Source organism: Corvus moneduloides, chromosome 14 (genome assembly GCF_009650955.1).
Source record: "Corvus moneduloides isolate bCorMon1 chromosome 14, bCorMon1.pri, whole genome shotgun sequence".
Taxonomy (NCBI): domain Eukaryota; kingdom Metazoa; phylum Chordata; class Aves; order Passeriformes; family Corvidae; genus Corvus; species Corvus moneduloides.
The window spans coordinates 19,904,869-20,026,764 of NC_045489.1; the positions used below are offsets into that span (position 1 = coordinate 19,904,869).

Consider the following 121,896-nt stretch of genomic DNA (forward strand, 5'->3'; position numbering starts at 1 on the left):
CGAAGGAGTCAAACCTTAAATTCCCTCAGTAAGACCCCCTGAAGAGACAATTCTCCTGTGCAGGCAACATCCCCTGGTGAATTCATGGAATCATGGAATCATTTACACAGCAAAACCCCTCTCAGATCACCCAATCCAACCATTCCCCAGCACTGCCAAGGCCACCACTAACCCCTGCTCTCAAGTGCCACATCTACATCCCTGCAGGGATGGGCACTCCAAACCTCCTTGGGCAGCCCCTGCCAAGGCCTGACAACCCTTTCCATGGGGAAACTCCTGCTGATGCCCACCCTGAGCCTCCCCTGGCCCAGCCTGAGGCCGTTCCCTCTCCTCCTGTCCCTGTTCCCTGCCAGCAGAGCCCGAACCCCCCGGCTGCCCCCTCCTGTCAGGGACTTGTGCAGAGCCACAAGGTCCCCCCTGAGCCTCCTTTGCTCCAGGCTGATCCACCAGGGAATCACTGTTCCTGGGAGCAGGGGCTGCTGGGGAGCTCCCACCCCCCGCTCCCGAGGCAAACTGGACCCCGGTGCCTTTCCCAGCTCCCAGTGACACGGCCAAGCAACCCAAACCCTCCCCTGGGCACACAGACACCCCACACCTCCCAGCACCTTGGCCACGGCCAGAGGACACAAAGCACCCCTGGCCCACCCAAGGTGGAGCCCCGGGGCAGTGAAGGAGCTCCTGAGAGCAGCACGAAGCTGCTGCTCCACATCCGACTCCGTTTCCGGGCAGTGCCCACACCAAGTTCTGGGATCTATGGGTTGCAAAGAGACACAGAGTCTCACTCACGTCCTGGCACCTCACTCACATTGATTTCAGATCCGAGCTGGGTGCCAGCAGCGGAGCAGGAGGGAGCCCAACCTCCCGGCTTCGGGATGAATCGCTGCCGCTTCCCCAAATCGCTGCTGCCTCCCCAGCCAGTCTGCGTCTATTCCAGGCACTCCTTCTGTTCCCAGACAGAGGTTAAATGCTGGGAAAAGGGTGGCCTGAGGGCCTGGGTGTAGGAACAGGCCTATTCTCTTGGGCACGGAGGATAGATGGAGAGCAAGGCGAGAAGCAAGTTGCCACTGCTCTGCAGTTTCCTTCTGTCAGTAAAATGGGGAGAAGGATTTCCCAGGGAAATTCACCTGCTGGGCACCCAAACTCGTGTGTGAATTTGCATCTTTCCCTTCTGCAGCTGAGTGTCAGGAAAAGCCAGCAGTGCAACCGAGCAGCAGTGGATGTCCATTCCCAGAACTTCCAGGGGCCAGCGCTGCCCCATCCAGGGCTCGGAGAGCAGGACCCCCCGGCCCCACTCTGCTGCCTCAGGTTGGGTTCCTCAGCTGGGTTCGGAGCCTTTTTTTTCCTTTTTGCTTTTGGACAGCACATTTATTAGGGAAGCCCTTTAATTTTTCCGTTTTGGAAGAACCCCAAATGGGCTTCCCGGCAAAACTAATGCGCAGGCACCGGGCATTAAGCACTGAGTGATCCTGGAAGTACAGACCTGCTGTCTCTACAGGCAGCAATAAACTTTTCAGCACAATGTTGTAACCTCAACTCTTCCTCCTTTAATGGCTTTTCTCCGTGCCATTAACATCCCTGCAGAACTTCCCGGGCGTGCCATGAGCAGGTCTTGGGAGTCGGGGCTCAGGTGCAGCCCTTTCTCCAGGTTCCTTGGGTTGGGAATGCTGCCTGCAGGGTAAACACATGTGGAAACCCTGGCCAGGCCTTTATTCGTCATCCAAGGCCAGGCTGGATGGAGCTCCTGGCAGCCTGGAGTAGTGGAAGGTGCCCCTGCCCATCGGGGGTTGGAATGGGATGAGTTTTAAGGTCCCTTCCAGCCCAAACCATTCCATGGTTCTGTGGCTTGAGGGATGCCTTGTGCCAGACTGGGAGCGGAGGAAGAGGATGACAAAATCCTCCAGGGGCTTGTCTGGGGCCAGAGATGTGGAAGGGTGGTGGAAGTTCAGGAATGAGAGCAGGTCTTGCTCAGCTGATGGCCACAGGTTGTCCAGGAGGGACCAAAGTGCCGGAGCCTGGCAAGGAGCAGGATTTGGGAATGCAGTGGTTGTCCTGTGACACCTCTCACGGCAGCACTGGGGAAGGAGGACTCGCTTCCAGTAAGAAGATGAAGAGAGGGTCTGGAAAACCAACCACAGGGGTGTGGGAACAGTCCCAGGGAAGAGCCAACTCAGTTCCCTGTCCTGCCTTCCTGCTGCTCTGCCCTGGTGGCTCAGACAGTTACAGAGGCAAATCCAGGGCTCTGGAGAGCTCCGAGCTGAGCCAGCTCCCTCCAGGCAATTAAAAAGCACTAAAGCTTGGCATGGAGACCCAGCCAGCAGCAGAACATGGTGTAAATTGATGCGGGAGGAAGAGGAACTCCTTCCACTCAGCATCCCGAATTCCCGCCCCTCAGTATCCCAAATTCCTGCCACTCAGCATCCCAAGCACCCTCAGCTGCGAAGGGGCCGGGGCTGGGCCAGCTCTGCCCCCTCTACGTTGCCCCACATGATGCTGGGGGAGATGCCCTGAGCCGGGCAGGGCCCAGGGCAGGCCCAGAGCCCCATCCTCAGCTGTTGGCGTCTTCTCAAGAAGAAGATTTTGAGTGACACTTCTATGTCCGGGGGGAAGTCTGGGAATCTGCATCAGCAAGTTCCAGCTCTTGTTCTGCTTCACAAAATTAAAGATGTAACACTTCCCTCTGAAAGCAGACAGAGTTTTCTGTCTTAAATCATCCCAAAAAAATTTAGGTTAAAAAACCCCACAATTTTCTCCTGGAACATATTCCCAAGGCCAGCTGGCAACGTTCAGGATTGTGAGAGACAGAAGATGCTTTTGGACATCTCAGAAAGAGGCCAGCGAGGCCTTGGGCACTGCCAGGGATCCAAGGGCAGCCCCAGCTGCTCTGGGCACCCTGTGCCAGGGCCTGCCCACCCTTATTGCAATCAACATCCCTCTTTTAGTTCCAGGGCAGGGACCCTCCCTTCCTTTCCCCCTCTGCTCTCAGCCAGGCGGGGATGGATCCAGATCCCCCAGGAACCCCCGCTCCAGTGAGGAGGGATCCCGACACCTGGAACCGCCCGTGGCAGTGGCAGGGCTTCTCTTCGCTCCGGAGCAAGCAAATAAATAAAGAAATAAGTCATCCCCAGAGCTCCCCCAAGGTGCCATTAAGGAGCTGAGAGTTGGTGATTAGTGGCAACAGGAAAGGGGGAAAAAATTATAAACAAAGAAGTCATCGTGGTGTCCGTGGGGAGAGCACTTCTAAAAATCCTTTAACAGGCCTCATTAAACATTCATGGCCTCGGTGGCTGGCCATACATCCTGATTAGCCGTGACTGCAGCTCCTGCAGGCCAGGGTGCTGCTGCTCCTCACGCCAGAACGGGCCCAGGGACCTCGGCCTGGTGGCCACAGGACCAGAGCCCGGAGGGGAGAGGAGAGGAGAGGAGAGGAGAGGAGAGGAGAGGAGAGGAGAGGAGAGGAGAGGAGAGGAGAGGAGAGGAGAGGAGAGGAGAGGAGAGGAGAGGAGAGGAGAGGAGAGGAGAGGAGAGGAGAGGAGAGGAGAGGAGAGGAGAGGAGAGGAGAGGAGAGGAGAGGAGAGGAGAGGAGAGGAGAGGAGAGGAGAGGAGAGGAGAGGAGAGGAGAGGAGAGGAGAGGAGAGGAGAGGAGAGGAGAGGAGAGGAGAGGAGAGGAGAGGAGAGGAGAGGAGAGGAGAGGAGAGGAGAGGAGAGGAGAGGAGAGGAGAGGAGAGGAGAGGAGAGGAGAGGAGAGGAGAGGAGAGGAGAGGAGAGGAGAGGAGAGGAGAGGAGAGGAGAGGAGAGGAGAGGAGAGGAGAGGAGAGGAGAGGAGAGGAGAGGAGAGGAGAGGAGAGGAGAGGAGAGGAGAGGAGAGGAGAGGAGAGGAGAGGAGAGGAGAGGAGAGGAGAGGAGAGGAGAGGAGAGGAGAGGAGAGGAGAGGAGAGGAGAGGAGAGGAGAGGAGAGGAGAGGAGAGGAGAGGAGAGGAGAGGAGAGGAGAGGAGAGGAGAGGAGAGGAGAGGAGAGGAACAGGGACCAAAAAGGCCCCAAAGAGACGCTTTCAAATATTTCCCTCTATGCCTGACAGCCGCTGCCTCGACGGGTGGCTCAGAGAAGGGGAACCTTTGGCAGCCATCACCTGTTTTATCCCAGTGTGCCAGGGCGAGTCCTGCAGGACGGTGTCACCCTCAGCAGCACCAGGTGACACCCCAAGATCAGTGCCCACCCTGCCCCACGCTCCCTTGCTGGAGAACACGCAGCTCTCCCACTCTCCCAACCACAGGAGCAGCCCCAGGCCCTCTGTTTTCCCCCTCTCCTTTAATGATATGAATATTTTATTGTGTTCCACTGGACTCAACATGCAAATGAGTGCGTGTGGGAAGGCCCTGGAGCCTCCCAGTGATAAGCAAACACGCAAACACGGATTGTCCTGCTCGGGAAGGATGTTAACACCACACAGGTATGCTCTACAATCCAGAACCTCGCAGGGCACGCGGGGCTGGAGCCGCTGCTGCCACAGGAACTCACCTTGGCACTAAAAGGTTTTGGCTTTGCTGATCTGGTTTTATTTTTCCAAGCAATGGAAGGATTTCTGTCACATGTTTCAGTAGGATCAGAGAAGCCCGGGGCTGCACAGGATGTCAGGGCTGCAGCAGATCCGTTCCTGGGAGCTGTCCTGCAGTAAGGAAATCCTGCAAACACTTCCAGGGATGGGGAAGTGTCTTAAACCATCAAAAATGCTCTCCATGGGATTCCAGTGCTTCCCCCAGGAATCTTCCACGGCCTCATGATAGTTGACATGTTGTATGTGACAGGTCCATGATGGGTTGGCAGAAAAGGAGAGAAGAATAAGAGGGTGACATGAGACAAGAGAGGAAAACATTCAGAGTCAGCTTGGACGGGGCTTGGAGCAACCTGGAGCAGTGGAAGGTGTCCCTGTCCATGGCAGGGCCTGGGCTGGATGAGGTTTAAGATCCCTCCCCCCCAAACCATGCTGCTGCTCTGTCAAATGTCACTAATTCCAAGTTAGACATTTCTAATTCCAAGTTAGACATTTCTGGAAGCAGCTGGAGGCTGGAGCAGCTGAGGAAGTGGGGTCCATCAGGATTTCTGGGTTTGATTTCTTTGGGTGCTCAGGGTGGGAGGAAATGAACTCCCAAGGTCCTGCTGCACCTCCCCATGAACCACAGCACTGTCAGATTCTCTCTGCTTCACTTCTTTTTCCCAAATTCCTTCTGGTTTCACGCATCACTCACAGAATCTTGTGCATGAAAGGTGGGAATGCTGCCTGGGAATGCCGTGTGTGGGGTTCTGCATGAGGAGCACCATCTGCACAGAGCAGGGGGGAGCCCTAGGTCCAGCCCCATGACCAAGCCCGTCTGTTCCCAGCTCCGAGTCCCACGACTCCCTCAATCACTTCCATAAGCATCTCCCTTGGAATCAGCAGCCTGTTTTCCTCCCTGCTCAGCCTGGCCTGGGCCAGTGGGCAGGGTAATTATGCAAATTCTGCCATCAGAATGATTAGCCATTCCATCTCAGCCAAGAAAATGCTGGAAATTGGCTCATGATTTATTCTGCGCTCTCATTTCATCTCGTCCTTCCACCCTGGTGCCGGGGTCTCCCTGCAGCTCTCCGGCCAATTAGTGCAATCAAAGGAGGCACATGGAAATGCAGGTGTCAAACGCAGCTCGGGCCCAGGGATGGCTCCGCTCCCCAGGAGCAGGGGAAGTGACATCTCCTGTTCCCCAGGGATCCCCTGCCAGGCTGGACTCTTCTCCTCCGTGTTCCAGAGCCCAGCTCCTTGGGGACAGGCGGCTCCGCAGCGCGGGAGTCGCTCCGTGAAGTGCAGAATCTCTGAGCTCGGCCCTGACAAGAAAGAGTTTGGTCTTTCCAACCTGAAATAGCGATAAAGCTGCGCAGACAGAAACCCTGAGGCAACCAGGGGCTGCTGAGCCTGGAAATGTCCCCATTCCCTCCATCCTCCCTGCTCCTGGCTGTCCTGCATGCCAGAGCATGTTCCCCTCATCGGCTCTCCATGGGATTCCAGTGTTTTCTGGGGAAATCTTCCATGGTCTGACACATCCCTCTGCCAGGACATTCCCCTGGCACTTTGTTTTCAGTTAAAGCCCCATCCTCCTTCGCCGTATTCCCTCGATGCCTTGACGTGTCCTTCACCACACACACCCGTTTTGCTGGGACACATTTGCCTGCATTATCCACCTGCAGATGCTCCCACCTGCTGTCACCCATCCCTGCTCTGCCGTGATTTTCATCCTGATGCATTCAAACTTTAGACACTTCCCGTATGTGAGAGCTCCATGAGACATCCAGATGGTTTTCTTGGAGCTGAGCAGAGCCAGGACCTCTCCTCTCTGCTGTGTCACATCCTGCGTGTCACCTCTGCTGGTGGAAGGTGTCCCTGCCCATGCCCGCTTTGGGATCCGATGTTCCCTAAGCTCCCGTCCAACCCAAACCATTCCCTGATCCTGTGATTCATCCTCACAGGGCTGCTCGGATCCACTCCGAGCGCCTTCCCTGCGAGCACAGCCGGGTTACGGGCTGGGACACGTCCCTGCCAGCAGCAGCTCAGCCGTGACCCCGCGGGGCGATTTGTCTCCTGCTGCCCTGTCCGGGACCCGTCTCCTCCCGCCGTCTCCTAAGTGGAAGTGACTCCGGAGCGCTGCCGGGGCCGCCTCCCCATTTATCTCCATGAGAGCCGTGTCAGCCCGGACAGTGATGCATGAGCCCAGGCCCCGCGCTGGGCACGGTGACACGGCCGGGCTCCGCTCCGCTGCCTCTCCCGGGGGATGTCACTGCGGGGTGACACGGCCCGGGTGGCAGCCGGGGTTCCGGGGACAGCAGCCACTGTCTGCACTTGGCTGCGCGGAAAGAAAGGAAAGCAGAGCCCGCCCGGGGACGTGCCTGAGGTGCCGATGGCTGCTCGGAACTTTCTGCTTCGCTCCCCTCCGGGTTCTCTCCCGAGTCCCCGGTGCTCCCAGCTCCCGAATGGTCTGGGGGACAGGGAAGGGCCACCCCTGTCCAGCTGCCCAGGGGACACAGAGCAGCCCCACCAAAGTCAGCTCACGGGTCACAGCTGGGGCTTGGGGACGGGTGGCGTCACGTAGGAAATTTGGGATGGGGGGCAGATGTTCCAAACCCCAGACCTGGGTTTCATCCATGAAACGGAGAGAATTATCGTCCTGTGCCTCAGCTAAAAGGTCTGGATGATATTTGCTGCCCCCTTCCCATCCCTGACCTCTGTAAATTATCCAAAAAACACTGAAAAAACAGAGTCACGTTTTCCAGAAGATCCCCAGCTTCCATGACTCCACAACACTGGATTACTCTTGCAGCCTTTCAGCAGGAAGGTCTCCTCTCAGTGAGGCGAGTGATGGGGATTTGGGGCTGATCTGATCAGCAACACCTTTCCCAAACTAAAATCCTGCAGGATGGGGGAGAGGTGGAGGGAGCACCATCCCTCTGCTCCGTGCTCTGCCCAGCTGCTCTGGGGTCAGGAGCTGTAAATCACCAGGAAGTGACTTTGCTCATAAATGGCTTTAATTGTTGGTTTTATGTTTGGAGTGGGACCAGAGTGATCCATAACCCCACAAACTGCTCCGCTTCTCCCGCAGAGCCCTTGGAATCTCTCCGCCTTTTTTCCCCTCTGCTTTCCCATTACGGTGCAGCCCTAAAACAAAGCCAGGGAGGCTCCTTGGTCAGGGTCATTCCCAGGCCCGAGCCAGAGGCTGACAGCGCAGTTGGTGCCCAAGAATTGCCTCTCCCACTTTGTTTCCCACTGGCAGGAGGAAGGAGCGAAAAAAGAAGTCCAGAGCAACAAGTGCTGCCTTCGATGGGAACCACAGGGAGGATGGGTGGGGCCGGACTCCAGAGGAATGGGGAGGAGTGGGACACGGAGCTCTCCTGATGGGGACGGTCATTCCCGCAGCAGAAGCTGTGCCAGGGGAGTTTAGGTTGGATATCAGGAAAGGTTCTTCCCCCAGAGGGTGCTGGGCACTGCCCAGTCTCCCCAGGGAATGGGCACGGCCCCGAGGCTGCCAGAGCTCCAGGAGCGTTTGGACTATCAGGGTGGGGTTGTTGGGGGCTCTGTGCAAGGCCAGGAGCTGGGCTGGATGATCCCTGTGGGTCCCTTCCAGCCCAGGATATCCTGCGATTCCGTGATTCCAGTTCCCATCTCATTCCCGGCACTTCGCTGCACTCGCGGGCGGTGACACAAGATGGAGCAATTGCCCCATTCCTCACTCCCGCCTGGTCCCGGCCTGTCTTGGGGCGGGTTCGCGGCCCGGCTGAGTGGGTTTTCCTTTCCCCAGATCCCAGGTCCCTGTCCCAGGGGATTCCTGAACCCAAACCTGCTCCTCAAATTCCCCCAGCGCCACCTCATTCCCTGCACGGGCAACGTGAGAGCAAAAGGTGCACTGGGACCATCCTGTGCCTCCTGCAGCCACATCCCACGGCCTGTCCCTTGCTCTGTCCCACCACGGGGCTCTCTGCACCCTAAAATGTCTCTGTCCACAGAACTCGGGTCTCATCAAAACTCCTGGGGGTGAGCATTCCTTTGGCAGTGCAGCAGCACTTCAGATCTTCCTGTCAGGATCCCATCTGGGATGCAGAACTCCCCCTGAGAGCCACACAGGTCCCAGCTCGGTGTTTTGGGATGTGGCTGCACCTGGGAACTCTCCAGGAGCATCGTGGACAGAGGAAGAGCCGCCCCAGAGGTTTCATGGAGCCCCTGAAGGCACCGGGGCAGGGAGGACATGGACAGGGTGGGAAGGGTGGAGGGGGAACACAGCCAGGAGGGAAGCAGGAGGAGGGATTTGCCCTTGGGACAGGCGGAGGAGCAATGGAGGAGGTGAGCAAAGGGATGGTTTCTTGGGGAGTGAAATGAAATAAAACAAAACAGGGAAAATGCCCCTTTTCCAGGAGCATGGCCCAGCTGGAGAGGTGGAGCAGTGCCTGGGGGCATCTCACTGGTGGTCTGGCCATGGAAAAGGGCTCCCTGTGGCTGTTCCTGGGGACTTCCTGTCCTTGTCCCAGCCAGGACCTTCCCAAATAAACCACTGCCATCCCAAAATGATAAGTCCCTTGAACTGGAGCTGTTCCACACCTCCAGATCCCTCTCTCATTGAAAACGTGTTTGGAAGAGGTCGAAGCGTCCCGTTTTTCCACAGCCACATTTTCCTTAGGACAGCTTTTCCTTCCTGGAGCTCTCTCTGAAGTTGACTGACACAATAAAACTGCTCTCTCCTGTTTGGGGAGAGCAGCTCCAGAGGAGCTTCTCTCTTCCCAAGTGCTTCCATCAGGATGGGAAAACTCAGAGAGCTTGGGGAGAAATCCTTTCCCAGCAGCTCCGTCCAGCAGCTCCCCTCATCCCATCGCAGCCCCAGCCGTGGCTGCAGGGACCCTGCGCCCCCACACCAAATATTTCATGGGAGTTCAGGGCCACCCAGCACAGAGCAAACAGGGTGAGGCCACAGCTGTACAAACATCTGGGTCTGCAGCAGCCCTGGGAGCTCTCAGCGTGCGTGTGGCGACCGAGGGAGAAGAGCTCCAGCCTCGCCCCATCCCCACCGAGGGGCAGCTCCAGTTCCTCTCCCGTGGAGCCGCAGCAAAGCCTTGGTTTTCCAAGTAGCCCTTGTGTTTGTAAAATTATGGAATGGTTTGGGTTGGTAGGGTCCTTAAAATCACCTGGTTCTACCCCAGACCTGGGCTTAAGTCCAGGCTCATACCTAGAGGAGCCGTCTCATCCAATCCCAGACTGGTTTGGGTTGAGAGGGACCTTCAAGCTCATCCCAGCCCACCCCTGCCAGGGACAGGGACACCTTCCATAGCCCAGGGTGCTCCAAGCCCCAATGTCCAGCCTGGCCTTGGACACTGCCAGGGGTCCAGGGGCAGCCCCAGCTTCCCTGGGCACCCTGTGCCAGGGCAGCAGGGCAGGGCAGGGTCTCATCCTCTCCTTCCATGGGAAGCTGCTGCTTGGGAGGGCACAAGAGATGAATTTCCCCATTTCCTCACCTGCGGGGGAGCAAAGGAAGCCGAGCTCCCCTCACATCAAGAGCAGCATCACAAACCCCATGGACAACTCCCCAAAAAGTCCCATGTCCCGGCTGGTCCTTCCCAGTCCCCCCCAGCTGCCCCAGCTGGCCTGGCTGCTCATTCCAGGCGTGTTTCTCATGGATGTCAGAGGAATGCAAAGCCCTGGGGTGTTCAGGGAGAGCAGCACCAGATCCTTCGAAAAGGGACAGCGGGCTGATGTCAGCGGAAGCATATTTTTATCCCGCATTCGAATGAAAAGGAAACGACCCAGAGGAAACGCATCAAAAAAAAATAAAAATAAGCCTCCTGACAATGAAAAGTCCAGCTTTGCTTTCAAGTTTTACTTTTCCCAGGACACTGCCTCCCTGCTGCCCTCAGCCACGAGGGACCGGAGCGAGCGAGGGAGCGAGAAGCCCCCGCACACCCCACAAACAGGAAGCTGGGGCTATATAAAGGTTGGGGCTGCGTCAGGAGCCCGAGGGGCAGGACACGGCATGTGACACCCACCTGGGGCACCCCTGCCTGCAGAGGGGCACGGTACCCCTGGAAGGGATGGATCCCACTGCCAGAGGGCAGGGTTAAGTGGGATATTGGGAAGGAATTCCTGGCTGGGAGCGTGGGCAGGCCCTGGCACAGGGTGCCCAGAGCAGCTGTGGCTGCCCCTGGATCCCTGGCAGTGCCCAAGGCCGGGCTGGACGGAGCTTGGAGCAGCCTGGGACAGTGGGAGGTGTCCCTGCCCATGGCAGGGGTGGCACTGGATGGGCTTTAGAGTCCCTTCCAACCCAAACCACTCTGGGATTCTGTGGGTCCAGCCCTCCCTGCTGGCAGCCCATTCCCTCAGGATGCTGGCCGTGCCGTGCAGTGAACAGACCCAGCCGGCACCCAGAAACTGCTTCTCCTGTCCCCCACCCAGCCTGGCAGTGCCAGGGGGTCTCAGCCCTGTCCCTCCCCACTCCAGAGCTGCGCTGTCCCCGGGGAACTCAGGCTCGGAGCCTCTGGGGTGCCCTGACAGCTGATGGATGCCGAGGAAGGAGGTTCAGCAGCCCAGCCGTGCCCCCTCGCCTTCCCCTCCCCTGAACCCATCCGTTCCCATCCCGCAGCCCGGGGAAGAGCCTTTTGTTGAAAGCTGTGCCAGAGCGGCTCGTTAACACCGTTAAATATCCCATTTCCTGGAAGGCAGGAGACTCCCGGGACACAGAGGGAGGGGGAGGACAGACACAGCGATGGAGGGGAGAGGTGGCACCTCTGGGCTGGTGGTGCCCGGCCCCTCACGGCACCCTGGGCTGGGAGCCGGCACAGAGGGCATCCCCAAAAGCTCATCACCGTTAGACTGGCAGTGGATGTACTGCTGGACCCGCTCCCCACCCTTCTCCAGGCACCCAGGCGGATCCCGAAGGCAGGGCTGAGACCCGGGAGTGCCCAGGGTGTCCCACAGGGGACTCCAGGAATTTTCCAGCTGTGAATCTCCATCGCTCTACCAGCCCGGAGACGCCCCCGTGCTGTGCCCAGCTGGGATCTGTGTGGGGCTGAGCCCCGAGCAGCTCGGGTGGGATCACCTCCGGATGCAGATGGGATCCCCAAACCCCGGCACGGCTCCATCCCTGCGCGGGGCGGTCACGTTTGTCCTCAGGGGCTGGCACAGCCCCAGCATCCCCCGGGTCATTCGTCCAGGGGCACCGACGGCCTCTCCTTTACTTCATGTTCCTTCCAGGGCCGAGCTCCAGCCCAGAAGCTCTTCCCCAGACCTGTGCACGGGAGTTATTTTTAGGCACCGCGGGGGCCAAGAAGAGCTTGGGCCCGGCTGCAGGAAAGCGGCGCTTAGGAGGGCAGGAAGGAGCAGCAGGGTGGGTACGGGGAGCCCTCCCTGCCTGCAGCCACCGCGGCTCCTTCCTCTGTCCCAGCCGCGGCTTCCCAGAAAGAGCCGCCCCGGGAAGCGCTCCCGGAGCACGCGAGGAGCGCGGAGCGGCCCCGGGCAGGGCAGGGCAGGGCAGGGGAGCGGTGGGACGAGAGGAGCTTCCAGAGCCCCCGAGCATCCCACGAGACCCCAGCCCCGGGCGATGTCCCCGCAGAGGCCACAGAAGTCACTGGCTTTTGCCCCCGGCCACTGCTGGGAGCGGTGGGAGGTCGGGGCTGCAGGGGGAGGAGGGTTGGCTCGGACAGGGGCTGGAGGGGACCGCTGGGGAGGCTGAGCTGCCCCGCAGCAGCGGGACACGCAGGATGCCCCTCGGTGTTTCTAAGCAGCGGGCTGGAAAGGGTGTGGACCCAGAGGATGCTCCCTGTCCCCTGCTGGAGGGGGATTTGGGGTCCCGTCCTCCCTGGGTGCCCTAAAACTGCAGCCCCAGCAGCAGCCGGTGCCTCTCGGGTGCCTGGCCCGGGCTGCCAGCCTGGGGACAGGACTGAGAGCTCTGCTCTGCTCTGCCCGGGGGCAGCTCCTTCACTGGGAAACGCGAGAGATGAGGAGGGAAACAAGGAAAGTTTAAACGGGCAGTTCCCAGGCTTTAGGGAAACTAAATCCTGGGACCGAGAGGCTGCCTGGTCTCAGGCTGTCACCTGCAGGTTCTCCTCGTGCCAGGGGGGCGATGTCCCCAAGAGGAGACGTGGCACAGCCCCACCCACCCCCCTCGGTGGCAAAGAGGGACATTTTACAAGGGCATGGAGTGACAGGACCAGGGGAAATGGCTTTAAGATGAGGAAGGGAAGATTTATATGGGATATTGGGAAGGAATTCCTCCCTGGGAGGGTGGGCAGGCCCTGGCACAGGGTGCCCAGAGCAGCTGGGGCTGCCCCTGGATCTCTGGCAGTGTCCAAGGCCAGGCTGGACATTGGGGCTGGGAGCAGCCTGGGATAGTGGGAGGTGTCCCTGCCCATGGCAGGGGTGAAATGGGATGATTTTAAGGTCTCTTTGAACCCAAATAATTCCATGATTCTGTGAAAAATGTGGGCCCGCAGCTGGTCTCTGTGCCCGCAGAGCAGAGGGGACAGGGAGGGGACAGGGAGGGGACAGGGAGGGGACAGCCCGGTGCTGTGCATTCCTGGCCCCACCTGCCCAGGCACAGGCATCCCGTGGGGTCTGTCTGTGTTTCAGGAGGGTTTCTTCTTCCTTGCCTCGTATTTTTGGGAAAGCCTGGTTGCCTCAGGTCTGGCTGCCTCCAAAACAACGCGCTGTGTGCCTGACACCTCCGGAACCTGGAGGTAGAGTTAGGGAATCACGGGATCACTGAGCTTGGAAAAGACCTGTGCATGGTCCAGCCCAGCCGTTAACCCGCCACTGCCGCTGGTCTCGGCAGGAGCAGCTCCAGCTTTCCCTGCAGATCAGATCCTTCCCTCGAGCAACTGCCCAGCCTCGTGCTTTACCCAAGCAAATGCCGAGTCTTGCTGCAGGGAAATCGTTTCTAGATTTGCACCAGTGAATTCCTTTGGCCTCGCGGGTCTGGGAAAGCGCAGCTTCTTTTGGGAGAAGAGGGAAAAGGGAAAGTTTGCTTCTCAAGCTGCTCCCTCTGTCCCGGCCTGCCCGCAGGTATTCCCACAGCCCCCCCCCCGGCTTTGATGGACAACTTCCTTCACGATGAGTGACACTTGGGGACCCACCAGGCTGTGTGAGGGGGTGGGGGCACGCCTGACCCGGGCTCCACCTCGCCACAGTGACAAGAATGAGCCCGTGCCCCCTCCTTCAGCCACCCTCGCCCCATCGCCCAGAGGAGCCCGTGAACCCTGTCCCCTGACCTGAGGGACACGGAGGGGGGACGGCCGGACCCGCCGAGGCTCCGGGGATGCCCCGGGGCTCGGGGCCACCCCCAGCACTCGCCGGCCCGCATTGAGGGGCGCTGCGGACGCCCCCGGCCCGCCGGCGCTCTCAAAGCCGCCTTTGTTGCGGGGCTGTCACCCGGGGCAGAGGCGTCCTGGCCTCTGGTTGCCAGGACAACGGGAGGAGGAGGAGGAGGAGGAGGAGGAGGGTGGCTGACGAGGAGGAAGCAGAGAGGCAGCAGCAGGAAGGTCTGGACGGTGCGAGCAAAAGCGAATCCCAACAAGTGGCTCCAGGGAGGCTCCGCGGCTTCTTCAAGGCACTGCTGGGAGGGGAGATGGCAAAGCTGAGCCCGGAATTGCTCCAAGCCCCGCTGGATCTGTTTAAATCAGGCAAAAAAAGAGAAGGTTTTTATGATGAGAGTGGTAAAACGCTGGCACAGGGTGCCCAGAGCAGCTGTGGCTGCCCCTGGATCCCTGGGAATGTCCAAGGCCAGGCTTGGTGCAGCCTGGGACAGTGGAAGGTGTCCCTGCCCGGGGCAAGGGACACAAATTAGAAGAACTTTAAGCTCCCTCCCAACCCAAACAGCTCTAGGGCTCCGCCATTCTACAAAATGTATTTTTAGGCCAATATTTATGGTTTGTCCCTTTGCAGGGACCTTTGCAGTTCCACCAGATTTCAGGGGAGTTCAAAGGTGTTTTCCTGCCTCCTCGGAGCCCTGGGCTATTTATTGCTGTCAGATGTTGGCAGCCCAGCTCTCACAGACACTGCACGGTGACGGTGTGCACATGGAAATGGCTCATTCCTGGTGAGTAATTCCAGGGCCAGCCAGGATCCTGCAGAGTGACAGTGACGGGGGTTTGTGAACGAGGGAGTCAGAAAGGGGGTGGGGAAGAGCAGCGAGACTCCTTTAGGCTGAGTATGAGAAAAAGAGAGAAGACCGAATTTGCCAGGGAGATCTCTTGCCTTTCGGGATTCTCCTCGGGGAAAACGATGCTAATCCTGCCCCATGGGCTATTTCAGGCCAGGGTGGCCTAGTTGCCAGAGCCGTCCTTGCTGATTCCAGCTCTGGGGATGCTCTCATCCTTTCCCGGGTGCTCAGGAGAGGACGAATCTCACCATGGCACAGCACTGATGCTGCTCCAAGCCCTGACTGACCCAGATGCCTCCACAACGCGGTGCCAAAGCCCCTCAGATGCCCATACACATCTCCCAAGCTCCCAAAAAGGCTTCCTCTGGCAGGGACTTGGGAAAAAGTGGCCCAAAAAGTCACTTCTGACATACCCCCAGCACGGAAGTGGCAACCCAGGGCAGGGGTGGAGTCCCCGTCTCTGGAGGGATTTAAAGCTGCGTGGATGTGACTCCTGAGGACATGGTTCGCTGTGGCCTTGGCAGTGCTGAGGGAATGGTTTGACTCTGTGACCTGAGAGGGTTTTTCCAACCTCAACAATTCCAGGCTTCTATGGAAAAGAACCTCCTATAGGAACCAGGACTCGTGCTTGCATTCCTGGTGCGTTGTATTTCCCCGCAGAAGGTGAATATCCCACGGCACGGGGGAGTGGAGAAGGGTGGAGCAGGAATTCCAAAGTTCCAGCCAGCAGGGCCTTGCATCCCAATAAATGCCCGGATTCACAGAGCTGCAGGAACGGCCGAGCAGCAGTGACCTCCAGATCTGCGCCAGCAGGGGCTGCGTGGGGCCGTGCAGCCGGACACACGGACGGGCTCCGGCCCATCCCAGGCCTGGCTGAGCCCCCGGGAGTTTCGCAGCCCTGCTGGAAGCTCCTGCCCGCCCCACCTCGCCGGAACACCACCATCTCCTGCACCTCCCCAAGCACCTCCCTGCTCCAGCCCAGGGCAGGAAGAGCAGAAGAACACCTCGAGCACACAGGAACTGGGAGAGAGCTGGGAAAGAGCTCTCGGGGCTGGCCGGGCTCCAGGGCAGAGGGACACAGAGCCGCTGCTCGGGAACAGAGCCACAGAGACCCTCAGGGCCGCGGCCGCCCCGACTCACATCCCACTGGAGCAAAACCACTCCACCTGCCCAGTTTTTTGCACTCACCCCCCTCTCCCCTCAGCATCAGCTGCCGGCAGATGGGAGTGTGGTGGATTATTTAGGGAAAACGCCCAATAACATCACAATTACTTACCATAAAAGCCTGGTGTTTCCAATAATAGCCTAATGTTCCAGGCACCTGTCCAACAGAGCTCTCCTACCTGCCCACTGCAGGATTTGTGTCCATCACGCTTCCCAACAGGCATCTCGAGGTGCCACTGCCACCCTGCCAGGCTCTAGGGGCTGGGGCCACACCTGTGTGCAGCAGGGACAGTGGCTGGAGGAGCCGGCACCCCCACAGTGTCACCCCTCGGGGTCTGCAGAGCGTTGTAAACAACAACCGGTGGGGAGGAGGCAGAGCCGAACCAGGAATTCATCTGCAAATCAGCACTGCCGTCCCTGGCAGTGTCCCAGGCCAGGCTGGACGGGGCTTGGAGCACCCTGGGATAGTGGAAGGTGTCCCTGTCCATGGGGGCAGAGCGAGGTGAGCTTTAAGGTCCCTCCCAACCCAAACCACGCTGGGATTCCGTGATCCGCCAGGCTTTGGCTGCTGCTGCTGCAGCTCCAGGCTGGCCCCAACCCTCCTGCCGATGGCAGGTGACAGCCACAGGGTGCAGTGAGCCCAGATGCCACTCTCACCTCCTGACACGGTCACCCTGATGCTGGAATGAGGCGGAAAGGGACAAATGGTGCAGGAACAAAAGGGCTCAGAACTGTTTTTCTTGGTCAGATCCCACGAGCCCCATCAGCGATATCCGCGATGGCTTTTCCAGACCAGGCTGGGCAGCCAGATTCTGCTCAAGTGTTCCCAGGGAACAACAGAAAAAAAAGAGAACCCATCACGAGCATGTGTCTTGCTGCAAACAGCCAGGCTGATAGGAACCCAGGATTGTCCAGCAGCAAAGTTCCTTTGTGGGCTTGGGAAAGAGTGGAGGAGCAGCGGAGATGGTGTAACAGGATGTGGGCATCTCATCTCCCCGGAGCAGGAGACAGCCAGAAGCACTGGCGCTCACCCAGCACTCAGCTCCAATTTGTTTGCACACAGGCTTTGCTGGAAAATTGCATCCAGCCGGCCAGTTAATAAAAATCATCCTCGCAGAGCTCACCGGCAGCATTTGCTGAATGAGAGATGGATGCTAAATTATTCACTCTGCGCCATCAGAGCCGCGGCGCTGGAAGAGGAGGAAGATTTCGTGTTGTGCTGTCAGTTCTGGAGCGCTTCATTCTCAGGGCTCTGAGGCTGCCATCTGCTACTGAATTCACCACGAGAAACGGGGGGGAAAGCAGGCAGCGTTTTTAAGCACCGACTGCTCATCGTACAGCAGCTCTAGAACACATTTTCGAGCAGTCATGGGAAGGAGAAATCCAGGGGGAAGTGCGGAGTGGAAGGGATAATGTGTCACTCAGAGGATTCCACCGACACAGATGGAGGAGAAACATCTGAGGGCACCAAATGCCACCCTGCCTCTCCTGTCTGCCACGCCTGAGCGGTCGGGGAGAGGGCAGACGTAGCACAACCTTCTGGATGTGCAATTGGCCTTCACAGCCAGAAATTTTCCCATTTCTCCAAGTATCCAGCTGTTCTCCTTGGCTACTGAGCTACCTCTCAACCCCATCAAAATTTTCTTCAAAAAATTCAGAAAAATATATATTTTTTTTTTTAATTAAACGATTGGCAAGGTGCTCAGCAGGGAGATCCTTGTTCTCTTACACACTAGAAAGGCTCTGAGGGCAAATTTTGGGAAATTGCTGTTGGAGGCATCCATGGCCAGGTGCTGTGGTGGAAGTGTTCTGGTGGCAGTGCTCTGGATGCCTGATCCGTGTTTGGATGCTCACCCAGCCCCACTGAGCAGTTTGTTTGATCAGGAACCAGACAGAGGAGACACAGCAGAGCCGAGCGAGGCCCCACAGGCAGAGCTGGGGAGGCAGATAGAGCACCTAGGCTGGGCATGAAAGGCTCTGGGAGAACAAGGGAGGAGGAGACAACAAAAATCAAACAGGAAAACAAGGCCCTTGATCTGTTCCAAAACTCTCAGCACAGAACAGCAGAGATTTGGGGGGTTCAGTAAAGCTGGAGCACAGGCCCAGACAGGAGAAGGATGAGGATGCAGCCTGTGGGTTCCCACAGAGCATCCCAGCGCTGGAAAGAACCCAAACAACCGCAGGAAAGGCCATGAACTGAAAGCCTCTTCTTTTTTCTGCCTTTTCCCCCCAGGCCGTGTGCCCTTCCCTCAGCAGGACCCTGGGATCAGAGAGGAGAGGATGAGGGAGCTGGAAAACGAGGCTTAAGTTCATCTGTGCCTTGGACTTGAAGCATCCCCACACTCAGGAAGACAATTCCTGAGGTGTCTGCAGCCCCCCCAGCCCAGCCAGGCTGTGGGAGGTTGGCTTCCCATAACACACTGGATGTCCCCTGTGTCCCTCCCCAGAGCTCCCAGACGGGCTGAGGGCTCTGGGGAAGGCTGCAGTGGGTCTGGTGTGGAGGACAAAGGCAGGCTATAAACCAACCTCCATCCAGCAGGGAAAAGCTCCACAGGTTCCTGTGTCCTTCCCTGCATCCCTGAGAGTCTCCCGTTCCACTGGCACCAAGGAACTGGGCTCCATCAGGGACTCTAGCACGGCCTGGAGCTGAGGACCCACAGCAGAAACACGACCAAAGTCAGGGGAGGGCAGGGCATGGGAGCCAGGAAACGCCCTGATGGATAAGGAGCGGGACACACACCCCCTCAGGAGTCTGCCTCTTTGGGGCTCAGGAGCTGCCCTTTGCAGTGCGTCGTGAGGTGAGGAGAAAAGCTGGAAAAAATGGCTGATTTTGGGGACAGATGCTCCAAAGCCACAGCCCTCCCCAGGGCGTGACCCGGACATGGTGTCCCACGAGCTTTATGGCTGAAGCTGTTGATTTTCTTACCCCTGTGCACCACATTTCCCACCTGGAGCCCCTGGACACAAGAGGGACCCGCTGATGGGAGGGGCAGAACCTGGTTGCCTCCCCTCAGCGCCTCGTCACGTGTGCCTTGACCACGGGACTGACCCTTCGGACACAGCGGCTCAGGGAAAAGGCCTCTGACACAAGCTCACATTTCAGTCTTGGACTCTTCCACCTCTCCCACCTCATCCCACCCATGAGCATGGACTGCTGACGCTGCTTCCTTCGTCTCCCAGCCACTTTCCTGCTGGAGAAAGGATGCAGCCAGAGGTTCACTCTCCACCTCTCTCTCCCCCTTTCCAAAGGTGGCCCCTCTGTCCTTGAGGAGCTGAAGGACATCCAAGAGGAAGGTGAAACCCCACAAAATTCCAGCTGGTGGAGCCCATGGAGCCGCTCTCCTGCCCTCACCCCTGGGACAAACAAGGACATTCTCCCTGGTTATTCTCCAGCACATCCAACTCCATCCAGCCCACTCCTCTCCCTTGGGAACACAGTGGGATTTCATCTCCAGCCTGGGGGGTGTTGATTTTTAATGCCGGTGTATTTATTTTTGCCGTTGCCCAGACCATTCCAGCCCCGCTTTATCTCCGGCGCTCTTTGACCCCCGCGTGTCAGGAGTTCAATCTGGGACGTTCCACTCTTTGCCCCCACTTAATTCTTTTCGAGCTGCTCGGCCTTTGAAACCTGGTGCCATATGCCAGCCCCAAAGAGTCTTGATCAATACCGGGGAACCACGTCCCTGTGACCTCGCAACCCGCCCCGAAAAGGGCAGAGGGCAGAGCCCAGCACTGGCCATGTTTTCATTACGGGCTTTGCTGGAGGGGGAGGGAGAGCTTTTCTTTCTCGCTTTCTTTCTTTCTTTTCATGGACGTGGCCCAGCTGGGACACTCCTGGCTGCCCGTCCCCTCCTCTGCCTCATTTAATGACAGCGAGTGCCAGGACCACCAATAATCAGGGTAACTGATGAGGTAAATGAGAAAACTCAGGAGCACACCTTGCTGTAAGAAAGGAATTGCTCCTGCCTGTCCCTTTCAGACAGCAGGGATGTTTGGGGGTGCGAAGTCTGGCTGCAATGGAGGGACCCACCAAAAACCCCAGAAGAGCCCTGGCAGGAGTGCTCAGGGCACCTGGTTTCTCTCCCCCAACCCCTTGCGTGGCCAGGTTCTATTCCGAGGAAGGGGTCCCCAGTGAGGTGCAGCCCTGCCCTGGCCCAGGTGCAGGGAATGGTGGGCACCCTTCAGCCCACCTTCAGCCCGGTGCCAGGGCTGTGGGAGCTGGGATGTCTCCAGGCCCCTCAGTTTGAAGGCCATTCTTCTTTCAGGCCTAGGCCTTCCCCATGTCATTTATTGTCTCCTTTTCTCTGTTCGAAAGGTACAGCACCTGCTCTGCAGCCCGGCTGCTTTCATGTTCGGAACAAGGAGAACAGAGGGAAAGGAAAAAGCAGGTGGTGTCTCCTTGGGACACAAGGGCTTTGATGGGGCTGCTCCCAAGGGGAGACTTAACCCAGCTTCGCTCTGCCCCGGAGGAGAACCAGCAGCGAGGTCCCAGCCAAACCATTCCCCTGGCAACGGGCAGGGACCGCGTGTCCGCAGGATCTCTTCTGTGGGTCTCGTCCCCGTGGTCCTGGCAGAGCAATGCCAGGGACGGGGTGGCAGGGCCAGGCTGATGGTGCCAACGTCCCTGTCTGCAAGTCACCTGGACACCTCTGCCCTTGGGAGGACACGGTTCCCATGGGCAGTGACCCCTTCCCTTGGGAAGACGCTGTTTCCTGTGGGCAGAGGCCTTGCCTCGTGCCAATATCCACAGCCAGGAAAAATCCACTCCCCAGCACAAGCCCAGCCCGCCAGAGGGTGCAGGACAGACCGTGGCCACCCCACAGCCGCCCGTGTGCCTGCCCGGGCCCCTGGGCTCTGAGTTCATCAGCCAAATCCCATCCAATCTCCTCACCCAGGGAATGGTCCTGGCCCCAAGGCTGCCAGAGCTCCAGGAGCGTTTGGACAACGCTCTCAGGGACTGGGTGGGATTGTTGGGGTCTGTGCAGGGCCAGGAGTTCCATCGATGATCCCTGTGGGCCCTTCCAACTCAGGATATCCAATGATTCCGTGATTCCAGGATGTCCCCTTGCCCAGGTGTCTGCAGGGGGAAGGTGTGGCCCTGGTTCGGCAGTGGGAAGGCCGGTGGGTGATTTGGGATTTGCTGCAGCTTTGGCTGCTGTTGAAGGGTCTGGCCCCAGGGCTGTGCTGGCAGGGCTGTGCACACCAGTCCTCCCACAAGCTCCTTTCTCCTCACCTTTGCTTCCACCTCTCCACAGGGGCAGGGCCCGCCCAGACCAGGCTCTGCAGGAGCTCAGTCCCATCAGGAACAAGAGCACTTTTGAACAACCCTTGCAGTTTAGGGTCAGCGGCTTCTGCAGGACCCTCTTAGAGGAATTTTGGGGCATTTTTGAGCATAGTTGTGCTGATGACTCACCCCTAATCCTAATGACCCAAAACCTGTGGGGTGAGAGCAGCACAGCCTGGCTGTCCCCAGGGTGTCTGGGGCTGGAGAACCAGGAAAACGCCCTCTTGCACTGGTCAGGACAAGGACAGCAGTGATGGGGCACCTCATCCTCTGCGCTCCTGGTGGCGGTGGCAAGGGCGAGCCATCCCCAGACGGAGGGCACTGCCACACACCAGCCAATTAACCCTTCTGGCTGCTTCCATTAAAAATAAAGGGGCCTGCAGGTCCCTGCTGGAGCGGCCTATTTTACGTGAGCATCTCCTTGGTTGTGCCTGGGCGGACGGCGTTCGGGAGGCAGTTATTTCAGGAAAGGGACGCTATAGATAACTGATCTGCCAGCCAGGTGTCGTGTTCCTTCATTTATTTTCAATTACTTTGTCTCCGGAGCTCCACTGAGAGTTGCCTGGTGTCAATTCATTTGGTCACCTCCGTGCCTGCCGCGCGTCTCCGGAGCCGCTCTCCGGTGTGGTGTGATCCGTCCCCAGGGGAGGCTGTTACAAAACAGCTCCGCTTCTCTTTCAGCTCCAGCTCAGCCTCCGGGCCACCCCCAGCTCCATGACCCTGCTCAGGGTCAGCCAGGGGCTCTGGGAGCAGTGGTGTGAGCAGGCAGAGCAGAGAGGGGTTTGGGTGGGAGGTTCCTTCTGCTCCACGGGGTGACACGATGGTGACAAGCACAGGTGGTGCCCAGCCCCTCACCTGCGAAGGTCTCCTGCACAGCCCCTTCCCGTGTGCATGTGGCTGTCATTATGTGCAGGTGACAAGGACCTGAACCTCCCTGTCCTTTGGCTCGTTGCTCTGAAGTCTATTTGCCATTTGGAATGGGTTGGGTTGGAAAGGAGCTTGAAGATCATCTCGTGCCATCCCTGCCCTCTGCCCCTTGTCCTGCTGTTGCATGTCCTTGTAAAGAGTCCCTCTGTCCCCTCGGGGCTCACTCTAAGGTGAAGTGTCTTCACTCTCGCTTTCACTTTGGGCCCTTTTTACCTGCCCGAGCTGCTCTCCAAGTGTGATCCGAGCCATTCCTGGCGTGTCCCCGCTCCTGCTGGCACCGCTGAGCTGGCAGGGCTGGTGACAGGGGCTCGCTGTCAGCAGCAGGGCCAGCTCAGCGCTGACGGTGACAACAGTGGGGACCAAGAAGGGCATGATGTCATTTTCAGATCCGCTGGGAAGTTTTCAGCAGCCACGTCTGGAAAAAAACATCATTTCCCCGTGAAAAAAAGGGCACATTTGCTCTGGTTTCAATGAGAAAGAAATAAATAGAAAGCCTGGGAGTGACTGTCCTTAATTGATTAGTCATTTCTGCAGATGATAATTGCACATCAAAAGACTGAGATCCTACTGTTCCATGCAAATGTCCTCACGGAGAGCAGCAAGGCACAGGGGAAGTGGATACAGGAAATAAATCCTTTAGGACCTCCCCAGGAGGATTCGGAGCTCCACATCAGGAAAACAGTTTTGTTCTAGATGTGCCTTGAAGAAACATCCTCAACCTCAGGCACATCCCAGGAGCGGAACCCGGAGAGGAAGGAGCGCAGGGAACACCCCAGTGAGGGGGTCTCCAGCCAGGGGAAAACAGCCCCACCTCAGACACCAGTGCAGAGCTGTGCAACGTTCTGCAGCTGCTGCTCCAGGGGCTGGGACGTGGCTGGAGCCCAGGATGACCCTCAGCCCCGTGGTTCGGGGCATCGGCAGCCGCCAAGGCCAGAGTGAGGTGGCCGGAGGAAGGAGCCTCTCAGTGAGCGGGTTAAAATCAGAAGATGGACCTCCCACCCCTCCTGGGTTTTGGGCAGCATCCCCAGTTTCAGGTCCTTGGCCGTTTCGTGCACACCCTGGTTGTGCCGGGGGTGCCCAGGCCGTCCCCGGCCCTGGCTGCCACCCCGGCTCCGCTCCAGGCCCGCGGGAGGATCCAGCGAGCTGCCAGCCCTGGTGTCTGGCAAAGGAGGCTTGTGAGCATGACTCAGTCAGCCTCCAAAAGCAGCAGCGAAAAACAAGAATCTGCTGTGAGCTGCATCTTGATTTTTAAGCCAATCTCGTGATGTTTTGCAGGGCCAGAGTGTGGCTCTGTGATACCCGGGCAGTGCTGAAACCCGCAGGCGTTTTGGGGTTTTTTGGGGTGCAAATTGTCCTTTTTGTACACCTTGGGGTGCTGGAGACCCTCTTTCTTGCAGGGAGCAAACCCCCCACATGCCCAGGACTGCAATCACAGCACAGGTCGCCCTTATGAGGGGGTCATTTCTTGTCTGGGATATTCCAAAGGCTCCTGGCTGCCCTCAGAGCTGCCCCCTCAACCTTTCGATGCCTCCAGGGATTCCTAAACCTCACTGAGCAGCTCTGAACAGCGGCGGGGCAACATAAGAATGGCCTCTTGTCTCTGCCTGGGGCTTTGTGAGGCCAGAGGTGTGAGAGCCGAGAGGTGCCCTCAGCCCTACACGGAGCACGACCATGGCCAGGCAAGGAAGGGCTTCTGATGGTGGAGAAGCCATTCTGCAAATCCCTCCAGCCTGTGCTCCTGTCCCACGGTCCCTACAGCCGAGGGCGACAGCAAGGACTGGGTTGGACCCCCTGCCCGCTCCCACCCAGCTTCCCACGGGCATCACCTCCAGCACGAGTCAAACCCACCCATGTGCAATGAACCCTCCACCTCCTCATCCCCGCCACCGAGGCAGCGGCACCGAGGATGCCCGGGGGACGCTGAACTCCCTGCTGCCCCAGGTACCGGCCACGGCAGCCGGGCTCGGAGCCGCTCCCCTCCGGTGTCTGAGGCGCGGGGGGACGGCGGGAGCTCCCTCCCGCTTTGTAGTCAGCGCGGAGAAATCGGCACTTTCGGGGCATGAGTCATCTGACCTATTTAGCCATCTTAGGGAGAGATGAATGACTCCTTCTGAGGGCTCCTCTCTCTCTCCTGTCTAGACAGCCAAGCTCTCGACTGCAAACACCTTCCCTGGCTCTCCTGAGCCCGCCAGGCTCCTTTCCGGGATGCGAGGGATGCTGCGCCAGGCACGGGGCTGGATCACACCTGGGCGTCCTCAGGGGGACCAGAGCTTGGCCTGGCTTCTCTTGCTCTGGGCAAGGGAAGATTTCAACACCAAAAAGGTGGGAATGCACTTCTGGAAAACACCGTCCGTGTCTAAGGAGGGTTTCGTGGAGCTGAGCTCGCTCGGGCTGTGCTGGTGCTGGGACAGGACAGGACAGGACATTTCAGCTCTGAACAACCCCTGTGTCAGCCAAGAACAGCTGGGGGTTTATTCCAGGCTAAACCCTCCAGGTGGCTCCAAGCTCCAGCTCACCTGGGGCAGGTGCCATGGGATGCTCAATCCTGGGGAGCCTCTCCTTGTCCTCACACAGACGCAGAACAGAAAATGACTGTGCAGTTCAAAGAATCATGCTAATCTTAGGGGAAAAACCATTTTTTGCAGTTTTTCTGTCGTTCCTGGGACCATCAGGACTTTCTTTACACAGAAGGAAAATGTTCACAGGAGAAACTGACATCTTTTCCAGGTTATCATGGTCTGTAGCTCACCTACCTCTGTCCCATGCTGCAGCTCAGCTCCTGAGCCTTCCTCCACAGGAGCACAGGAGAGAGACCCAGAGATGCCAGGAGGTTTGGTGGCACGAGGAGAGGGAAGGCTGGGGAAGGTGGCACCAAAGGCACCAACAGGGCTCTAACACAGTTAACACAAAGCTGCACATCTGGGAATGAAAGTGCTTGGCTCTGTCCAAAAAAGAGGGACTTTGGCACTGAAAGGAGCCAATGGGTGACAAATGGCCCGGAGCCATCTTTTGTTTGAAAAGCAGGGGAAGAGTGAGTCACAGCAGGGATTGGACTCACATCTGTGCTCCAGAGCCCTCAGGCACATCCTGGATGCTGGGGATGAGGCATTGGAACCGATTTTGGAAAGCATGCTCCGATACCAGAGACAGGGAAAAACAGGGAAGCAGCCTGGGAAAAGGGTTTCTGGTGAGAGACGTGGACAGTGCGTGGTTTCAATTCAGCACGGGGCTTGGGAAGGCCCTTCAGCACAAGTGTGGCCTGGGGAAACCATCCCAGGAAAGGAAGGACTCTTGCAGAGAGAGGAAACAGGTTCAGCCCGAGCCGAGGGGCAGACGCTGAAGCCAACAAATTAAAGAGGAATAAGGGGGGGCCACCAGCCGTGGGAGTGATCAGCCACCAAATCGGTGGGCAAGGCCCTTGTGCCCTGGAGGCTCTGGAATAAAGCTCCACCAGCCGTGTGAGAGAAGAGCTCTCGGTGAGCAGGGAGCCCCTCAGGATGAGGATGTCTGGACTCCGTACGAGCAGGGCTTTGGGATCCGCAGCTCTGTGACGTGCACAGGGACCAGAGGCACCAGCGAGGCCCAGGAGCTGCTGGGGTGTGGCCCAAAGTCCTCCCGGTTTGGGTCAAACCCACCTCCAAAAGTGCCAGCAGCAGGGTGGGGAGGGAGCCAGGTCCCAGCTGCAGCTCCTCCTGCAGCAGACATCCCTGGCCCTGTGGCATCACCCCCTCTCTTCCGGCAGCAGGAGAGGCTTTGGGAGCATGTCGGAATCTCTGTGGGGTGACTGAAAGCCCCCAAGGACTCAGGAATGTCTTACCCAGGTCCCCCCACCCTTTGCTCCCGCCCTTTGCCACCGGAGCCAGCCTTTCCCCAGGAGACAAGAACCAGACCACGTTCAAAATTAATATATATTTTTATTGAATAGTTGCTCTAAGTGGGCTTGTGAAGCCACTCATAGAATCACTTCTTTCACCTCAGCAGTGGTTCTGTAACAGTTATCAGCTTTGCAAGAGAGGAAAACCAAACAGAAGAGGGTGCAGTAAAATAAATAGTTTTTTTTTTTCTTATCTTTAAAATAAACTTTTCAAATAAATACTTTGGTTTTTTAATTTTTTTTTCCCTTAAAAGGTACAAGAGTATTGTCAAAAAAACCAGCCATCAGGTTATAAACATATATTATACCTTATAGAAAGGGACTGGAACGGAGAGAGCCAGGGAGGGATCTTTACACGCTGTACAGAAGGGTTTTGTACCCAGGAACTCGGGATGAGAGCCTCGGGATCCTGGGGCTGTCCTGTGGAGCCCAGGGGGATCTTCCCAGGAGAGCTTTGTGCTGAGGACACCAGGGGAGGAGGAGGATGGGGGGCCGCTGCCAGGAGAGCATCCCGATGGAATGGGGCAAAGGGACAAGGTGGGGGCCGGCCAGGCCTGGGGCTTGGGGGGACCTTGGGACAGAGGGTGTGGGACCTCCTCGCCCAGACCCAGCTCTGCGGGGTGGGATTGGTCCTGCTCGTGACAAAACCCTTCGGGGGCAGCAGGAGAGGGGCCCAGCGCCGCCTCCCTCACACATTCCCGCTGCCCACCCATCCAAAACCCCTCCTGCCTGCCGTGCCCCTCCAGGGAACAGCGGCGTTGTGCCCTCAGGGGACACTTCTGCAATGTCACCCCAGGCAGGAGAACAGATCCCAGCTCCCAGCGGGGCTCCAGGAGGGTTTGCAGGAGATCCTGGTGCTCACGGAGAAATACCCCACAGCAAACTGAGCCCCAAGAAGTCCCAGCTCAGGTTTGGGCCCCCTGGTTCAGTGAGCATCCCATGGGCTCCACGGGCTCCTCGGAGGAGCCAAGCCTGAGCTGGATCCTGTTAAAGAGCAAGCCTGAGCTTTGGGGTGGGGATCAGCCCTTATCACATTCCTATCACAGACATTCCACTCCCAGCTCTGAACTCCTCCCAGCTTCCTCGGAACACCCCGGAGACAGAGCGGCAGCAGCGGTGCTGGGCACAGGGGTTTGGGGCACAGTGGGCTCCTTCCCCTGCCAGTCCCACAGCAGCTCCCCTCAGCCCCGGCTCACCCCTCTGTGCCACACTTCAGAGCCGTGCCCAATCTCTGATTCCAGGCTTTGGCTCAATGGCATTTTCCCTCCAGTCTTTGGGTTCACCCCTGGGCATGGGCAGGAGAGGACTCAGTGGGATTTTAGGGGAATCTGTGAGTCACAAAGAGCTCCCCCCTGTTCTCTGAGGCACTGATGTTTCTCAAGGATGAGTGCACAGCAGCCCAAGGCCCTCTTTGGCCCTTCCAGCAGGAGGGGTGGGGGTGGGATGGGAGGACCCAGCCTGGCCCCCATGACCCGTCCCCACTGGGACTGATTTGCCAGTGGGGAAAAGGGGGAGTGGGACCAAGGGAAGCCTTGGAGGAAGCAAAAAACATCAGAGGGTCTTGCCTGGATGGAGCTTTGCACTCCTGGGTGGGAAAAGGAGGCTCTGGATGGGGAGCAGAGCAGGGGGAGCTCAGGTCCTGCTCAGCAGCTCCTGCGTCCTGCTCCTTTGGCACCTGAACCTCTTTCCCTGCCTCAGTCTGCCCCCAGCCCTGCGAGTTCCCTGGCAGAGGAAAGACAACCCAGGGATCCGTCCCTGCGGGAGAGCAGAGGGCTCCATGTGACGCTCCCAAAAGGAAACCAAAAAAGACACGTCAGGACAGAGAGAAACCCAACTGCTGGGACAGGCAGCTGCAAACAAACACCCCGAGCAGATGGATCTGACTCACAGAGGGTGGGGCAGGAAAGGGGCTCCCAACCCCAACCAGAACCGGGGCCCTCTCCGCAGGCAAACCAAACTGCCGGAGGTGGGGATGGAGCAGGATGGATCTGGTCGGAGGATGCTGGGAAAAGCTCAGGGAAAGAATCTGAGGCTGCCCACAGCCTTCCCCACCACGGCCGAGCCCGGTGAGCCAGAGCTTCGGGTGCTTCTCCTTGGAGAGCTTTTGGTGCTTCCCAAGCTCTCCTGAGTGCCGAGAGCGAGGAAGGGAAATGTGCCGAGGAGCCCCAGAGGGGGTGGGCAGCAGGAATTCCAGGTGAACACCTGCCCCCAGGAGCAGGGCAGAGCCCAGCAGGCTGAACTCCTCCAGCCCCCGGTCCTGCGCGTGGCTTTCGTGTCCGCCCTCAGTGAACACAAAGCCCTGCTCCGGTCCAGCAGCCCTCAGCGCCCAGTCGGGGCTCTCCTCCTCTCCACTTCCTACAATCATGGAATCATTCCTGCTGGAAAAGCCCTCTAAGACCTCTGAGTCCAAACACTAACCCAGCACTGCCGAGCCACCGCTGAACCATGCCCCCAAGCGCCACAACTCTGCAGCTTTTAAACCCCTCCCCTTCTACATGTCCAGTATCCCATCAAACGGATCTCCCAGGTTTGTCACTCCACGGAGAGGAGCCATTCCCGAGCCCTGGCCGTGCTCCTCAGCCCTCACCGGGCTCTGGTAGGAAGGGAGCTGCTGCACTGACCCAGAAAAAGCCCATTAGGTGGAAGCTCCTGGCAGTCCTGGCCTCCCCCCAGCTGCTGAAGGGAGCGGCGCTGCCGTGGCCGTGCCAAGCAGAGCTGGCTCTGGGGAGCGGATCCATGGGCAGCCTTCCCCTCATCCCCCAGCTCCAGCACCTGGGGGAGGTCACCCCGCGCTCGCATGACTTGGGAGGCCGTGAAAATGATGAAGCTTCACATGTTGAGTCATTCCACCATCAGGAGAGGAAGCAATGAATTGCAAAGATACAGAGGTGGTAACTAAATTTACAAATGGGATCCGTTTAAAAGGGAGGAAGAAAAAAAATCAAAGTAGAGCAAGTTGGAAAATTCTGTTCATTAGTTTTCTTTAAAAAGTTTCAATGAACTGTTTCACATTCTCATTCAAGGGAGACAGTTCCTCCAACCCACAGGGAAAAAGGGACCTTTTCTCCCTAAAAAATGCTCTCTGGTTTTCATGAAAAAGGAGTTTAATCAGCACCAATAGAAGAGTGAACTGAGCCTTCCAAAGGAAGGAGACTCCTGGAGGATGTGTCTCCCCACAACACCACCTGGAAGTAGGGAGCCAAGCAATTATTGGCATGAGGATAAATATATTTGCAATGTATTTTGTATTTCTGCCACAGGAATGGTCTCAGAGGGGCTCACACACCTACAGGGCATCCTCTGAGGAGGTCGTGGCCTCAAAATCCAAATGATTCCAGAGTCCAGGCTGGCCCCAGGGATATACAATGCACAGATGGGGCTCTGTCCCTCCCTGATGCCAGGAGGTTCCTCTGTACCCCGGAGCATCGTCCTGAGGTACCCACAGATCTTCCCACATCCCCCCCCGGGCTCTGGGCGACGTCAGGGGGAGGATTTCACTCCTGTCCATAACACTCTCCAGCACAAACCTCCCACCAGGGATGGGACTCATCCCCCTTCCCCTGGGAGCCTCAAGTTCAATGTTTGGGTGCCATTTGAGTCAAGGGAGCCGGGCACTGCCAGCCCAGGATTTAGTGAATAATGCTTCCAAGCGGGATGAATCACTCCCTGGAATCGCTTTTCCCCGCAACAGAGGGAGCTTGGATCCACCACGATTTTTAGAAAGCGAATGGATGGAAAGAGGAGTCCCACAGTGAGATTCCACTTCTGCCTCGCCCCTCAGCCAGCACTGAATCCCCCCTCCCTGCAGAGCAGACCCCCAGACAATCCCTACTCCTCCCTCTCCCCCCTCCCCTTCCCCGGGAACCAAGGGTCTGGGATTAGCAATGAGCTGACTGGGAAATCATCTTTTCCAGCGTGTGCAAGTGCACCAGGAAGCCAAGCCTTGTACCTGGCACCGTTCACAGCAGTATCATGAATATTATTAGTAATAGACCTACCCATCCTAACGTTATATTTATATATACAAAAATAGATCCACAGAACTCTACGGGAAGAGGCGGCTGGGAGGAGGCGATGGCCGGGCCCCCGGAGCTGGAGCTTGGAGAAGCCAAGGGATGTGTTGCATATATTTCTCCAGGGGCACCATTCCCTCCTCTCTGTGCTCACACACCTGGCAGGGGGCACAGGCAGGCAGAGCCGAGCTCCAGGACACCACCCCGGCGTCAAACCCCCCCGAATGATGCCAGCAGGGTCACAACCAGCAGCTGGCACTACACAGAGATGGGGCTGAGCCCAGGACCACCAGGAGTCCCCCAGCCACAGCAACCAGTCGGGGTTATTTCATCCTAGCAAGGAAACGCGGAGCCCTGACCCGGATTCCAGTGTCCGTCTGCTCTGCAGATGGCCCAGCCCCAGGGCTTGCTCCAGCCCCGTTCCCGGTTGTCCGTGGGTGGCACAACCCCCTCAGCGAGGCGAGGACTCAAAGGAAGCCTGGCGGGGAGGCAAGGTCGGGGTCCCCAGCTTCGACACCCCCTCCTGCTCCCCGTGTCCTCCAGCCCCACGCAGGGTGACAGAAGGCCCCGCTGGGGAGTCCCCGGAGCGGTGGCTGCTCACAGTTGGCTTTGCCATATTGTTTTAAAGTGAATTCAGTGCTGGTGGAAGGTACCAGATCGGGGTTGAGCATGGAGCCGGTGCCTGTGGCATCTGCTGGGTGGTGGGATGGAGCCGGGCGGCAGCTCCCACCTCAGGCAGCCCTCCAAGGCCGGGAGAAATGAATGGCAATTTCCAAGCAGCTCCTTGTTCTCAGCCAAATCCCAGAGGGGACCTTTCCCTTGCTGCAGTCGGGCAGGAGCGAGTGGGCTGGGCTGCCTCCGATAGCTCCTTCCCCTGCCAGAAGGTTTCTAAAGCTTCCCACACCTTCTCTTCCTCTTTGAGACAGAAAAACACGGTGCCACCTCATTTTGGAGCTCGCTCGCTTCTCCCAGCGGCTTCCAAGCCTGGAGGGAAGCCACTGCCACTGGTGAGACCCCTGGGCACCCCAGCCCCTGGGGGAAAGGGACCTATGGCCACCTGAGAGGAGAAAGGCCACCCACGGAAAGTGCTGCAGAGGGAGAAAGAGCGGGAGGAGGAGGTCTGGCTCTCGAGGGGCTCTTGCACAGGGAGGCACTGACCTGTCTCCTCCCCCATGGATAAGGACCACGCTGTGGGGCAGCTCCTAAAACTGCGGAGAGCAGAGTCCTGAGGAGCCTCGGGTCACCCTTGCCGTGGGGGCAGAGCCCCAGGGACCCTCCGGGGGACCTTTCCCTGGGGGCCACAGCCAGGGAGGACACCCTCGGCTCGCTCTGCCTCTCCTGGCCCTCTCCCGCATGTGCAAAACCACTGCCGCCCCCCAGCTCGGTGCCAGCTCCCCCGGGCACCCAGCCAGGGTGTCCCAAAGCCTGGGGGACCCCCGGGTCACCCATCCCAATCCCGGCAGGTGATGGTGGGGGGAGGGGGGGCACTGCGGAGCGGAGGAAGCCGAGGGAGGAGGGGCACGGAGGAGAGAAGAGGAGGAGGAGGGGGAGGAAGGGGAGCAAAGCCCGCTTCTCCTCCTCGGGAGGGTCATACCGGCTTGTCCAGCGTTTTGGGGAAGGGCGTGCCGCTGGCGGAGGAGATCTTTCTGCAGACCGTGTTGGTGTGGCTCTGGCAGCGGCAGCCGGGGCGTTTCAGGCCGTCATAACCCCGCTGGCAAAGTTTGAGGCACCCCAGGGTGGGAAAGTAGCAGCAGAGGCAGGGCATGAGGAGGGACAGGACGCTCATGGCAGCCCAGCGGGCGCAGCAGGAGCCCGGCCCGCAGGAGCAGGGGTCGTCGGCGCAGGTGTCCTCGTCGTCGGTGGAGCAGTGGTAGAAGAGCCCCTTGACGCAGCAGAGGCAGGTCCCGTAGTCGAGGAGGCTCTCGGCGGAGCAGAGGCAGCGCTGGTTGCAGAGCCAGCAGGAGGGGAGGCTGCGGGCCGCCGTGCACCGGGCGCAGCGGCAGCGCCCGCACGCCTCGCACAGCAGCAGGTGCCCGTGCGCCGGGGCCGGCTCCGCGCCCGCCTTCCGCGGCGACTCCTCCGCCTTCAGCTCGCCGGAACGGGGCTGCGTCCGGACCAGCGAGTGCCCGGAGTGCGACGGCGTCAGGCTGCTCAGCAGGCGCTGCTCGGAGGCCGTGGTGCTCTGCGACACCGAGCTGGCCGTGCTGGAGTGGCTCAGGTGCGGCTGCAGAGGTGGCATCTGGTGCTGCTGGCTGTGGCTGCGGTGCAGGTCCTGGAAGGTGGAAGACGCCAGGCGGTCCTGGGACCACTCCTGCTTGTGCGGGGGCTGGGACAGCGAGGGGTTGGAGCGGGCTTGCTGGAAGCACGCCGCCGGTCTCTCCACGTAGTTGTTGCTGGCACGGATGGAGCGGATTTGGTCGATGGACAGGACCTGCTGGAAGTCCTCGGCGGGTGGGTCCATGGTCTCGTCACAGCTGAGTTCAGCCACGCTGGAAGAGAGCTGCATTTCCAGGAGCTGGGAGACCCTGCGGCATCAGGGCACATCTAAAAATCCTAAAGGATGGGGCAGGAAGAGAGAAAATATTCCTGTTACGGGATCCATCCATCCGAATCATTGAATCACAGACCGGTTTGGGATGGAAGGGACCTTAAAGTTCGTCTCATTCCAGCCCCCTGGACCTTCCACTGGACCAAAGCAGGACACAAAGGCTGGCTGGAGAACTCCAAATGAAAGGATTTCCAACAATCAGACCCGGAGTATTTCTGTGCCTGGGAATACTTAGGCTGGACGCATCCCAAGGGAAGGGCTGTCGGATCTGCCCCTCGACCCCGGCGGGCACAGCCTCTCCCCGTGCTTCAGAGCCTCTCGTGTCCTTCCAGAGGATTTCCCACCCCTCACCAGCACCTCCTTCTCCTTCCCCAGGAACACGTGCTGGCCCTCTCCAGAGGAGGGGAAATGGGAAGCGGTGACTTATCCAGAGGCATGGCAGCGCTGGGAACGGCGTCTCCCTCAGAGCAGGGGCTCTCTCTGCTTTGGGGGTTCCCAGCACACCCTGAGCACTGGGAGCACTGGGATGGGGAACCTGAGCACAGCTAACTTTAGGCAGCAGCAGTGACAAATCAGAGTCATGGAATCGTTAAGGTTGGAAGAGCCCTCTGACATCAGCAGCTCCAACCATCAACCCAGCACCACCACCACGTTCACCACTAAACCATGTCCTCGAGTGCCACGTCCACTTTTTTTTTTAACACTTCCAGGGATGAAATTGCAACTAATGAGCCCCACGTCTGGCCAAGGAGTCCTGGTGGACGGCAGCACCCCTTTACCCCATCCACAGTCCAGGAGCCAATTTACCCCACCAGGAGCATTGGGAAGGGCAGGTTTCCCTTCAAACCTGGCACAGACAAGAGGGAAGGCAGCTTTGGCACAGGCAAGCCCCATCGTGCCCCTCACACCACCCTGCCGTGCCCTTTGCCGTTGTTTCCAGGACATGGCATTTCCCGGGTGGCCATGCTGGCAGCAGAGCCTGCTGTGCCCAGGAACATCAGCACCACCGAGGGCCGTGGGATGGGGCAGGGAGGACCCCATGTCCCACCACTCCTCGTCCTGGCAGGCTTCACCCCATGGCACCATCTCCAAACCCTGCTCTGCCAGACCCCGTTGGGGACAACCCTCGGTGGGGCTGGGAGAGGAGAGGGAGCAGCGGGCTCGGGAGCCACGGGGCAGCTCCTGGCCTTGGGAGTGAGGGAGACACAGAGCTCCCGCTCCGCCACCTGCACACGGAGCTGCCCAGGAGCGCCCAGAAGATGGACATCGCTCGCTGTGCGCCAGAGCCCAGCCACGAGCTTCCCCCCAGCACTTCCAGCCCAGATTTCCATATGGGATACGTGCTTCCCGTGCACAGGCAGCTTCCCCGGGACAGAGGCGTTCTTTGCTGGCAGATCACAGCAGTGATCCCTCAGTGACACGGACATTGTCGCGGTGCCAGGGCCCGCAGGAAGACGCCGCTCCAGGAGGAAGCTCCCTGCGGCGTTGCCCACGCTCAGCAGGACGGGGCGGCCGCCACTTTCAAGTAGGTGAAGGGGCCACAGGTAGAATCTGCTCATGCAGCAGAGAGAGGCAGAGGGAAGATTGATTTTCATTAGCTAGGCTGACCTTGAGGAGCAGGCAAAAGCAAAGGCAACTTACTTTGACTGTTCAAGCAAGATCTCGTCTCTCCCATCCCCCTCTCCGGAAAGAAAAGGCAACTGATCCTCTCAGATTTGGGTTTTTCCCCCCTCCGTGCAATTCCCCGTGGGGGGGGGGGGGGATGCAGGCAGCGAGGAGTCGCTCACCCAGGACACCCACAAGTGATTTGGGTACCCTCTTCTGTCACAGCAATACCAAGGTGAATTCAGAGGGCACGGCTGACCCAGGGAAGGTTTGTGGGCGCCCTGCCGGGATGGGAACAGGCCAGAGGCAAAGCTCTCCCGGCTGTCACCTGCTGCCACCAAGCTCCTCACCTGGGAGGGTCTTGCTAAAGCACAGCTGGGGGACCTGAAGCCCCAGTGCTCCCTGAAGAAGGATGACCCATCCCAGCCTGCAGCTGGGGATGTGCAGAAGGGAGCAGGGAGCAGCCTCGGTGCATTCCCACAGCCCTCATTACCCAGATCCTGTCGGGACGGGATCATTCAGGGGACGATGCAGGTTCCAGCCCGGAGCAGCTGCTCACACCGGGGTGTCCATCCCCACTCACCTGGGCTCAGTACTTGGGCATTCGGACTTGGCCAGTGAGACCAACCCCGTGAGGGTCCCATGGGGACCCCCAAAGGGAGAGACCCTGCAGAGGGTCCCACTGCCCTGGAGCCAGTGGGGCTGGGAGATAAAGGGCAGCCAAAGGGCTGGCCCAGTACAGGGAACCCCAATCCTCTGAACACCAGGAGCTCAGGAGGCACGAGGAGACCCCTGAGCCCGGCTGGGGTGGGAGGGACACCGTGAGGAGGAACCGAGCCTCGGGGACATGAACGGAGAGGAGCTGGCCATCGGCTGTGCCAGACACTCCAGATCTGGGGGCAGGGCTCAGCATCTTGGGAAGGACAGATGTTGGGAGCATCCCCAGCACTGGGCTGGGGCCCGAATGCCCCCAGAGCTGTGATTCCGGGTGCAGGGATCAGGCAAGGACCTGGACTCGCTGGCTGGGGGCAGGCAAATGTCCCTGTGGGAACCAAGGGGAGCTGGGCAGAACATCTGTGGGTCCTCCAGAGGGGCTGAATGACCGGAGCTGGAACCCCACTTCTCCCTCCTCCCCACCCCGGGACAGCCCAGTATCCCCCGCTCCCTCCCAGCCCTCCCAGCTCCAGCCCGATTCCAGGGCTGCAGTCGGTCCTTATCCCAGCCCACCGAGCTGAGCATCCCCGGGGCTCTGCTGCACCCCTCCCTGCCTACCTGCCCGGCCCTGGGGCGTCCCCCCAGCCTCCTCCTCCTCACACCCTGCCTGCCAGGCGGGCATGCCAGCCCCGGAAACCGGGCCAGCTTTATGGCCACCACCAGCCCCAAACATATAAAGTTCGTGTGATAATGGGCCAGAGGAGGGATCGTAAAAGCAAATGATTTACAGGCTGGAGGTGGCTGCGAGCCGGGGGCAAGCGGCTCAGGGCGCCAGGTGGGAGAAAAGGGACCCCCTCACCGTATCTGGGTGCTGCGGGGTGGAGCGAGGTGCCGGGGGGAGGCTGAGCCCCCGGCCCCACTCAGCGCGTAGCCCACGCGGGGCTCGCACCCGGCGCGGTCCCGCAGCCCCTCCACGCACACGCAGCCCCCGCGTCCCCGGGACCCCCGGGCCCCGCCGCGGCCGCGGCCCGCCCGTGTGCGGGACAGCCCACGCGTGACTCGGACCCACACGCGGCCCCGGCTCCACCACGCGCACCCCACGAGTGTGCAGGACCCCAACCCCCACCGCGCGGAGCCGCAGCTTCCTTGCACAGCCCGTGCGCATCCAGGGACCCGCGTCCCTTCAGGAACAGCCCACGCGTGCCCAGGACCCCCATCCCCGCTGCTCACGCGTGCCCAGGACCCCCGCCCGCCCGGCCCACTCGCGTCCCCCCCGCCGCGTTCCGCCGCCGTCCCGCAGCCCACGCGTGTCCGCGCCGGGCGGACTCACCCCGCAGCCGCCGCCGCCGGTCCATCCGCCCGCGGAGCCCGAGCGCGGCGGGGGCAGCCCCGGGGCGGGCAGCGGGGCAGCCCCGGCCCCGCAGCCGAGCCCCGCGCCGCGGGCAGCGGGAGCGGCGGGGGGGGCCCCGCGCTCGGTGGGAACGGGAGGCTGGGAGGAGGGAGGAGGAGGAGGGATGGAGGGAGGAGGGAGGGACCTGGTGCTGCCCAGGAGCATCGCGCTCCCCCTCGCTCTGCGCTGCCTTCCCGGAGCTCTTAACGCTTTACCCAAGTGGCGTCATCCCGCTGAAATGGACTCGGCCCATTAGCGGCCCCGCAGAGCCCCGCAGCGCTCCCCAGGCGCCGCTGCCGCCCAGCCCCGCCGCGGGATGCTCAGCCGCTATTTAAACGCTTCCGTCTGCCCCGGGCTCCGTGTCCCTCCCTGCGCCCCTCGGGATGGCCCTCCCGCGCCCCGGGCCGGTGTTCCCCTGCGCCCACCGGGACAGCTCCCCTTGGGGACGCAGCAGAGACACGGGATGGGCTGGGGGCAGTGTGACACCGTGGGCAGGTCGTGTCGGGTTGGGCCGCAAAGGGCCGGGAGCGGCTCGGGATCCGCCACCTTGGGCTTGATCCATAAATCACCGTGAAACGGGCACAGTCACCTCAGGGAATCACGAAAAAGGTGGGAAAAGACCTCTGAGGTCATCGAGTCCAACCTTCTGCCAGCTCACCTCTTCCCAGGGGACACCAGGGACAGCCCAGGTGCCATCAACCTCCGATACTTCCCTGAAGTCCGAGTCCGCACCTGAATTAGCTCCTGTAAGAGACGCTCAGGGCAGAGAGGCTGGAAAGCAGCTTTTCCACGCTGAGACCCACAGAATCAGCCCACACACGTCCCACTCTCCCAGAAACAAAAAGCTTGGGCTCACAGTCCAAGCAGGACCTGGATCTTCCATCCCAGAGGTTTTCCCAAGTTGCTGCATGCTCCCTCCTTGCTGCTTTCCCTGACCGTGGCTCAGGAGCACCAGGGATCCTTGTGACATCCCTCAGCCCTGTTTATAAGTAAAGTGGACCTGGCTTGACAGTCCCAAAGACACAAGGCCACCCTGACGACACTGGACGTCACCTACGGACCTCACCAGAGCCCCCACACTCCCTCCTCCATTCCTCTTCCAGGGTGGTCACCCATCCTTCCTGGGAGTGCTCACCAGATGAGCAAAGAGACATCCCCAGCTCAGGGAGGGCTCGGAACCTGTCTCAGACAGGTGAAGATGAAACCACCAAGCCCTCAGGCCCCCCAGCCAGGTCCCCAGCAGCACAGGACCCCCTCGGGGCAGGCAGGTCCCCAGGCTGGATGGCAAACACCGGGTCCAAGTGTGTGAGAGCAGGATGGGGACAGAAGGGAAGAGAAGGACCTGGAATCAGAGGGATAAATCCGGCTCTGCCGCTTGTAGCTGTAACAGATGGGACAAACAAGGATGATCCCACAGACCTCAGGGGCTCCCTCCCAGCTGATGCCAGCAGAAGCACTGGAATCCCCCCAGCTGGGGCCAGTGAGTCCACTGTCCCACGTGGTGCCCAGCTGAGCCTTTCCAGCCTAAATTTTAGGCATTTCTAGGCTGAGGGTTTCTCCATCTCCATGGGATCCCACCAGGGATGCTCCTCCAGGAGTTTCTCCAAGAAGAACGAGTCCCTGAGAGCATCCCTCAGCCCCGGCTCCAGCTCAGAGCCTTCAGGCTGAATCCCTGTGCGCTCCCACCGGCCCCTCCTCTTCTCCCCATCGCTCTCAGTTCCGTCTTTAAAGGCACAGAAAGGATCCAAGCTGCCCAATTCCCAGCCAGCTGGCTGGGAGCACCTGACTGCTGGGAGCACGTGTGATGTCCTCCCTTTCTCCCAGCCCAAATCTCTCACTCCCACCTTGAGGTGCCGGTGATTCAGGCTTCCCTCGCTGGCTCACAGCATCCCAGGGCAGCCTGCGTCGTGCTCAGCCGGCGCCGCTTTATTCCTCACTCGCTGCCGAGGGAGGGCCAAAAAGGCATGAATGCAGAGCTCCCGGGAGGAGTGGGAGGGTGGGAAGCGCAGGGAGAATAGCAGCCTCCCGGTGAGTTATTGACCACGGCACCGCTGGAGAGGAGGGCTGGGAACCCGCGTGCGTTTGCAAAGCAGGAAAGTTTAGAGCCTCCCCCAAGGGAAGGTTCTGGGATGGAGCCCCCCTGCTTTGCAGGGGTTTTGGCTGTTGGGAGAGGGATGTGGTTCCTCCTGAGGAGCTGTGGCGGAGGAAGGTGTGAGGCTTCTGTAGGTTCCTGGCCATCTCTCCCCTCGTGGGGTGTGTGGGAGCAGGGACTGAACAGCCCTCCCACAGCCCACACTGCGCCCCACGCTCTGCACCCCACCCCAGCTCCTCAGCTCACCTTTGGGATTGGTCCCACCCCTCGTCCCAGTGGAAATCCACCACCTTGCAGCCCTTGAACGCCGCTGGGGTCCTGCCCAAAGGGATGGGCAGAAGCAGCTCCTGCGTGTCCCATTTATGTTTGAGGCTGTCAGTACCCGTCCTCCCTGGGCAGCTGAGAGCACCGAGACACCGACATCGGGATGGACATCCCGGGGTTCCCAACTCCAGCTGAGTCTGCTCAGCAGGGCCCCAGCTCCTGTTGCAGACCCCTGCATTTGGAGAACTCCCATCCCCACCAATCCCCACAGAACATCAGCAATTCCTCCCCGCTCTGCTCTTCCCATTCTCCCTGCATGTCCCAACATCCCCAAAAGCATGAGGAGTCACTCACTTTCATTTCCCTTCCCAAAAAGTGTTTCTCTACATCCACACCTTGGTCACAAATCTGAAGGAGCTCTGAGAACTTAGTTGGGATTTTAAAACAATCAGGAGAGCTCGGCACCATTTTCCTCACAGATTTTCCAGCCGCCTCTGAGCCTGACCAGCTCCAGCCCTGCCTGAGCCCACAGCCAATTCACCCCTGGGAATCAGCCCGGGAGTGGGCAGGAGAGCAGGACATCCCAGAGCAAGGCTGAAGCTGCCTGGTGTCTCCTGCTGCTGTTTGCCAAGCCTGGGCGCAGGGGGAGGGTAATTCACCTCCAGTTAAAGATGATGCAGGGGAGGGAGAAAAAAAAAGAGAGAGGAGAAAGAGAACACGCGATTCCCCTGATTCAATCAGCCAGAAACAAGGAGGTGCTGGTGCCCTCTAATTTGGAGATTCACAGATTTTAGGGCCAGAAGGGACCGTGATGCTCATCTAGCCTGACAGTCTGTATTATGTAAAAGCCACTTGAAGCCAGACAGTGCCACGAGCTTTTCAGAAGCAACAGCCAGCACTGGGGAACTTATTAAAGGACTGTGATTCTCCCGAGGTGGGGACATGTGGCTCCCAGCACGCTGGGAGAGGAGGAGGCCAGGTACACCCACCCGGCTGGGCTTCGGCTGAACAGACGGCAGCGCTGGGGGAGAGGAAACATCATTTCCCTTCCCTGTCATGCACCTCCTTCTCACAGAAAGAGGGATAAGCACGGGAAAAAACAACTCCTTCCTTGTGTTTTCCTTTTGAGTGTTCCCTTGTCCCTGGGAAGAAAACAAGGATGCTGGCCCTGAGCTGTTCTTTGCCCGCTTTGGGGTCAAACCCCACGGTTTGCAGTGCAGCTGTGGGAGCTGAGCCTGCCCCTCCGGGAGCCGGAGCCGGAGCTGCGAGCTCAGCCTGCAGCAGCCGGAGGTGTAGTCATTGACTGCAATGAGAGTTTCCCTCTGAAGATGGAGCCAGGCAGCATAAAACATCAATAAAGCGCTCAGGATGCGTCCCTTAATGAGCTGAGATTGTAACACGCTGCCAGAGCCTGCCAGAGCTGCCCATTCTGTCGGGAGAGAGGAGCAGATTCTGCTGGGGAAGTGTTAAGTGGGTCCTGCTGACTCATTGATGCAGATGGTTCCGGCCCCGCGCCGAGCAGGAGCAGCGTCTCCAGGGGCTCTCCAGTGAGCAGGGATCCGGCACCTCAGCCCAGCCCGTGGGGGACAGTAGGACAGGGAAATGATTTCCCATGGCGCGATTTCCCGGTCCCGCCGTGTACAGCGAGCGCCCAGTGCTGGCTGTGCCTGTGCATCGTCACCATGAGGGTGGCAGGCCCTGGCACAGGGTGCCCAGAGCAGCTGGGGCTGCCCCTGGATCCCTGGCAGTGTCCAAGGGATACAGCTTGGATGGGGCTTGGAGCAGCCTGGGACAGTGGGAGGTGTCCCTGCAGGGGATCAGAACTAGAGGATCTTTAATGTGCCTGCCAACCCAAATCGTTCCGTGATTCCATGGTCTGTGGGCTCCCCACGCTTCCGCAGCAGCTCTTCTTCCACAGAACAGGTTTGTCCTGACGAGGCCCGGAGCCACATCCCCCCCCCCCCCCAGCAGAGGAAGCAGATGCAGCTCAAGCAGTGTTGAATCCAAAGGTGAGACCCCGACCCCGAGCTCCTGGGGAACCTGAGCAGGGTGGGTGAGGAGACACTGAGATGTAAAGGGATGGGTGATACAAGCATTGCCTTGCTGGGAAATTGTTAACTCCCATCTTCCAGCTCCCTGGGAAGTATCTGGGCACTGCTGTGCCTGTGGTACAGCTCTGGAGCTGGATCCTGCCCAAAACCCGCTGCTACACTCCCATTGGGGAATCAAGGGACAAAGGGCCTGCACCCTCCAGACCCTGAATGTCCCCAGAAAGCCCTTGGAGCACTGGTTCCTTTGCCAAGTCTCACCCTGCCTCTGCAAGACACGTTTCTCACCCAAGCCATGCCTTTGTGGCCTCTTCACCCCTGCCTTGATGGGGACGTGATGCTCCCATAGCGTCTTTTCTGTCCCCAAGCCCTCAGGGCCCTCTCTCTCCCCGGATTCTCTGCCCTGTGCTCCCTATGATGCTCCTCAGGCAGTCCCAGATCACTGCTGGGAGCAGTCACCACCCACTGCTCCAAGTCTTCTTCTTCAGGCTTTCCAGTGATCCCAGACTGAACTGCACTACAGGTACCACGTGTATCAGGGATCCCACAGACACCAGGGATCCCACATACACCAGGGATCCCACACGTACCAGATACCCCATGTGCATCACGTATCCCGCATGTACCAGGTGCCCTAAAAGTCCCAAATGTCCCACATGTGCCATCTCCACCAGGGATCCCACACGTACCAGGTGTTCCATGTGCACCAGCTATCCCACGTACTCCAGGTATCCCACGTGTACCAGATATCCCATGTGCCCCAGGTATCCCATATACACCAGGCACCCTACATCTCCCAAATGTGTGAGGTATCCCATGTGCACCAGGTATCCCTCAGGTACCACACACCCTACATCTCCCAAATGTCCCGGGTATCCCACATGTCCCAGGTATCCCGTGTACAGCAGGGTATCCCAGGTATCCCAGGTACAGCAGGGTATCCCAGGCACACCGGTGTACCCCGCGATCCCTCCTGCTGCTGCTCCAGGCTGCTCAGCTCCCCCCGGAGCAGCCGCCCCACCCACCCTGCAGCTCTCCCAACCCTTGCTCCCCCCCAAGCCCCAACACCCGTCCCGAGCATCCTCCCTCACCTGGGCACCACCCTTCCCGCTCCCACACCCCACGGAGCAAGCCCCGCTCCCCAGGGATGGAAGGGAGGCGCCGGGGGGAGGCAGCTCCCCCCAAATTCTGTGCCTTCAGCACTTGGAGTCCCCGTTTCAATGTCACTTTAACTCGAGCGCGCGTGTGCCGGGGAGCAGGGCTCCGTATTAAATTGCCAAGCTGGTCACATGCTGCTGGGATTTGGCCGTAGCTAAGCAGCACCGCCCCCGCAGTCACTTTTTTGGCTGGTGACTCCTCTACTCGGCGTAAGGCAGAGCCGGCAAAGAATAGGAGAAACCGGAGGGGGAAGGAAAAAAAAAAATTAATAAATAAATAAGAAAAAACCAGGCGAGTCATTGTGAATGTCAGGAGCTCCTCGGCTGCGGGTGTGACAGCGATCCTCCCCCTCCAAACTCGCTCCGGGTGACAGCCAAAGAGAGGATTTCATTAGGATCTGGTAGCAGGCTATTTTCAGAGCTGACATCCTACCCACGGCTAAAAATAGCTGGTCCCCTCCACGCAAACCAGGGTTTCTGTTCTTTCAAACTTTAATAAACCCCGGTGAGGCTCAGACCTTCCTTTCTCCCCACCCTTTGCTCCGTTCCTTGCTCCGTTCCTCTCCACCATTCCTTGCCTTCCCTGTTCTCCACCGCTCATTTCCCAGGTGTCTTCTTTGCTCCGGTCCAGTCGCCGGTACCAGAGTGGGGATGGAGCTGTCACCGTGGCAGGGCTGGGGAGCCGAGAGCTGGGGTCACCTCCTTCCCTAAAGCAGCGTCCTGCAGCCAGCTCAGGGGCTCTGGGAGGCCGGGCAGGCAGAGAAGGCTTCACCCTCCGAGATGCTGCCAGGCACTGGCAAGGAGCATCCCTCTGGAGCCTGGAGCATCCCTCTGGAGCATCCCTCTGGAGCATCCCTCTGGAGCATCCCTCTGGAGCCCAGGATGCTCCAGGGAGGGAACACCCACTGCCCCAGGGTATCACCCCCACCACAGGAAGACGCTTCGCTTTGGTGCCTGATGCTCACGTGGAGATGATCCCAGGATCATTCCAGGATTGTGGAAAGGATCCCAGGGCCCATGGCTGGGCTGCGCTCAGGGGGTCCCAGCATGAAATTGTCCCACCTGTAGAGAGCAGCTCCAGCACTTGGCCACAGTCACCTCTAAGAGGGCTCTCCTGAAAACCCTGCCTAGCCTAAAACCAGGTCCCTAAAACCCTACCCCGTCTGTCCCTCCCTCCCCAGGGCTCACAGAGCCACTGCAGCCGCCGCTGCTGCTGCTGCTGGCCCCCTCCCCGAGGGGCTGCTCACAATTCCCTCCCTTCATTAGCACCGCCACCTCCGAGGCAGGTACAGGTATTTATAGCCAGCACCTGCCCCCTCCTCCGGCTCTGCTACAGACAACACACATTTAACTCTTTCCCAGGCTCTGCCTGACTCCAGCCCAGCCTGGTGATTTAAAATTCCCACAGCTTGGAATAACCGGCCTCTGCAGAGACCTGCTGCACTCGATGAATGCATCCTCCCCGTCACAGCCTCAAATCTGCCACCTCTCCCTGGTCCCAGCCCCAAATCTCACCTCTCCCTGATCCAAGCCCCAAATCTCCCATATCTCCTTGGTCCCAGCCTCAAGTCTCCCACTTCTTCCTGGTCCCAGTCCCAAATCTTCCACTTCTCCCTGCAACCCAGCACAGCACAGCCTCAGCAAAGGCTGTGGCCAGTTGGGCTCCGCGGATCTCAGGCTGGAGCAGAGATTCATCAGGAGACACCTCCCCTGCTCGTCCCAAAGCAGCAGGGGCCGGATCCATCCCCGCCAGCTCGGACAATCCCCAGGGAGCCTCGCACCCAGGACCCAGGCAGGGCTGGTGGCACAGCCTGGCACACCACGGGGACATCCAGGAGGATGGGGACAGGTGTCATCGGCTCATCCCAGTGCTCCGCTCGCCTTCTCCCCGCGCCGCGGCCCTGCGGAGCCCTGGCCGCCGGCCAGCCAGCCATTTCCTGGTAATCTAATAGCTGCAGCAGATGAGCTGAAAATGCATTTCCTGCCACCGTGCTGTAAAATTTTTATTAATGTAAGGAGAGAAGGCAGCGCTGGCTCCCAGCGCCCGGGGCCGCGGCGGGCGGAGGCCAGGGGGGCGCGGCGGGGCCGGCGGGGTCGGGGGCTGCGGGGACGGCAGCGGTGCCCCGGTGATGCTGCGGGAGCGTGGGCAAACGGGGAAACTGAGGCACGAGAGAGGGAAGTGCCTCTGTGGAAGTGAAATCGGGCAGCAGCCGCCAGCCGCCTGCTCAGGGTGACAAGCCCAGGTCTGCACCCGAGACACCGCGGAGCCGTGTCCTTGGAGCCCCGACTCGGGAGCACTCATGCTGAGGGCCCTTGTCCCTCGTGGCTGTCTCCTCGGGGAGGATCCCGGCAGCACAGGCGGCCTGGAGGGAGGATGGAGGCAGGTGGAGAGGAGCCGGGGTGCCCTGGCAGATGGGCACCCCAGCGGGAGACCTGCCACACATCCCTGCCCGAGCCCACACGGCAGCGCATCCCTCTCGCCTGGCTCCGTGGCCTGGGCTGACCTTCCCGGCTGGCACAAATGCTCCATTAAGGACAAGCAGCAGCCTGGAGCAGCCAGTAAATGGTGACCACGGGCCCTGGCCTGGCTGGGGAGCGAGCAGGAGGGATTGCCAAGGAGGAGCGAGGTGCCGGAGCTGGGACACGCGTGTCCCCCACTTCTGTAGCCACACACCATCCACAGCCTCAGGGGCTTTGTGAAGGACCCTCAGGGCCAGCAGCCAGCTCAGCACCCCTCCCCACCCACCCCAGCCCCCCATCCTGCCCAGAGCTGGCCACATTCCAGGGGGTGACATCCCTGTGGCCATGGGAGCAGCAGCCCAGACCCGGGGGCTGGAGCCATGCTCAGCCTCTTCCCACCCGGAGCCTGCTCCCTGCACCAAGGCAGAGCTAAATTGGAAAAACACACACAATGACCTCTTGTGGAATGTAGTATGAATATTTGATAGCTCTAATGTAATCATATCCAATCGATACCGGCAGGAATATCTCCCCCCACTCCCTGCGCTCTCACTCTGCCCTGTCCCTTCCTCTCTCTCCCTCTCTCTGCCTCGCTCTCCCTTTCATTAATGCATTCTCCACTTTACATTATTTATTAACTTCCTTCCTTTTTTTTATTTAGAAAAAATAAATTAAATAACCGTGGTTATCTCGGACCCTCCTGCCTCAGGCTTTCGGGCCAGGCAGAAACTTTTCTGGCCTTCTCTCACCTCCTCACCGTCCTCTGCTGACACAGAGGTTCTGCCCCACAGCCAGGACCCCCTGGCACCCCATCCCTCACTGTTCCCCAACATCTCCCAGCTCCCTGAGCGTGCCTGGGAGCCCCCAAATCCCCCAGGAACTTCCACCCATTGCACATGGCGTGAAGATGCCCAAAGCATGGAAGAAGCTCCCTGCGGTGCTGGCAATGCCCTGGAGGCTGAGGGTCTCTGGCCAGGGCAGAGGGGGGGATCTGCTCCTCTCTCCAGAGTGGCAGAGGATTCCCAGATGGATCTGAAGAGAGGGGAGAGTCAAACCATGGTGATCCCATGCGCCAGGGTCTCACACACCCAGCTCATGCTTCCCAGGAAAAGCGTCTTCCAGAGCAGGCATCGGGATCTGGGGGCTGTGGAAAGGCTGGGGCAGGTCCCGGCTTGGCTCAGGCAGTGGGAAACGTGGGGTGGATGGGGGAAGGGGCAGCCAGAGCTGTGACCCCGGGGTGAAGGGGGTCCCTGGGGTGGGGGTGAGCCCAGGGATGCTCCAGGAGGGATGGAGCCCTCCTGTCACACTGCTCTTGCTGCAGGCAGAGCCATCCTTGCTCCGAAACACAGCAACTGCCACAAAGGGGGACACGTCCGTGTCCCCTGCCCCAGGGTGGGGGGCAGCGGGGTGTGCCTGGCTCAGGGACCACAGACCCGGAGCTGGACACCTCACAAGGAGGGACCACGTGTCCTCTGGGCAGTTTGTGATTGTCCACACGGGGAGGGAGTGAGAGCCTGGGAGAGGCCGGGCTGCTCCACAACAAATACCCAGGAAATGAGGCCCAAAGGAAGAGGTTCGGCTTTGCCTGTCCTGCTCACCTCCTCCCTTTCTGAGGGACATCACCAAGCACACATCCATGGAAATCAGGAAATGAAGTTGGTTCATGGTTCCTGACTCCGTTTCCCACTGACAGGTGCCATGGCTCACCCTCATTCCGTGGTAATTTGGGAAATGCTGTGAGAAATGTGCAAGATCTCCAGGGCATGGCCAGAGAAGCAGATTGGCCACTGCTTTCCAGGACACCACAGGCCAAAGCAGCTTCACCAGGGATCATTCCAGGAGGCTGGAAAGAGGGTGAGGATCCAGCCTCAGTGTTGGATGTAGCTCCTCCCCCACTGCTGGTGTCCCAGGAAATTTGGGGGGACGGTGGGATTTCAGCTGGGAAAAGGCTTGAGAAAATCACACGCTCCTTGGGGAAACCACGTCCCGACCCTCCTGGGAGGAAAGCACTCTTCATGCTCGGAGCAAGGCTGAAGGTTTCCTCCTCCCCAGCTCCCAGAGCGATCCTGTGCAGGAGCTGCGCTTCCCCACCGCCGGCTCCCACGAACCGGGGCTGCTCGGGGCGCAGGGGAGGAAGAGCCACCCATGTCCCGCAGGGAACAGGACACAGTGCTGGTGGGGACCTGGGGGATGGGGACAGCTCTCCTGACAGCTCCCTCAGGACCCTTGGAGTGCCATCCCCGTGTCACCACTGCCCGGCTCCCCCCACGGCCGGGTTTTGCTGACCCAGGAAAATCGATAGCGGCTGTCTGCCGGTGGCCAGCCCGAGAGAGAGGGGCTGGGGCGGGGCGGGAGATGGAGAAGGTGCAGGGGGACCCCAGGGACGTGGGGAAAGGCAGCAGAACCACGTGGTGGGAGAAGGTTCGGATGGAGGAGACTTTGAAGGATTTGTCCCCCACCTTGGGGTGTCTGGAGGATTCCTCCTGAGGATGCAGCCCCCTCCTCCTCCTCCCGCCCCGGAGAGCCCCGGCTGCTGCCGGAGCCGCACGGAACCCGCGGAGACTCTGCCTTAATGCGGATCACTTATTGACCCTGCGGAGCCGGGGGCGGGAGAGGGAGAGGAGGAAGTGTAGGGAAAGAGCTCCAATTAGCAGCACCAGGGCCGTATTTTATCCTCTGGAATGGGTCCCGGGCCAGTGGGCAGCGAGCCAGGGCAGGGGCTGGGGAGCACCTGGCCCAGCACTGAGCTCTGGGACCCCCCAGAGCATCCCTGCTCACCCCCAGGAAAGCCACCAGTGCCCACCAGTGCCCATCACCCTCCTCCACAGGGCTGTCAAGCACATAGGGGTGGGAGAAGAAAGCCAGAGCTGGGAGCCTCCCAAGCGGTTTCTGGGACCATGGAAAGGGACAGTGACCTCGTGCCAAGGATGGCCATAGAGACACCTTCCTCCTCGGCCACCTGCGCTCTCCTCACCAGACCCAGACGCCCATGGTTGTGCTCTGCATCACTGAGGCAGTTCCCTTTCCCAAAGCACTGAGATGCTGGAAGTGATGAGGGAATTTGCTGGGATCCCTGGAACAAACTGGCCTGGAGCAGAGGAGCAGAGGAGCGGCAGATAGAAGCGTTGCTGGGTGACCCCAGGGAGGAGGTTTGGGAGCCGCTTACGTTTGTCTTGGCTGCGAGAAGTTGGAGTCTCCTGCACAAGGCCCATCACCTGAGGGGTGAGGGGGACACCCACATTCCTCCTGTCCTCCCCTCCCCTCCTGTCCGAAGCGGGTCCCCAGGGCCCCTCACTGCTGCGAAGACCACGGAGAGTGAAAGGCTCCATTGCAATGGGCAGACGGCCCCATTGCCTCCCTGCTGCAGCATTTCCCACCACGCCTCTCCTCTGCTACCTCCTGCATCCTCATTTACCCTGCAGATCTCCCAGGGACTCTTCTCCTGAGCCCACTCAAATGTTTCTCCCAGCCCAGGGATGCTAGGGAATCAGGGGGTGTCACCTCTCTGGAGTCACCCCAATATCCCAAGGGAGATGCTCTTCCCAGAGGAGCTTCAGAAGCTTCCCGAGCTGATCCTGCCCCCACCGACCCTTGCCTTGAACCACATCCCAGTCCCCTGACAGGGAGTGGGATCACAAAGCTCCCAGCTCCCCCACCCATGGCACATACTCCACACCCCATAAATATTTCTCTCTCCTGGGACATATTCCAGCTTGGAGGACGGAGAGACTTTCCAAGCTAATGTCTCGTGGCAGGAGCCATGGGATAAGCTCCCTACATTGCTCAGAGCAGTGAGCACCCCCTCCTCCCCTGCCTGAGGTCTGTGACAGCCTCAGACATCACTGGGTGGGACCATCACAGGTGGAACCTGCCTGGATGGAGAAGGTGAGGTTCCATGAGAGGAGCACAGCCCACACCTGAGCTCGGATCCGTGTGGGTTCTCCCTCTCCATGGTCCCATAGGCGGGGTGAACCCTGGGCCAGGAGTTTGGAGGTGACACCAGGGCAGGGAGAGAGAATCTGGGTGGCAAGGAGGCATTGTCCTTGTGGATGTCCCACCAAGCACAGTCCCGTGAGCTGGTGACAAAGGCGGGAGCAGAGGGAGCAGAGGCAGCTGGCAGCGGCGGCCCCCAGGCCAAGATAATCGGAGAGAAACCATGACGCAAGGCTGGGGGAAGTGGGGTCCTGGCCTTTCCCAGGCTCTGCTGTGCTCCACGCTCCACTTCTCTGCCAGTTTATCAGCCACTGGAGTGCGACCAAGGGAACATCAGCCAGGACAGAACAAACAAACATCCGAGTTTGGGCTTCCTTCCTTCCTTCGAATAACCAAAAAAAAAAAAAAAAGAGAGAGTGAGAGATGGGGAATTCAATTAAATTTATAAAGACCAAAACAAGTTAAATAAATACTCATTTGTGTTTCCACGGGGACATGATGCATTCCTGGGAGTGGGAGCTTGGCCTGGGGGAGAAGCAATGCTGGAGCACCAAAGGCAGTGATGCCACAAGTGGCCCCACGTGCAGCCCACCCCTGCGTCCAAGGGACCAGCACAAGTCCCTTGGCTCCGATAGCCCTTGGACCACCAGAAATTCTCCCTGGATTCCCAGGTCCCTGACACACAGCCATGGCTCACCAGGAACACACAGCCTGTTTGCAGGGGAAGTCCTGGTGGGAGAGGTTGTTTTCCTCTTTCTATGTCATTCCAACAGCAAGGGTAGGTCAGGAGCAGCCAGCTGGAGCTCCAGTCCGTGCACCACTGGGTTGGGTTGGGTTAGGTCAAGGCAGGTCATTCGTGCTGGGTTACATGGATCATTTGCATTGGATTGTGTTGGGTGGATCATTCATGATGGGTTGTGTTGGGTCAGTTGGGTTGGGTCACTCCTGTCAGGTTGGATTGAGGTGGGTTTTTCATGTTGGATTACATTGGATCATTCATGTTGTGTTGGGTCATGCTGGGTCATCCGCATTGGGCTGAGGTGGGTCATTCATGTTGGGTTGGGTCATTCATGTTGGGTTGGCTCATTCGTGTTGGGTTGGCTCATTCGTGTTGGATTCGGCTGGAATGGTTGGGATGGGTTTTGTTGGATCATTCACGTCGAGCAGGGTTGAGGTGGCTCATTCATTAAACAGGTCCAACACCCACAGCAACATTTTTCAGAACTTTTGTCCCATGAGCCATTTCCAGGAATATCCCCTTGGCTCAGCCACCCTGGGTTACTGCTGCTCTTGTGGAAATTGCCACAAGATTTCCTGGAAAATGTGAATTCCCCGTCCTAACCATGTCCAGAAACGTCCCCCATGCGCAGAGAGAAACCTCCGTGTGCCCTGCACGTCACCCAAAGCTCTGTTTGACATCAGCACCACCAAGGCCGCCTCAGGAAGTCCTGGGGCAGGGAAGGGGGATGGATTTCTTGCACGACTCAGCTGAGCAGGCCCAGCGGAGGATGCACCTGCGGGATCCGGAGTCCCTTTCCTCCGCGCGTGGCCACGGGAGCCCCACGGTGCGGGACCCATGGCAGGGCCTGGCAGGGCCTTTCCCAGGCACAGGGCTAATTCCGTATTCCCTGCACCGGATGCGGGATCTCGTCACCAGTGCCCGCTGGAGAAGGGAAGAGCATTGTGTGGGCTGTTGCTTTTTTTAAAGCCGTTTGTGACCCCGGGAGCAGCGTGTGAGCGAGGAAGGAGGGGAGAAAGGGGAGGGCAGAAAATTCCCAGATCCCAGCTCTCCCTGGGAAATCCCCAGAAAGTTCCCAGGCACTCTCTTTCCCAGCACATGCGTTCCTACGTGCTGAGGCCAAGCAGCAGGTGCATCCCCAGAGCACCACGTTCCTGGGGGGCAGGTCAGCCTCCTCCAGGAGGGTCCCGGCGCTGCCTGTCCCTGTCCCACGGGGCCCTGTGGGGCACAGGAGGGACCACAAATCCCAGTGAGCTCCAGAGACCACCGTGCTCCACATTCCGAAGAGAAACAACCCCATGAGCACAACCCACGGGACACCCCAATGCTGCTGCACTGCCCATCCCAAATGCAGCCAGTGGGACACCACGGGAGAGGGATCTCCCCTCCCCAGAGCCCCCCAGGGCCCCCAGCCCTTCAGCTGAGGCACTGTTTGATCCCGCCTGCTCGCATCCGTCGCTCCCGTCGGGAACACATCTGGATCCCGCGGGCACCCGATGAGTCCCCGCTGGTCTGAGGGGCTGTGCCCGGGCACGGAGGGACAGGGACCCGGGCTTCCTGCCAGGAAGGGCCGAGCACCAGGCTGCTCATCGCATCCGCTGCCTCCTCCCGGGAGCCGGTACCGGGGCGCGATCGCACCCCGGGAAGGGCCCGCGACAAGTTCTCATGGAGGCCGGGATGCCTCTGCCGTGAGCTCACCCAGTGACTAACTTGTTTATCTCCCGCGGGAGCTGCACCGAGGTTTTGGGAAGCAGCAGATCCCCGACAGCTCCTCTGCCTGTTCCAGGCGCCGCCCCCACCCCTTTCCTGAAAAACACTCGGAAATCAGGAATCCGCGGTGGCACCAGCGCGTCCCCTCGCTGCGAGGACAATGACAGCGAGCGGCTCCTCTGCCCACACACCCGGGAGTGCCACGGCAGGGAAGCTGGAAAGACTCAGAACACCTGGATTTTGGAAAACCAGGCATGGAAATTCCGGCGCAGCACTGGGGAGTAGCTCCCAGTGCTTCCCTGGGGCAGTTTGTCTGCACAGGTACCGGGGAGGCAGCGCTGAGATCTCATCCTGCCCCATTCCCACCCCAGGGAGGCACCGCTGAGGTCTCATCCTGCCCCATTCCCACCCCAGGGAGGCACAGCTGGGATCTCATCCTGCCCCATTCCCACCCCAGGGAGGCACCATCACGTTTAAGCACAGAGGAAGGTGTCCCTAGAAATGTTCCGTGCCAGGTTGGATGAGGCTTGGAGCAACCCGGGGTAGTAGAAGGTGTCCCTGCCCATGGTAGGGAGTTGGAACGGGATGAGCTTTAGGGTCTCCTCCAACCCAAACCATTCTGGAATTCTCTGTGCCTGACAGGTTGATCCTGATCCCCAGGTAACCCCCCAAGGGCTCCAGTGTCACCACCTGTCATCTATTCTCCCCCCCGCCGCCAGCGCCGTGTCCCCAGTGCCACCTGCCGCTCCCACTTTCGGCTCTGGAACTCTTTCTGATCCACCAAATCAATCCCTGCGGGTGCTTCGTGCTGCAGAACAACCTGGAGCACCAGGGACCGGAGCCACCGCCCCGAGGGTCCCGGCGGATGCTCCCCGGGATGCTCCGGGGCATCTCCGGGGCATCTCCGGGGCTGGGCACGCTCTCCAGGGAGGCGGTGGGAGCGCAGGGCCGGGGGTGGTGGAAGGGGGGCGAGGGGCAGCGGTCGCCACCGCCGGGCCGAGGCAGCCCTCCAGTGGGGAGCCGCTGCCAGCCCGGCGCACACGCCGATGTTCCGGTGCGTTTGGATGAAAATCAGCGGTTTGTAACGCAAAAGCTGGTGTGTGTGTGTGTGTGTACCCCCGGCACCGCAGCACCTGCAGCGGGGCAGGACGGGGACAGGGACAGGAGAAGGGAGAACAGTGACGGGGAAGGGGTAGGCAGGGACAGGGACAGGACAGGGATGGGAGCAGGGAAAGGGACAGGGACAGGGAGGGGGACGGGGCGGGGGCAAGGCAGGGACAGGGACAAAGGCAGAGACAGGGACGGGAACAGGAACGGGGATGGGACAAGGTGGTGACAGGGACAGGGACGGGGAAAGGGATAGGGATGGGGACGGGGACGGGGACAGGGACAGGGACGGGGACAGGGACGGGGACAGGGACGGGGACAGGGACGGGGACGGGGATGGGGACGGGGATGGGGACGGGGACAGGGACGGGGACGGGGATGGGGACGGGGCAGCGCCGCTCCCCTCCCGCTGCCCATCTCCCCGCCTGCCCGCCAGGGGGCAGCAGCTCTGCAGGCACCGCTCTATGCCCCGAGCCCGTCACCGCTGGCGCCGTCCGCACGCTCCGGCACCCGCGCGTCTCCCTGGTGCTGCGCGGCGCTTTATCCGCCCTTTCCCCGATCTCTGTGCCGCCTCCGGCGCTCCGTCCTGCTCCTCCCGGGGCGGCCCCGCTCCGACCCGGCCCCGCCACACTCTTGTTTCGGTCTGGTCCCGCTTCCCGCCGGCCCCCTCCCTCCCCGCCTCTATGGTTTGCGGACGCTCTGCCCCGCGCGTCTCTATGGCGGCGGCGCTCGGCGCGGCGGCCCCGCCCCGGGGCGGCCTGAGGCGCTCCCGGCCCGGCCCCGCTCCCGGCCCGGCCCCGCTCCCGGCCCGGCCCCGCCGCCGCCCGCGGGCTTTGGGGCCCGGCAACGCCGCTCCGAGGCGCCGGGGCCGCGCCGGGGGGCCGGGGAGCCGCCGAGGTGGGTCGGGGGCCGAGGCGGGGCACGGCGGTCGCGGTGCCCCGCAGCCCCGGGGCTCGGGGGCTGCGCTTGGGCCCCCTCGGCGAGGGACCCGTTTGCAACGTCGTTTTTTTTCTTTTTTTCCTCTTTAAAGGGTCAACGAGACGCCGGTTCCCTCGGGCAGCAGCGGCTGATGTGGAGAAGCTCCGAGCGGCGCTTTCGGCCTGGTGGGCGCAGGGAGGAGGAGGAGGAAGGAGCAGGGAAGAGCCGGGAGCAGCCGCGCAGACGCTGCGGAATTCCCTCGGGCAGAGCCGCTCCGTGATCCATCCCGCATCCCCGGCCCGGCCGGAGCCTCGCTCCATCATCCCCCAGCTCCAGGGTCCCAGGTAACGACGGGCCCGGGGCTCACCCAGGGATTACGATCCCATGGAAAAGGAATGGAAGGCTGCAGCTCGTGGGCAGAGCTGTTTTCCCTCATTCCCTGGAAAAACACAACCCCTCCCTGCCCGGGAGAGCTGCCTGGCTCCTCTTTGCCCGGGCAGGACCCAGAGCATCAAGTGATTTAGCAATAGGAGTTTATTCCAGTGACTCCTCTGTGGGGGTTCTACCACCAGGGCTGGCTGCTTTGCTGGAAAAAAACAGGAATTGGGACTTGTTTCTGTTGAGCTGTGTGGCCTGGAAAGGCTTTGCTTGGGAGAGATGCAAACAGGAGACTGGAATAAGGTTCTGGGAATGGGGCCTGGAGTCAGGTGGTCAGTGTGAAACATGGGGTGAGCAGATAATTCCCTTTGCTTCCAGGAAAATGAAGTAGCTGTGAAGCTGGCAGTGCCTGGGATGTCTTTATTAGCTCCTTAATTTCATTGAAATCCCATGTGGGGAAGGGCTGGAAGGGGAATCTGGTTCCTGACAGCTGAGATCTGATGGAGTTGTCTGCAGGGTGAGGGCAGGAGCTCAGCAGGGAACAGCCAGTCTGCTTTTTGTCTCTGTGGTAATTAATTGTAATTAACTGAGTCAGCTCAGGCTGTTAAACTCTGCCTGTGTCCTGTCCAAGAGGTGCTGCCATCCTGGGGGATCTGGTTTGTCACCTGGGGTTGTGCTCTCGGCTCCTCTGGCTCTGGCAGAGCCCTCAGGGCAGCTCAGCCTTTGCAGAATTCCTCTTTTTCTTGGTGTTCCTTCACTGCAGGGAGAGCTGTCAGGTTAAAGGATCCCAGAGCATCAAAACCCAAATTCTCTTCTCTCACTTTGAGCTGTTGTGCTACTGACATCTTCCTGTATGGATCAGAAACCTTGGCTCTAGCCAGGTGCTTCCAGAAGTAAAAATGGCCATGTGAGTGTGAGCAGCTGAATGTTCGAGATGTTTTTAATGGAAAACTCCCAATTTTTTTTCCAAGGAGCTGCACAAACAGGCTGGGAGTGCTGGAGCAGGGCAGGGAGGGCAGCGGGGTCATCCCGTGTCCAGGAGGGTTTGGCTAAAAGCTGGTGAAAGCCTCCAGATTTGTGGGGTTTCTCCTTTCTTAGATGTTCCCGTTGCTGAAACTATTTGGTCACTCATTTTTGCACCATTTCCTTTGCCCAGAATGGGGACTGTGGCTTTTCCTCAGAGAGGTTAAACCCAGTTTTGTTTCCTTAAAATGTTTCTTGTGAGACAAACTGCAGGGCCTGTGAAACCCAGCCTTCCTTTCTGCTCCTTCCACAGCATCTCCTGTCCTTTTTCTCCAGAGACTGATGGGAATTCCTCAAACCACGACAGCGTTGAGGTTTCTGCTTTTCCCTCCAGCACTCTTCTCTCCTTCATCCTGTGTGTTCTGTGCCTGCTCCTGTGTCACCCAGCTTGTGTGTTTATGCACTGAGAACTTGATGTCTTCTCCCTCCTGCCCTTTCTCTTCGAATTCTGAGGGAAATGTTCTCTGGAATTCTCTCATTTCACTGCTGCCCAGGTGTCTGGACAGCGTAAAGCATAAAGGTGAGGTAGCAGGAGGTGCAGGAAGAGAGTTTGCTGTTCACGTAGCTCATCCAGCTGTTAGCTCTGATGAAACAACAAAAAAATGTAAATCCTCCCTAATCATACAGATTTGGGGGGGTTTAATGCCTCTTAGTTTTAGTATCTCTTGGAAAGATTGAATTTAAGGCTCTCAGTGAGCTGCCTGTGGTGTTTTCTTCCAGTAAGAGCAGCACGAGATGTCCCTGATTAGGTTTAACTATCTGGGTCACTTCCCATTACCTGTGTTAATTCCCTGCTCAGTTTTGATACTGGGAGAGGAGGAGATAAAAGAAATGTGTGTGGAAAGATCAAACTAAGGCTGGAGCTGCCCCAGGCACAGGCCATGTGCTAAATGGGTTTGTGGGTGAGCCTTTCCTGGCATTTTGGGTCCTGTTTGTGTGTGCAAACAAGATTCCTTCTGTTTTCCAAAAGGCGAACTGGACAGAACTTCCCTCTCTCAGATAATCTTAAGCTTTGTGAGTCGTTGGGTCAGGCATTTAAATAATTTCTTTAAGCTTTTAAAGCTGATCAGCATCAGGGGCAGCTCCTGGAGTTTGTAGCTGTAGGTTTTATTCACTTGGTTCTGAGGTTTGTGCATCAAATGGGGCTCGTTCCTTTTCCTACCCCAGATTGTCAAAGCTGGGGAGCGGGAACAGGAAATGGATGTCTTGGAAAAGGAGGCTGGAGCCAGGTGGGGGTTGGTCTCTTCTCCCAGGTAGCAAGGGACAGGACAAGAGGAAATACCCTCAAGCTGTGCCAGGGGAGGTTTCGGTTGGATGTTGGGAAAATTCCTCATGGAAAGGGCTCCATGGCTGAAGTGTGTCAGTGTGCCTCCATCTCAGACCTTCTCTTCTGAAACATTCCCACTTCTTCTCCCTGGAGATGTCTGCATTCTTTCATGCCTGCCTAACAAGCTGTTAGCTGGGAGTGCGGCACCTCTGTGGATTTGGTTGTTATCAGCAGCTTTTGAGATCTCTGCAGAGCAGAAGCAGCGTGGACAGCCAGAGCTCCGGTGCCTGGACTCTCCAGATAAGAAAATGAGGGAAAATCAGAAGTCTAGGATAAGAAATGCTTTCTGAGCCTGTGTCTTATCCAGAGAGACCACATTTCAGTGCACTTCAAAGTGCTGTTAAAATCCTGCTGGGTTTAGACCTGGCCCCCAGAAATTCATAAACATGACAGGCATTTAGACTGAGGCTTCATCTCCTAAAACTTGTCAGGTTTTTGCCCTTGCTCTTTGCACTGAAGAGTTGTTACAAATTTCCCTCTGAGAAATTGTCTTCTAATCTCTATCCTAAAATTAATCACGGTGGTTTCTCCTCCATGCCAGCTGTGTCCTTCACCAGCAGCAGAGATCTTCCTCCTCCTCATTGTTTTGCCTGCTTTTTCTAGAACTGACCTAATTACTGGATTCCTCTGTTACTGCTTCCCTAACCAAGGTCACTTTGCTTCCCCAATTGCTGCAGTTCCATCCAGGAATGGTGAATTCAAACTGGGAATGCTGGAGGGGGGACAAGACCCTCAGAGATGAGGCTTTGCCACTGTTTTGCACAAGAGTGTTGAACACAGCTCCTGGAATGGCTTTGCCTGGTAAATCACAGAATTGTGGAATGGTTTGGGTTGGAAGGGGCCTTAAAGCTCATCCCATTCCACCCCCTGCCATGGGCAGGGACACCTTCCACGATCCCAGGTGCTCCAAGCCTCATCCAGTCTGGCCTTGGGCACTGCCAGGGATCCAGGGGCAGCCCCAGCTGCTCTGAGCACCCTGTGCCAGGGCCTGCCCACCCTCACAGTTTGCTGGCATCTCCTTTGTGTCTGCTCAGGTCTGTGTCCTGCTGGGGTTTAGGACAGAGTATCACATCCAAGTCACCTTGTCCCCTCTCTCCTGACTGCCAGGATGTGGTGCCAGAGGCTGGCGTGGCTGCTCCGGGGGCAGCGTGGGAGCACCGGACGTCGCTGGCCGTGGCTGTCCCAGGACCTCGGGCCCGTCCCGGCTGCCCCGGTGCGCTGCTGCCCCACGGCCCCGGCGGCCCCCCGGTGTGCCTGGCAGCTGCACCAGGACCATCTCGGTAGGTGTGCTGGGTGTGGGTGTTCCTGCTCTGACCAGGGACAGCAGGGAAAGTTTCCAGCCCTCGTTGCCTGGAATGATTTGTGTTTTCCTTCTGGAATAGCCTGCGTTAGAGGGATGCACACTGGGGCTGTTTCATGTTTCCTTCGGGAATTCCCAAAGGCAGGATGGAGCAGCCTTGTCTTCTATGACAAGTGAGGCAGTGCTAAATCAGTAATCAAATCCAGGGATTACAAAGTCTGAGCTTTGCCCTGTCAGGCACCATTTTCTGTGCCATGCTCAGGCTCTCCATGGCAGAGACCCCCTCAGCTCTGGTGTGTGCCCACCTCTCCTGCCCCACCTTGTGCAGGGTGATGGCAGCTGAGGCCAGCAGGACCTCAGTACTCCAAGTCACCTGCAAGCAAAGGGAATTGCTCAGCATTTCACACAGTGGCTCCAAGCAAAGGAGCCAGGCCTTTGACAAGGTCCTCTGCCAGGTCTTCCTCACGTGACAAGTTATGTCAAGGGGTACCACTGCATCCCCTGTAATTGGGATGATAAGGTGTGGAACTGGGCTTCAGTTCTTGGCTTTGTTTGTCCTCCCTGTTGCCCCAAAGCATCCTCTGCTCCCATCCCTGGCAGAGCTGAGGTACGGGAGCACCCTGATGCGCCTGGATTTCGTGTGGCTGCGGGACCACTGCCGCTCCGCCTCCTGCTACAACGCCAAGACCAACCAGCGCAGCCTGGACACGGCCAGCGTGGACCTGGCCATCCGGCCCCAGGCCGTGCGGGTGGACGAGACCACGCTCTTCCTCACCTGTGAGTCCTGAGCACCTCCTGTTGTGGAGGGAGCTGGATCCCTCTGTGCTGGGAGAGGGCAGCTTTATCCGGAATCTGCCTGTCTGGGAAGAGACTGAGCTGTGAGCAGGCTTTAAACGCTGCTCTCGCTGTGAACACAGCTCAGCATCAAATTGATGTGGTTTTCCTCCCCCAGCCCTTTCTGTGTGTGTGCAGTGTCTGGTTTGGTCAAGCTCCCCCAGCAGTGCAGGTGGTGAACAGATGGGGCATGGCACGGTTGGTTCTCTTTCCTTCCTTGGCCTGTGTGAGCAGCTGTCAGCCCTGCTCACTATGCCCATTTTCCATCCTTTCTCCTCACTTTCCCAGCTGCTTTCTTCCTTTTGGTGGAGCTTGCCTTTACTTGAGGGCTTGACATCAGAGCTTTGATTGTCCTTGGAGTCCTGTCAGCAAAAGCCAAAACCACTGCAGATGGTTGGCTGGGAATTTGGAGGGGGTTGCAGCAGCTGCCCTGAATTTGGATGGAGCTGTTGCAGCCACCCCAAACTGGAAGGGAGTTGCAGCCACCCTGAATTTGGAGTTGTGGCAGCAGTGGCAACACCTTTAGGACTCGTGCCCTTACAGATGCTATTTTGGGTGACAGCAGGGTGCAAAGAGCCTATCCCCAGACAGGTGACAAGGGTGAGGCCTGTCCTGGGCTGACGGGTGCCACGATTTCAGGCTGGTCAGTGGCATTTGGTGACTCTGCCCTTGCCCCTGTGCCAGGGCCGGACGGACACGTGACACGGTACGGGCTGGAGTGGCTGGTGAGGAACAGCTACGAGGGGCAGAAGCAGCAGGTCATGCACCCCCGGATCCTCTGGAATGCTGAGATCTACCGGCAAGCCCAGGTCCCCTCCGTCGACTGCCGGAGCTTCCTGGAGACAGACGAGGGGCTGAAGGAATTCCTGCAGAATTTCTTGTTGTATGGGATTGCTTTTGTGGAGAATGTCACTCCCACCAAGGAGGACACGGAAATCTTGGCAGAGAGGATCAGCATCATCAGGTATCTGGGCTATCCTGGGAAGGGTAGGCTTGTTCTCTTTTTGTTTGGAAAGCTGCTGCCTCCTTACCCTGTGTTTTCTGTGCCACAGCCTGGTTTGCAGACAAATGCTCTGGGTCTTCTACAGCCTCTGGCTGCTCCACTTCACCTGGGATGGAGGTTCCCACTGTGGGATCTCCTTTATGGGAGAGCTGGGAGTCACTCAGTTATGGAGCTGCCCCAGAGCATCCAATGACTTTTGTGATAGTGGGACTGTGCAGAGGGGAGGGGCTGAAGGAAGTGGCTGTCTGGGAAGAGCAGAGCTTTGCAAGGAGAGACATTTCCTGTTATGACTTGAGGGGTCGTGAGGGCAGCCTGGCCCTGGGAGCCAGGGAGATCAAAAACAAGTTGGAGCTCTTGCTAAATAAAAGCAATGAGAGGAGTTTGTGCTGGCTTTGTGTTTGTGACCAGCATGGCAGGCCAGGGGCTGAGTTTGGGGCCTTATCCAAGCTGTGGAAAGTTTGATTTGCCTGGGCCCATTGGAAAAGAAGGGATTCCTGTTAATGACATAGAAACAAGGGGCTCCAGGGAATATCCAGCCAGCTTTTGTCTCCAGGCACCCTCCCCCTGTAGCCCCCGAGTGCTGTTTGGCCTTGCCTGCTGTCCCTTCCCTGCTGTTCTTGCTGGCAGGGGGAGGTAGTGAAAGCAGGGTTCTGGGAAGAAGGAATGGAATTATTGGGCAGCCCTGTGTGGATACAGGTAAGGGCTGGCTGCACTCAGGCAGCTCCTCATGTCACTTCCATGACTGGGGATGATGGTTGGTGTGGAAACATTAGCATTTGTGGAGGGGAAGACTCGTCACCAGCAGCCTTTTGGGGAGGAAAAAGAGGAGTCGAACACCAGAAGAGGGATTAGAAGCACCATCCCTGACAATGTGAATTTTGTGAAGTTGCTTTAATGACTCTGTGCATGGGACAGAGGGGAATAACTCAAGTTCAGGAGAGGCTGTGCCTTACCCGGACACTGATCCGTGATAAGTGCCCGTCTGTTTTCCAGGGAGACCATCTATGGCAGGATGTGGTACTTCACCTCTGACTTCTCCCGGGGAGACACAGCCTACACCAAGCTGGCCCTGGATCGGCACACGGACACCACCTACTTCCAGGAGCCCTGCGGGTACGAGCTGCTGCTGCTGCTGCTGCTGCTGCTGCTGCCCAGACACGGGGGGCAGGAGCAGGAGGGAGCCACAGCAATGCCAGCACAATGTCCTTGTCTCCAGAGCTCCTGATGGGATGTACTGCAGCAATTCTGGGGCCTGTCTGATCACAGAATCCCAGATTGGTTTGTGTTAAAGCCCATCCAGTCCCACCCCGTGCAGGGGACACCTTCCACTATCCCAGGTTGCTCAAAGCCCCATCCAGCCTGTCCTTGGACACTTCCAAGGATGGGGCAGCCACAGCCTCTCTGGGTTTGGATTTTGGCTGACATGGGCTCCATCCTGCAGCTCCTGAGGTCTCCCAGACTCATGTCACTGGGTTCGGGAAGCAGCACAGGCAGTTTGCTGCCTCCTCACCCAGCAAAACGCGTGGGATTGGGTCCGGAGAAGCAGCAGGTGCAGGTGGTGCATCCACCCACACCTGGCCGTGTCCTTGGGGAGCACCTTCTGCCCAGGGACAGGCAGCCATGGTCGTTCCTCTTGGATTGTGTCTCCATGCAGCATCCAGGTGTTCCACTGCCTGAAGCACGAGGGCACGGGCGGGCGGACGCTGCTGGTGGACGGGTTCCACGCGGCCGAGCAGGTGCTGCGCCGGGCCCCGGAGCACTTCGAGCTGCTCGCCAAGGTGCCCCTCAAGCACGAATACGTGGAGAGCGTGGGCGGCTGCCACAACCACATGATTGGAGTGGGGCCGGTGCTCAATGTGTACCCCTGGAACAACGAGCTTTACCTCATCAGGTAATGCCCAGGAGGCCTCTGGGGAGGAGAGCGCCTTGTGGGGGTGGTTTTCCAGGACATTCCATGGACTAAAAGCGAGTGTGTCTTTGAGGAGCAGGGGTGAAACCACAGAGCACCCTGTGTTCCTCCCGCTTTAGAGGAAGCGTCAGCACCGCTGATACAGAGATGGGTGTCGGTGCTGAGCTTTGATTTTTCACTCCTGGCATTCTCCCTTCAGCTCCAAGCCCTCATCCCATTCCATTCGAGATGCAGAAGAATTCAGCCCTTCTCTGGAGAAGCCCCTAGAAACTCTCCTGCCACGCAGGGAGCAGGGAGAGCACAGTGAGCCCTTCCAAAGGGATCTTGGGCTGATTTTTGAAACTACAGTTTGGCTCAGTTCTGGAGGTTGTCCAGCACTGCTCTGCACTTCCATTCTAAACGGCTCTCAGTCTTGCCATGTCCTTCCATGGAAAACCAGGAAGAACAGGTTTACACTTGATAGTAAACTCCTCTTGCCCTCAGTGCCGTGTTCCCAAAAGTCCTGTGCTGGCAGCACAACCTCTCTGGTCACCTCCACAGCCTCCCTTAAATACCAGCTAATCCCACGGGCTCCTGAGGTTCTCTTGGAAGCAGCTGGAGCCACGTTGGGCAGTCTCTTGTCTCTGCTCTCCCTGCAGGTACAACAACTACGACCGTGCCGTGATCAACACGGTGCCCCATGACGTGGTGCGCCGCTGGTACCACGCGCACCGCGCCCTCACCGCCGAGCTGCGCCGGCCCGACAACGAGCTCTGGGTCAAGCTGAAGCCAGGCAAGGTGGGACCTGGAGCTGCATCCTCTGGGATTGGTCCAGGGTGGGACTTGGGAGCTGAATCCTGTGGGTTTGGCACAGGGAGAAAGGCAGGGTGCTCTGTGGGTGTGCTAGTGTCTGGGCACTGCCAGATCCAGCAGTTTTCCTCTTTCTGGGTGCTCTGAAGTTACAGTAGTGCCTCTGTGTGTGTGTTTCCCTTCTTTCCTGAAGCAGCATGAGCTTCCAGGTGGGGCAGAGATGTTTAGTTCAAGCTCTGCCTCCGAGGAAAGTTAGTCCCAGTTTCCAGCCTCTGAAATGAGAATCCTCAGGAGCAGAGAGGCTGGAACACTAAATGTTCAGGCTTCCACTTCTTCCAGAAGAAATTAGAGTTCTGAGGTTTTATTTGAGCCCTTGCATGGGTAGGTGACACTGCAGAGGCAGGAGGTCAGGGCTGCCCCATGCCTGGAAGTGTTCAAACCCAGGTTGGATGGGGCTTGAAGCAGCAGTGAAAGGTGTCCCTGCCCATGGCAGGGGGTAGAACAAGATGGGCTTTAAGGTTCCTTCCTACCCAAGCATTCTGGGATTCAGTGACAAGATGGCCACTGTCTATTGCTGGTGAACTATCTCCTCTCCAGTAGAAAAGCAAAGAAACCCCAAAATGTGTTTCTGGGCTGGCTCCAGAAAGAGCTGTGCTGGATGCCATGAGCAGCTGGCTGTAGCCTCACCAGTGCCAGTGTGGAACAGGAGGCTCATGCCCACTGTGGCACACCCTTACCTGCTTTTCCAGTCTTCAGGGATCCCCAGGACCTGCCTGCCAGAGGCTCCTGGCCCTGCCTGCTGTGGTTTCTCTCCTCCTGATGCCCTTTTCCCTTCCCTGCAGGCCCTGTTTGTGGATAACTGGCGTGTCCTGCACGGCCGGGAAGCGTTCACGGGGTACCGGCAGCTCTGCGGCTGTTACCTGACGAGGGACGACGTGCTGAACACCGCCCGCCTGCTGGGGCTGCAGGCCTAGCTCAGCCCTCCAGGGAGCCGGGCAGCCCCCAGTCCCACCCCTGGGAGAGGCAGGAGCCCCCCAGTCCCACCCCTGGGAGAGGCAGGAGCCCCCAGCCCCGCTCTGTGCCAGGCCGGCTGAGCTGGTGCCCCCCAGACACTCCAGGCCCTCTGTGCCGGTGCCTCAGCACCACAAAGACACTGCAATACCTCAGACACTTCCACCCTCCCCAAGCAGCTCCCAGGGCTTGCTCAGGAGAGGGGGAAACCAAAGGTTGTGGGACCATTTTTTGGGACCACGCTCTGCCTTTGAGCACAGGCAGCTCTTGCTGTCCGTGCTCGCAGCCAGGGTGGCTCAGCTGGGTTAATCCCTCCTCGGGAAGTGCTCCTCCAAGCACGTGCCTTCAGGATCTGGAAGCTTTGCATTATTCCCTGTTTGGCCTTTTTTTCAGCTGCCAGTTTTTGGGGACTTTTAGGAGAGCAGAATGGAAATCTCTGGGGTCTTGTCTCTTATCACTGATCCAAGCCAAGCTGCCTGGAGAGATCCTGGTGTACTTTGGGCATTTCTGAGAAGGTTTAGGTTAGAGAAAAGGGAAAGGGAAAGCAAGATCTGCATGTTGGGAAGCAGAGGTGACCATGTTAGGTGAGGGATGGAATTCCCACTTTTCCTTGGCTTCCAGTCCTGCTGTGCTGCAGTTCCCTCTGCCTGTTGCACTGCACTTGCATTGAGGGCAACGCTCAGCAGCCACAGGGCTTCTGACAAACTTCCCTCCGTGCCTCCTCTTCCATCCTTTCTTAAGGAATCAGCCTTAGGTCACCATCACACTCTCTGCTGCACAAACCTCACTCTTTGGGTGTATTTTTTCCCCAAAATTCTCCTACTCTGAGTGTAACTCAGAGGTGCCTTTCAGCTCCTGGGAGCTGATGAAGTAAACTGAGATGTGACACACTGAAGGGCCATGGGGTAAGGAGCAAAAGCAAATCGTGCTGTTACAGAATTTTTCATTCTGCCCTATATTTTGGGGTGTTCCCTCTGCTCTGACCAGACCCTAAGGCAGGGCTGGGCCCGCTCCCCCTGGCTGTGCTGTGTGAGGTGCTCCGTGTCCTCAGGGCAGGTGCACAGTGCTAAACCTGCTGCCTTTGTTCAATCCAAACACTGAATGTAGAGATCCCGGCGCTAGGACACTCCTGGAATCTGCTCTGGCTGTGGGGTGAGCTCCCTGATGCTCCCAGTCTCAGTGTTCCCAGTGCTTCCCATCCCCAGTGAGCCTCGGGGAGTCGGCAGGGCTCAGAGGGATTTCTGAGCCGAGGCTGGGCAGGTGGTGCCTGGTGAGCTGCCCTGGGAGATGCTGCTCCCACTGGCGGCCCTGGATCCCGGCAGGAGCCTGGATTCTCCTCGGAGCAGAGCCAGCTGTGCCGATTTTAAAACTCAGCAGGAACATTAAGCCCCCTCCAGCCACCCCCTTTCCGTAGTGGAGGAAAAACACTAGGAGAGATTCTGAGTTGGAGTCACAATTTACTGAAGGAATCGCCATAATCACAACGATATTAATAAAAGCTTTTACAAAAAAGAGAATGGTTTGCCCACAGAAAGGGTATTTTCCACCAAAAGGTGTCGCCGGACCCCCGGGCCAAAGGTGAGCGGTGCTGCCGGAGCCGCCGATCGATCCCGGCGCGGTGCCGGAGCCAGCGGCAGCTCCTTCCCAGCCGGGGAGCGGCCGGCGCGGGGACAGCGGGAGCTGCCGCTGCTGCCGGGAGGGGCTCTGGGAGGGGAATCGGCGCCGAGGGAGGGGAGCCATCGGCAGGAGAACAGGCTGGGAATACCCGCGGCACCGGGAATCCATCCCAGGGCTCAGCCCCCACGGTACAGCCGCACCTGCGGCTCTCAGCACGGCGTGGGTTTTCAAGGGGATATTTGAGATCGGGGCGATTTGGGGCCGTGTTCCCTTGGCAGATGCTGCTGTGCCGTCCCGCCGAGCTGCTGGGCACCGCCTGGGTGCTCCTCGCAGGTAAGGTGGCCCCGGGCTGGGCTGGGCTGGGCTGGGAGCCGGGGCCGGCCCCGGGGCTCCACGCCGGGTCCTCGCCTCTTCCAAACCCCTTCGGAGCCGAGCGTGGGGAGCTCTGGGCCAGACTCTTTAGGTGGGTAAAAGGCTTAACGTGGAAGGCAAAGGTGCGTTTGTCCAGGGGGAGAGGAGGAGGAAGAGCCAGGCACAGCTCCGGGGATAAAAGTCTGCTGCAGCCAGATTTGTGGTGGGGCTGATGGGTGTGCTGACACAGAAACAGAGGGATATGTGTTAGCACGTGTGTTTGTGTCAAAAATATGTATGTAAAGATACGTGATGTTTTTAAAGCCACAAACTTTACTGCAGTCAAACTCGTGTGAGCATTTTCACTGTGCTCCTTCAATAGGCACTGGCTGCCTTGAAACACAAACCGTGGAATGACAGGAGGGTTTGGGTGGAAAAGGACCTTGCAGCTCATCCCATTCCACCCCCAGGTTGTACCAAGCCCTGCCCAACCTGGCCTTGGACATTTCCAGGGATGGAGCAGCCACAGCTGCTCTGGGCAGCCTGTGCTGGATCCAAATGGACAGAGGTTTTCAGGATGAGCATCTAAAATAGAAAGGAAGCCCAGTACCCCACAGCTTGATTTTGGGATGGTGTCAGGGAGCTCTCAGTGCCTGTAGGATGAGTTTTGGCCATTGCAGCTGTAAAAGATTGAGTGTTTTCCTCTTTCCTTCAGCTCATGGTTCTGTTCTCTAGAAATAGTGTTTTCTCAGCAGAAAAAAGGAAATTTTTCAGAGAAAAAGACTTTTTAGTAATTAAATTGTATTTTCTTCCTCCGCATCTACACTTTGGGGGCAGGCAGGCATGAAAACACCTGCCTTTTGAGGTTATAAGTGAGAGAAACTAAAATCTCCCGATGAACTTGATTCACCTGGATTGTCCCACTTCTTTTCCTTTCCACCTGTGCTGCACCATTCTCTGTGGGAGCAGCAGGAGTTTCCAGGGCCGTTTGCCTGGCAGGTGCAGTGGGAATGCAGGGGAACAGGTGCTTATCAGGGCAGGAGCTGAGAGACAGGGCCGAGAGCAAACACAGCCTGTGAGGATCCCTAGGCCACCCTGCCCGGCTCCGGAGCCACAGGAGCTGGGAGCTCTCCCCCTCCCTCTGCCCCTTCCTGCCCCTCTCCTCTTTCCTGGAATCCTCTTTACTGGGGATGGGGCTCTGGGAGCTGTGACCTCCCCACAGCAGCTCCTCCTAAAGTCCTTGAGCAGCTCTTAGAGCCCCAGTCGTGACAAGCCCAGAAATTTCGGGAAGATGGCTGCATCCTGCACTGCTGGGAGCATGTGGACACATTCAGCCCCAAACAAGACCAGGAATTTTGTGGCTGTCCCACCCCTGGCAGTGTTCAAAGGCAGGCTGAACAGGGCTTGGAGCAGCCTGGTCTAGGGGAGGGTGTCACTGTGGGTGGCAGAGTTGGAATGAGATGGGCTTTGAGTTCCCTTCCAACCCAAACCATTCCAGGGCTCTATGCATTGGGAATGAGCCCTGGATATCAGGTCAGTATGACAAAAACCCAGGTAGGAGAAGCTCATTCCACCAAAAGGACACCTTTCCCCGGAGCAGTTTCTCCCAGCCCCATCCCTACCCCTCTCCTCCCTCCAGGGCTGCTGGTGCCGTTCCCTCCGGCTCTGGAGGCAGCGGAACCTCCCCAGCAGAGAGCCACGGCTGCGGTGGGATCCTCCGTGCTGCTCCCTGGGCTGGACAACGTCACCCACAGCGATTCCATGCAGTGGGAATTCCGCAGTGGCAGCAGCTCCCACACCATCCTGCAGCACCGTGGCGGGGCTCACCCCCCCGCCATCCTCACCCCCTACGCAGGACGAGCCGCTTTCCATCCATCCAATGGATCACTCACGCTGGAGGATGTCCAGGAAAGCGACAGTGGCACCTACAGAGTGACTGTCAGCACAGGAGACAGGAAGAGCCGGGAAATCCAGCTGGAAGTCCTCCGTGAGTGCTGGGGCTGGGAGGGAGGAGTGGGGCGATGGATCCAAGCAGAATTTGCACAGGGACCAGGAGCCAGACCAGGGGGGTTGGAGAAGGGATTTGAGCCAGGGCTGATGGGCCAGTCCTGAGCGTGTTTGCACCTGTCCTGTGTGGAGACCCTGGAAAGAGGTTCCCAACCCGTCCTAGGGGAGCAGATCTGGATGTGCTGCCCAGTGAGACTTTCCAAGGGCCTGGCTGGGACAGAGGGACAAGTTCCATCCTGGAAAGGCAATCCCCTCCCATTTTCCACACTTCAGTGCAGGGCTGGAGGGACTGATGGGAGGATAAAGGGACGATGGAGGGACTAGTAACAGGATGGAAGAACTGGTGGGAACACGGAGGGACCAGCGGGGTAAGGGAGGGACTGGTGGACTGCTGTGACTCTGCCACCTGCAGGGTTCCTCCCCCGAGCCCTTTGCCAGGGGACACCTGGCAGAGCCAGCGGAGCTGAGGTTTCTGGAGAAGCCACCACCCCTCAGCCCAGGCTGTCCCCCTTGCCCTCTGCAGGCGCCAGCTGCCACCACAGAGATAAGAGGCACTTGAAAGGGCCCAGAAGTCCCTCCTCAGCACTGCTCCCAGCAATTCCCTTCATTTGCTCCGGCTTATCCAGCCTCTCACTGATCGCTCCATGGCCATAATGCCACCGCAGCCCTTCACCACCCACCTCTCCCTCCAACCACACGCAATCCAAGTGGGATCTGCTGCCTTCCCTGCTATTTTCTCATTTCCTGACGCATTTCGAAACACTCCGTATTTACCCACATCCATTAAAAGCAGTGATTCAACTGGAAAAAAACCAGTCCTGCAAAGTGCAGCAGCAGGATGGACTTCCCCAGGGAAATGCTGTGGTGGCAGTTGCAGCCCACGGGCCCATCAGGGATGCTCCAGGTCACGTTCACTGGCACAGGGTGCCCAGAGAAGCTGTGGCTGCCCCTGGATCCCTGGCAGTGCCCAAGGCCAGGTTGGACACTGGGGCTTGGAGCAGCCTGGGATAGGGGAAGGTGTCCCTTCCCAGGGCAGGAGTGGTATGGGATGAGCTGTAAGGTCCCTCACACCCCAAACGATTTTGTGGTTCTGTGTCTGAGAGAAGTGCTGGGGCCTCTGTTCCCTTTCCAGGGTCCGTGTCCCGCCCTCAGCTCTGGACCAGCGCTCTCCTGGCTCGGGCCACTGGCAAGATTGTCTGTGAGGTGGCAGAGGGCAGAGTGGACAACATCACCTGGAAGAAGGATGGGCAGCCGCTTCCCCCAGCCAGAGTTTCCCGGCTCTCCGGCAGCCGCAGCGTTCTGTACCTGAGGCCAGCCCAGAGGTCGGACTGCGGCTCCTACTCCTGCAACGCCAGCAACGGGATAAGCTGGCAGGAGAGCTCCCTGAACGTCACCATTGAAGGTCTCACCTCCCACTGCTCCTCCTGCCCCCCACCCTTCCCTGGGGATGCCTCAGGGGTTCCATCCCCTCCCTCAGCCTCCTTCCCCGGGGGGTGGTGCCCACACGCTGTGGACAGGAGCTGCCCATCGTGGGATGATCCGCAGCCATTCCCAGTCCCTGATCCCACCCAGGCACAGTCCTTGGCAGGAGATTGGCCGTTCCCTCTGGGAGCAGCTCCAAAATGATGGCCCTTGGCCAAGGTGATGTGAGCAGGACACGGGTGGGAGGGCGGCCGGGAAGCCTGTGGGGAGCACCCACCCCAGGCTGGACATTTCATGAAGGGTATTTGGCCACCAGCTGGGAGATAAACGGAGCATCCCTGAGGTGATGGAGGATGCCTGCGGCCACCAGAGCCGGTGGCGCTGGTTCTGCTGATGTCCCGTGTCCTGTCCCTCGGGGTCGCTCTTTCCCAGGTCTCTCCCGTCTCCTGAAGGACACCCTGAGGATTGCGGTGGTCGCTGTGGTCTTCGCTGTTGTCTCGGCCTGGGGATTAATTATTCCCGTTTGCCAGTCCGAAAAGCTCAGGATAAGTGAGTTGGGGGCAGCGGGACCCCCTTTCCCTTGTCTGGTGGGGGAGAGCAAAGAGCGTTGCTGCGGGAACCCCCAGGTCCTGGGATACCCCACAGCATCGGGGTGGGCACGGGCTGCGCCCCACCCTGAGGAGGGGCTGGTGGCTGGCACGGGGTTCCCGGAGGTCACAGCGCTCACCCCGCTCTGCCCTGGGTTTTAGGGGGGGAGCTCTGGAGGTGGCTCAGCTCCTACACCTGCGGGCTGGTGTGCATCGCCTGCATCCTGGATGGCACCGCCGGCATCCTCTGGATGTGGCAGGAAGGTCAGAGGGGCTGCGGGGCGGTCTGGAGGGAGGGGGGACAGACCCCGTGGGAGATGCAGAGTCCGGTGGGGCCCAGAGAGGGAGGGGACAGGGGAGTCAGGCCGTGGAGTGTGGGGTGATTGACCCCTGCAGAGCAATTCGTGATCCAGGTGTGATCTCCAGGTGTGATCTCCAGGTCGGAGGGAGCCTGCGCCACCACGTGCATTACACACCCCCTGGACAATTGATGCAGTTATTCCCCTTTTCCCCAAGCCCGTTCCCAGGATGAGTCCCAAGGACAGTAAAATGACCAGAGAATGGAGAGGTCGCTTGCAAGGAAAGGCTGGGAGTCAAAGGAGGGTAGGGAGGGATGTAGTGCGGGGTTACCAGGTGATGACGGGGGTGGCAGTGTAACATCGGGGTCTCTGCCTCGTCCTGTTGTCTTTCAGGCCCTTCTGTTGCTGTCATCCTGCCCGAGATCGCCCTGAGCTACCTCACCGTGGTCACCTTCCTGGTGGCCACCACCGTCATTTTCCAGCCCACGGATTTCAACCATCTGAAGAGCAAAAAGGGTGAGCAGCGCCACCAAGGGTGGCCCAAACTGGTCCAAGGGGGGTTACTCTGCCCCAAACATCATCCCTGACTTTTTAAAATGAGAACTCCTGTGCTGACTCAGGCTGGTGGATCCCACAGCAGAGCCTGGGTGAGGCCAGCCCCCCACCCGCACCCTGGGACGCTCCTCCACATCCCTTTTCCCGTCTCCCTCTGCAGCACAGCGCACCATGGGCTACGCCGCGCCGGGGGCCGTGGTGACCGTGGTGCTGACCACCACCTTCCTCATCAAGAACATCTACCACCGCCACGGTGAGCAGAGATCCCCCAGGGGCTGCCCCAAGGCCACAGCTCGTGTCATCCCCACGTCCCTTCAATTCGGCTGTTGGAGATGAACGTCAAAAAACCAACCCAACAAACCGGGATTTTCGGGGAAGTGAAATCTTGGCAGGAGCGACATTCAGTTTCAACATCCTCCATCTATTTTATTTTCTATTTTGTGTGTGTGTGTTTTCATGGTGGTAACTCACCTTCCTCCTTCCCCTCCCCCTGCTCTGTGCTGGCTCCTGTTTTCTCCGGCGGCAGAAGAAGGATGCGCCGAGTTCATGAACGTGACCATCCTGGTGGTCAGCACGGCGGCCGTGTCGGCCCTCCCGCTCCTCGCCATCGGCCTCTGCTGTAAGTCTGCTCCTTCATCCTCTTCCCAATGCCTCCGGGTCCCCACACCATCCAGCAGGAATCATTTAGAAGTGCTTTATTTGGCTTTCGGAAGCCCTCATGGCCAATGGGCCTCACTGACCGTTTCCCTCCCCCGGTACCCCAAGCACAGCACCCCGTCCTTGGTGCCTCTCACACCTTCTCCTGATCTGGAACAAATTTGTCCTTCACAGATCACACCACGCAGGGCTGGTGGAAGGACCGTGACGTCTGTTGGACGGACAAAGTCAGGTAGATCCTTTGTTCCTATTTTCCACATAAATCCCTATTTTCCACATAAATCCCTATTTTCCACATAAATCCCTATTTTCCACATAAATTTGTACATCTTGAAGTGAAAGAGGCAGGACACAGAAACCACCCTGTGTTTTGGTGTAAGACCCAGATCCCGAGGAAGATTCAGCCCAGCACTGCCTGGCAGCCCCTGGGTTCATGCTGGGTTCAGGGGGACACTCTGGTGGGGTCCCCATCCAGCAAAGCCCTTGAGACCCCACTCAAAGCTCCCCCTTACAACCTCAGCCCGAAGCTTTCAAGCCTTAATTCCTCCTGGATTCATGGATTAACAGAATGGTTTGGGTGGAAAGGGAACTCTAAGATTATCCAGTTCCACCCCCTGCCATGGCAGGGACACCTCCCACTGTCCCAGGCTGCTCCCAGCCCCAATGTCCCGCCTGACCTTGGGCACTGCCAGGGATCCAGGGGCAGCCCCAGCTGCTCTGGGCACCCTGTGCCAGGGCCTGCCCACCCTCCCAGGGAAGGATTTTGATGCTCAGCCTGTCCCCCCTCCTCTTCCTTCCAGCTCCTTCGAAATGTCCCAGCCAGGCACCAAGGACCCCATTCCCAGCTGATCCATCGGGCTGGTTCTCTCTTGGCTGAGCCAGCCCAAGCCTTTCCCCAGGTTGAGTGGGCTCAGGGCTCTCAGTTTTGGTTCCTCTATGATCCTCGTAATAAATGTCCATGAAATTAACCTGATTCTGCCTTTTTTTTTAATTAAAACAGACCCAGGGGAGGCCAAATGCACATTTCCCCTTTCTTTCTCCAGAAAACCAAGGCCTGAAGCCCCTTTAGCAGCAGCTGCAGGAGTTTCACTGGTTTATCTTTATTTAATGTTTGTGGATAACCCAAGGCACCCTCCCCCTCCTTCCACGGCTCCCCGGGCAGATATTTCAAGGCATGTTTTGGGGTGCTCTTCCCCTAAATCCATCTGCTGCCTGTCCCCTTTAGTATGGGGCCAGGATTTGGGTGCTCCCCACAAGGTCCTGCCTGTGCACTGGGGCTGGGGAAGTCTTGCTCCTTGTGGCCAGCAGGAATGTGGATCCTTATCCCTTTTATCCACTATTCCTTATCCATATTTATTATTTAATCCTTATCCACCTTATTTATATTTTTTCTTGTCTTCGTCCTTGGATTTTCCTGCCTGAACCGGCAGCATCACATTCATATCTCATCCCCCCACATCCTCCCATCCTTGTGTAGGAACATCACAGCTCCTGGGCTTCTTGGATCAAGAAAATGGGGAGAAATCCTGTTTTCCACAGTTTGGACTGCTCTCCAAAAACCCGGATGAGAATGCAGTGTGTGTCAGGAGTTAAGTGAGAGGGAGACCCACCAGGAGTGCCCTGACCCTGGATCCCAACATGGATCATCCACAGAGGGAGGCTTTTTCCAGCACAGATTTGCGCTGCTCCTGAAGCTGGTGGCTGAGCTGTTTGTGTAAGATACACCTGGGATAGCATGAAATACTTTTCTGGGTGTAACCCTGTAGTAACTTGAAATACATCCTGGCTTTACCACTAGTAAAGGTGGAGGAAGGACAAAAACTGGGATGGGAGGAGGTGGATGCTGTCAAGCTCTTCCTCGGGCCCAGCCCAGAGCATCCGGCACACTCTGGGATTTATTCAGTCAGGGCAGGATTAAACTCGTGCCCAGCTTGTGCCAGGGGCTGTTGTTCCTGGCTGACACAACACACCAACGCACTTCCTGCAGCCCAGGGGAGCTTTTCCAACCCCAAACAGCTGCTGAGCACAACCCTGCACCCAAAGGCCCCCAGATGAACCCCAAACCTCCCCAAAAATCCCCCCCTGGGTGAGCCCTGGGTGAGCCCCGACCCAGCTCCTTGGGAGGCAGCTCCTCCCTGGGCACTGCCAGGGCGGCTGCCAGGCTCCTGTGACTCAGGGAATGGGGGCAGGTTAAAAATACCCTCAGCCGCATTTGGAGCAGAGCTGCTGGGCTGTTTTTAACCCCAGCTGAGGCCCTCAGGCTGTCACCACCACTGGAGCAGGGGAGGGAGGGGATGGGAGGCAGGAACCCCACAAAGGGAACAAATGCTGTCCTCAAGAGCAATGGCTCCTGTCCCAGAGCCGGACACGGGGATAAATCCAGCATTCCCGGGGCTGCCACCAGCCACAACCCAGCAGGGGCTGATTCCCATCCCACTGCCACCCCGAGGGGCATTTCCCACCCCTACACACCACAGCAACACCCTCTGGGATAACACACACTTTATTAGCAGCAACAGCCATCAACAAACCACAAAGTCTCCACAACAACTCACAGACAACTCCCCAACTTAGGAAAGGTTTCCTTGTAAAACGTGTGGCTACGTTTTACACCCTCACGTGCAACAGAGAACACGACAACCTGTCCTGCAGCTTCCAGTGGGGTCGGAATCTCATCTACTCCACCCAAACTCCTCTGCTTCCTCCAATGGCTCCATGAAACCCCAGGCTGAGATGGCCCCTTGCTAACAGCCCCTGAATATCCTCTCCCACAATTTTCCAGTTGGCCTTGGAGAGGTTCCCCAGCCTGCTCCAGAGGCGCTGGGGACCGGCTCAGGGTGGGCCCTGGAGCTGGGATTTCCCCCTCAGACTAAAAACGGGGTGCAAATGTCCCGGGGTGACCAACAGTGAGGTCCAGCACCCCGGGGGAGCATCCAGTTCTCTGCAGGTGGGAGATGCCTGCTCTGCCTCCCCTCACAGCACCGCCCAGGAGAGCCCTGCAGAAGCAGCACGGGGAGGGAGGGGACAGCAGGGGACAGGAGCAGGGCTCCCGGTATCCAACCAGGCCAAGGCTGATGTCACCCGCAGGAGCAGCAAACGGGAAGGACGAGCTGGCACCAGCACTCCTTGTGCTGGGAAGAGAAGGGGATGTCCCCAGGGATATCCCCAGATGCTGCAGAGCCCAGGGCCGGAGGAGATGGGCTCGGGAGCATCCCTACCCTCAGCCGGCTGCAGGGATTTCCTTGGGATCTGCCTTCAAACCCTGAACTCCTTTGCTGTTCCCCATTCCCTGCCAGCTCCCGCTGCCCCGCTCCCGCCTGGACGCACACACAGCACAGTCCTGCCCTTTCTCCTCCCTCCGAGGGCCACATGGAGCAGGATGCCCAGAGCCTCAGCCCCCGAGCCCCCTGGCAACCCCCCGGCACGGCAGGACACCGGGAGGCAGGGCTGGCTCCCGGGACTGTGGATTTGCCCAGCAGGGACAGTGGCTCTTTCCAGAGCCATGAGGGAGCCGGGAGGATGGAGGGAGGAGCAGGTACATCCCTCTCCAGGGATGCACAACAGGAAGAGCAGGACAACATAGAAATAGTCCAAACCAGTGTTTTCCAAAACAATATCTGCAGGTTCTGGCAGCTTGAACACTTCAGAGGGGAGTCCAGGAGAGGCTGAGCTGGGATACCTGGCACTCCCAGCTGTATCCATCATCAGGGAAGGGCAACAGCAGGGCTGAGCCAGCTCTACCTGCAAGGAGAAGAGAGGCCCCACATGAGCCATGTCCTGGGCATTCGGACCCCTCCACGGCCTCAGCCAGCTCCGAGTGTCCCACGCTGGCAGTGGCAGCACTGGCAGGTCTGGACCTCTGCCCTACTCCAAATTCCAGGAGCTACCTTGGCCAGTTTATCCCTGGGTGGAGTTCCCTGGGATTTGGCTGCACAAGACACCTGAGAGCTCTCCTGCTTGCAACCTGCCACCACATGGGATGGGTTTTCCATCCTGAGGGACTCACATCCTTGTCCTCAGCCTCCAGGGAGCTCCAGTGAACAGCCTGAGTGTGTTTGTGGTCACAAGGAGGGAGCAATTTCTGAGAAAATCTCAGGAATCACTCACTTCCCAGAAATCTCCAGAGTATTCAAAAGCCCACCCGTTATTCAGAGCCAAGATAACCACACATGTCAGGCTCTGGGGGAGGAATTGAGAATATTTCCAGAGGAAATCCCAGGAGGGGTTAAATAGAGGGGACAGCAAATCCTTTGAGCCTCCAGGGTGGGAGAGCAGCCTCTTCCCAAAGAGGCTGGGACAGCACCCCGAGCTCTCCCACTGCTCCAGCTCACTCGGATCCAGCCAAGGATAAATTTGGGCTTGCAAGGAGTAAATTTTGGCTGGAGCAAGGGGCCCCCCCAAGAGGGGGCTGGAGGCATCTTACCAACAGTTGTCACACTCGTCCTCCCTTCTCTGACACCAGACGAAGATACCTGGAGACAAAGCAGCAGCATCAAAGAATCCCAGAATCCCACAACTGTTTGGGTTGGAGGGACCTTTAAAGCCCATCCTGTTCCAACTCCCTGCCATGGGCACGAACACCTTCCACTAGACCACGCTGCTCAGAGCCCCATCATCATCATCATCCTCCTCCTCTCCATTAAAGGCCCCGGAGATGCCTTTTCCAGCTGGGAAACCTCAGTCCAGGAGCCCATCAGCCCTCCTCAAGACAGGATTGGGATTTGCTCACCCCACACTGCCCCACAGCTCCCACCCCAACAGCTGGGGAGGGGACCAGCCACCAGCTCTGGCCACGTGTGACCTGTGTCCCCAGGGCAAGGGGAGTGTGACAGAATGACAACAGCAGGAGCACGGCCAGGAGCTTTTCCAGCACCTCCCCAGCGCCCGGAGGCTTTCCCAGGAAAAACCTGAAATCTTTGTGCAATACAAAAACACACCCACAACCCCCAGGGAGAACCTCCCGCTCCATCCACATCCACCTCCAGGCTTGGCTGGGTCTTGGATTTTTTTGCAGTTGGCAATCTGAGAATTCAAATCCTCACTTTGCCAGGGATTTGGGATGGGATGGGATGGGATGGAAAACACACTCTCCAGCTCCAAAAAAGGAGGAAAAGCAAGACTGGAGGCACCTTTCCCTGCTGAGGGCAGAAAACCCTCAGAGCATGGTGGGAGCTCGGTGCTGTCATCATAGAAGGGATGTCTGACATCTCCTGGATTTTGTGGGCGCTGACTCAGACCAGAACAGTCAAATATCATCTCCTGCCTGTCCTGGACATGCAGGAGGGGTTCTCACGACTTTCCCGCTCATGTCTGGGAGGAGGGAGACAAGGGAAGGCCAAAGAGGACAATGGAGGCCAGCATGACCTCCTTGGACTGGGGACACCCTGCTGGAAACAGCAGCTGTGACACAGCCCAGCCCCTGCCCACGGGATGCCAGGGTGGGAAAGCCAGGTCCTGGCAGGGATGTGCAACACTGGACCCTCTCACCCATCTCTTGTGGCCACAGCACCTGCCATGGCACCCATCAGCCAGAAACAGGGCAAAGAGTCACCCCAGCACCCACCTGCCCAGCCCAGCACCCACCTGCGAGTGAGCCGATGATGACACAGGCCAGGACCACGGGCAGCACCACGTTGGCAGAGTCTGCAAGGGGGAGAACCCAGAGCCACTGCACCAGAGTGAATTTAACCTGAGCTTAACCCTCCCACACCCTGCTCAGCACGGGCAGGGAGGAAGGACCCCTTCACTGGGGCTGTCTCCCGGCTGCTCCCCGGGGCACTCACGGTGAACATGCAGCAGGAAGGAGGTCTCGTTCTGGCTCACGGCGTTGCTCACCACACACGTGTAGTAGCCGCTGTCGCTGATGGACGCCCGCAGGATGCAGAGCGTGGTGTTCTCCACAAACTGGATGCGCTCACTTCCCAGGAGCAGCTGCCCGTTTTTCTTCCACCAGTAGGAGTCTGCCTTCCCTTGCAGCACGTTGCAGACCAGTTTGGTGTTGCCTCCTGCCTTCACCGAGGAGTTGCCCACGATCTCTGGCTTGGACAGCGGTGCTGGGAGAGGCAGAGGCAGCGTCAGCGCTCAAACCCGCGGCAGTCCCGGCTCCCAGCCAAGCAGGAGGGCTGGCCACGGCACCACTCACCCACGACGTGCAGATGGAACCAGGCCGTGGCCTCCTCCTGGGACCGGAGGCGGTAGAGGCGGCTGTCCCCGCTCTGCAGCACCACCTGCAGCGACAGGTTCGACTCGTTGAACGTCGTGCGGTTCTCGTAGAGCCGGGACATGAAGGAGGGGCGGTTGTGGGCATAGCTGAGGATGACCCCCTCCTCCGTGCCCGCTCTGTACTCCCAGGACACCGCCCTGCTGCCCCGCAGCGCGGGGGCCGTCAGCAGCACGGTGCAGCCCACGGCCGACACCAGGCTCCCCGAGGCCGGGCGCAGGTCGGCGGAGTAGCAGGGAGCGAGCGTGCGGGCTGGAAGAGAAACCAGGAGTCACCCCACAGCCACGGGGATCCCACTGCCACGGGGATCCCACCGCCACAGGGATCCCACCGCCACGGGGATCCCACTGCCACGGGGATCCCACCGCCACGGGGATCCCACCGCCACGGGGATCCCACTGCCACGGGGATCCCACAGCCACGGGGATCCCACCGCCACGGGGATTCCCACCGCCACGGGGATTCCCACCGCCACGGGGATCCCACAGCCACGGGGATCCCACTGCCACGGGGATCCCACCGCCACGGGGATCCCACCGCCACGGGGATCCCACAGCCACGGGGATCCCACCGCCACGGGGATCCCACCGCCACGGGGATTCCCACCGCCACGGGGATCCCACTGCCACGGGGATCCCACAGCCACGGGGATCCCACTGCCACGGGGATCCCCCCGCATCCACCTGGGAGCTGCTGCTGGAGCCCTTCCTGGCTCAGCTGCAGAGGGAATTATTTATAGAATCATGGAAGGGTTTGGCTTGGAAGGGGCCTTAAAGATCGCCCAGTTTCATGGGCAGGGACCCATGTTCCAAGCCCTGTCCAACTTCCAGCAGCAGCCACAGCTTCTCTGGGAAACATCAGTGCTTGGGCCTCACCACCCTCACAGGGAGGAATTTCTTCCAATACCCCGTCTCTCCCTGCCCTCTGGCACTGGGAAGCCATCCCCCTTGTCCTGTCATTCCAGGCCCTTGTCTCCAGTCCCTCTCCAGCTCTCCTGGAGCCCCTTTAGGCCCTGCCAGGGGCTCTGGAGCCTTCCCTTCTCCAGGTGAGCTCCAGGCCTCGGAGCAGCTCCGGGTCCTTCCTGTGCCGGGCCCAGGGCTGGGGCAGCTCTGCAGGTGGGGTCTGAGGGGGCACAGGGGCAGAATCCCCCCTCCCCACGCTCTGGGGCTCAACCCGTGCTGGCCGGGCCGTGCTGAGCTTCTCATCCACCAACAGCCCCGAATCGTTCAGCGCGGACATGGAAATGCTCCCTCCTGCTCTGAGGGGGCACAAGCGGAGCTGAGGCCCCCCGGGCACAGCCCCTGCCAGGAACACGGGCCGAGAGCCGAGAAAAGCCGCAAGTCCCTTCCCGACCTTCCCCTAAAAGCTTTTCTCCGGGATCAAGGCGTGCCCGAGCCCGGAGTCGCCCTCGCGTCTTAAATCAGGTGCCAGGAAAAGCTTCCCAAAGCCGGGAGCGGCTCCGTGCGGCGGGGGGGTCCCGCCCGCCTTCCCCCCGCGGCCCAACGCGGCCAAACCTCCCCAAAAGGCTCCGGGAGAGACCCTCGGGCACCCCTGGAACGGGACACGCCCGGCCCGGGGCTGACACTCGCCTGTGACCCCCGGGGCGGCCGCGGCGCTGCCGGGGGCGAGGAGGAGGAGGAGGAGGAGGAGGAGGGGGACGGGGAACATCTGCGGAGCCGGCGCGGCCACAGCTCCGCCGCGGGGCTCCGGGGGCTCCTTGGGGCGGGACGGGGCGGGACGGGGCGGGCTCTCCCCTCCGTCTCCTTCTCCTCCTCTTCTCTTCCCCTCTCCTCCCCTTCCCTCCTTTCTCGCCTTTCCCTCCCTCCCCTTCTTCCCCTCCTCACCTCCTCTCTTCCTCTTCTCTCTTCTACGCCTCTTCCCTCTTCTTCCCTTCCCTCCTCTCCCTTTTCCTCCACTCCTTTCCTTTCCCTCTCCCGCTTCTCACCTCCCTTCTCCTCATCCTCTTCCTCCTCTCCGTTTTCTTCTCCTCTTCCTCTCTTCCTGCTCCCTCTCTCCTTTCCAGGACATCCAAACCCAACACACGGACCCCCCCCAAGGCGCTGCCTTCTCCCGTCCCTCCTGTCCCTCCTCCACCTGCCGCGGTGTAAAACCCCCAAATCCCAGCTCAGGGGCACCGGGGGAATGGCCTCACCCCGTCCCCTGTCCCCAGGATCCCAGCTCAGCCACAAAAACTGGGAGTTTAATCATTTCCTGGAGCAGCCCTTCCAGCTCCAGGCAGGGCTGTGGGGAGGACAGGACATGGCTGGGACGCTGCTCCTGCAGGAGATTCGTCTCAGAATGTTCCAGGCGGGATCGGGACAATGTTCTTCTCCTTCCCCAGGAGGTTGTTTCCATCACCTGGGCAGCTTGGGAAGTGCTGGGGCCTTTGTGGCAGCAAAAAAAAAAAAAAAAAACAACCCACCCAGCATGGCCAGAGGAGGATCTCCAGGAGGACATCAGGAGGAGGAACAGGGCCACAGGTGTGCCCAGGCAGGAGCCCACGCAGCTCTCCCAACCCCACTAGAGGGAGCGAGGAGATCAGCTGTGGGAGGACATCGGCTGTGAGAGGAGATCGGCTGTCAGAGGACATCGGCTGTCAGAGGACATCGGCTGTCAGAGGACATTGGCTGTGAGAAGACATCGGCTGAGAAGACATCGGCTGTGCGAGGAGCCGGCGGAGGCGCTGGGATCAGGGAGCCCAGCCCAGGAAGGAGCTGCAGCAGAACTTTCCTGTCATTCCATCCCCGGAGCCCGGGGACGCTCCCGGCCCGGGCGGGGATGTCTCGGGAGCTGCTGTCCCGCCTTGAGATGTTCCAGAGGTGCTGCTCCTCATCCCTCCTGGGGAAGCCCGCGGGTCCAGGGTTTTACGGGGCTCCTCCATCCATCCCTCCTGTGCCAAACGCCTGCCGGCAGCGCGGGGAGCAGCCCTGGCTACCTACGGGGCCTCCCTGCTCCTCCTTTCCCTCGGCTCCCAACCTCCAGCTGCCACCACCAGCCAGAGGCCAGGGAGGGCTGTGAGGACCAGCTTGTGCCCATCCAAGCCAACGTCCTGTCCCACTTGGGTGACCACCCCATCCCTCCATCCCTCCATCCCGGCACGTGTGAGGCTGGAGCAGCTCTGGAACAGCTCCGATGCCACCAGGCAGGGAATGTCTCCGCCTGCTCTGCTCTAACAGGGACAAACAAACCCCGGCCCCAGCCCCCGGGCGGGATAGACCCAGGGAAGGGTTGGGGTGCTCCCAGGGTTTGGAGGGAAGAGGCTGGATGCCTGACCTTCCCCTTGGAAGTACGGTGTGATGGGGAAGAGGTTTTTCCCCAAAAAACACCTCAGCACAGGAACTGATGAGTTCCATCGAAAGACAAACATCTGAGGGCACATTCCAGGGAGGTTACAGCAGCTCCTGAGCCGCACGCGATGACTTCACGTCCCAGGGGCTGCTGTTTCCTGAGGGAGGGAGCGCCGTGTGGCCAGCACATGTTCGGAGTCAGCAGCGGCCGGAGCCAGCGCCGGGCTGGGCTTGGCTTGAGGGAGCAGCGCGGGGAGCTGAGAGCCGGCCCTGGGACCTCCCCGGGGAGGAGCATCCTGCGCTGACCCAGCTCAGGGCGTCTGCCTTGGCCATCCCATAAAACACGGAAAACAACAAAAATCGCGCGTTCCTCCATCCTGCCTGAAGCGAACCGAGGCGAATCCAAGGGACGGGCTGGGAAATCCCAGACACAGCCCCATGTCCACGTCGGCACCTCCTGCCGGGTTGCCCCCATCCCAGCGCCTCACTGCCAGCACCGGCGGACCCCAACCAGCCCCTCTCTCTCCTGCTCCCCGGCACTTGCTCTGCACCACGGGGCACTGAGGAAACAGATTTCCAGGCTGTGCCTGACCCAGCTCTCCCAGTGCACAGACCAGGAAACATTAGAAGTGAAAAACAACTCCTCAGCCAGGATTGAGGCATTCTTTTCCCCCTGGCTCCCACCCAATTTTCTCTGCACAGTTCCAGTTCTGGTCCTGCCCTGACTCACAGACAAACCTTCTCTCTCCAAAAGAGCAGCCCCAGGCTCCTGGGTTCTGCTTGCTCCTGGTTTCCCTCTGCTCCTCAGCAGAGCTCAGCTGTGCCCCTGCCACATCCCACAGATCAGCACTCAGAGCAGTGGTGCCAGCACAAACATCCATGCCCCAAACAGCAAATCATAGAATCATGGAATGGTTTGGGCTGGAAGAGATCTGAAAGCTCATCCCATTCCACCCCCCTGCCATGGACAGGGACATCTTCCACTAGACCAGGCTGGCACCTTTTTGTTCCCCAGATGTGCCATTTGCAGTTCTTCCCTCCTCACCCGGCTCTGCAGGTCCTGAGCCCTTTCCTGAGAACAACCAGGAGGGCTGAGCTGCCGCGGGATTTTTTTAGACATAGTTACCTCCCTCCCAGCTCAGCGCCCTTCCCAAACTCCAAGGAGGGCATCTCGCTCCGTGCCAGGGCAGGGATGGGGCTCTGGCACTGGGTACACACTGCGCTGGCGGAGAGGCAGGGAAATCAGTCATGGGCCTGGCAGATGCTTCGGGGTGGAAGATCCCCTGCTCTGAGCCCCAGCGGCTCAGAGGAGCCTCTCTGCTTTCCAAACTGCTCCGCATTTCTGTTGTGGAGCAATGGGAATGTGACCCAGCAGCAGGACAGAGCCTGGGGCTCAGCAGGGATGGGCAGCCCTGTGCCCAGGGCAGGAGGGCAGGGTGGGCACGGCCCCCCCAGCAAGGCCTCCAGGAGACGTTCAGCAGCTCTTGACCCCCCCTCCTGCAAACCTGCCCCTCCCTGAGCCTTTGGTGCTGGCCAGAGCTGACATGTGGCCCATCACCTAAACCCGGCTCAGGTCATGTCCCTCCAGTCCTGAGACCTTCTGTTCTTAGCCCAGGCACGCTGGGGTATCCTCGCCTGCGGTCACCCCAGCAGCACCCACACCGTCCTGTGATGGTGGCATGAGGCGCATTCAGGAATCATGGAATGGGCTGGGTGGGAAGGGACCTTAAATCTCACCCAGTGCCACCCCCTGCCATGGGCAGGGACACCTTCCACTGTCCCAGGCTGCTCCAAGCCCCGTCCAACCTGGCCTTGGGCACTGCCAGGGATCCAGGGGCAGCCACAGCTTCCCAGGGCAACCTCCCGGATCGGAATCTGTTCCCAGTATCCCATCTGACCCTGCTCCCTGTCAGAGCGAAGCCATTCCCCTTTGTCGCTATGTACCCGTGAAGGGTCACTCTGGGGCTCCCCGCGGCCCCGCTGCCTCCCGAGCCGCAGTCCCGGGGCCACCATCGCCCCCTCGGTCCCCTCGGTGGCCGCGAGTGGCCCCGCCCCTTCGGCCCCAGGCCACCCCCACCTCCCCACCCCCCGGCCCGCCCCCGCCCGTCCGTCCCGCCGCGCTCGGGCCCGGGGCAGCGGGACCGGGACCGGGCCGGGCCATGGCCCCGCACCCGCCCAGCGCCGGGCACTACCTGCGCTCCGACAGCGGCGGCTCCGCCACGCCTATGCTGGCCGAGGCTCCCGCTCCCGGTGACTGTCCCGGTGCCGGTGCCGGTCCGGACGGCGGCCCCGGTGCGGCGCGGGGGCAGCGGCGGCGGCGGTGCGGGCCGCTGTGGGGCAGCGTGGCCTTCATGGCCATCTTGGCCCTGCAGATCGCCTCCACCACCGTCCTCTTCGTCTACTTCAGCATGGCCATCTCCAAGGTGAGCTTTGTCCCGGACCGGCGGCTGCGGGAGGGCTCTGCCCGCTCCCCGCCCCGCGCCTCTGCCCGCGGGCACGGCAGCGACCAGCGGGTCCAGATGCGGAGTGCGGGGTGGACACTGCCCCAGCTCCCCAGGGAGCCGCGGGTCCAGATGTGGATTGGGGGGTGGACACTGCCCCAGCTCCCCAGGGAGCCGCGGGTCCAGATGTGGACTGGGGGGTGGACACTGCCCAGCTCCCCAGGGAGCCGCGGGTCCAGATATGGATTGGGGGGTGGACACTGCCCCAGCTCCCCAGGGAGCCGCGGGTCCAGATATGGATTGGGGGGTGGACACTGCCCCAGCTCCCCAGGGAGCCGCGGGTCCAGATGTGGATTGGGGGTGGACACTGCCCAAGCCCCGCCCGGAGCTGCAGATCCAGCTGTGCCGGCGGGGGCGGAGGGGTGGGCATTGTCCCACCTCCAGATGTGCAGAGACCGTGCCTTTGTCCTCGGCTCCGCCTGGAGCTGAGGGGTTGCACTGGGAGAGGGGGCTCTGCCCTGGGATCCCATCGGAGCCTCCTGCCCCAGATGGGGATGTGAGGGGACTTCGCTGGGCTCCAGGCCCCACTGACCCCTGCTTCACCTCTCCCTCCCCTCATTCCCATCTTCCCCACACTCCAGGACCTCCAAATCCTCCTCACCCCCTTTGTGAGATGCTGGGACCCCCCATTCCAGCACCCCCCATTCCAGCCGCTCTTTTCTTGCTCCAGTGCAGTTCCACCAACTGTGCTGGGATCCCGCCATTCCCACCTCCCACGGGGTCACTCGGCCAAAACCACTCCCAAGCTTGGCTGCGACGGCTCTGATCCTTTCAACAGCCTCACCAGCCCCTCCCCTCAGCCGCTGATTCTGACCCACAACAACCCCCAAGCAGCCAGGCAGGAGATCCATGGGCAGAGGGAAATTCGGGGCTGGCAGCAGCTCCATGGAAGCCACCCTCATCACTGAGGCTGCGGCAAAAAAAAGGGTCCTGCAGTGCCAGACATTCCACAAATCACACCAGAGACGGGGAAAAAGGAAAAGCCCTGCCCACGGACGCAGAGGGAATAAACAGCCTGTCTGGATCCAGCGGAGCATCCTTTGGAGTGGGCTCCAGCCCTCCTGCGGGCTTTGTCTCCATCCCTGGGTCACACGAGGTCCCGCTGAGAGGGATTTACATGAAAGGCGGGGAGAGGAGGGGAACGGGGAGACACAGCCCCAGGGAAGAGGTGGAGGGAGGAGAAAACCGCTGTAGTGGAACAATTTGGGCTAATTTCAGCGGCCGGTCACCGGATCTGTGCTGGGAATACAGAGTCAGGCTCCTGGAGACCCTTTAGGCCCTGGAAGGGGCTTTGAGCTCTCCCTGGAGCCTTCCCTTCTCCAAGTGAGCACCCCCAGCCCTCCCAGCCTGGCTCCAGAGCGGCTCCAGCCCTGGAGCAGCTCCGTGGCTTTCTCTGGAGCCGCTCCAGCAGCTCCGTGCCGGGCTGGCCCCGGTCCCGGGACGGGCACACGCCGCAGCCAGCCCGGACACGCACCCGCCGCGGGCATTCCAAGGGAACAGCCCCATCCCGGGGGATTCACGGCCTTGAAGCACCCGGCACACGCACCTGGGCGGGCAGGCGTGTGCAGGAACAGCCGGCAGCCCTCCCGCAGCCCGTCCGCGGGGAGCGGCCGGGGCAGGGTTAGGGGGGAGACATGAACCCAAACCCTTTCAATCTGACCTCACACAGCTGTCCTGTGGATGCAGAGGCTATGTTGATCCCAGTATCCTGTGGATGCAGAGGCTGTGTTGATCCCAGTATCCTGTGGATCCAGAGGCTGCATGAATTCCGGTATTCTGTTGATATAGAGGCACATCCACACATAGATGGGATATAGATCCCAGACCTGAGCACATCCTGGTCGGAGGCAGCACGTACCCAGCTGTGGTGGGCAGGGGTCTGGGGGTCTCGGAACAAACCAGGATGTGGGGGACACGTGGGGCACTGGAGGTGGCCAAGCCCCAGGTGACCACGGGGCCACCCAAGGACTCCTGGGTCTGTCCTGGGACCTGGGAAGTGCCCAGGTGATAGAGGGAGGGTGGCCAAGGTGCCGTGTGTTCATTACCAGCTCCTGGCACAGTGATTGCAGGGCAGCCATCCCATCTGTGCCTCAGTTTCCCTGGACAGCATCAGGGTGTGGTGTGACCCTATGATCAGGGGTGACAGTCACCACGGCCACGCCACGGCCAGAGTGGAGCTGGGACAGCCCTGGGACAGGCCCAAGGAGGGGAGACTTCCCAGCACAGGGAAGTGCCCGAGCCCTGCCTGGGCTGCCCTGGCACTGCTCAGGGTCTGGGCTCAGCAGCTGGAAGGGCTGAGCTGTGCCAGAGCCTGTTTGGCAATCCCAGCTCAGCTCGGGGAGCAGCAGGAGTGTGGCCCTGGCTGCCTGGGCAGGTCCAGCCTCCAGCAGCAGCTCCGAGCCAAGGCAGCTCCTGGCCCTGAGCAGTGAGCACATCCTGCAGCTGGAGGAGCCTCATTCCCCCTGGGATAGGGAGGAAGAGGTGAAGGAGATGGATAGTGGGAATTTGGGGTTCTTTACTTGGTGCTCTGTGGCTTGCCAGTGTCCTTGGGTCCTGCTCCTCTTCTTCCTCCCACTTGGTGCTGGAATTCTGTGAAAGGGGCTGGCATGCTTCCCAAAGCGCTGGGATGGTCTCCCAGGGATCGCAGGAGGACAGGATGAGATTTAACCTGTTCAATTCACAAAAAACAGATTTTTGGCTGAACTTGGATCCACCCAAGCCTCCTCCTGCCCCCTCCATCCCACACAGGAGACACAGCCGGGTTTGCATCCCGGTGGTGCTGCCTGGCCCAGCACCAGCTCTGGGATCGGGGTCATTCTCTGAGCACCCAGGATGCCGGAGGAGCTGAGCAGCTGCCCCACACCCACACCCCAGTGGGATCCCGGCTGCTCCCTCCGTCTGTCCCAGTTTGAATCCCGCTTTGTTTCCATCCCAGCTGAAATCCCAGGCTCCGGGCAGCGCGGAGGAGCTGCGCTGTCTGCAGGCGCTCAATCAGCAGCCCGAGGGCTCCAGCCTGGAGGAGCTGAGCAGCAGCCAGGGCTGCCTCAGGCTGGCCAGCACCATCAAAGCCTACGTGGCCACGGTGAGCCCGGGACCGGGGGAGGATGGGAGAGCTCCTGGTTGTCCCCGTGCCTCAGTTTCCCCATCCACCTCCCCAGAGCCGTGGGAGGGGGAATGGCCAGAGTGGTTTAAGGTGGGAGTAGGACTCAGACCCCACCCTGGTGGGGCCCAGAGGCAGCGGGACAGGGAAGGTGAGGGAGGCTTGGAGGAGGAGCTCAGGCATGGGGACCCCCGTGTCACCTGTAACCGGGGCACTTTCTCTTCTCCGTGGCGCAGGTGACGGAGAGCATCATCCGCAGGAGCGCGGTGAAGGGTGAGTCCCTCCGGGGCCAGCTCTGGGGCTGCAGCCAGAGCCTGATCCACAGGAGCTGTGGCCCATGGGAGCCGTGGTCCAGGGAGGCCAGCAGGGCGTGGGGGGCCGGTCACTCCTGGGACACACGGCGGTGCTGTGAGCTGGGGCAGGAGAGGGGAGAGCCAGGATTGTCACTGGCCGTGACAGGCACACGTGCTGGGAATGGGCTGGGGGACAGCCACGTCCGTTTGTCCGGAGGCTGGGGAAGCAGGGCCGTGGCACAGCACAGATGTGTTGGTTGATGATTGACCAGACATTTCTGTCCCTCAGGAACCTTTTGCGCTGGTAGGTCTGTGGGGCATTCCCTGGCCCTGCTGGCATGGGGCCGGGTGTCCCCACACTGTCCTTACAGCATCTGTCCCTTCCCTGCAGAGGCCTGGCGGAGCTATTTCAACACCTCAGAGGGGCAGCCTCCTCCCAAAATAGCCGGGAAACCCTCGGCACATCTCACCCTCCGCCCACAGAGCCTGGCTCAGGATGGTGAGTTGGGAAACCCCTCTGGGCACTGCTGGGTCTCCAAGATGGGAATGGGAGAGATCAAAGGGCAGGGGACCAGGATGGAGGAGGAGTTGGGTGGCCCATGGGGAGAGATGTCTCTTGTTCACTCCAAGACCACCGAGCTCCATCGCTCCAAGCTGGATGACTGGGAAAGAGTCGGAGCCACCCTGTCCCCTCCGTCCGACCCTGCCAGGTCGCTCCCCTCAGCGGCTCTCCCTTCCCGCAGGACGCTCCCAGCGCTTCGGGAACCTGTCGCAGTCGTGCCGCCACGCCATCACGCACTGGGGGCCCAGCAGCCTGCAGTCCCACGTGCAGAACATGACGTACCGGGCGGGGCGGCTGCGGGTGGAGCAGCCGGGCAAGTACTACGTGTACTCCCAGATCTATTTCCGCTACCGCGGTGCCGGCGCCTCGGGCCCGCAGCTCGTGCAGTGCATCCAGTGGCAGCCGGCCCACAGCCCGCCCGTGCTGCTGCTCAAGGGCGTGGGCACCAAGTGCTGGGCGCCCGAGGCCGACTACGGGCTCCACGCGCTCTACCAGGGGGGACTCTTCGAGCTCCAGGCCGGTGATGAGCTCTTCGTCTCCGTCTCCTCCTTGGCCATCGACTACAACGATGCAGCAGCCAGCTACTTCGGGGCCTTCCGGCTCGACCTGTGACCCCCTCCGCTCCCACCTGTCCCACGTGGCCCCTGGATACGGCCAGTGGCCCGGGGGTGGCACAGGGTCCTTCTTGCTGGGTGTTGTCTCTCGTGGTGAGGGATGAGCCAAGAAGGGCACCAGGGTGGCTGCCCACGGGGACCTGCTGTGCTCGGTGCCACCTCCAGGTGGGAGGAAGCCGGTGACCCAGGAAGGGTGTCCGAGGACCTACAGGGGACGTGCACGATGGGGGACATCGCAGCCCTGGTGACCCAGCACCTCCCAACGGCTCCCTGCAGCAGGAAAGGCACCAGGGCCACATCTGCCAGACAAAGTGTCCCCATGGCAGGGTGACACCCACGGGTCTGACCCCGCCTTGGGCAGGGCTGGGGGTGCCAGGGACCCGGGGCTGGAGGCACCCCCAGGGCACAGGACTGGCACCCCTGGGGCACATCTTGGGCACGGGGCAGGTCCAGTGTTGGTCTCTGGAAAGGAACGAAGGAGTTTCAGTCTGGGAGATCAAAGCCTGGAGAACACCAGCAATGGCTCCAGGGAGGGCAAAGGGCAGGACCTTGACACCGGAGCAGTCCTGGCACCACACCCGGCACGTGGCACTGGGGCACGTGGTGACCGAGCCAGGCTGTGCAGGACCAGGACCTTGGCACAGCTGCTGACCAAGCACCTCTCCCCGTGGGGATTTGCTCCCCCCCAGCCCTCATGGACCAGCACAGCCCCCACTTCCTCACATCTCCTGCCCTGGCAATCCCTGCAGGATTCCAGCTCTGGGTGAGCCCGGTGGTCACAGCAGGACCTTGGGGGGACCAAACCAGCCCCAGGGTGATGGAGCCACCCCAGAGGCCAAAGGTGGGTTTGGGCAGGGCAGAGCAGGGCCCAGCTGGCTCAGCCCGTGGACACTGGGGGGGCACAGCCCCCTTTTCTAACCACCCCTGTACTCTCTGTATCCGACTAAGACTGTGGGGATTCATGGACAGTGGCAGCGTGGGCTGCCACAAGCGCGGGGCTCCCAGGAAGGACAGAATAAAGCCTTGTACTCCAGCACCGGCCTGGCCCCTTTGCACCCAGGACACAGCCCCGGGCAGGGTGGACACGGAGCCAGGGGGAGCAGCTCGCACATCCCCCCACACCCCCAGGTGCTGGGCATTCCCACTCCCCGGCCCCCATCTCCTGCAGGCTCCCCATCCAGGGGGCTTGGTACAACCCCCACAGGGCACGGTGCCACCCTGGCACCTGCACACCAACACCTGGACCAGCCCCAGATGCAAGGGAAGATTCCCCAGCTCATCCAGAACCTCCAGAAACTCATCCAAAGCCCAAGAGCACTGAGAGCACCGAGAGCACCCTCCTGCAGCCTCCAGAGGGGTGACAGGGCTGATCCCCCCATGGCAGGGGCTCTGTTTTCCCAGTCCCCGTGGAGAGACGGAGGGAGCTGAGCCGAGCTCTGGCTTGGCAGCCCTTGGCCCTGGAGCACGCTGGGCCCCTGCCCAAAGCAAACAAAGCACTCCAAACCCCTCCATTCCAAAACCATCCCTTTTCCTCCACCTCTCATCCCACCTCCTGCTGTCCCAACCACCCTGGTGACCCACAACAGGGCCCGTGACATCCTCAGGTCTCAAACACCCCCAGGGAGCACCGAGCTCATCCCACCTCTGGCAGCAGCCAGGGGAGCGCAGGGCTGACCCCGGGGATCTGGGGCTGCAGGAAACGCAGCAGGTGGTTCCGGCGTTTCCTTGGAAAGGGAGTTTAAAGGGACACGGCCGATGGAGCCGGCAGAGGTTGTGTGTGCCGGGGAGGAAGCAGGGAAAGCAGCTCCGTGTGCGTGAGCGGGGAGAGCCGGGCTCGGCGCCAGCGGGCACTGGCCCACCCCACTTTCCTGGAAAGGAGAGGGCTCGGGGGTGGGTGGATGGGAGAGGGAGAACTGCAGCAGCATCAGGGCAAAGAGCAGCCTCGCCCTGTCTGGGGAGAGCCCCAGGCCTGGAATTCCTCACTTCGAGGACCTGGCACAGGTTAGCCCGAGCAGCCTCAGCCCCTGAGGCCCCTCTGCCTCTCGCATCGTGCTCCCGGTCCTGCTGCTTCCAGGAGAAGGGCTGGACATCCCCAGCCTGGCCAGGGCCATGCTCCCACCTGAACAAGTGGATCGGCCACCAGCAGCAGATTCCAGCAGCAGGAGAACCCGGCCTCCACAGAAACTGCCTGAGGCACCTGTGCCAACACTGCCTGTCCCAGGATGGGCTCCAGGAAAGAGGAACAAAGTGTGGAAAGACCTGGATGAGGACACAACACTTTTCTCTGGCTGAGGAAACAAAACCTGGTGCGCAAATGGAGCAAAGCACTGGAGATTTCTCATACAACTTTTCTGTTATTGTTAAAACTGTTTATTAAAAATTACAACTCCCTATTTTACCGTGAGCATCGCTGACAAGTTCACTGTAGCTCCTACTAGAAAGCGAAGTCCGTGGTCCCTAAACCAACTCTGCATCCCCACACACAGCCTCCTCTGCCAGCACCTCCCTCAGGCTGGGGAGAGCCACAGGAAAAAGCAACATAATCCCCCAAAACCGAGAGCTCCAGCCCCCAGGCAGCACAGTGACAGTGTCCCTACAGTGACAACTCCAGAACCTCCCGGCCCTGCCTCAACGGCCTGAGGCTGAAGGAGACAGGGTCAGAGGGGATACTGGGGAGAAATTCCCTGGGAGGGTGGGCAGGCCCTGGCACAGGGTGCCCAGAGCAGCTGGGGCTGCCCCTGGATCCCTGGCAGTGCCCAAGGCCAGGCTGGACATTGGGGCTTGGAGCAGCCTGGGACAGTGGGAGGTGTCCCTGCCATGGCAGGGGTGGAACCGGGCAAACTCTATGGTCCTTCCAACCCAAACCATTCCAGAATTCTGTGATTCCCTCATGCTCTAACCCAGACTGGGAGGTGGGTGGGGACTGCACACTAATAACATCTCCACAGTGACCTGATTTCCCATGGCCTCGCCATGTGGACTCAATCCAGACACAAAGTGCTTCCTGCAGCCGCTGCCAAAGGACCCTCTTATCTCCACTGCCGAGGAGCTGCTTTAGCCCAGCACAGAGATGCCCAACCCAGGGCGTGCACAGCCCTGAGCCTTCGTCTCTAAATAAATCCTGGGGCTAAAAGCTCTTTTTTCCCCTCTTTGTTGTTATGAACCAGCTCATCGCTGCCTCCAAGTCTCCATCCCTGCCCAGACACGATCTCGTTTTACTTTCAAGTCCCCAGCCTGGCCCGAGTTCCCAGCAGGGAGAGGAAATCCACGCCGAGTCCACGTCAAGGCGGCAGGAAATCATTCCTTGGGACTTTGTAAATAAAGCACACAAAGAGAGGCAGCGGGGTGTGACCCCGGCAGCGCCCCCCGCTCTGCCCCAGGGCACCTCCCCAGCCACCGCTCCCCCCAGGCGGGAATTCCGCCCGAAAATGGGGGAACAAAACCGGAACCTCTTTCCTACAGCACGAAGGGTTCGTGGAGCTGCGGGACGCTCCCTAAACCCTCGGGCAAACATTAATGCTGGGGCGCTGTGAGCGAGCAGAGGGGACGCGGGGCTGCTGCAGGCGGGGCTCAGCTCATCCCTGGGGAATCGCAGCTGCTTTGGGTCAGGAGGACCTCAAAGGCCATTTAGCGCAATCCCACCCCAGATCTGCTCCCAGCCCCTTTCCCGCGGTCCCACGGACACCCCAAAGGAAAGAAGGGGATTTCTCTCCCTTTCCAGGACCGGTTGTCCTTCCCGGAGCAGCCTCTGGAGCAGCCCGGGCGCGGCGGGGCCGGAGGCAGCAGCGGGGCCGTTCCCCGGTTCCCTCTCGGGCTCTGCCCGGGGCTGAGCCAGCCCCAGCCCGGCTCACGGGCCCCCGCACGGCTCACACGCGGCTTTCCCCGCTTATTCCCCCATGAGAGAAGCAGGAAAAAATAATTCCACTTTTTAAGAAAACTCCTCATTTTGTGTCCTGTTCAAACCCCTGCACGGCCCCACAGAACCGGCATCAGACTGGTTTGGGGTGGGACCTTAAAGATCAGCTCGCTGGGAGGCTCAAAGGCGGCTCCCCCCACTCCCATCCCGCCCCTCCAAGTGCATCCAGCCCTCGCCCCAGAGAGCTCCCCAGCATCCCCAGGATATTGCAGCGCCCCGGTCCTTCGGGCCACCCATCCAGCGCAGGGACCTCTCCAGCCCTGTCCTGCCTCCCCGTCTGTCGCTGGAGGGGGCTCCTCCTGGAGTGAAGAACCGGACAGGGCAAAACCCTTCTCAGGAGCGGGAAGTTTGGCACCGTGAGGATCCCGCCCGCACCTAAAGCGAGCCTCCCCACAGCTCAGCCCTACCGGGCTTTTCCTGCCGTTCCCACTCTCACCCTCCCAGACAGGACTTTCTCCAGGACACCTCTCCCACTGACAAAACGACCCATGGGACAGACACAGCACCAGCTGAGGAGAGCGAGGAGCTGCTGGCAGGTGTTTCCTGCCCCGGGCTCCCATCCCCAGACAGCAGAGCAGCTGCAATTCCCTCTGACAGCTGCTCCCTGCCCTCCCGCTTCCCCAGGAGCAGCTGGGATGAGCCACCCGCCAGCTGGGCCGTTCCATCTGGGATGACCCTGCACACGGGTTTCCCTTTTGGCACCTTACCTTCGCACTGGGCTGCTGCTGCCTTCCCCCAAGGAGAGCAATCCACTCATGGATCACGGATCTAATTGAAGCAGGACCACATTTCTCAGGCTGGGACCCTCCTGAGGATGGTAAGGTGAGGAGACAAATAGAAAAGCTTTGTGTTTCTGGTAGCCCAGGTGTGCCACAGGGAAAAGAAGCCAGTACAGGACAGGCATCCCCAGAAAGGGGACATGGCAGCTTCTTCCCTGGACTCAGCCCCAGATCGCAGGAGCATCCATCTGCCCCCCAAACAGAACAAAAAAAGGCATTGAAAGGCAAAGCTGCCCCTGGCACAGGCTGAGGCAGCACTCGAAGAATTCCAACCATCTCCTGCTGCCCAGAACCACCACAGACCAGCCCAGGCATTTATTTTCCAAGGAGATGGAACTGGATCCATCGGTGATATCCTCAGGCTGAGGCAGCTTTGAGCTGTACAAGGATTGAGACGTCAGGTGGAAGCAGCAGAGCAGGGACTGGCTGCTGGATGGCTTTGGAAGATCAAGAATCTGGCTTTTGCTCCTTGGAAAGACAAGGAATTTGTTTGTATCAGAGATTTTGAGAGGGGCCCAGCCAAGTCCAGCCAGGAGTCCCCAGTCCCCACGAACAGGTTTATCAAGGACCACCAACAGCTGAGGCCAGGATGAGCAGCATCAGCCTCCCAAGGCATCCAGAAGCCTCCCGAATCCCAGTAAATGGGCACAGTTTTATTAACAGGAAAATCACTCGGTCAGCGCTGGGACAGGGCCTGAGGAGCGCCAAGGGCCGAGGGGGCTGGGAAGGGTTTCTCGCACAGATGTTGGCCAGAGGAGACCTGGAGCAGTGCCACACTGGGAATCCTCCAGCTGGGAGCCAGGGAGGGGAGGGAGCAGGGAACAGCATCTGGCCCCAGGCACGGGGCTCTGCAGTGGGACAGGGTGAGCAGGAGCCGCTGGGCAATGTCCAGCCCTGCCGGGTTTGGGGAAGGGCACGAGTTTCAGACTCGGCCTCTGGGGTTTTAGTGACGTGCTCAGGGGAAATCAAGGAGAAGGAATCCTTGGGCATGGATCTGAGAAAGGGAGCAGGATGGGAAGACACCTGAGGACTCCTTCCCGCCTCCTCCTCGGGGTTCTCCTGACAGGCAGTGGCAGAGTAATTAATACATTCACTAATTAATCAAAACCAGCATCTTCCCCGTCAGAGACTGGGCCCAATTTTAAGGAGATCTGATCTGGGGGGGGTTGGTTTGGGATTTTTTTTTTCCTTCTTTCAGCCAAGCAGCCTCAGCCAGCCAAATTTTATTTTTCTCTCCCCCATTTTGGCTTTGCAAGGCTGTGATTTTTCCCAAGTGGCCAACTGGGAATACACCGCCCTGAGCCCAGCCCTGTCCCTCTGCCACCACCTGAACACTGTGGGAAAACCATCCTGCTCCTTCCACACCTCTGCAAGTGCACAAACACCTTGGCGTTTCCTCCCCACGTTCCTAACAGCACTTCCAACAAAAGACGAGGAGGAAATACAATTCTCTAACATTCTGCTTTTACTCCTTCATGGAATCTTTCCAATGCAACTTCACAAAAGCAACGTAAATAAAGTCTCTTTTTTTTCTTCTAAAAAGAAGATCATGTTCCACAGATTCCGTAGTGCAATTGGTTATCTGGTAGAAAAAAAAAAAAATATCTTCACTCCATGGAGGAAAACGCTGGAAACAGTTCTGTGGTCTCAGTAAAAATAGGAAAGTCTACCCAGGATGGGCTAGAAAGTTCCAGGTGTGTGTGACACACAATCCCTACAGTCTGCCTCTAGTTGAAGAGGATGGAGTTGGGGTCCTGGTTGGCCATCTGTGCAATGTGCTTTAGTACATCCTTTTTGGTAATGATCCCCAGCAGCTTCCTGGAAAACAAAACACGATTTTAGTGCACCCTCAGGAGGGACCCCAGCAGGGCCACTCGAACCCCTTGCAGGCGCTGAAGAGTCTTTTGGGATTCAAAGTGACACCCCACAGAAAGTATGACACCCTTTGAGGGTGGGCAGGCCCTGGCACAGGCTCCCAGAGAAGCTCTGGCTGCCCCTGGATCCCTGGAAGAGTCCCAGGCCAGGTTGGACACTGGGGCTTGGAGCTGGGCTGCCACAACCACCCCGGCCAGGGCAGAAGCGGCCCCGCATCCCGCCCCAGAGGGATCCCAGTGCCGCCCCCTCTGCCGGGCACAGAGGAGGCTCTGCCCCGGGCTCCCAGGGCTCTCACCCGTTGTGAGTGACCAGGCACTGGCGCAGCCCCAGCTTGCGGAATATGTCCACCACGATTTCCATGGGCGTCTCGTCCGTCACCGTGAAGGGACTGAGGTCCAGGATGCTCCTGAGTTTCAGCACAGACGGGGAGCTCGGAGGCAGGGGGGGACAGTAGTCAGTGAAACAAATAACTGAGGTGCTCACGATCCCATCCTGCTTCTTCCGGGCGTTTTCTGGAAAGTATTTGATCGAATATCAGCACTCCTTTCCCTTTCCAAACAGAAAAGCATTCCCTTTCCTCTGCTCACATTTAATGGCCTTAGGAGTCCTTTCCTTCCCTTCACCAGAGCTGTTCCCACCCCAGGAGGGTGTGATGAGTTTCCAGCCTTTCTTCCAAGAGAATCATGGAATCATTAAGGTTGGAAAAGACCTTTAAGACTATCAAGTCCAACTGTCCACCAGCACCACCACCATGGTCACCACTAAGCCATGTCCTCCAGTGCCACATCCACGTGTTTCCTGAACACTTCCAGGGATGGGGACTCCACCACCTGTGGAGGGCCAGGGCTGGACAACCCTTTCCATGAAAAAATTTTCCCCAATATCCAACCTAAACCTCACCTGGCACAACTTCAGGTCTTGTCCTGTCACTCCTTTACCTGGCACAACCTCCAGGATCTCCAAAGTTCCACTGCAGGGGCGGGATAAGCACATGCTTTGCCCAAAGCTGAGGCTGTTGCACCTCATTGTGCTCTGGCCAGGTAAATACAAGGTCTGGAGAACTTTTAACTTCCCAGTTTTTAGAGGAGGTAAATAAAATGCTCTGTACTTTTATGAGTCACTGATTTGGGTCCCATGCAGAGCAGTTAAAGGACTATTTCAAAGCACTTAACGACTGGCACAGGCTCCGTGGACGTCATCAGGGTCAGGAATGGAAAACAAGTCAAGTACTGGCCATCCCTCAGAGCTGCAGAGCAGTGCACACACAAGCACTGTGGGTACCTGCCACGCTGCAATCTGATAACCAGCATTCCAAGACCTCCTGGGAAGGGGCAGGTCTGGCAGCCCAAACACCAGGCTGGATATTCAGAACACTTCAGAATATTTGGGATATTTGATCATGAAAACCCAAATCCCATCCTGTGCCTCAGTGTGCACAGCTTGGGGACAGGACCACTCTGGATGAATCCCTGGAGATTCCAAGGAACACAAGTGCAGGAACACATGGTGGTACCACAGGAGGCAGGCAATGCACACGATATCCTAATGCACTCGTTCCTGTATTTTATTCCGTATTGCCCCAGGCAACCAGTGACAGGACAAGAGGACACAGCCTCAGGCTGTGCCAGGGGAGGCTCAGGTTGGACACCAGGAGGAATTTCTTCACAGGAAAGCTCACTAACATCGGCAGGGGCTGCCCAGGGAGGTTTGGAGTCCCCATCCCTGGAGGTGTCCTAGGAACACCTGGATGTGGCACTCAGTGCTCTGGGCTGGTGACAAGGTGAGGATCAGGTTGGACTCAATGATCCTGGAGGGCTTTTCCAACCTCAATGATGCCACGATCCTGTGACAAGCCACCCTGTCCTTCACCTCCGCTGCTAGCAGAGCCCACACTGCTCAGGGATGCTGGCCCAGCCACCAGCAGCAGGGCGTGTGGCCTCCTCAGTCGGGGACAGCTGGCACTACCAATGCCAGCACAGCCACGTGGGCAGCGTGCCCTCTTACCGATGGAAATGATGAGGTCTCTCCGGAGGACAAACCCGACCAGGCGCTGGGACGCCCGGGACACCACCACGGGGTAGCCGCTGTAGGTGGTTTTGGTGACGATGGTCTCCACGTCCTCCACGGTCATGCTGTCCTGCGTGATGACCGTCAGGGGAGGGTCGTTCTTGCGCGGCCGCATCACGTCCATGGCCCGCGTCTTGTGCGAGAACTCCTCCTTGGCCTCCAGGAAGGGGTATCCGTTCAGGCGGATGTGGGCGTCGTAGATGCCCTCCCGGCCGATGGCATCGGCCACCCACTTGCTGGTCATGGCTGCGGCCATCAGGGGCACGATGTACTCCAGCCCCCCGGTGAGCTCGAACATGATGACCACCAGCGACACGGTCATGCGGGTCACGCCCCCTGCCAACACAGCGCGCCTCAGGTCACTCTGGGACCGTGTCACAGCAGTGCCCACCTCTGGAGAGGGGCTGCTGCCAGCACAGCTGGACTGCCCCGTCCAGCACAATCAGAGCAGCACTGAAACCTCGGTCCCTGCCACAGCACCAGCCCTGGGATGGAGCCCCAGGTCTCTGCGTGGTTTTGTCTTGGCATGTTTTAATTATGTTCTCGAGATTCAAGTCCCAGAGCTACTCCCAAGTATTTTACAGGAGTTTTGCTCCCATACCCATTCCCTAAAGGGGCACTGGCCCTTCAGTGCTGCCCAGCAGCAAACAGAACCATTAATGAAGTCAAAGTGCATTTATCTTCCATACAAACAATCCCAGAAGGGTCTGGGTTTGAAGGAACCTTCAAGCCTATCTCATTCCAACCCCTGCCACAGGCAAGGACACCTTCCACTGGATTGGGTTGCTCAAACAAGGTGTATCCCCTCTAAAAAGGCCAAAGATGGGGTTTGGTGGCACGTTTTTAGAGGAGAGTTTCTCCTGGTGAAGTAGTCCCTTAGGAGTTAAACATATTATTCCATGGATGAGGAGACTGGAAATTGTGAAAGTGAAGTTCAGTCACATGCACCCAGTCTCTCCAACTCAGCCAAGGGGAAGAAGTGTTACGAGAAAACAGAGCACTTAGAAGCAGAATTGCATCACAAGATTTAAGGCCAGAACAGGAAGTAAAATTAATTAAAACCCCACAGGAAAACTGAAGTTCCTGGGCAGCCTCAACTGTTCTGGCTCCCACTCAGGAGCTCCCCACTGCAGCCTGCCGTGCCCAGCACCAGGCTGGGGATGGCAAAAGAACACCACCAGGACAAGGAGCACATGGCACCTTCTATTACAGCCTTTCCTGGGGTTCTTGAGGTGACACCAGCTCTGATGGCCGGCCACAACCACAGCTCTTCAGCCACAGAGTCGCTACGGCGTGGAACGAGATCATCTTTAAGGTCCCTTCCAGCCCAAACCATTCCTTGCTTCAATGATTAAGGCTGGGAAAGACCTCTGAGATCAGGGGGTCCAACCATTCACCCACCACACCCCTCTTCATGTGGCCAGCCCAGCCCCAGCCCAGCCCCAGCCCAGCCCCAGCTTACCCAGACAGGCGGCGGCGCCCACCATGGCGTAGAGGCCGGGGGTGATGCAGTCGGCCCCCTGGCTGCACCAGCCGCTGAAGATGGCCCAGTCGTGGTGGTAGAAGGCCAACTGCTCCACGGCCACCCCCAGCAGCCGGCCCGCGATGGCCCCCACGGCCATGCTGGGGATGAAGAGCCCCGAGGGCACCTGTGGGAACAGGGTCAGTGAGCACCAGAGCCCCGGCACGGCGCAGAGCAGTGATGGAACCTCCAACCTGAGGGAGGCAGAGGCTTTGCTGGGGCTGAGCTGGAAGGGACATTTGAGAAGTCATCTAGTCCAATGCCCCTGCAGTGAGCTGGGCCATAAGAACTATCCATCAGCTCCATCCACTGCAGGAAAGCTCACACCTGGGAACTACGCCTGCAGCTCCAGATGCTGCACCAAACAACTTCCAGACCATCTGAGCAAGGAACAGCTCCAATTAAGCATTTACAAATTAAGACACTGATTGCTTTGCAATTAGCTGTTGCATCTAAATCACGTATTTATCAAAAAAGCTTGAGGCAGGACAATTTAGGAGCATTCTGTGTCTAGAAAACAGGATGTGGAGCCCTGAGGCACCAGTTTTGTGACTGCATTTGGTGCCCACACTCAGGCTGGAGGGTTTTTACTGCCCTCAGGTACGAGCAGCAGGACAAACAACTGCAGTCTGTCTCCTTCTGACAGAGCCTGGGGGGACACAGGTCTGCTTAGGGAGGAAACAAAACTCTGCGGGCCCTGCAGAGCATGGGAAGAACATGAGCTGCTTTACAGGCAACCCTCACCTTCATGCCAAAGGTGAAGATGGTGATGAAGACCTTCATGATGAGGGCCAGTGCCAGCTGCCACATGGCCGTGTACACGCCGGGGCCGGCGGCGCGGTCGGGCAGATCGTCCCCCTTGGTGCTGTTGAAATCATTCACGTACTCGCAGAGCTGGGACGAGTCCAAAATCCCACAGTCGTTGAAGAGCTCCGAAATCAGCTCACTGGTGCTCATCCTGGTGTACTCGTTGGGGAAGGCCAGGATGGCCGTGATGGCCGTCACCACAAACACCTCCAGCACCGGGTACTTGCCCAGCCGCGTCGTCTTGCGCCGCCTGCACCAGGCGATGTTGCTGCGGATGAAGAAAGCTCCCCAGAGCCCACCAAATATTCCCAGCAGGATGAAGGGCACCAGCTCCAGCAGATGCCATGGCATGTGGAACTCCACGTAGAAGAGCACGAGGCGGCTGTTGCCGAAGGGGTTGATGGAGCGCAGGGTGAAGGCAGCGACCAGCGCGGCGAAGAAGGAGCGCCAGAGGGTCTTCAGGGGGAAGTAGTAACTCACCTGAAGGGAAGAACAAAGCACCTTTGGTCACTGGACCACTTAGCACGACCCCAGTGCAGGGAGTAAAGCCAGGACAGAGATCCATGTGCTCATTCCCTGCTCTCCAGCCAAGCACCCCAGGCTTGGTGTGGAGCTGCGGTTCAATGGGGATTGCAGCGCCTGGGATGGGCCCTGGCCTGCACACTTCCACTGCAGCACGTGCCCTCCGTGACCCCTGGAGCGACTCACTCAGGTAATAAAAGCTGTTACACATCAGCCAGGAGCTGAATGCAGAGAATTCTGTGGCTCTGCAAGGTCCAAAGTACCAAACAGCAGCACTTGCCATCACCGCCACCAACTACTGCCCAGCTGAGCAAATCCATCCCTGCCCTCCTCTGAAATCCATCCTGGTACTCCCCTGAGCTAAACAGCAATGATCCTTTCAAATCTAGATCAGCAGATTAAGGATTAGGTGGTCCTTGGGAAGAAAAGAGGATTGATAAACCAGAGAAGTTTGTTCCCAGGTACCCTGGGACACAGCTGTCAGGAGAGTGGACAAGGGAAAATGGCCTCAAGCTGTGCCAGGGGAGCTTCAGGCTGGACATCAGGAGGAGTTTCTCCATGGGCTGTGTTTTTAACCCACAGGGTAAGGTCTGCTCTAAAGCAGCATTCCAAGGTTACCTCCTCCAGGCTGAAGAGCACTCCTCCGATGGGAGCTCCAAAAGCCACGGACACGCCGGCGGCAGCCGCTGCTGACAGCACCTGAGGGACACACAGAGGCACTCAGACTGCTCAGCCCTCCCAAACATCCCCCGTTTTTGGTTTGTCTTCACTTAAATTTGTACAACATTTATCTACAGCACAGTCAGCCAGGTTTGACCTGCTTTAAGACAGCAGGGAAAAGGTGGAGTGAGCCAATTCCCTAAGAAGGAGCTCCAAAAAAAATCAGTGTTAGCATTTCAACAGTCCCAGCACCAAACCAGCAAAGTGGCAAAGCTGGCAACTTCCTCTGCTGTTCCAGGTGATCCACCTTAGGTAAAGCATCAGCACAACACAACGGCAGCAATTTCACCTCCCACAACACCCCGACTTTTCCCATCTCACACTGCCCCTGTGTCCCAGCAGTGTCCACAGTGTAACTGGAGGTGCTGTGGGGCCCCCCAAACCCTGCCAGCTCACCCAGAGGGTTCTGCCCGGTTTGGTTCAGCAGAAGGTAAACTGGCCAACACTGGCACACCAGAACACGCCAAAACAGAACCATTTACCCCAGAACAGAACCCTGCAGCCTCAGCCCCAGAGCCCCAGCCCCGCTCGCCCTCCCCAGGCCGGTGTCCCCACGCACCTCCCTGCGCTTGGCCTCGTTCTTGCGGTATTTGGTGAAGAGGTGGCACAGGATGTTCCCACAGCAGCAGGCGACGTGGACCAGGGGCCCCTCCTTGCCCAGGCTCAGCCCCGAGGACACGGCCAGCACGAGGGTGATGGTTTTGATGACCAGCGTCCACTTGCCCAGGTAGCCTCTAATGATGAAACCACTTAAGATAGTTTTGATCTGGAAGTCAAGCACACAAAGCTCTACAGGCTTTCATTCAAGCCCTGGTCAGAGCTCCTGGTTTACTGGGCGTTCCCAATCCTGCCCTTCCCTAGAGCTTTCAGAGTCGCCCTGAGCTATCAAAAGTGAGAGAGTCCATAAAGATCTCTCTCCATGCACAGGCAGAAGCAGCCATCGAGTCCTTCCCTCAGGCCACTACCCCTGCTGGAGGAACACCTAAGCAGTGCCTCCTGCAGCAACGCCAAAACATCTGATTTTTTCAAGGGACTGCATGGAGACTTTAGTACTAGACGTGTTTCAGCAACAGCCTGGAAAAACACCGACGTATTAAGCCATCATCTAAAGTGGGAGAAATTATTCCATAGCATGTACATGGAAATTTTGGATGGCGGATCCCTACCCCACGTGAAAAACAACCCCCTCTCGTTCTCACTCACCTCTGGGATCCCTGAGCCACAGGCATAGGGAGCAAAGCCCTTCACAAGGAGCACAGCAAGGAGGGAGAACATCAAGGCCCAGATAACGTACATGAAATAGTTGAGGATATACGCAAAGGCCCCCTGAAACGCAGAGAAAATTGCCCAAATCAGATGGTTTCAACTGAAACCACAGCAAACCTGGGCACTGAAGTGAGCACCAGGAATGAGCAGGTCATCCCAGAGTCATCAGCTAGAAATGGAGAGACCTGCCCTAAGTCTGAGGTTTCAAGGACAGGCTCCATTCGCTGGGTTACCAATCATGGCATTCCCCCAAAACGCTCATGGGCAAAACACCCTCCAACAGCACACCCTGGACACAGCAGGGACACGCTGCACCTGCAAGGGGAGCAGTGTTTTGCCTCACCCCATCCCCCCCAAGGACAACACCCAAAACATTTGTTTATTGACACCCCTTGAGGACCCCAGCGATGAACCACTGAACCACCCAGAGCTTGGACTCCTGGCATCTACATCCCATCACCCCAGGGGTGATACAAGCTGGGCAAACAGGGAATTCAGCAGCAAAACCAGTTCTGGGCACACATCACCTCTCCATGGCCAAGGATGAGCTGGGACCAGCTCTTCCACTCGGGACACTTGTCCCTGTCGGTGAAAGTGGTGTTGGACTTCCAGCAGCAGTGCTCATGGTTGAACCAGAACCCTGCCAAACAAACTCCTTCCTTCAGATCCGTCATCCAGTGGGCAGAGATGTCGATCAGACCCGCCAAGGAACCTAGTTTAAAGGGAAAAAACCCCAAATAATTTAATGAACAGACTCAAACACCTGACGGTCACAGTCTGCCCCACCAATTTCTGACTCACCTCCCAACACACAGAGCAGTGTGGTGCTCTGTCTACAACTATGGAGAGCTAAACCAGAGGATTTGCCTAATTTTGGAATAATTTCAATATATTGAAAAGAGCAGGTCAGGAAACAGAGCATGGCTGATGATATTTCAGAGGCTGTGTTCAACCCCCCCCGCATCACCAGCAATTAATTCTTCTCAATAACTGTTTGTTAAATGCAGCACAGCAGCAGTGAGGGCAGAGAGGGATGTCCCACATTCCTGGGGGACTCAGACAAAGTGTGTCACCAGGATGCAGGAGCTGCACCAACACCACCGACACTGTGACAGGAATAACTCTGAATTTGGAGAAAACATTTCCAACCCTAATTTTAAAAAAGAAAAATAAAGGAGGGGAAAGTTACAACTGTGCCAAACAAAACAAGGCAAGCAGAGCCAGCACAGAAGGGAAGGCAGGTTTTAGGAGGAATCTTCAAGTCACTTTTGTGACCAAAACCCCCACAACAAGGAGGCAGAGGCCAGGGACCTCTGATCCACAGGAGCAAGTGGCAGTACAAGCTCCAGAGGCTGCAATAAACATTCAGCAAATCCCCCAGTTAATGACCAACTGGCCTTCCTGGGTAAACATTAACAGAGGATTTCACTCCATCCCTCATGACAGATGCTTGCTGCTTCCTATCGGGAAGATTTGTATCCAAGTGATTTATTCCTGCTGCCCTGGGGCCAAAGTTTGTTCCTAAGTAATTTAAAAGGTCTCAGCCAGCTGAATTCTGAAAGACACCTGACTTCCAAGCAACACCTCTCACTTCTTATATCTAAGTATAGAAGGAAAAACCCCCTAAAAGCAAGAAACTCCTGCTGGCAACCCCTGGCATTAATCCCTTCAGTACCCACGAGGAGCATTCGGCACAGACATTCCCAGCATTTTGATCAGCTCTGCTTTAATGAATGTTTTTTATTTATTTCAGAGTTCTGTACCAGCAACAGAGCCAGAGCAGTGTCCAGGACACTTGTGAGCATCAGTTTTGTATTTTGGTTTTGCACAAACACAGCCTCAAAGCACTTTAAAATAACTCCCCGTGAATTAAAAGGCAGCAGCAGAGCCCTTGGTGTCCTCACTCCCAAATCCCGCTGCTCCAGGGACCTGCCAGGCCTTGGGGATGAATGGATCCTGATGCTGCAGTGCAGGAATTGGCTTTACCTGGAGGTTTGCTCTCACCTGCCAACAAACCAATGAGGAGCATCAAGAGCCAGCCAGAGAAGGCATCACTCACGCTGTGCAGCAGTGCCCAGGTGGACTCTTTGCTTCTGTTGGTGATCTGGGAAAGGGTTTGCAGAAAGAAACAGAAATCCATGAGGACTCTGATCCACTGTGGTGTGAATGCTCCAAAACTACTTGGGGACACTGTCACTCTGCTTTGAGGGGGGAGAGTAAATCATCTGACAGTGGCTGCTCCTACAGCTGGTGCAGCGCTGGGCGGGAGGCGCAGGAGAATGGATCAAGGATCACGGAATCCCAGAAGGGGTTGGGTGGGAAGGGACCTTAAAGATCACCCAGTCTCACCCCCTGCCATGGGCAGGGACACCTTCCACTATCCCAGGCTGCTTCAAGCCCCGTCCCACCTGGACTGGAACACTTGCAGGGATGGGGCAGGCACAGCTGCTCTGGGCACCCTGTGCCAGAGTCCCAAGGAAACGGACATGAGGGGGTCACAGATTTAATGCCAGCAGAGAGGAACGGTCCAGCTGGGAAGCAGGCACTGGTGGCAGTGGGGAGTGGGACTCAGCCCTGTCCCAGATGCCCCAGGATGGCTGAGGGCTGTCAGTCTCACTGCTCCTGACAGGCAGACAAAGGGTGACAGAACAGCCGTTGTGTGCCTGGCTGGCTCTCCAAAGGGAAACATTCCAGCTCACCACTATTATTCCCAGATAAAAAGGCACATTGATGGACACAACTAACACCCCAAAATGAGGAATACATGCAAGAAGAATCCTTTCTGCCTGGATGAGCGTTGGTTGGGTTTTTCTCTGGAATTCTGTCCCCTTGGCTGGATCTGCACTCACCCAGACTGGGGCATTCTATTTATTTCCTGTATTTGTGCAGGGTCTGTGTTCTGCCTGGGCTCTGTCAGTAAGACACAAGTTGTTTTGTGACACTCAGGGAAAAAAATAAAGAATATGTTGGCAAACAAATAGACAAGTTGAGTTCAGTCACCACCCTGCAAGAGTGCTGCCAGCAAGGCAGGAGCAGGCTGGGGACATGGGTATTTCAGCTAAAGCCCCCCTTGCATTCTGAGCAGATTCCTTTAATTGCAGAGCGGTGAAGTACTGGGAAGGAGTTCTGGAAGAATTGCATTCAGTCTTCTCAAGCACGAAATCCCCACAGAAAGAGCACCATTCACCAGTGCAACTGTGAGAGCAGGAAACCAGGCTGGTTTTGTGCTCCAAAGGCCCCACTGCAAACAAATCAAAGCCCTCCAAAGAGAAGCAGCAACCAATGAACTGCAACACGTTGGATCCAGAGCTCCTTTTCCTCAAACAGAACCCTCAGCTCCCATCCTAAGGGCCGTCCCTCCATCCCAGGGGTCTCTAGGAAGTGCCTCCCTACCCCAGCAAGAGTCACACATTCCTTATCCTGCACTCAGAGCCAGCGAGGAGGAGCAGAAGTTTTTACCTCCCTGTGCCTGTCCCGATCCCTGGACTTCTCTCGCACCCAGTCTATCGTGTTAAAATCTTCGTAGGTGCCCACGCCAGGAAGAGGCTCCTCCAGGAAATCCATCATGGTGCTCGTGCCGTTCATCCCTCCTCCATTATATGAGGAAAAGCCTGGTGGGGAAGGAAGGGGGAAAATTGAGCATTTCTCAGTTTCCCCTCTTTTTATAAAAAACCAAAACTCATTTAGGAGGAAAACTGGAGCTTTCAGTGGAAATAAAGAGCTACTGAGGTGTCCCCTGAGCTGAACAGCACAGGCACATGTTCCCAGGTGATCTGTGCCCTTCCCAGCTTCAGCAGCTCACCTGGAGACTGGGGGTTCAAACCAAAGTAAATCACCACCAGCATATAAATGGTGACTTCTCCCTAAATCCAGGACGTGCCACAAGGATATTTTGCTGTTTGAGGCAAGCAGATGGGAGAGGGAGAGGAGAAAAGGAATATTTAGGACTTCCAACAGAGCTGAAGGGTGAACCAGGTGGATGTGGCAAGGATGAGAGCAGGATGGGCAGGAAGGCATGGACGGGAGGAGGGAAACAGGGAAAGCAAAGCATCCAGTGGGGCCTGGAAAGCAAAAAGTGGTATCAAGTGGGGGCTGGGGAAAACACCAAACTGGGACTTGCAGCCTCCTCAGGTGAGAATTTAGCCAAACCCCTGGGCCTCCTGTTTAACCTGCTCCAGCCCATGGAAAATGATGCTCAGCTTGGGTGTACATTCCCAAAATTCTGGCTCTGGAAGACAATACGTGTTTGCAGCCATCCAGAGGGAAAAACAGATGAGCAAAACCCAAAACCCAGTCAAAACTGAAAGGTGAGGGGAAGAGGAGGGTTAAAAGTCCCTGGCAGAAGGATAATGGTTGATACCTGAGCATATTTAGCTTGCAGATATCACGGGGGCAAAGGTGTCTCCAGATGGGAAAAATAAGGAATTCAAAGAGCTGCCCTCTGCCCCATCATCTGAGGCAGGAAGGGAAAAGAGCTGTGAAGTCTTCCCAAGCCCATCTCCCAGACTGCCACAGCTGCAGGAAAACAAGATGAGTCATGTACAGAACTGACAACCACCACAAAATAACCCACTTAAAACAGCTCCTCGCTTCACTTGGGACAAAAAAAGGTGGAGTTCTCCAAAGCTCTTCCAAATGCTGAGTACACAGGCCGTGAGCCCCAGCTGCACTGGGAGGAAAACGGGGCACGTTTTCCATGAGGGATCTCTGGTTTTAACAGCATTTCTGAGACCAGAAGCTTGGAAATACAGAATTAGTATCAGGGCTTCCAGAGACTTCCCCACTAAAATATCCCCACTGGAAATCCTAGATGCTGTTCCCTCAATCTGATGGATCAGAATCTCCTTGAATAAACCATCCTGACCACAACAGGAGCAGGTGGAGCACGGGGAACACTGAAGTGCCTGGAACTCCTCCTGCCACCGGGCTGGTGCTGCTCCAAGGACACAAGAGCTACCCCAGGAACAAACAGAGGCCTCATCCCAGTCACCTGAGCAAGTCCCACCTGCAGCCCAGAGCAGGAGCTGGGTTTGCTCCCCCAGGAATGACCACCTCTCCCAGAAGCACCCCAACCATTCCTGTCTCCGTGCTGCAGGCAGCAGCATCTCACTGGTTATTCCTTGTCTTTTTTTTTGGCCTATCTACCATAATCTTTCTAAAGATAAAAGATACAGCTGTTCTAAAGAAAAGTATTAATGAAGGAGAGCTCGACCAAGCTAATAGAACACTCTGAGAAGCATTTGCCGCAAGAAGATGAGATCAGGCACATTCCATGCTCACTCTCCTGGAATAACTGCCCAGACCAGCGACTTTGAGCTGTCCTGGGAACCCTCTCCCAGCTCAAAGCTTGTCATGGAGCACCAGGAACCAGACCCTGAGGCACAGCAAGCACAGAGCTGCAATGACAGAGGGGCTCCAAGTCCTGGTGCCCCCAGCAAGACCCTGACGGCACCCGCAGTCCCCCAGGCACAGCCCCTGTGATCTCCAGACCAGGCAGGTGCAGTTTGGAGCCTGATCCTGCTCCCCAGGATCCCTGCTCAGCCCAGCCTGCCATCCTACAGCACCAGCATTTCTATTCCCAAAGGAGAATCCCAAGGCCTCCAGCCACACACAATTGTTCATTTGACAGATGATGAGAAAACATCTTTATATTTTTTCCAGGGGTAATCCAGAACTATAAAATGGCTGACAGCCATAAATATTTATAAAGATCATATTTCCTGCCTCAGCTTGCTGCAAATCAAAGATCCTAGGATTCCCAGATAGGAATAAAGGAGGAAAATGAGCTCAGTGATGCCCTGCCAAAACACATCCAAGATGATTGCACAGATCTCCCTGATTGTAACGTCCATATCTCCAAGCCAAATTCCATGCCCGACACAGCGAGTGGAAAGCACCCCTGTTACAGCTCATTTCAAACAGAGATTTCTCAGTGTTTTGATCACCCCCAGAAGGGGTCAATTAATGCCCCACTTCAGGCCCTGCCGGGCTCAGGAAAACCAGGCTGCACTTGGTGCTGTGCCATGTGCCACCCTGCAAAGCCACAGCGTTTGCTGACTGTCCTGCACCTGGAGAGCTCCGCCGCTGCTTCCCTGCTCCAGCAAATCCCAGCAAAGCAGGGGGCTCGCAGGGGAGAGACAGCAAACAAACACCCATTACACACCAGAACCCCTGCAGCCCACCCAGCCTGACCCAGCACCCTCATCCCGGCCCCGGAGCCGCTGCCAGCAGCCCCACAGCGTGCCGGGCACATGGACACAGGCACACACTCCCCTCGGCTCACATCTCCTTCTCCTCCCCGGAAGGGTCTCCTCGCCCTGGCTCAGCCGCTCCCGGGCTCAGCCGCTCCCCGTCCCGCAGGAGCAGCTCCGGGGGCAGGTCGGTGCCATGGCCGGGCTCAGGGGGCCATTCCCGGGGCTCACAGCGGCACTCCGGGCATCCTCCTCCTCCTCCGGGCTCCACTGAGCCCTCCCCACTCCTGGCGTCACCGGCACCGTCACCAGAGCCAGCCCCTGCACACACCGAGGGGAGACAGTGCCACCAGAGCCAGCCCCTGCACACACCGAGGGGGGACAGTGTCACCAGAGCCAGCCCCTGCACACACCGAGGGGGGACAGTGTCACCAGAGCCAGCCCCTGCACACACCGAGGGGGGACAGTGCCACCAGAGCCAGCCCCTGCACACATCAGGGGGGACAGTGCCACCAGAGCCAGCCCCTGCACACACCTGGGGGGATAGTGCCACCAGAGCCAGCCCCTGCACACATCAGGGGGGACAGTGCCACCAGAGCCAGCCCCTGCACACACCTGGGGGGACAGTGCCACCAGAGCCAGCCCCTGCACACATCAGGGGGGACAGTGCCACCAGAGCCAGCCCCTGCACACACCGAGGGGGGACAGTGCCACCAGAGCCAGCCCCTGCACACACCGAGGGGGGACAGTGCCACCAGAGCCAGCCCCTGCACACACCTGGGGGGACAGTGCCACCAGAGCCAGCCCCTGCACACACCGAGGGGGGACAGTGCCACCAGAGCCAGCCCCTGCACACACCGAGGGGGGACAGTGCCACCAGAGCCAGCCCCTGCACACACCTGGGGGGACAGTGCCACCAGAGCCAGCCCCTGCACACATCAGGGGGGACAGTGCCACCAGAGCCAGCCCCTGCACACACCGAGGGGGGACAGTGCCACCAGAGCCAGCCCCTGCACACACCGAGGGGGGACAGTGCCACCAGAGCCAGCCCCTGCACACACCTGGGGGGACAGTGCCACCAGAGCCAGCCCCTGCACACACCTGGGGGGATAGTGCCACCAGAGCCAGCCCCTGCACACATCAGGGGGGACAGTGCCACCAGAGCCAGCCCCTGCACACACCTGGGGGGACAGTGCCACCAGAGCCAGCCCCTGCACACATCAGGGGGGACAGTGCCACCAGAGCCAGCCCCTGCACACACCGAGGGGGGACAGTGCCACCAGAGCCAGCCCCTGCACACATCAGGGGGGACAGTGCCACCAGAGCCAGCCCCTGCACACACCGAGGGGGGACAGTGCCACCAGAGCCAGCCCCTGCACACACCGAGGGGACAGTGCCACCAGAGCCAGCCCCTGCACACACCGAGGGACAGTGCCACCAGAGCCAGCCCCTGCACACACCAAGGGACAGTGCCACCAGAGCCAGCCCCTGCACACACCGAGGGGCAGGACCGGAGCGAGGAGAGGGTCAGGCTCGCAGGAGGGACATAGGGATGGGGAATCCCAGAGCAGCGAGTGGAGCCACTTCAGCAGCACCCGGGACATTTTCTCTGCAAGAAGGGATTCCCCAGGACTAACACCAGTTTGCTGTGCTGCAGACTGGGAGCTGCAGAGAGCTGGGAAAACACCTGCTGCTAAATAAATCCTGTTTGTGCTCACAAACACCCGAGATCAGGCTTTGGGGTAGCCCAGGCACTCTGACCTCAGCTCATGGAGTCACAGAGGGGCCTGGGGTGGAAGGGACCTTAATGACCATCCCATTCCACCCCCTGCCATGGGCAGGGACACCTTCCACTATCCCAGGTGGCTCCAAGCCCCGTCCAACCTGCTCCTGGCACCCCAGCCTGGCACACTCCCTGCTCTGCAGCCCATTCCCAAAGCTCTGTCCCAAGTCACGATGCAGCACAGGAGAACACATTTAACAACAGCCTCCTGACAGCGGTGGGTCAGTCACTGCTGCACTGACAGACAAACCCCTTTCTTTTCCCACCCGCTGACATTTTCCTTGCTGAGTAACTCCCATGCTCACTGTCTTTCCAGCAGGCAGGCACTGGATTTTTCTTTTGTCCTCCGGGCACAGCCAGACCTCAAAGGCTCTCCCAGCGACAGCCCCATGAGCAGCCTTTATCTGGCCCTTATTCAACGCACACAGAGCTCAAAGGGGCTGGTGATTAAGTTCCTCGGGCTCCAATTTGCTGGTGATAACTTGTCACTCACAAATTGTCTGGGAGGCTGAACCTCTGCACCCTCCCCACTTGGACTTTGGTCTCACTGATAAAAGCTCCGGGCTCTGTCTGAGGTCAAGGAGGAAGGCGGGTGAAGAAAGCAGGGGAGATGAGCCAGCTCAAGGCTCCCACTTCAATTTTTAATTTCGTTTTTAATTTAAGATGCAGAATAAATCCATCACTGCTAAATCCCACAGCTTCAGGTTTCACACCTGGCACCCAAACATCTGCCAGCAAACATCTGAAGTCAGCAGGGGAAGTTCCCAGGGAGAACTGAAACTGACGCTTGGGCAAGGAGCTCTTCCCCCTTTAAAATTTCCTCTTTTACTTTAGTGTCACCTCCCTGAGGACTGGAGCACCCTGTCAACAGAGAGAGCCTCACCCAGGGCAACCACTCCCCAGAGCTCAGCAGATCCATGTGGATTCATCCCTTCTCCATGAATTCCACAGCTCAGACTCAAGGAGGAGGAGCAGACCCTCTGGCCAGACAAGGGGTGGCAGGGGAAGCACCAAATCCCTCCATGCTGCCACACTGTGAGATTGTCTCCATGACAGAAAACCTCCAAAATTACAGATAAGGAAGAAGGGAGGGGAAGGAGGGGACATATCACAGCCCCCCAGGAATGGCTCAGTGCTGCCCTTCCACGGCACTCACAGCCCTCCCTCCTGCCACTGCCAGCTCTTCTCTTTGGAAGCAGCTACTTTGGAAAACCCCAGGAAGGACTCTCCTGAAGCCAGAGGATGTGCTCCATGTCACAGCCCAGGAGCCACACGGACGGGGATGCAATCCAGCACAGAATCCTGCAAACTCTTCACCCTGGTGCCAGGGAACACCAGACCCAGCCCGGGCAGAGGCCAGCAGGATCCACACAGCAAACATTACCATGAAACCCTAACCACAGCCATCAGGAAAAACAGCAAGGGGGGAGAGCTTGTGGGTGTTACCTCCCATCTCCCTGTCGAGCGGCGGGTCGTCGTCTGCCATGGAGAAATCCATGGATGCTCCAGCGATTTCCAGCATATCCTCATCGCTGGTGGCGCTCTGGAAGCTGCCCCGACGATAGCCCTTCTGATCCATGGCCAGAGCTTCCAAACCTGGGGGCAAAGAGAAGCTTTTTAGAGCACAAGCAGGAAAACTCATTTTCTAACCCAACTGGACTGACACCTGACCCTGGAGACCCAGAGGCTGCACTGCTCTTCCCACGGGAAGGGTGAGTGCAGTGCTGTCACCTGAAGCTCAGGCTGGAATTCCAAGGTTTTGGAACAGCTTTACAATTCTCTTGCACTAGATTTCGTAGTGTCACATGCCAGAAACAAAGAGCAGGTCCCAGTACAGCTTCTGAACCCACCTGGGGAGCCACAAACATGGCAGAAATGGGGCTCAAAGAACAAGTTCAGCAACCATTGCCCACCCAAGAGGAGAGTCCTTCCCTAACAGGGATCCTACATCCATCCTCTACTCATCAATCCACTGGAAAAGGGCTCAAACTGGATTTTGGATAACGAGCTGCCAGCATAGAGGGACAAGCACTGCCCTGGTCCTACTGGTCACACTGCTCTTGATCCAGGCCAGGTTGCCCACCTGGACTCCCTGCTGGCCATGTGCACTTTTTTCCAGAGAATTAAGAGAGAAACCAACTACCCAGCTCAGCCCTACTCCAGGAAAGGAAAACGCCAGCCAGCACTTCCCAACAGGCTGAATTACACACTCTGCAGAAAACTCTTCCTTATTACACAGAAAAAGCCACCACAGCACACAGAAAAAGCTTTGGCACTGCACAGGGCGCTCTTTGCTGAGCCTTACACTGTGGAACACCATGTTCCTTCACTTGTAAGCGGTGTTTTCTCATTAAACTGTTGCAGAAGATCCTGGAAAAGATGAAGCTGAGGGGAGCTGTGTGCTTGGGAAGGCACATGAGCAGCTGCACACCCTGGGAGCACACAGACAGCGTAGCCTGGAGAAACCCAGGAATTCAAAGTTAGCATTTGCCAGCTAACAATGAAAGTAATTAAATGGCATTAAAGTGCTGTGGTGCTCCTCCAGTGAACTGCTTCCAGGGAGCTCAGTGGATCCAGCTCCCAGCCCAGGAGGCAGGGATGGCCCATCGAGCCTGGCAGAGAATTAAGGGAACTGTGCTCGCGTGTCTCGGGGCTCGTTTGCAGCATAACATGCTTTTACAGGGATTTTCCAATAAGACTCTGCGTGTGTAAATATGTGGGATATGGGGTTAAAGTATCTCTGCACTTGTAGAATCGCAGAGTGGTTTGGGTTGGGAGGGATCTTAAAGCCCATCCCATCCCACCCCTGCCATGGGCAGGGACACCTCCCACTGTCCCAGGCTGCTCCCAGCCCCAATGTCCAGCCTGGCCTTGGGCACTGCCAGGGATCCAGGGGCAGCCCCAGCTGCTCTGGGCACCCTGTGCCAGGGCCTGCCCACCCTCCCAGGGAACAATTTCTCCCCAACATTCCATCCAAACCTCTCTGCTTTGCACAGAAAGCATCGGGTCCTGCAGCCCGGGCAGCCGGAGTCCCTGCTGGAGGAGCAGAAACCGGAGCAACGGCACCTCCTGCTCCCCCCAGTCCCGCCCCGAGCTGCTTCTCATTTACAGCTTTAAAACTCAAAACCACGGCAGCAAACACGGCACCTTCCAGCCACAGCAGAGCCCAGGGAACAGCCGGCAGCACAAGAAGGACACACAGGAGGCTACCTCCGTGCTCACTTCTCCTGGCAGCCCCAGAGACACAGGTTTCAGACACTTTTTCTTACCAAAACACTCCCTCTACAGGTAAGCGATGCTTTCCCAGGCAGAAGAAATAAAACAAAATAAAATAAAAACTAGACTGTTTTCATGCTTTTCTGGTTGTTCCTTTACCCCAGTTGTCCAGCTGCCTCCTTGCACAGGCCGTGGCACTGCCAGAGGCCCCGGAGCACACGTACATACCCCAGGGCTCCCGGTGTCCCCAGCGCCCGTGTGATGCCATCCTCCTCCAGCAGCTCCCATCCACCTCCTCCAGCGGCTCCCATCCACCTCCTGCGCCCTTCTACTCCGTCCTGGTGTTCCCCAGGGCACTCAGAGAAAGGGAAGCAGCAAAGCAGAACCCGGCAGGGTCCCCACGACACCGCCTGGAAGTGACTCAGATGACAGGGCTGGCAGCAGGAAGCCAGAGCCTCGCTGCCATCCTGCCGGGATGATCAGCCCTCGCTGCGATTTCCAATCCAAAACCCAAGCATTCCAAGGTTTTCTCTCAGTTCCAGGCTTCGGTGTCACCCAGCAGACGGGCTCCCTCAGTCTCACCATAACACCTGTCCCAGTGCCACCGTGGCACCAGGGAATGGGCCCGGGACTCCGAGAGCACTGCCACGCTCGGAGCAGCCCTTCCAGCCAAAGGCTCGAGGCTTTCCCAGTCAGAGCACAGAAAAAGCTCCCACAGCATTTTTCCCTCCCTGTCAGAGGAGAGGCTCGACCCCAGCTCCAGCAGCACGGACACGGCACCAGGAGAGCCCCGCCAGGAGCGGGCAGCAATCCCAACCAGCCACCTCTGGAGTCGCTCCCACTGCGGGAAGGAGCCCGCTTACCACCTGGTGGCTGTTTCCTCTGGGAACCCAAAACCCTGGATCACATGAGTGGGCGTTTTTTAGAGATCAGCAAATCTAAGCTGAGCTTTAACAACTCAGGGCTCTCCTTCCCCCCCAGCCCCACATGGTTCTCAGGCACATCCCTTCCCACAAGTACCAGATCCACTGGTGTACAAAGTAGGAAAAAAATGCAGAATGAGCCAATTGTAACTGGGAAAAAAAGGAAAGTAAAGGAGAAAAAAATGTAGCATTTGGCTGTTGGGTCAATACTCCTGGGAGCCAGCAGAGCCAGCCTTTCAGTCCTGGAATGCCTTGGGTTGGAAGGGACCTTAAAGCCCAAGGGGCAGGGACACCTTCCACTCTTCCAGGTTGCTCCAAGCTCCATCCAACCCAGCCTGGAACACCTCCAGGGACAGGGAGTCCACAACCTCTCTGGGCAACATCATCACTCTACAGGCTCCCACCAACACCAAAAAATCCCCACATTTCCCATCCTGAGCAGAGGAAGGGACTCCATGAGGGTGAAACTCCATCTCTGTGTGAACTGAGGGAGGTGGTTTGGATTTTGCTGTATTCCAACTCTCAAAACACGGAACCCTCTGCAGGAGGAGTTGGACTGAGAAGCCTCATGCACAGCTCTGCTGCCAAATCAACAGCCCAGGGAGGGGCCAGCCCTGTGTCCCCATGCTGTGACAAAAGAGCTGATGATTTGCCACAGGCAGTTCCAAGACAATGTTATTTTTCCAAGCCATTCTCTCCTCCAGCTCCCTGTGCTGTCTGAAGGGACCACAACCAGCCTCTGCTTCGGTAGAGAGGAAACTACACCAAATTTACACAGGCCTGGAGTGACAGGACAAGGGGGACTGGCTGCACCCCAGCAGAGGGTAGGGACAGATGGGATATTGGGAAGGAATTCCTCCCTGTGAGGGTGATGAGGGCCTGGCACAGGGTGCCCAGAGAAGCTGTGGCTGCCCCCAGATCCCTGGAATATTCAAGACCAGGTTGGACAGGGCTTGGAGCACCCTGGGATAGCGGAAGGTGTCCCTGCCCATGGCAGTAGATGGTCTCTAAGGTCTCTTCCAACCCAAAGCACTCCAAGATTCCGTGGCAGCTCCATTCTCGGGGTGGCCAAGGAGGACTCTGGTGCTCCCAGCAGTGCAGGAGCAGGATCCTGGAGCAGCTGTCCCTCCCGGGCCAGTGGCGCAGAGCTGTGCTGGACCCGGCACAAGGCTGACCTCTCCAGGCAGCCTCTCGCCCTCGGCAGCTGCTCCAGCAAAGACAAACACATCCCGGGAATGCTGCTCGTGTGGGGCCAGGGCTGCCCGGCCACGCCAGCCTGAACAATAGGAGGTTTGAGAGAAACTGGGAATCCTACCAACACAGGCTGAGCACAAAGACTTGCATTGTTTTAGGGCTTGGTCGGGGCTCCTTCGCTGCTCTCTGACGTGCACTCACACGGGCCCGGGAGCCAATACCTCAGGCTCTGCTCTGACATCCCTCCAGCAGGGTAACAGGGGCTGGCACCCGTCACCAGGTCACGGCAGAGAGCAGCGCATGAATCCTGTGCCAGTTTGGGTTTCCCAGGCACGGGGCTGACACAGGGTGCTGTGGGATTGACTCACTGCCACCCCGGGATGCACAGACACACAGAGCCCACGGCCTCACATCCACACCAGTCCCACCTCCTCTGGAATAATCCACCATTCCACAGAGCCCCTCCGACACTGGAATACCCAAATGGAGGCAAACAGCAACATCCCCATCCCAAAACCACCCCAGCAACTGCTCCAGCAGCAGGTACAGACCAAGGTGAGCACACAGATGTGCCCAAAGGCACTGCCAGCCCTGTTCAGAACCAGCACCAGTCCCCCAAAAGCCAAAATAAACGTTGTTTAGCCAAATCCAGCTGAGCTGGGAGCACTGGTACATCACAGCTCAGTTAGGAACATGTCTTGGTTACTCACTGCTATCTGCCCCATCCATTGGTCTCACCGCAAAACCTCTTTTTTTTCCTCCTAAACTTTCTGTCATTACCATTTTAGCTCTCACTTAAAAAGCCACAATCTCAGTCCAGCCACCTCTTCCCAGGAGCTTCCTCACAACTACTTTCAGCTTCTTTTCTTTTTGCTTAATGTTTTGACTACAACATGAAAATGCCCAAGACCAGATGCACAGGTAGTTTGTGACCAGTTGAGGGGAGGTTGCTACTGGAATCTGAACTGTATTTTCCAGACTAGATCCAGTTATTTACAGCAGTGTCCATACTGAAACACAACAACAGCTTCTGCACCGTTCCCAGCCTCTTTGGGAATCCAAGACAGTGTCACAGCTCCGTGCAGCAGCATCACTCTGTTTTCCCAACATACCTGTGTGGCTGGGAAGTGATGACTCCCAGGTGTCCACACCAGCCACCCAGCTGCCAGCCCGCTCCGCCAGCCCTCGGGCACACGGGAGGAGTGTGACTAACACATGACCCAGAGGGAAACAGCCGGAATAAACAGGGCTGGTTTTCATCACGGAGCTGATCCGGCACTGCTTCCGTCCTGAAAACACCGGAGTCTTGGATGAAGGCTCCAAAGGCACCTCCTGCCAAAATGTCTAGTCTTAAACCGGGTCACAACCACAGGTGTCCCCTTGGCCAGCTCCTTCCCCAGGAGAGCTCTGGGGAGCAGGACATCCCTACAGGCCCTGGTTTGCTTACAGGGTTAGGCTGCTCCTTGGATGAATTTCCAAGAGAGGTGTCCACAGCCTGTGCTCAAGGAGCACAGCCAAGGTCCGTGTTGAGGAGAAGTGGGCTCAGGGGCTCCCAGATGGCATTAAAGTGGCTTCAGGACCTCTCTCCATCCTCTCTCTGGGACAGTGTCCCCAGGGTGCAGCCCCACAGATTCACCCCAGTTCACAGCAGTGTGTGAGAACAGCCCTGGCACATCTACCACAGAAGCAGCTGGGAAATGGCCTGGATGCAAAGTGAGAAGATGTCAGTACCCAGAACCACGGAATTCCAGAATGCCTGGGGTGGGAAGCGACCTGAAAGTTCGTCTCTGTGCCCTGGGCAGGGACACCTTCCACTGTCCCAGGCTCCTCCAAGCCCAATCCAACCTGGCCTTGGACACTGCCAGGGATCCAGGGGCAGCCCCAGCTGCTCTGGACAACAAGTAAGATAACTCTCTACTTCCCAAATAAGGGAGTTACTGGTTTGTGGCTTTGTTCTGTAGTATTTTGTAAGCTCATTTCCACTTTCCAGGTTATAAATGTCCCTCCTGGAGTGGCACACCATCCGTTCACCAACACAGACGATCCACACCTTCGGATCACGTGCCTTACACTTATCCCATTCTTCCCATATCTGCTATGTTTAGTTATTTTCCTGGAATTCAAAAGGAAAAAGGATCTGCTGTTACAGATCTAACAGAGAAAGCTGATGCCCAAAACTGTGCCAGACAAAAAAAAAAAAAAAAACCAAATAACCACTGATAAAATATCATCTCAGCTCAAACATTATCTCTTTTTCCCCATTTTTCTTTCCTTCCTCCCTTTATTGTTTTAATAATGGCTACAACAGCAAGACTTCAACAGATATTTCCAATTATATTTTACAGTCCAGTTTAGTGCCACGCTTGCATCAAGTCCCCACTGTAAACCTGTCATTCCACGCTTTGTGAACGCCCAGCACTGGATCTCTTCCAGCAGAACACCTTCCTTGTGGTGTTCTTTCTAGGGGACACTTCTCAGCACACCCCAAAATCCAAACAGCACCACATGGAACCAGATCCAGACTCATTTTGGGGAGATCTGAGCTCTGCCTCTTGCTCAGCAAGGTCGAAAATCCCCAAAATACTGAAATATGGGCTACAGGAGGTTTAACAGGAGATTTTCAGGCACAAAGAGATCATAAAACACCCAACTTGTATAAAATCCTAGGAGAGAACAGCCTGGGAAAGCCTCCCTGAGGCAAGGGAGAGGGTCAGGGGAGGAGAGCCAGAGCCCAGGCCAGGGCTGCTACTGAGCCTCCGGGGAGCCACATGGATGACCCGGAGCTGCTGCCAACTGCAGGGGGAATTACAGCTGAGCACACCAGGTACCAGGTACCTTTCCAAGCCCTCCCTCTCCACAAAATCCATCCCAGCTGCTCAGCACACAACAAGGAGATGATCTTATACATTTTTATCGAACCACAGGATCTCATTCCACTCACAGGCACCTCCTTGACCGGAACTACAAACTCTCCTTCCTTGTTGATGGTTAAGAAACAAACAGAAGTGCCTGAAGAAGGGAGGAATAAAGCCAGGCCTTTGGAAGTGCTGGGTCACAGCGCAGCAGCTCTGAACCCCACAGCACTGAGGCAGAACAGGCTGGCACAGCAGCACTGGAGTCACTCTCCAGACTCATTGAATTTCCAGGGATGGTTCCAACCTCCTCCCAAACCAGGACACACATTCCAACCTCACCTTCCACCCAGCAACAGCACAAACTGGGACATTTCTGGGTCCAAATACTCAGCAGGAAAAGCCATGAAGAGGAAAAGGGACTATTAAGAAGAAAATCAGGGATATGATGGAAGTATCCCACCCCAAAATGCCACCAGTTGCTCTGACAGACCAAAGTGCTGAGCCAGGCTTGCTCCTCTTCCCAAGCTCCAGGGACAACTGTACCATCCTTGTTCCAACTAAAACACATATTCATCCATGGAGAGCAAGGAATGGTGGCTTAAAACTGCCAGAGAGCAGGGCTGGATGGGATATTGGGCAGGAATTGTTCCCTGGGAGGGTGGGCAGGCTCTGGCACAGGGTGCCCAGAGCGGCTGGGGCTGCCCCTGGATCCCTGGCAGTGCCCAAGGTCAGGCTGGATGGGGCTTGGAGCAACCTGGAGCCCCTGTCCCCGGCAGGGGGTGGCACTGGATGGGCTTTAAGGTCCCTTCCAACCCAAAGCATTCCGTGATCTGTAAAACCAGGGCTCGCAGTCCCTCACAAGCACTGGCACGTGAGGCTGTGCTGCACCACCACGAGTGGGTTGTTATCCCAGAGGGAACAATTAAAAGCCTGATGCACAGAACCACTCACACCTGAATCCCAGCTGCTGGACAAACCTGCTGGATGAGTCCGTGACCAGACCACGGCAAGGTCAGTCAGTGCCAGCCCTCACCTGTCTGGGCAGCCTGGGGCTGCAGACATCCTGGCCGACTCCCAGAACACCCAAAGGACGTGGGATACTGCATGGATGAACTCTGTGAACATGCTCCAGGTGAGGAATTTGGGGGCCAATCTGCCTTCCTTTACCAGCAGCCACATCCAGCTGGAGACACAGCTGGTGCCACCTTCCACAACAAGGATGGAAGAAGAAAATGAGGGACTGTGACAGAGGGAAAGAAATCATCTGGGATTTGGGGAAGGGGGGGTGAAGGTGGATGCAAGGCACAGGAGCAGAAGAAGCAGGTGCTCCTTGAGAGCTAAGGGGCTGCAGCCCCTCCATCTGTGGGGCCACTGCACACACGAATCCTTGAGGATGCCTGAAATATCCACACTGTGGACCCATTTCTCACCCAACTGCCAGCTTTGTGGCTTCTTAGGGTTTTTTTAAACAAAAAACAACCCGGGCCAAATGGGATGGAACAAATAATGCTGGAGAAGGACCAAGGAAAGTGCTGAGATGAAAATCAGATCTTTCCTTCAGCATTACCCTGTCTGAAAGGCACAGGAGTTGCCAAGAGCAGGGAGCAGCAGCACAGCTGTACACAGAGGGACATGGGAAAGGAGAAGCACCTCTGGCACAGCTTCCCAAGAACCTGCTACAAACAGGGCAGAGGAATGAGCTCTGGAATTTTAGGGCCCACAGTGATTTTCCAACCTCTGAGTGTTCAGGCAGCTGAAGAGTGTGAGTTCCGAGTCCACTCAGAGACCAAAGGAGATTTCCAAAGTGGGCACAGTAAAGCATAAGAGGCAGGTACAAGAGAGCTCCAGTAAACATCCCACTTTTGTCTGGGAGCTGCTCCCAAGCCACTTCAGCTCCTGGAGAATAATCCTCAGTGGCAATGCCACAGAATCCTGGGCAAACCAAATCCAAACCTCAAAAGACATTTTGGCGCAGCCAAGTTTGGTCACACACCCCAGCCCATTCCCTGCCCTGTGCAGAGGGTGGGGGCCACTCCAGAGGGGGCAGCCCAGCACAGCCAGAAGATGATTTGGCTGCTGCATCCCAAAGAATTAAAAACAATTCTCTATTCTACACAAGCACCATCCATGCAGCACTTGGAAACAAAAACAATCCTGTTTTTGAGTCCCTGTGGGAACAAAGGGAGTCAGAGGAGCAGCACTGTCTGCCAGCCACGCCTCCACGGCCTCTGGGTGCTCCCAGCCCTGTCCCACGGACCCCTGAGCCTGGAACAGAACCACCAACACCTGGAAAATCCCAAAGTGTGCATTCCACAAACACCTGCTCTGAACAGATGTAAAAAGCTGAATCATTCATTTCATTCTGGCTGCAAAAACCTGAGGAACAAGCTCCAAGATTAAGGAAGGCTTTAAAGCCTGGACGACCCAAAGCTCACAGCACCGAGAGGCTGGGAACACACAGTATCCCAGGATTCCCAAATTCCAGCTGCTCTATTTCTCACCCTGCCTATTCCTGGAGGCTCCTTCAGAGGCAAGTTTCCCTTGAGCACCCAAACAGACCCAGAGGGACCCCAGCTCTATCCCTGTGCACTGCAGCAGTGACACACAGGAGGGAATCCCATCCCCGTGCTGCCCCATCCCGTTCTCTGCCCCCGGCACCGGCATTCCCCCACGGAGAGGTCAGCGACCATTCCAGAGGGTCATTTATCCATCCAACAAGCTGTGTCAGTACCTCTCCCAAGGATCAGCTGCTCCTGCCTCCACTCTGGCACTTCCTGGAGCTGCTGGAAGAGAAAGAGGGTTTCAGGCAAGGAAGCCCAGCCAGGACACAGGGCCCTTCCCAGGCTGAGCTGTGGAGCAGGGTCAGCCCTGCACCTGGAGCAGGGGGGCTGCTGGCACTTCACACACGGACTCACGGAGCCACAGAAGGGTTTGGGGTGGGAGGGACCTCAAAGCCCATCCCATCCCACCCCCTGCCATGGGCAGGGACACCTCCCACTGTCCCAGGCTGCTCCAAGCCCCATCCAGCCTGACCTTGGGCACTGCCAGGGATCCAGGGGCAGCCCCAGCTGCTCTGGGCACCCTGTGCCAGGGCCTGCCCACCCTCCCAGGGGAGAATTCCTTCCCAATAGCCCACCTGGCCCTGCCCCCTGGCAGTTGGAAGTCACTGACTCCTGTCAGTCACGGGCACGTCCCTGCCCGACGCGGGGATCCACAACCCCTCATTCCGGCACTCCCTCGAGCTTCCACCACCACCTTCTGCCCAAGCTCCCGGTGCGGCGGCCGCGTTCCTCCCCACCAGGGCCCGGCCGCACACACCGAGAGAGGAAGAGGCTGCGCTGCCGTCCTCTGAGCATCCCCCGGCCCTGCCCCGGGCCCGGCCCTGTCCCCGCATCCCTGTCCCCGCACCTGCGGCCCCGCTCTCTCCGCCCTGTCCCTGTCCCCGCACCTGCGGCCCCGCTCTCTCCGGTCTGTCCCTGTCCCCGCACCTGCGGCCCCGCTCTCTCCGGTCTGTCCCTGTCCCTGTACCCGCGGCCCCGCTCTCTCCGGTCTGTCCCTGTCCTCGCACCTGCGGCCCCGCTCTCTCCGGTCTGTCCCTGTCCCCGCACCTGCGGCCCCGCTCTCTCCGCCCTGTCCCTGTCCTCGCACCTGCGGCCCCGCTCTCTCCGGTCTGTCCCTGTCCCCGCACCTGCGGCCCCGCTCTCTCCGCCCTGTCCCTGTCCCCGCACCTGCGGCCCCGCTCTCTCCGGTCTGTCCCTGTCCCTGTACCCGCGGCCCCGCTCTCTCCGCCCTGTCCCTGTCCCTGCGGCCCCGCTCTCTCCGGCCCGGCTCTGTCCCTGTCCCCGTACCTGCGGCCCGGCTCTCTCCGGTCTGTCCCTGTCCCTGTCCCTGCGGCCCCGCTCTCTCCGGTCCGGCTCTGTCCCTGTCCCCGTACCTGCGGCCCCGCTCTCTCCGGTCTGTCCCTGTCCCCGCACCTGCGGCCCCGCTCTCTCCGGTCTGTCCCTGTCCCTGTCCCTGCGGCCCCGCTCTCTCTGCCCTGTCCCTGTCCCCGCACCTGCGGCCCCGCTCTCTCCGGCCCGGCTCTGTCCCTGTCCCTGCGGCCCCGCTCTCTCCGGCCCGGCTCTGTCCCTGTCCCTGTACCTGCGGCCCCGCTCTCTCCGGTCTGTCCCTGTCCCCGCACCTGCGGCCCCGCTCTCTCCGCCCTGTCCCTGTCCCTGTACCTGCGGCCCCGCTCTCTCCGGTCTGTCCCTGTCCCCGCACCTGCGGCCCCGCTCTCTCCGCCCTGTCCCTGTCCCTGTACCTGCGGCCCCGCTCTCTCCGGCCCGGCCCGTCCCGGGCCCGGTGCCCGCGGCCCCTCCGGCGGCTCCTCCGGCGGGGCGGGCGGGCGGAAGGGGCGGGGCGAGCCGGGCGCGCGACCCGCCGAGGCCACGCCCCCGCGGGCACGGGCGGCCCCGCCGGCGCCATCTTGGGTGAGGGCAGCGGGCTCTTAAAGCGGCAGCGCCCCGCTCCGCACGGCGCGGCCGAGGGGGGCACCGGCACCGGCACCGGCACCGGCACCGGCACCGGCACCGGCACCGGCACCGGCACCGGTAGCCGCTCCGGGCCCTGCCCTGCCCTATCCGCTCCGTCCCATCGCCGGCACCCAACCTCGGACCCCCCCCACTGTCCAGCCTCAGCCCTGGCCCCCAGCAGAGACTCCGCATCACTGACCCCCCACACTGCTGCTGACCCCCATCACTGACCACCATCGCTGACCAGTCACTGACCCCACATCGCTGGCCTCCATCACTGACTCCTATCGCTGACGTCCATCGCTGACCCCATATCACTGACCACCATCACTGACCCCACATCACTGGCCTCCATCACTGACCACCATCACTGACCCCCCAGCTTTGACCCTCGTCACCAGCCTCCCCAGAAAAGACCCCCACCAATGACCCCTTCCCACCGCTGACCCCTCCCCAGCGCTGACCCCTCTCCGTCCCCGGTCCCCGGGCGGGCTCCATCCCCCCGTTTCTGCAGCGGGCCGGTCTGGAGGAGGAGCACGCAGCCCCACCAGCAGAGCCCACCCTGTGTCCCCAGTGTCCCCAGCGCCCCCAGTGTCCCCAGCGTCCCCAGCATTCCCAGTGCCCCCAGTGCCCCCAGTGTCCCCAGCGCCACCAGCGTCCCCAGTGTCCCCAGCGTACCCAGTGCCCCCAGTGCCCCCAGTGCCACCAGCGTCCCCAGTGTCCCCAGTGTCCCCAGTGTCACCAGTGCCACCAGTGTCCCCAGTGTCCCCAGTGCCCCCAGTGTCCCCAGCGTCCCCAGTGTCCCCAGTGCCCCCAGTGTCCCCAGCGCCCCCAGTGTCCCCAGCGTCCCCAGCATTCCCAGTGTCCCCAGCGCCCCCAGTGTCCCCAGTGTCCCCGGTGTCCCCAGCCGCGGTGCTGGCGGTCACTAGAGGGCAGCAGCATCCCGGAGCTCCCGTTATCCCGCCTGTCCTCGGGGACGTCTCCTCCTCCTCCTCCTCATCCCCCTCCTCCTCATCCCCCTCCTCCTCCTCCTCATCCCATGGGGACTGGCTCAAAAGCCGCTGGTTTCTCCTCCAGGTCTGGAAGCGTGGCCGGTCCGTGCTGGGAGACAGCCCAGAGGAGCAGGGAGCCCTGCAGCGCTCGCAGAACCATGGAATTTTGGGGAAAAGCCCTCCACGAGCCCAGCACTGCCCAGGCCACCACTGCCCCATGTCCCCAAGTGCTGTTAAACCCCTCCAGGGATGGGGACTCCACCCCTGCCCTGGGCAGCTGTGCCATGGCTGGACAGCCCTTTCCATGAAGGAATTTTCCCAATATCCCACCTAAACCGCCCCTGGCACAATTTGAGGCGTTTCCTTTTGTCCTGCCAGTTGTTACCTGGGAGAAGTAATCCCCACCCCGCTCCACCCTCCCTTCAGGGAATTGTAGGGAGCAAAGAGGTCCCTCCTGAGCCTCCTTTTCTGCAGGCTGAGCCCCCCCAGCCCCTTCAGCCGGGACTGAGCTGCTCCATGGGAGGAACACAGACCCCATCCCCAGTTTCCTGCCCATTGTTTTCCATGCTCAG

General features: G+C 58.7%; 6 protein-coding genes and 1 long non-coding RNA gene across 15 annotated transcripts; 4 read left to right on the forward strand and 3 right to left on the reverse strand.

Annotated features, from left to right (window-relative positions):
- Positions 1–25,921: 25,921 nt before the first annotated feature.
- On the reverse strand, positions 25,922–38,146 carry SPRY3 (sprouty RTK signaling antagonist 3). 3 transcript variants are annotated; one of them, XM_032123958.1, is made up of 2 exons: positions 37,956–38,146; positions 25,922–32,467 (listed from the first exon to the last, which is right to left on the reverse strand). In XM_032123958.1, exon 2 carries the CDS (start codon positions 32,418–32,420, stop codon positions 31,503–31,505), a length of 918 nt encoding a protein of 305 aa, XP_031979849.1. In that variant the 5' UTR covers positions 32,421–32,467; positions 37,956–38,146; the 3' UTR covers positions 25,922–31,502. The 3 variants fall into 3 exon arrangements, with proteins under 3 accessions (XP_031979849.1, XP_031979848.1, XP_031979851.1); XM_032123957.1 differs by lacking the exon at positions 37,956–38,146 and adding an exon at positions 36,052–36,136; XM_032123960.1 differs by lacking the exon at positions 37,956–38,146 and adding an exon at positions 32,562–35,197.
- A 2,059-nt stretch (positions 38,147–40,205) lies between these two features.
- On the forward strand, positions 40,206–51,167 carry LOC116451234. The gene is made up of 2 exons (XR_004243144.1): positions 40,206–40,268; positions 51,067–51,167. It is a non-coding gene; the product is annotated as an uncharacterized LOC116451234 (long non-coding RNA).
- A 1,271-nt stretch (positions 51,168–52,438) lies between these two features.
- Positions 52,439–63,627, forward strand: TMLHE (trimethyllysine hydroxylase, epsilon). Of its 3 annotated transcripts, XM_032123919.1 has the most exons (9): positions 52,445–52,518; positions 52,652–52,883; positions 56,375–56,547; positions 57,168–57,344; positions 58,086–58,365; positions 59,398–59,517; positions 60,059–60,295; positions 60,952–61,090; positions 61,945–63,627. In XM_032123919.1, exons 3-9 carry the CDS (start codon positions 56,376–56,378, stop codon positions 62,074–62,076), a joined length of 1,257 nt encoding a protein of 418 aa, XP_031979810.1. In that variant the 5' UTR covers positions 52,445–52,518; positions 52,652–52,883; position 56,375; the 3' UTR covers positions 62,077–63,627. The 3 variants fall into 3 exon arrangements, with proteins under 3 accessions (XP_031979812.1, XP_031979810.1, XP_031979811.1); XM_032123921.1 differs by lacking the exon at positions 56,375–56,547 and having other exon boundaries at positions 52,439–52,518; XM_032123920.1 differs by lacking the exons at positions 52,445–52,518; positions 52,652–52,883 and adding an exon at positions 55,945–56,068.
- A 34-nt stretch (positions 63,628–63,661) lies between these two features.
- On the forward strand, positions 63,662–70,581 carry LOC116450929 (hepatocyte cell adhesion molecule-like). The gene is made up of 10 exons (XM_032123917.1): positions 63,662–64,063; positions 65,721–66,068; positions 67,221–67,490; positions 67,943–68,059; positions 68,260–68,361; positions 68,790–68,912; positions 69,112–69,204; positions 69,478–69,570; positions 69,783–69,840; positions 70,409–70,581. Exons 1-10 carry the CDS (start codon positions 64,009–64,011, stop codon positions 70,455–70,457), a joined length of 1,308 nt encoding a protein of 435 aa, XP_031979808.1. The 5' UTR covers positions 63,662–64,008; the 3' UTR covers positions 70,458–70,581.
- Positions 70,582–72,093: 1,512 nt separating this feature from the next.
- LOC116450931 (hemicentin-1-like) lies at positions 72,094–77,554 on the reverse strand. The gene is made up of 6 exons (XM_032123922.1): positions 77,418–77,554; positions 75,751–76,080; positions 75,392–75,661; positions 75,192–75,251; positions 74,032–74,080; positions 72,094–73,349 (listed from the first exon to the last, which is right to left on the reverse strand). Exons 1-6 carry the CDS (start codon positions 77,494–77,496, stop codon positions 73,346–73,348), a joined length of 792 nt encoding a protein of 263 aa, XP_031979813.1. The 5' UTR covers positions 77,497–77,554; the 3' UTR covers positions 72,094–73,345.
- Positions 77,555–81,218: 3,664 nt separating this feature from the next.
- LOC116451019 (tumor necrosis factor ligand superfamily member 10-like) lies at positions 81,219–87,221 on the forward strand. Its single transcript, XM_032124114.1, has 5 exons — positions 81,219–81,538; positions 84,552–84,698; positions 84,953–84,989; positions 85,401–85,508; positions 85,753–87,221. Exons 1-5 carry the CDS (start codon positions 81,275–81,277, stop codon positions 86,181–86,183), a joined length of 987 nt encoding a protein of 328 aa, XP_031980005.1. The 5' UTR covers positions 81,219–81,274; the 3' UTR covers positions 86,184–87,221.
- A 5,106-nt stretch (positions 87,222–92,327) lies between these two features.
- LOC116451184 (H(+)/Cl(-) exchange transporter 5) lies at positions 92,328–118,613 on the reverse strand. 5 transcript variants are annotated; one of them, XM_032124355.1, is made up of 13 exons: positions 118,553–118,613; positions 109,080–109,229; positions 103,119–103,270; positions 101,664–101,763; positions 100,187–100,371; positions 99,597–99,719; positions 98,953–99,159; positions 98,292–98,372; positions 97,089–97,631; positions 96,285–96,471; positions 94,760–95,158; positions 93,051–93,267; positions 92,328–92,698 (listed from the first exon to the last, which is right to left on the reverse strand). In XM_032124355.1, the coding sequence occupies exons 2-13, from the start codon at positions 109,210–109,212 to the stop codon at positions 92,608–92,610; spliced, it is 2,418 nt and encodes an 805-aa protein (XP_031980246.1). In that variant the 5' UTR covers positions 109,213–109,229; positions 118,553–118,613; the 3' UTR covers positions 92,328–92,607. The 5 variants fall into 5 exon arrangements, with proteins under 5 accessions (XP_031980246.1, XP_031980241.1, XP_031980245.1 ...); XM_032124350.1 differs by lacking the exon at positions 118,553–118,613 and adding an exon at positions 111,078–111,329; XM_032124354.1 differs by lacking the exons at positions 109,080–109,229; positions 118,553–118,613 and adding an exon at positions 107,939–107,960.
- Between the last annotated feature and the right edge of the window lie 3,283 nt (positions 118,614–121,896).

Bases quoted from the DNA above. Each gene is read 5' to 3' on its own strand.
- SPRY3 (XM_032123958.1), bottom strand. From the start codon at position 32,420: ATGCAGCTCTCTTCCAGCGTGGCTGAACTCAGCTGTGACGAGACCATG.
- TMLHE (XM_032123919.1), top strand. From the start codon at position 56,376: ATGTGGTGCCAGAGGCTGGCGTGGCTGCTCCGGGGGCAGCGTGGGAGC. The intron at 57,345-58,085 runs GTGAGTCCTGAG...CCCCTGTGCCAG, and splicing joins GACCACGCTCTTCCTCACCT to GGCCGGACGGACACGTGACA. The intron at 60,296-60,951 runs GTAATGCCCAGG...CTCTCCCTGCAG, and splicing joins AACGAGCTTTACCTCATCAG to GTACAACAACTACGACCGTG.
- LOC116450929 (XM_032123917.1), top strand. From the start codon at position 64,009: ATGCTGCTGTGCCGTCCCGCCGAGCTGCTGGGCACCGCCTGGGTGCTC. The intron at 68,060-68,259 runs GTGAGTTGGGGG...CCTGGGTTTTAG, and splicing joins GTCCGAAAAGCTCAGGATAA to GGGGGGAGCTCTGGAGGTGG. The intron at 69,571-69,782 runs GTAAGTCTGCTC...TGTCCTTCACAG, and splicing joins CCTCGCCATCGGCCTCTGCT to ATCACACCACGCAGGGCTGG.
- LOC116450931 (XM_032123922.1), bottom strand. From the start codon at position 77,496: ATGTTCCCCGTCCCCCTCCTCCTCCTCCTCCTCCTCCTCCTCGCCCCC. The intron at 75,662-75,750 runs GTGAGTGGTGCC...TGCCTCTCCCAG, and splicing joins GTTCCATCTGCACGTCGTGG to CACCGCTGTCCAAGCCAGAG. The intron at 74,081-75,191 runs GTGGGTGCTGGG...CTTTGTCTCCAG, and splicing joins CATCATCGGCTCACTCGCAG to GTATCTTCGTCTGGTGTCAG.
- LOC116451019 (XM_032124114.1), top strand. From the start codon at position 81,275: ATGGCCCCGCACCCGCCCAGCGCCGGGCACTACCTGCGCTCCGACAGC. The intron at 84,990-85,400 runs GTGAGTCCCTCC...CCTTCCCTGCAG, and splicing joins CCGCAGGAGCGCGGTGAAGG to AGGCCTGGCGGAGCTATTTC. The intron at 85,509-85,752 runs GTGAGTTGGGAA...CCCTTCCCGCAG, and splicing joins ACAGAGCCTGGCTCAGGATG to GACGCTCCCAGCGCTTCGGG.
- LOC116451184 (XM_032124350.1), bottom strand. From the start codon at position 111,117: ATGGCATCACACGGGCGCTGGGGACACCGGGAGCCCTGGG. The intron at 99,160-99,596 runs GTGAGTGAGAAC...CTTGACTTCCAG, and splicing joins GTGGCTCAGGGATCCCAGAG to ATCAAAACTATCTTAAGTGG. The intron at 98,373-98,952 runs GTGCGTGGGGAC...TGTGTCCCTCAG, and splicing joins ACGAGGCCAAGCGCAGGGAG to GTGCTGTCAGCAGCGGCTGC.